We start from the raw sequence: 144,179 nt of genomic DNA on the forward strand, positions 1-144,179 counted from the left end.
CTAGACAGTAAGTGGGTAGGAACACTGCCTCATCTTTTGGCAATGTCTTGGTCCTCTGGATCTTTTTGTAGTAACTCATATAGCCAAGCTAAAGTTATTCCATGCTTTCTTGCCACTAGCAACATTCTCTTAAATATTTAGCAAAGGGAGACCAGAGTCCTAAAGCCTCCGCTGCTGCCCGGGGTCCATAGCTGCCTCATATAGTCCAGTCCCATTGCAGTTTACCTTTCACTGTAGTTTCCAGCAGCTATTTGGACCAGACCTGACACCTGCACACAGTGTCTCCCAGTCACTGACACCGCTGTAGCAAGCTGCTTGCTTTATACAATACTTCTGGAAGCTAATGTAAACTCTAAACAAGATCATATTTTATTCTGTGCTGCTTTTAGCCGCAGCCTGCTCATGGCAGCTGGCCTCTGAAGACTTATTTTCCATCACCTGCAGTTGGCCGCACTTGCCCGGTCTAAGATTGCTGCTTATCATTGTTGTTTTAATGATATTGCATCTGGCGCCACAATCCAGCTGGAATCAAAACAGTCATTCATTTAATAGTATAGCTTCAGATATGGCAGCTGAACGATCGGTGACTGACTTTGGCTGTGCATACACTTTGAGAGTCCTTGCTTTTACTGAAATTGCACTGCAGGCATCATCCTCTGAACCAAAGCCCTCTACATCCTTATGTATGCACTGCTCACTCCTTTCCTCCTGAAATAGCTGCAGCACTGGGGATTACAGATGGCTCTGTTTCACATCCTCCTTGCATCTCTCCCTCTCTCGTTCTTCACAGTTGTTTTTAGCTTAAACCTCTTTCTTTGTACAGGGTGGGGTGGGGTGTGTGTTTTGTGGGATCCTCCCCTCCATACCATCATTTTTGCCGTTTGTTCTAATCGCTTGGGTGTCCCAAGTGGGGTGGCAGCATTTGGAGGTGCCTCTGGAGGAAAAGCATTGCTCTCTCACAGCAGACTCTCCTGTAGCTGGGATCCTAGGGTGGCAGGGAGTCATTTCCAAAACTACAGGTACATGAGAAATTTTTCACTTCCACAGTTTAAAATTCTTGCTACTTATTTTCATGTAAGTACATGGTGGGTCCCTTCTGGCTTAATTTGATTGGGATCACAATGCTTATTCAACACTTCTGTCGGATGACTGGTGTTTCAGTTATTGTTCTTGGCAATGGCATTTCTCTTGCTTTTCCTTCTTCTCTTCCCAATGCAACGGCTAAACATCCCCCCCCCCTCCCCCTTTCAGTTTTTTATCTTTTACCAGCCATCACTCATTCTGTATACAGACTTTGTTATCCCAGAATTTATGTTTGTGCCAGATTCTTTGCTAGAAATTCAGCATGGCCAACGGTCTGAGTCACTTTATGCTAATCACCTTCTCTGCTTTGCTGTGTATCTCACTAGACTGCCTCCACCACACACCACATACCACATGTTGGCTCACAAAAAAAAAAAAAAAGAGGGTTTCATGCTGGTAAATCTGTTGCCTTTTATTTAGTAGTTTACTTCAGAGGTGCTGCAAATGCAGCATAGGCTCCACCCACCATATATAGGTTGGTGTTATGGTTCTTCCCTCAAATTCTTCCTCCTGTTTTGTATTTTATGCACTTCAGGTCATAACAGGGAGAATATCTCTAGGGCAGAGACAGTGACAGTAGTTTAAGCTATGTTTTCCACGAGTATTTAGTACTTTTGCAAACTGCATACCTACTCTTTCTAGAAAAGGCTGCTCACTATGTACACGGACAACAGTCCAAGCCTGTGCCAGACAGGCAGTCACCCTGATGGATATCACATCGGTGCGAGTGTGCTCCTAGAGGTGCATAACTGCCGTGTATCCTTTTTCTTTTGTGGGAAATGTTTCCCTCTCTTTAGCCACCCACTAAAAAAAAATTAAAACAAACAAACAAACAAAAAACCACACACTTTTTTAGCAGAAATAGGATTTTTAAATCTGTTGGGTTAGAGGGAGTCTGGGTGCTGGACTGGGATGTGGGAAGCCTGGGTTCAGTCCCTAGAGCTGCTGCAGGACTTCAGTGACCTCATCCAAGACACGTATACCCACCAGTGACTAGATCTTCTCTGTAAGGTGATGTCCAGGCATCATCGCCTGCCTTACCTACTGTGAGTGGTTTGGAATAGGTGGTGGTACTCTTTGGCTACCAGAGTAGTGAAATGTCAAAACTGGCCCCTCCAGCTTTGTGTAAAATGTGCCCAGACCCAAAAAAAACCTCAGTTCAGAATGAGGAGGGAACATGTGTTTCAGATGGGGTTAGAGCTTGACAGAACTCAGGGGACCGAGCCTGCTCCATGGGGAGATTCTGCTGCATGCACAGTTTGTGAAAAAAATGGCGACAGCTTCTTTAAGCATGTCTTTTTTGTGTGCATTGGTGCTGCTCTCCTCAGCTTCACAGGTGAACGCTGAAAGTCAAACCCAGGGGTTTTAAAATGCACTTTTGATATACCAGAGAACATAACAAAGCTTGTGAGATACACAAGCCCAAAAATGTCCAAAGAATTTCTACATATTGAACTTTTAAGCCACAGGTTTCAAGGGAACAGTTAATATGCAACTATAACATTCACGTTATGTATGCAATGCAATATTTACTGGTCTTAGGGCCTCAGTAAAGGAGTGCCACACAAACAAAAGATATTTTTTATGCTAGTCCTGTAAATGGGAAGTAATTCTCTCTCCATTTGAAGGCATGGAAGTGAAGATGCACATGGGTACAGAAGTTATGCAGAATGTCTGTGATAGGTTTATTATTATGTGTCTTACTCAGAACCCTAAGACAAACAGGAAGGAAAGGGAGAAACAAAACCACAGTATGGTGGCTTGAGAACTGTTAAAAGAAAACAAAGATTTAAGAAGCTCAAACTTTTTTTTTTTTTTTTTAATTAAATAGTGAATGTGGTTATACTGCATCCGCACTTTTTTTAATTGCTGTTTATGTATACGTTAAATGAGAAATTTAAAAGAAGGTTAACAAAAATGACAGAGTTCACATTGACTCTTTGACTATACTTGTGTATATTTTGTCTTCAGTTAAGTTGCCTGTGTTTAGCTGTTTGCAACTTTTCTTCATTGCCTGGAGAATTCTCATGTCTTATTCAACCCTTTACTTTGTTTTTTTGGTTTTGAGTATTAAAACACCTTTGATACTGCTATCTCAGAAATAGATATAATATAGCAACCTATAAAAATATAAATTGTTGTGATAAAGTAGCCAAACTGTTAGACTTGGGAACAGGTCTGACAAAAAACGGGGGGGGCGAGGGGCAGGGAGGAGGAAGGTATGTGTAGCCATCTGTAGAAAGCTGCTTGGGATTCATCATCTTCAACAATTCAAATCATTATTCCTCATTGTGGATAATCAACGAGGGGAAAAATTAAATATGCAGTTTTGTTTAACAGAACTGTTTTGAAGACGTATGGAATTCTTTGTGAATAATTCATACTCTTTAAGATCAGAAGCGTTGAAACAAAAAAAAGGTGGGGAATTCTGCTGGGACATACCAGTTTAGAAACAAAGCAGCACTCTTGCTACATGTAAATGCAGCTGAAACAGGATGGCTGTAACATCAGGGAAAAAAAAATCTTGGCTAAAAAGTCTGTAGCAATATAGATGATCTCTTCTTCAGATAGTAAATTATTCATTTTGTCCTTGATCAATTCCAGTTAACATGTATTTGTGGCTCACAACTGTTTCTCTAAAACATAAAAGTGACTCATGGGGGAAAAGAAAAGTCACACTTGGGGAAAAGAGCATCAAGAAAACCCTGTCATAATGTAGCCTTCTCCATCTTATGCCCCTACCAGGCATCTATGATTAAATAACCCTTTCAATGACTTTGGCACTAACAAGTCATTTAAAATTTCCTTGCCTCTCTCAATACGTTGCCCTACTTATTTTTCTACCAGATTAGACACAAAAATGAAATGAAAAAGGAAAAGAAATATTGGAATGTGCTTTTGATTTGGAGCAGCTGAACAGCAATGGGTGTAGTGTGGACTGTAGGGTGAAGCCTGGCCGGGACAGGTGGCACCTCTGTCACCCCGTGCAGATTTCCATATGTTCCCCTCAGTGAGCCTGCACCGGCAGAGTAATGTAGGCATTAAATAATTTTTTTTATTATTAATATTTTGCAATGTCTGCAGATAAAGTCCCTAGTCTTGCAGTCCAAACTGAAGTCAATGGGAATCTGCCAGTGCTTAAAAACCGATTCCTCTTGTTTGGAGAACTGTGGCTTCGTGGCACAAGCAAATAGTCCCCCAACTGCTTACTGAGCAGCTTGTCACTACTGGGGAGCCCCTGCCAGCGGACAGCCTTACAGCTTTCTTCCATTTGTCATGTCCTAGCAATACTTTCTATTCTCCCTGTTACAGGGAATGCACAAAGCAAAGCGTTCTCCAGAATTTATATTTCTGTCTGTTTTTCATGATGCTTTGGTGATTTCTGGAACACCTGAAGATCCCTTTCATATAACGTTTTTAACTTCTCTGAAAACTGAATGCAAACTGTTTATGTTCAACATCTGGAAGCTGGAATACTTCTGTAAATGCCCCTATATACAAGCAGAGTCCTTCTTCCCATATGTGTGCTGGCTATCAGTGTATCACCTCGTGTTCTCAGGGATGAGCACCCTTGAACCCAGGACAGGACGCCTTTGGCTACATAGGCGACTCATAGACGTGGGGTGGAAGCAAGACGTGTCCAGGTACACCCTAATCCTAATATAAAATAACACTTGGCTGAGAAGCCAAACAAAACAAAGATGTGTCAGTCTTCTAAAATATCGCTTTACCACCTGTTTGCTTCTTTTTTCCAAACATATATAAATAAAGCTGTAGTTTGGGTGTGAGCTTCAGCCAAATCAAACTGTCTGAATACTAAGCCATTTTTTGGAACCGCTGCAGCATGCCCTGCACCTCTTCTTTTCCATTTTACATGCATGCAGAGAAGGTCAAGCAGTGAATTAGCAGACAGCTTTGATGGTGCCAAAGACAACAACCTGCTTCAATACATTATCAAATAATAGACTATAAATTATGTAAGCACTGAAATGCCAAGCAGCAAACAGCATTTCCTCTGCTAAATAGAATCACCAAATTCATTAGAAACTGCTAACCCTGATGATGTATTTATTTTGAGGAGTCTGAACATTAACTCTTTGCCACCATCCTTCCTTTTTTCTTCTGCCTCTTTACCAAAAGGTGTCATATTTTGATCCTATTCCCTTATTACGTGACTCTCCATCAAGCCCTGCCTCTAACATGCAGAAACTGGGTTTCAATTCATGTTCAGACCAACTCCATAAGCTGACAGATATCGAAGGCAGCTCTGCAGAGGCACCACGTGGGAGCAAATGCTGAGTAGACAAAGTTCAGGAGTAAAATGCCCCAAAATGGCGCTGGAAACATGGACCTCCAGTCCTTTTTGTGCTGCTTAGCTGCAGACTTTCCACAAACAGATGACAGAGAGGTGACAAAGTCAGAGGCTGTGCACTCATCAGAGTATTATTTCCTGATGTAGAGATCCTGTAGCCTCTAGGAGATGGGAACCCCAGCTGGCCAGGGCTTTGAGGATCTGTGGTAGTGAGAAGGTCTCAAACGAGATGGAAACAAAACAAACAAACAAACAAAAAAGTAAAGGTGTAAAAGGCAGATTTTATTAGAATTTAAACTATGGGGGTTTTTTACCAATAGAGAAACATCAAAGTAAATAGAACAGACAGGAAAAAAAAAAATAATACATCGTTCTTCCACAGCCTATGTCCTTACAAATTGCTCAGTATTTCTAAGCTTGGTTTCTGTTACTTTATAAATGGCAGCAAACTCTGCCCAGCCTTTTCTGTTTCCTGGAGGTCTTTCTGTTCCTTCTGGAGCTGGACTGGTTGCTTCCCTCCTCCTGCTGCAGCCCTGCCTGTGCTACAGGCCTCCAGCCCTGCGCTGTGCTGCTCCGCTGCGGCTGCCCTGCCTGCTTACAGCCTCCTCTCCCAGAGCGTACCCGGACCTTTCCTAGGGAGGACATCACCTCCTCTCCCTTCAAAGGTCACTTCAAGTCCTGTCTCCCTGCAAGACCATAAAACATAACCAAAAACAACAAGACAGATGTTTACCAACCAACGGATTGTGTGGTCTGCACCAGCTTTTTTGCTGATACCTCCCACCAGCAGTGATATTGCTTGAGGTATCTGGCATGCTTTGATGTGAGCGAGCCAGCTTGTGGCAGTGGGCATTACCCTCCTGGGAAAAATAAGGGTAATTCTATGCAAAATAATGTAATGCAGTACACTTAGGAGGATGTACAGCTGCACTTAACTGGAACTTCTTATTCCTAATGGCAAGTTTTGAGAACCCTGGTTTTAGAGAAAGAAACCACCTCATTAGTAAGAGCTTGATGTATCCAAGCCAAGGGAGTCTTCCAGAAGTTATAGCATCCTTAGAAAGAGCAGGATTTTATTAGTGAACTTGTTTCTAGAGTTTCCCAGAGGCTGTGGCTAGATAACATTATGTTCTGCTAATGCAGTTGTTAGACACACAAGGGCAAGGAGTGCCACATAGGCAAAATACCATCATCATTTATTGACAAAATGTCTCATGGACTCAATGGACTAAATAAAAATTAGGCTAAAACAAAACAAAAAATACCTAGGGTAAATATTAATGAACAAAAAATCCATAGTCCAGCACAGCAGTTGGTCCCTGTTCAGGCCTGCAAATGGCCTGAACATTAGGTACATAGTGGACTCCGAGGCAATTGCAGAGCTTTATCAGGAAATATAGTAGTTCATATAATCTTTCTATATATACAGCTATCAGTGCATTGTTTTGCAGAAAAACTGAAATTCTGTGAATCATTATCAAAGGATGAAAAGCATAAAGTTAAAATACATTAGAAATGCCAAATGAAGGTATTTGCTTCTGAATACTGTACTTGCTAAGCCTTTTTCTTTCATGGAACTCTGCAGTTCCTAAAAACATCTCTCTCCCTTTCATAACCATGTATAGCTTTTAGCAAAAACTAGTTCTGCCCCTCAAAACACATCTTTTTTGCATTTTATCTTGATATTTCACTGAATGAAGAAATTTTGTTACAGCCTCCAAAGCAAAGACAATTTGCAAGCTGATTTCTCTACCAGTCTGAAAAAAGAAACCATCAAAAGAACATGCCATGCCCTATGGTACTGTGCTTCCGTAAGAGAACCTAGGGAATGGTGTGTTTCATAGCTGAAGTTTGCTCTGATGAGGTCTAGGCTTGTGACACTTGCTAGTAATATTGTTTAAGGCATGGCTGTGGTTGTTCCGCATCTTAGTTCAGGTGGTCCTGCTTCCTTCTGCAAGCAAACTTGAAGTGAATGATCAGAGAAACAACTTTTTTGCCTCTTTTGCTCCATGCACAGAGAGACCAGAGATAGTCTTTCAGTTATAAAGTGCTCAGAAGCAGATTAGCCTGACAAAAGAGAAGGAAAAAGAAAATACTTCCATGCATTTCTTCCAAACAGGGGAAGCCATCCCTCGCCAGTGGAAGCCCCTAACTGAGCAATATTCTCAAGCAAGGATCCAAGTTTAAGCATGAGTTGTTATTCTGGTATGCATGAAACAATTCAAATGCATAAAATTAGACACGTACTTGAAAAGCAATGATTTCAACTCTTAGTAATGAACCACTGTCCTTAGATGAATCTGGAGGCAGTAGGGACATATGACTCAGGAGCTAACTGCTAGAAAGTTTCTCCCATTTCTAGAATTATCAGTACAGCATATTTCAGTGCTGTAACTTCTACACAAGACAGTGAGTTTGTCAGGGAGAAAACTTAAGAGCTTAGTAGAAATAAAGTATTCCAGTGAACATAGCAGAAAGTCCTTGGCTACTGTAGAAAGCTAATTCTCCTTAAGTCAGGATTAGCTGTTGTAGGGTCTCACATGCCTAAAACTGGTGACAATGTTGACACCAAGGATGCACTATTCTGCCCCCAGGAGTGGTCATAAATGGACACCTGAAAAAGAAGAGGAAGAGCAGGCAAACTTACTCGATACCTTCCCCTAATGTTCTCTCAGCCTCTAACTTCACACAGCTCTGCGGATTTCTGGATTCTCTTCTTGCTCGTTCATTCAGCAGCCCTAAACGATCTCCCTTCCAGGTAATCATCCAATCTTTCCTTGAATCACTGTCCACCCTTGTACCCACAATACACTTTAAGAAGGAATTATACAGGTCTGCTATCTGTATGTCAACAACCGGCTCTCCTGACTTCATTTGATACCTCTTAGCTATTGGAATAAAAAAGATGATAAAAAAGTTGATTCCCGTCAATCACTTCCATGTCACTCCTTATTTTGTAGCTTTATGCCAAATTCTTCTAAATCAGCTCTTTTTTCCAGCCTCTTCTCTTTGACCCCTGTGTCCTAGCTAGTTTTTTGTCCAGGTCAGAATTGTCCCGTTTCTCCCACAGCTATCTGGCTTCCTTAAAACACTTTGATGAAGGATTTTTTCAAAAGCCTTTTGGAAATACAAACAGACCATATCAACTAGATACCCCTTTTCTGCAAGGATCTGTAAGGCAGGGTTTCCCTTCGCAGTTTCTCACATCTCTGGCATTTCCCCGTGTTCTGTAGCTGCATCCTTTAATACAGTTTCTGTTAATCTGTCCAATGTTGCCATCAAGATGACAAACCTGCAACTCCCCAGGCCTCCCTGGGATCTTTTCTTTAGGACTGACATTACATTACACCCATTCTTTAAATTGAAGGACATTTTAAGTGGTTGATATGCTTACATACTGCCATTGGTAACTCAGCTACTTGGCTCGAGTTCTCTTTAGACCTCCTGGGTTAGTGCCTTTTTTTTTTTTTTTTTTTTTTCCATTTGGTTACCGCTCACCTGGAGCTGAGGTTAACCAGGGTAATTAAATTGTCTGCCCTCACTGCCTTTCTGATTCCTCTCAGCATGGAGCAATCACTGGCACCAGCCTTGCAGGGCACTCAGTGGGAGATGCTTCCTAAAGGATATCCGTGTCACTAGAGGGTCCGTGGTTGTGGCCCAGTGTGATCATTTCCCACTCTGCCTGTTCTAAAGATGCTTCTGAAGCTAAAATCCCCTACAAGCCTCTCCCCGTCCTCTTCTTGGGAAGAAGAACTTAAAAATAAAGGGAAGAAAAGTTGAATGCTGGACCTTCCTCTGCATCAGGCCTGACCCTGCTCTGTGCTGTGCCATGGGCACTTCCCTCTGAAGGTGGCATCTGGCTTCAGAATGAGGTTGAACGGAGAAGCCAAGTACAGTTGGGAGCATGAGATCTATTGTTTCAAGCTTCTTACAAAATGGGGTGGCTTCAGAGTTTTGTGTCTGAGAAATGTTTGATATTTCCTAATGAACCCTGGAACCCTGATCTCATCATGGGATCCGAAGACTAAGCAGGAGCAAACAGTATTTATCCCTCTGCCTTGTCCTGCTGCCAGAAATGTGCCACATTGCCCTCTGACAGATCCACTGGAGACAAAGAAGAAGAAAAGGGATGAAACAGAAGCTGTTTACAGATGCAAGGCTTAACTTTGGTTAAGTCACCTTCAAACATGGCAGAAATGTCACCTTCTCCTACACATGCTGGAGAATGCTCCCTATGACAGCTGTGCTCTGTCAGTGACGAAAGCCAGAGTTTGTAGTAGGAAGTGAAAGTGTGAATATTGGCCATGATCAACCGGGGGAACTTTTTCCTCCTGGAGCTGGCATGCTTTCTGCCCAGAAGCTGGATGACTTTCTGGTGCTCTGTCAGCTGATGCTAGCTTTAAATTTGGCCAAATATCCGATCTGAAGGGTGCATTTGGGCTGGGCTTCTGTTTCCCCTAAACCTTATAGACCTTTATATTGGCTGACGTACCTTGATTGCTATTCATCCATTTATCTTGAGGCAGAGGTGTGCCTGCTCTTGTGCCAGTACAGCAGGGTTGCATAACAACCAAGCAGAGGCTAAAGATTTTAATTTCTTCAAGTGTTGGTTTTTTGGTTTGGTTTTTTTTTTTCCCCTGGAGAGTCTTTTTTAGTCATTTTCTGCCTCATTCAAAATTCAATCCTCTTCCCACAGTTCGGTGTCACTGCTAGCATTTGGTAAAATCACTCCTATAATGAATTTGAATTGAGATACATTAGGGTGACCAGTGCCTTAATGGCTCAACTGTAACTACTTCTCAAATCAGCTCCTGGGTGATAAGCAAGGTAGAATAGCTCCTCACCTTGTGTGCTGCACTACCTGAGGTTCCTGCAGGCAATCATTATTATGTGCTACTTCATACACTGTTTGGCCAGATAATGCCTTGCAATTAGGCCTTAAGAGCAAGCAATGGAAAGCTCTCCATAAAAGCTGATTACAGCAGAGTCCAGCAGTGCATCCACACCACCATTCTCTGAGATTTATTGCTTTTTTGATGCCTCTCTGTTGCTGCTCTGATCCAGAGGCAAGCTGTTTATCCAGACTACTGCCGGCCAAATCTTCAGCAGCGCTGCAATGGCATACCTGCGCTGAAGTCAAGGGGAACATGGCCTGGCTCCTTCTCACTTATATCCCTTCATATTCCATAATGTTTGCTGCATCCTATTGGTACTGTTCCATTTCTTTCATTGCCACATCTTCAGCTGGTATAAAAAGCGCATCGACATCAACTGAATGGATCTGTTATTGGAATCAGGTTTGCTCCATGTTTTTTGCATCGACGATGGGATGTTTATAGAGGCTGTGGGAGACAGCACGAAAACAGAAAACCTTGAGAGTTTGGTGAATGTCAGAACAGTTTGGGAACAAATTTTCACTGACCTTTATGGTTACACTGCCATGCATGGAAGGGATGGACAGTTTAAATGGGTCCCAACAGTAGCCCCATATCCTGAGTAGATAGAAACTGCTTGGCTCAGGCAGACTGGTAAACAGGTACCACTGGCTCCTGAGGGCAGCGCTGCAAACCCGAGTTTAACAGATTATGCTGGGGTGAGGAATCTGCAAGGAAATGTGCAGCCTTCCTGCATTCTGTAAGAGGGCATCCACATGTGGCCAGGAGCCTTCTTTCCACTTCCCAAAGCTGCTGTGATTTGGGAGAGTGCAAAGCAATTTTCTTTTGCTTTCTATTTAGACAAGCAACAGCAATCTCCCTGAGGCTGGCAACTCAACCCCCTCTCTCCAAGGGCACACCATGTGTTATTTTGCAACCAGGGGCAAGGTCACTTTACCCACATGCCAGGCCAGTCAGGAGTTGCATGAGTAAGATCGGTTAGCACTGAGTGGAAACTAATGAGTCCTAATGACATTTCTGCTCAGCCTGGAGCACCTGCAGACCAGGCTTGTAAAATACCATGTAAACACTTTTTTTAAGAGACAGGATACAAAACCTCACCTGTGAGCAATTTTGGTCTCTAGGCCTTTTGAGCTTCACCTGGACTAGCAATAATTATCCAGGGCGTGGTCTTCATCACTTGTTTTAGCAGCACTTAACAGATTGTGCTTTGCCTTTGCAGGACATCTTAAAAACAGCAAAGAAGGGTGGTTGTGAAAGGTGAAAGAGCCTTGCAGCCTTCCGCAGGCAGGATGGGCTGGTGTGCCAGGAGTGTCAACTCTAGTCCAAAAGGTATTTGGTTTCTTCATTTCAGACGGTTCTAGCATGTTAGGATGTCTCACTTGTTGATAAGTTATATCATGCTAAACTATGTCATGTGAGTCAGAAGGATAAGGAAAATGGTAGTAAATGTGTAGGTGTGATACAGTTTTAGAGGATGGGGAAAGTTGAGGTGATGACGAGGATGTGAGGGGGAACCTCAGAGTATCTCTGTCCTTCCCCAGGCTTCCCCCAGTGGATGCCAGTGAGCTCCCCAGGGGGCAGGCAGCAGCGTGGGTTCTCCGTTGCCAGGTCACAGCTGGATGCACAGATGCCAAAAGCAGCCCTGGTTTGGCCGGGGGGAGGTCAGAAGTCCCGCATGTGTGTTTGCAGTGTGGGGCCATGAAGCCCGCCTTCCTGGCTGAGGCACATCACTGGGGCTACACGTGTTGGGCTCAGCCCTGCACCTCCCTGGGATCTGCCCCTGGGGATCTCAGCTCTGCACCCTGATGGATCCACCCACCCGCAGGCTGTGGATGTGCCGTTAGATTCCCTGACACTTAACCAGCATCGTCTGTAAAATGATGCTAGAGGTCTTCCTGTGCTACAGGCGTGGAGACAAAAATGGGCATTAGAATTCTGAGAATCTTTGGTAACTCAGTAATGAGAGCCATAAAGTTCCTGAGAGAGATGGAGAAGCTCCTTTTTCATCATCGGCAGAAACTCACTAGTCTACCTGCCGGTTTTTTCTTTACCTTAAGAGCAATGGCAGGACCTTATTCTTCTCCTTTTGCAGAGAGCAGGGACCGACCTGCTCCCTGTGTTCTGGGAGCACTTGTCAGCAGACTGGGAATTGGAGGCTCCTCTCTGTCACCTCCCGGGCAGTAACCTGCTTCCTAGCAGGAAAAGTGTTAAAGGAAAACTATTCCAAGGAGGAATCTATCACTGAACAGTCTTCTAGCACCAATACGAGCTTGCTGAAGCAACTGGAAGCTGTTCCTTTTTTATTTTGCCAGGGCTCCAGCTGCATAGAGACTTAGGCATGCCCAGCTTCCCTTTCAACGCTCGTTTGCTTACATTGAAGTGCATGTGTCGTTTTTCACTGTTCTATATGCTAAAGGGCAGATTCTAAATTTTTTAGTCATGTTTGGCAGAAACTTTTTCCATAAATAATCTTATTAACTTCAGTGGATCCGTCTATGGAAAACAGTACTGTTCAGCAGCAGCTGAGAAGTCCCAGTGGGAAGAGCAGGGAAAAGTGGAAGAGGAAAATGGATACAGAGATCAGATCAATATTTAGGTTTTAATGTAGCTCCACATTAGTCACTGAATGCGGTAAAATATATATTTATTTTTTTTAATTTGGTGTAAAAGCTTCAGGAAGAAGAGGAAAAACATTGGATGACCTTCTAGGGATGTTTTAAAACATAGGTGCAATGTTCATTCTCACTGTATAGTGTTAAAAAAAGACTTGGTGACTCTTTGGCTCCTAATTATCACCTCAGGCAGCTTATTTAGCCTACCTGTCATGAAGGTAAGAAGTATACAACACACTGTAACTCTTGCAAAGTAATTGAGCCACTTTTTTTAGCCTTCCTTTATCAATATTAATAACGTACACTAATTGCACAATGCTTTTTTTTTTTTCTGTTTTCTTCAGTCTGCTACAGGGATTAGTTAGTCATTTGCATCTTCTTTAGAGGCCTTAACAAATGTTAATTTGTCATTCTTACCTGTCGTCTTTTTTTTTTTTTTTTCTTATTAAGTGTCAGAACAAAATTAATTTCCCGGAAGGGTATTTAGTGTCTTTCATGTATCAATCAGGGCTGAGCTTTTCCTTTTCTCATGCAGGGATGGTTTCTCCTAAGCTGTATGAGGTCAAGAAAAGATATAGATTTACACATTGCAGAGTACCTTGAAAATAAAGATATAAGAAGTAGAAAGTTGTGACCTGTGGTGTGCTGTAAAGATATTTCCATTTCAGACCTCTTTAATGTATTTCAATGCCTGAAATGCTCATCCAATCTGAATGAATTTCATTTAGTTGCTCTGGCCAAACAGCCGGTTGCTAGCACTGTCTACGGGCAGGTTTTAAGTACTAGAGGAGTTAAACAAGATTTCTCCTTGGAGATCTCTCAGTAATTCAGTCCTTGAAATTCCTCATGTATGCTCTGCCAGGCTGTTCCCTTTCTTGAACAGGAGTTGCTAATTACATGGCATGTTTTGGAGGCATTGTTAGGGTAAAGTTTCTTTAATTCATTTTATTTTGTTATAAACTGTACTTGAAAGTATTAACAGCCTCTTGAATTTCAGTGATTGAGGAGTTCAGGTTTATATTTTATATAATATAGTATATATATATACTGCTGAACTGCATATCTTCCTGGGTGGCAGGCTCATGTGCTCAGACATTGTGGAGAGCAAGCATTGCCAGCCTATTTTTTCATGCTGACGAACATTTCTCCCTTATTTATGGGTTAAAGACTAATAGCTGAGGATTGTAACCATGCTCAAAAGCAACTGACAGTGTATGTTTAAGGAAAAGCGTGAATAGTCAGTCTCTATTTTAAACATCCTAGGGAGGTGGGGTTTGTTTTGGGGTTTTCTTCTGAGCCGTAAGTAGAATCACAAAAGAATTCAGGTGAAAAAGGGACATGGAGTGGTCTCTGGTCCCACCTCCTGCTCGAAGTGAGGTCAGCTGTGAGGTCAGACTGGCTTGCTCAGGGGCTTATTCCATCTGGTCTTTTAAACCTCCATGGGAGGAGACAGCACGACCTCTCTAGCAAGCTGTGCCATGGCTTGAGTGTCCTCAAGGTGAAAAATAATCTCCTTGCAGCCAGTCTGAACATCTCTTGTTTCAACTCACACCTGTTGCCTCTTGTTTTACCACCCCGTACCGCTGCAATGAGCCTGTGTCTGCCTCTTGATCACCTCTTCGTAGGCACTGGGGACTGCTGCCTGGTCCCTACAGACCACCCCTGCCCCAGGCTGAACAAGCCCTGGTCTTGCAGCTTCAGCTCCCAGGTCAAGAGCTCCTGTTCTGACCATCTTGGTGGTCTTCCCTCAACTTCCACCAGTTAAATGATGTCTTTTTCCTATTAAGCATCCTAGACTGGATGCGGCACTGTCTATGTGGTCTAAGAAGTGCTGAGTAAGGGGCAATAATTGCTTCTCTCAGTCTACTGGCAGACCTCGTGCTCAGCCCGTGCTGCTGCGAGGGGGTTGTTCTCTCCAGGTATGGGGCTTTGCATTCGTCCCTGTTGGATTTCATGAGGTTCTACTGGTGCTCATGTGAGCAATGTAAGGTTACTGCTGTCTGTAGGCAGGTCTACGTGGCGCTAGTTAGGCAAGGTTTCTCTTGCTTCACATCTCTGACCTTCAGATATGCTTTGCTGGCTGGGAAAGGCATCAGGGAAGAATATAGGATGCAAAGTGCGATTCTAGGCAGGCTTGGGTGTCTCTTGTGCATTATCTTGGTCTAGTCAAACCCACTCATGGGCAGTGCAAAGAAAAAGTACTTCTATCACTGTGCTTCTACAGACATGTGATAGAAACCTGGCAGATGGGCTGCATCTTTTATTATCCACTGGGGATGAACAGACCTGAACTTGGGGAGCAGTACTAGATGGGGTGGCAAAGGCTGTTCTCTGCAGTGTTGTCTCTTGCATATGTTTCCGTGGTCTGAAAATACATGAGGTGCTTATATCCTCAGATTACCTCTGAAAAATCATATAGACGAAGGGCTGGCTGGGAGCTTGTCAGCCATCAAAGCCACCGAAGTATTGGAGCAGAGTGAAATGAAGGCAGGCATCATGCCCCTGCTCCCCTAGATCATAACACAAGCACGTGCTCACCGACAAGAAGCATCAGCAAAAATATTAGAAGTGTCTGAGGTCCCTTCCACACTGGGCAGTGTCCTTCCCTAGTCAAACAGATAGGCAGGGCTGTTGACATTGGATGCTAATTAGGTTTTTTAGGAGGGGGGGTGGATAACAGGAGGGAAGCCAGAGGCACAGCGCGGGTGGTTATCGCTGCGTTAGACACAGGGGAACTAGTCACGGCCAAGTTCTGAAGTCAAAAGCCCGTCACAGGAAATCTGCATGAGTGCAATCCACAATTTCTAATCCTTTCCTCAGACCCGTGTGCTTTCCCTTCCCGAGTGAATGCACTCCCTCTGGTGGCTAATTTACTGCCCATTTCACTCTTCTTTTTTTTTTTTTTTTTTTCTTTTTTCTTTCTTTTGTCTTTTTTTTTTTTTTTCTGACTTAAGATTGCATGCTGTGAGAGCAATACACTACTGGTTTTATTAGGCTTTCTTTAATGTTTTATGTTCACAACACCGAGGACACAGATAAAGTCTGACCATTCTGATGTATTTAAAAATAACCCCCATGTGTGTAAAAAGATGAAGCTAAAAAAAAAAAAAGAAATGTGTTCAGAAAGACTATTTCTGGAAAGCAGCCTAAACTGCTATATTTTTAGCAGGCAAATGGTCTGTTTGCCTCGGTGATATGTTGTTTTAAAACCCATGTTGGTCACTGGCAAAAGGTAAATCAATGATGTGTCAAATTCCCTCTTACTAAGGTGCCGATCATTTGCATCTCATGTTGCAAGCTGCTTTTCTGGATAGAAAACACCTTTTTCTGATCATAGTATGGTAGTCGGGACAATAGATGCTATTGCTGCCTGCAAACCCATAGGGGAGAATCTATGCACTGGAAATCATCAAAAGAGTGAGAAATCTCCACTCTTTGAAGAATAAATTTTATTTTGGCTGTGGTTTGTGTGTCATCTGTTCATACAGGCCATTTATTTGCCTACACAATTGTATAGAGCACTTATGGTTAAACAGCGTTACAGTGGCATTCAGGAATAAAATTCTGCTCTGAGGCTGGGAAACATCAGCAGAAAGAGTATTTACTTAAATAGTTGTCATGTTGTGTTTCAAAAGTGAGGAACGCAACCAGATACTGCTGCAAACGTGCTTGCCTATAGGCTGATGCACTCCAACACCCAGTAAGCTTCCCACCTTATGAGAAAGAGCTGTTCCCATGCCTCCGACAGCTGGATTTAGATGCTGAGCCAACCATGTCTGCACCGCGGTGGAAGGACTTAGAGTCATTTCAGTATATTTGGAGCACGTCCAGTGAGGGCGAGAGGAAGGCAGCTGGGGTGGCTTGTGTTACTTCCCACTGTATCCTCACCCATCCAGGCGACAGCATGGCCTGGGACAGGCATCGCTGCTTGGTCTGAGGATGGGGTCTGCAAAACCCTTCAGTTCCACTGGCTCAGTGCTTGCAGAATTAGACCAATGTTAATTCGAGAGGCCAACGCTGGCATTAGAGGCCAATCTTATCAACCAGGCTCCTTTATTACTGTCTTTTAAAAGATCCCCTGGTGACCATATAACCTTGAATTAACTGTCTATCCCAGAAGCCATCTAATTTCATAATCTATAATATCATTGTTGCGTTTCTTCATAATCCACTTAATTGCATGGCTGTTGCTACAGCACTTCAATTTGGGGAAAATTTCTGTTTCCTTACTTGGGAAAACAGTTTACACTCTCAAGACCAATTTGCCAGCTGGAGAATGGTTCTTCTGCAATGGATGTAAAGATAAGGCTCTTGTAAATATCTCAAAGCACCATCATCTCTGCGTTCATGCTTTTCACAGCATGTATCTCAACGCCAGGCCACCACAGCCAGCCATCTCCATGAGACAGGTCCTTGCTCCTGGCACAGGAGGCTCTGAAAGCGGCACAGCGCGTACTTGGGGCAGGTCAGTGGGGGCATGAGTTTTCCCCCCACATTGCTTCAAAGAAGCTACTGAGGAAAAAGTATGAAACTGTGTGGTGGCACAAAGATGAGGGGCATGTTTATGACTGTCTCTAAGTATCTCTCCTGGATCCCTTGCAACAGGTCCTTTGAGTTTTCGGGCATGGTTGTAGCTGCAACCTGGTGCTCAAGAAGGACTTGTGAGTGCAATATCCCCAGAAAGAGACCTGGAAGTATCATGACATTTTTTCCCCCCTCCTTTACATGGATTTTTTTCCTGAGAGGAGACAGTTGTGCTCCTGAACTGGTAGAGAGAGGCTCATCAGCTGATTAATCCATCCAGGGACCATAGTGATGTGTCTGTCTGTCATTTGACAGTCCTGAACAGAAATCAGGAGAGAGATTCCCAGTTCAAAAAACTAATAACCATTAGAGTCTACTCTTCAAGACCTTGGATTGTATGTATCAAACACCTCGGAAATCCTTCTGAAACTTCATTTATCCTCAGATTGTTTTAGTGTGATCCTGAATTAGTGCTTGCTCCAATATGACTGAAATGTTTTGCATATTAGTCTGATTTTATCGAATTTAATGATAACTGGATATTTCCCTTAAAATCTTATCTCCACAGTATTTCAAGACAATCTTGGGGGTTTACGGGTTGTTTTATTATTATTTAATAATCACCATCTCACTCTTAACTGTTGTAAATGGAAGCGGAGCAATGTGTACTGTGCTGACAAAATGGTTTCACCAAATGAAAATGAGGAGCCAACCTCCCTTCAGTTTTTCTTCATTTGGCTCATGGTTTGCTGCTGAGCCTGACCTGATGTTTTAAAACATCTGTTTTACTACTTGTGTTAAAATAAGCACACTTGGTAGAGCTTCGAAAGTCACTAATAATTGGAGAGATCTCTTGTAGCCCTAGTGATATTTTTTAATCTTCTGACTTTTGCGTATAGAAGAATTATTACTATGTTCTGAAACAAATTTTTTCTTTTGATATATGAAACCCAAAGTTAATCAAACTGAAATGTCTTCATATCAGTGCAAATTATTTTGACATGCAGAGAATGTTACCACTTTTTAAACTATGTCATAAATATTACTATCCATTTCATCAGTATAACACGACCATTTATATTGATGCATTTCAGGATGAAGAGATATGGCTTACACTCATTCATAACCAAATGTTCTTGTGCCCTATATATTCCTTGGGCTTCACCTCTTCCTTTTTGAGGGTTCGTTTGCTGTTGGGGTTGGGTTTTTTAGCCTACTTTCAGTCTACAGCTGTAGAAACTAGAGACTTGCTATTGAAAAGACAAAACCAGAAGAGCCTCCAATGAATTGTCCTCCTGGCCCTTGTTTCAGTCCTGAAGTGTCTGGCTAGATCAACTTGCAGTGGGCTACAGCAGATTTTTACTAAGTGGGAATTTGTTTTAGGATGGACTTGTGCAGTTTTCATCCATTGAGTATGAAGGAAACTAAAGGTTGTAATCATTTGAGAAAATCTTGTAAGTCTAAGACCTTTCAAAGAAAGAGGATAGAACTAGAGGCAAGCGGGCAGACAGATATATATGTGTGTGTGTGTACTATATATATAGATATGAGGAAAAAGTGACTAATGTTTTAAAATACTTTTTTCTGGTGGTCACTGGCATTCTCATGAAACTGATTTAGATACCACACGCTTTTTTACACTCTGTTTTACACAACCAGCTAAATGAACACGTAAAATTCACTGCAAGCCTGCCATTGTTAGAAAATGTCCTAATGTTTTGTGTATTAATATGACTGTTCTCATCTTGAGTAGGCTTAAATGAGCGAGGGAAAAATAACAAATATTTGTTTATATTTGGTAAAATTATTTTTTTATATTTGGTAAAATTAGGGTAACACTTAGTGTAACTTCAAGAGTTGGTTGAATTAGTTTTAAAGACCATAATTAGCAACTCTCGGAAACATCAGCATTTTGAGATTTGTTTTAAAGGTGAGAATGGTGGAATCTTTTGGCCAGCACACTGCAGAGAAAAGTTTCTGTCCTGTGTCCCATCACATTTGTTTATGCTTTTTGATTATGGGAGAAGAAAAAAAAAAAATCCAAACAATTAAAAAACATGGGAAAACAACATAACAGCTGCTTTTAACAAAACTTAAATCCTTCTGAGCCATGTGGAAGATTGACGGTGAGTCAAGTTCAGCAGAATGACCCATGGCAATCCAGCTCCAGCAGACACTTAAAATGCATGTGATTTAAAAGTTTGGTGTGTTTGAAACAGCTATTTACATTTTAAAAGAAAAAAAAAAACCCACCCAAACAAAACAACAAACCAAAAAACACTGCACAAAAATAGCCACCAACAAAAATCCCTACCTTTTTATCTGAAAATTCTCATTCCAGTTGTCTTGTAGACAACTGGTGCAGCATGGCTTAGTGAAAGGAAAGAGTTTGCAAGAGCCCTTCCTCAAAAGTTAATATATGTAACAAGAAAGATATTTTAGGTCAGTCAAAAAATAAACAAAACAAATAAGGACTAGAAGATGGGATTCAAGGTCTAGACATCATGATGACATTCTTGAAGCTGTTTTCCTCCTGTTGTGTCACAGTCAGTCATTCTGTATATTTTTGGGGTTTTTTTCAGGTGATGTAATTAGTTTACCAGTCCACAGGGACTGTTTGGATTGTGGCATTTTCTCCTGTCTGGGTTCCTATAAACGTGCCAAAGAAAAGAGGAGATGAATTAGCAAGTGCATGAGGAATATTCACAGCTGAAAATAAAGTCATGTTATTTATCTCTGGCTTTAGGACTGTATAGCCTTTAACCTATCAAATAGGTTATATACCCTATAAAAATATAACACATTTCTTTTGCCTAGGAGCAACACAAAAGCAGGGGTTCTTGAAACCATGAAGGGGAGCATAAATAGTGCCTCTCCTTCAGGGACAAAAGTGCCTGGGCTGCAGAAGGTAAAAATGCTTTGTTGTCCCTTGGTCTTACCAAACAAGACATGCAGAACAGTGTACCTGAGAAGGAAGGAACTTTTCCCAGTGCAGGTACCCAGTGGGCCAAAAGCACCCTGGTTAGTCCAGCTGGGGGCCGTGACTTCAAAGCCACTTTAAATACAGAACACTTTTGTCATGGCAAATCCATCCCTGCCCTAAGGCCACACAGGATATGGGGCTATGACCCGAAACTTCCTGAGAAGTTATCCCCCAAGAGCCACGTGGTTCATCCCAGCTTTTGGGGCGGATCTTCCATTCAGGGAGTTGGGCTGGGAGATCTCTGCACTCCTCCCTTTGAGGTGAAGGAGACAGGCACAGATGTGAAGGCAGAGATGTCTCTGGTCCTCGCCTGTCTGCTGGTTTTCCTGGTGGGCTGCTCAGGATGTCAGCACCGCGCCTGCTGCTGCGTGGGCAGGGTCTTCGTTTGTCAGGAAAGCAAGGTGGTCCAGGTTCCCCAGGACATCCCTGCCAACACCACCGAGCTGTAAGTAGGAAGAGGGAACGGTTGTCATCGGCAGCCTTGCTGCTGGCTCTCAAAACAAGCTGCTGCTTGGCAAGCCAAGGGTCGGGGTTCGTAGGGAGTCACTCGGGAGACTTACTCCAGCTGTTTGGAAAGCACAACCCCTCCTCCGACGCTCGCTTAATTACATCTTGGAGCTCCTCGCCGTTACTGTGATCACACTCATTTTAAGATCTCTGTTAAGAAAAGATATGGTATGTTATAACGCAAAGCGCAGACTAAATTTTAAACAAGCTTCCTTGGTGCTGTGACTGTAATTTGAAGCATAAAGTCTAAGCTTCCTTTACAGCTTGCTTTAGCGTTGCCGAAACGCGTAGCGCAACTTGTCTGCCCCAAACAACTTGATGAGGAGCGTTTGTGTTTGTACTTTCCAAAGCTTTGCACTTGTTTGCCAAGAAGCAACTTAATGTTTTCTTTTGGAAATCACAAAGGCATTACGGAAAGGGCTCTGATAAACATTCAGGGAGCGAGCCTCCTCTATCAGAGGAGCAGAACGGCTGCTGTTGGAGAGAGTGAACCACGTAAAGAAATCGTATTGCATTACTCGAGGAAGGGTTTTATCTGTCTTAAAACTTCTCTTTGTTTTCCATAAAGTAACGTGAGCAATACTGTATGACAGCTGTTTTCTGTGTTAGTAGCATGGGCAAGCAAACGAGCTTATGCAATGGTAACTATGTAACTGTGCAAGAGGTTGTTTACTTTTTTTTTTTTTTAAAGCAAATTATATCACCTCTTGCCTGCACCCATGACTGTCTGACATGTTTCTGCTTTAGTTCATAACTAGGAGTAGTCCTGTATAAACCCTTTGATTAGTATACAGCGGCAAGTTTGGAGGGAGGTTACGATAAAGAATAAAATGTCACTAGTTAGAAAAATATACCCTTACCCTGACTTTACACACCACAATATATCCATGGTGACTATCCCACAGTTTTCTTAGGGCAGAAGTTTTGTTTTGTTCAGGAGGAGGAGTTGTTATGCTCACTGAATAAGTAGACTGCAGTGAAAACTTGAGAAAAATGTCTGAATTAACCACAGAAGGTCAGTAAAAGTTTAAATCATTCTCACAACTAGAGGGAAAAATAATCCATCTGTGATTTAGGTCATCTAAATTCTGAGTGAACTGTGCTCCAGGCATATACTGTTAATTTTGTTTAATTTTGCTTTGATTGTTTCTTTAGATTACACAGTTAAGGTCTGCCTTCTAGGGATTAAGCAAGAACATTTTACAATTATTTCTGCAAAGAAGTAGTTTTATATTGCCAAAAAGCACCTGTTAGTCAAATGGGATTTGTTCACAGCTGATCCTTGTTAACTTTTCAAGGGTTTGTTGAGGATGCTAATTTGTGGGTTCCTCAGCACAAGTGCGTACTCTCTGAAACAGGCAGCCTGCAACGTTACTGCAACCGAAAACGGCGAAAGAATCCTTTCTCCTGGCAGTGTTGCACAAACCTTGGAGTTAGAATCTCTTGACTTGACTGTCTTCTTGCTTACACCAACTTTTTGTTCCTCAGGAGGTAATTCTGGTCCCATTCAATCAGTATGGCCCTAGGACTGATTTCAGCATGGCTTAAAAGTTTGCCCATGGAAAGGATGTAGGGTTGCTCTGAAAGTATCAAATGTCGGTGTTACTAAGCCATGTTACGTTAGGTGAAGAGCTATTAAGTGGCAGATAAACCTTAGATTTTTTCCTTCAGGGTCAAAGGTGAACTCTGGAAAGGTGCCTTCCTATGCATCTCTCCACTGAGTGCCCGGTGGGGTGATTCGGGTGACTAAACCAGACTTTACTGCTCCAGGTGCTGTTGCAAATGGACTCGGTAACAGAAAAAGCTTGCTTTGTGTTTCTTCAAAAAGCCTCAATGAGTTGAAAGGGTTTTTAAATCAGTGTAGCAACTTGAGGGTAGATGGCCATGGTGTCCAAGGACCCTGCACAGGACACAAGCAGAGACTTCTTTTTGCCAGGTACAGCTCCTGCAAGGTACTTTTTTCACTTAAGAGGTCATCCTGGGAGTGCGGGGTGCAGTCTATTTTCATTTGATGTAAAGGAGGGGGCATTCTTTAGTACATTTAGAGCTCTTCACCTTCTCTTATGTAGTCTTGATAGCTTTACTAAGCTATCCTAGAGTCTTTTCCTAGTGCCTTTTAGCTGTTGAATAATGTGCCAGTGAAAGCTTTGGAGAGATAACAGGAGCCTGATAAGCCTCAAGCACTTCCCCTGTTGCTGTGTGTTTCTGTTCCACTACAGCTGTTTCTTAAGTCAGGACAGTGGCATGTGGCAGCCAGCTCCGTTACTTGGTAGGAAGACTCAGGATAAAGGTAAAAAATAGCCCTTAACATCCATTATCTCGCTTTTTGCCATGGATTATTTAATAAATTTTTGATTTTTTTAATATTTTTTTTTGAGGGTTGACCACTGCTGCTGTGATGGGTTTCTTTGTGCTTGCTTTCTCAAAAGTAAGAGCTTACGCTCTGCAGCAAACATGAGCTCTGCAGCATGGTACAAGAGCTAGGGTTTTACTCCTGGTTGGATTAGCATCTGCTTCAGCAAGGGTGTTGCAAAGGGGAGGACTGGCAGCCTCTCAGGTGAGGGATTTCAGATTGTGTTTATCACATGGGAGCAGAGCAGGGATAAGAAACCACGGATTTTCATTACTGTTCTTGCTACCACCTCTACTTTTTCACTTACAGGCCAAAATCTCAGGAGAGGGTGGTTACAGCTTGGTCTGTTTGTCGCCACTTGCAGATTTGCAAGCGCTGTGCAGGTGGCATGCTCCGAGCGTTTGCAGGGGAGACTGTGGTCATTAGCTGTTTTGCTTTGAAATCTTTGCCTGGAAGAGGAGTTGGACAAAAGAATTTTGGGCATTTTTTTTATAGCTACCAAAATGCCTGTGAGAAATGTAGGTGGCCCTGACTTACAGCTCTCTGGAAGTAATACATGAGAAACCAGAGGCTGAAAGTTCAGGTGGGAGATGGAGGTTCATCTGTGCCAAGGTGCTATTAATAGCCTCGCAGAGAGAGGTGGGGAGCAACTCAGTAGTCAGCTAGGGCAGTTTACACCTTGAAGATTTAAAGCAGTTTTAAAACCCAGTGTCAAGCTTTGTAATCCATCCTTAGTACTAAGATTTCATTTAGGCATTAGAGGTGTCTTGATTTGAAAAAGTAACGCAAACCAAAATAACTTGTTCTCAGAATGGAAGAGATCCTTCCTAAGATTTAGCAAACTGCTTTAAGCAGAAACATATGAATATCAGCTGAGAATACAACTCCAAATTCTGGGAAAAGCTTACTCATTGTGTTACAACACCCTTCCTTGCTTTTGGCTTTCTCATCTCAGCAGTGCTTGAAATTGCTCTTGCAGTATCCCAGGGAAATAGGGAGCCCTGCCCCAGCAGCTAGCTGCAACCACCTGGGCAATAGGCGATATATCTGATTCAACAAAGTAAAGCAACAGTAGAAGGCAATTTAAGAAGGGAGGTCAAAAAGGCTGCTTGGTCCAATTCTGCTTGCAGTCCTGCAGAGTGTTGTGAGACAAGTGTTAATACCAGCATTTTACCTGCATCCTGAAACTAATGCTGGTGATAAAAAGGTATCAGGAAATCAAATTTGGTCATGTTGTATTCATTATAAAGGCAAACTGCCTCCAACTCAGTTACTTTCCTGATTTCCTCCTGCTCCTGAACTTTGCTCCCTTGATGTTTAGCCCTCCTTAGCCGCCATGGAAGTGCAGCAGCCAACAGTAGCATGTAGATGTTGACCAGTCGGTTCCTTCTGCCTGTTTTTACACTAGGGAGGCAATATAAGAAACATCTCTTGGGAATAGAAGCTCCTCAAAGAAAGCTTGCAAACTTGGGGGTGTGACTCAACTAATTAAAAGGAGTTGTCTAATGCGTTAGTGTTCCAGAGGCTTCAACGGGAGAGTGGAGCCAGTTTTAGAAAGGAATAACTGAGGTGACAAATAATTGACAACAGAGACAGTCCATCATTTGGCACCCATCTGTCAAAGCGCTAAGAGGAGACTGCAGGTAAAATAAATGAGGCCCAGGCTTAATCATGTGGTGTTTTGTATTTTAAAAACCATTCTCTGGCTTCGCTAGCCAGTGTCGCCATTGTCAGAGCCATTTAGAGGTGTGTTATATAAAGCATTTCCTCCTAAGCATCTGCAAATGAAAAACAGTGGGGTTTTTTACTTGCTCTCTGCATAGGTGTTTTTGTACAAGGATATTTATTTTAGACTATCAAGTCAAGGCTGAGTAGATGTCTGACCACTAAAACACTGGCTGCCTTGAAATAGCAAGTTCTTTGTTCTGTACTGAGTCAGATGTGCTTCCCTGCAACAAGCTGAAAATTACGTGAACAGTAGCTACAACGCTGTTACTGACAGCTGCAATTAGGAAATTTTTTTTATGCTTTCACACTTAAAGTTGAAATTACATTGAAACCTGCAAACAATTACAGTTCATGCACAGGTGTTTGTACTGGTGGACTGAGCTTAATCTAAGACAGACAGTGTGTAGAGAGGATAAAGCAAGCTAATGAAATGAAGACCCATGAAGCTTTCACGTCCCTGTGTTATGCTGGTTAATCATACAGTTAATCAATAAACCCACGTATTAGCAGAAGGGGATGGGAATATTTGTGCAGCAGAGCATATTGAGAACATCTTACTTGCCATCTAAAGTTTTTGTGTTTGTTTGGGTTTTTTTATTATTTAAAACAGCTTTGCTTCTGTTAGGGTAGAAGAAAATCTGCAGTTAGTGCTAATTTCTTCTCTTCCTGAATTTATGATCAGCTGGTACTTTGAAGCAAAAAGCTATAGAGGCTGCAGTACGATCACTGGCTATATATATATATATCGGTGGTGTGGTCCAATGCTTGTCCTGGATTCTGTATTTGACATTTTCATTGGGAGGATAAAAAGAAATAGGCAGAGCACAAGAGAGAAGAAAGAAAAGGAAGGAAGTGGCAATAAAGGATAATAAACTTTGCAGGACAGAGCCTCAGCTGGTATAAACTACCAAGCATATATCTCTGTAGAAACATCCAGTTTCCAGGGCTTCAGGAGCTTTGCAATAAGAGGAGGTATGCTGCACACAATAGGAGTTGCTTTGCAGTGTTGTACTCTGCTGGCTTACTCATGGTGCTGTGGCAGTAAACACATACACGACTTTCACCTTACTTAGAATGACTGCAGCTGATGCACCTGTGCAAGATGTGTGATCGAGCCTGAAGATGTATAGATGTGTGCATGTGTATCTGAGGTCTCCTTGAAATGAAAGCACATCCACTAAAATTTAATGGCAAGTCTGCGACTTGTTAAATCACTACGCTTTTTGCAGGGAAACAGAGTGAAAGCCAAGACTTGATGTCGTTTGCCTGAAGCATTAGGAGGTCTATGCTGAGGTCTCTGCCAGCTGATGCCCTTTTCTGGGGTCAGCTACAGAGAGATTCCACCGATGGACAAGTTCTGGCTCTTCCAGCAGCCTCTGTCTCACACACAGGCAAAAACCAGAGGGCCCGTATGCCGTCCCCACATGTCTGATACCAGGCAAAATCATTCCTGGGGCTGATCAGCTCTGTGTCCTGAAATGAAGTCTGTGTTAGACATTTTAAGTGTATTCTGCTTCAGTTTATATATATCAGCAATAGGAATCAAAGCATGCCTATTGAATGAGTTTATCATCAATGTTTTTCTCAAGTGTTTGGAAGATTAAGCTAGTCATTTGTATGTGTTACATATTCTTGTCTTGAATATGGTATCTTCATCTTTGGTGGCTCCCCATTCAAATCTTGTTTCACGTAATTATAACCTAGGTGAGTTTGACAGTAATGTTATTCATGAGATGCGAGCTGGTAAATACCCAGGTTTAGCACAGAGGCACAGCAAGAGACAGAAGCCCCTGTAAGATCAGAAATAAGTAGTTTTAAACTAATATGTGGTTAAAATGAAGAAGCTGATAACCCTAGGGGGCATTGCAAAGTAGGACGGAGGTCTATCTTTTACTTCTCCAACAAGAATGTGAATCACAAAACAGATTCACTGGTGTCAGGCAGCAGTTAATTTCCTTTGCTCCGAATGGGATGCCACGCTAAACTCTTCAACATTACAGATGATTTCCTAGCTTCCTTTACTCCCCTTACTACAGCTTCTCACAACTCATCAGTTTTTAGTGCACAGAATTAAAATGCTGTATTTTAGATTTTGTTGCCTTCTCTTTTCTAATGTTAGAATGTATTAACTTCATCCTTCATCCCACCAGGGAAGCCAAGACACTTTGGCACAGGGAATCTTACTGTTAGCCAAAGGTGACCATCACTAGCTGGGAAAGCAGAGCATAGTCAGAGCTCTAGTGAAAAGTTTTGAAGGGTGCTTTTATGAATTTGAAAGACATTAAAGTGCTTGTGTGTTTCTGTCTCCGCTGAGTTGCCACCCAATCCCTTACATAGGGAGATCAGGGTATTTATACAGACGGGGATGCAGAAAGGTGTGGGGGGTGCCTCTCCTGCCCTGACCCAGCAGGGTACGAGCTGCTCTACTGTAAGAGCCACCACCAAGCTGGGACAACTCATCTGTTATCCCTGTATCTGCATTTGTCTGTGGAGATGCTGAGCATCTCACTCAGGTTTATGAATGATAGCTTGGGAATTTGAGTTAATCATTTTCTGAATCTGGCCCTTAGCAAAGGCATATCTGCATTGCAGAGCTGAAGAATAAAGCTTTTCTGCCTCAAAACCCAGGCTATGCCTCTTTAAAAAAAAAATAATATATATATATATATATATAAAAGGCTTCTCAAATGCTTGATCTTCCTATCAGTGTTTCTGAGGTGTCACGAAGAGATCTCCAATGGAAGGTGTCTCTCAAATCTCCACATTGAATTCCTCTGGAAGAGTATCACGCACAAAATGCACGTGATATCACCCGATAAGCCAGCAGGAGAAAGTCCGTTGTGCAGCTCAGGGGTTTCTTTGAGGTGCCAAGGGGGGTCTCGTCAGGCCTGGGTGTCACAGAGAATACAGGGTATGTAGAGAGCTTAACGAGGGTGGGAGGGTGGACAGGCAGTGCCACCAGAACAGAGAACAGTCACGCAGCAGAGAGGTGCCAAGCGACTGTGCATCCCAAAGGGGGTGGCGCGTGAGCTGCCGCCGGTGTGCGTGCAGGAGGGGCGCCTGCAGAGCCAAACCGAATTATCGACCAGAGACAAATAAACAAACCTGTTAGACACCTGAGGAGCGAAAGAAATCCATGCAAAGGTCAACGTGCCTCACTCTCTTCTAACCTGATGGCATTTTAGTTAGTTCTGCTTAACTTTCCCGAGTGTCCTTGTGCAGGCAAGCTAAAAGATAATTGGGGCAGGTTCACAGCTAATTTAAATTGTCATAGCTTCATTAACTTCAGTGGAAAGAACTAAGTTCATTTTCAGTGTCTGGTGATGAGGACCTCTATCAGCTGCGTGTTGTCCATTTTGGCAGCCACTGATTGGTAATTAATGTGTGAGTGTTGGTAAACAAGATACTTTGGGCACAAAAGAGGCATTATTTTTCATAGAAGTCTATTAGTTTTACACAGCAAGGGGCAAGCACTTTAATAGGCAAAGGCACTTTTCTTTGTTTAAGATCTTGACCTTTTCAGACAAAACCTGTAAATTATTTCACACTCTGCCTGTAGTTTGATTGGACCACTCTTACTAGCAATGAAATTTAAGTCATTAAATGAAGCTTATTTCAAATTATAGGTCAGAGTCAAGCCTGGATTTCATATCAGAGTATAGAAAATTATTTTTTTCTAATTGTCTTGCGTACACTGTAATAAGGAGCCCAATTTCTGTCTTTACTCAGGTGCAGCTTCCTTGATTTTTGCGGGGTCTAGGATCAGGAAAGATTATGATTTGTTTGCTTTTGCTTAATATTTTCCTCCTAATATGCTTAGGTATTTCAGGACCTCAGCCTGGAAGGTATGGATGCTTCTTATCTCCCAGTACCTTATCAAGCCACTGAGATGCATTTGCTCCTGGTTAGCTAGAGGATAATTTACAGACTGCTATAATATGCAGAGGGAGATATGTTTCTGAGTGAAATGAAAATAGCCTTCAACCCAGCTCAAATGAACCTGTCTCTGTTTTCTATAAGCTTTCTGAGCCTCTGTCTCTGCCTGGACTAGCTAAACAATGCTGTATCCTTGACTGTAGCATATTCAGAACTTGCTATAGACAGGGCAGCCTCAATTTTAAACATATACCCACTGGGTAAGCTGCAGGCTGAAGCTTTTACATCTGCCTGCTCTCTTATCTACTCTGGAATGCGGTTACTAGTCAGCATTTTAGCATATTTGCCTGGAAATCCTCTTTTGTGAACAGCTATGGGGCGTTGCTCTGGTAATGGTCCTACTGACATAAAATTTCCCCATAGCAGATACAAAGATGTACTTTTTGATATGAATTCTTGTCCAGATACAGTCAGTTAATCAGAATTCATTTGTAAATATTTATTTGTAAGAAAACTGAGTCTTCAGTGGTTTTCCAAAAACACTGCATTCATAAACATGCAGTGGGGAAAGCTTCCAGGTTCTCAATGTTTGATTCTTTTGTTTGAGAGTGAAGCAAGGAGGGAATATACTTTCAAATGATGGTCAGCAGATTGATTGATTGATTGATTTATATAATTTATTAATTTGAGATTGTAGGGTGCAATGAAGAGCTGGGTTGACTTTGTGAAGACTGGAAAAGAAAGTGGTGCTTGTTTTCTGAGGACAGTTTCTGGCGTCCTGTATTTATGACTTGAACATAAAACTGTGGGATGCAGTGGGATATTGATAAAGCAACCTCCCCTCCCTTTCCCTTCTTTGCTTTGGTGGGATCTGGTTTTGGGGTATAGGGTGCGTGCACATGTGTGTGCACGTGCACAGGCTGTCTGGGTGTTTAACCTCTTCCTCCACCAGTTTGACTCTGGGCAAAGAACATGAGAGCGGAAAACAGTAGCACATATATATAGCTGTAACTGGTAATATAGCCAAGGCTCAGGTGGGAGAGAGCAGCAACAGAAGGAGGGACTGTCTACCTGTGCTTTTTTCCCAAAACCAGGAACATGGGATGGGAAGAAGTGATACGGAGTTACTTGGGGGTGGTTTTCTTCCCTGAAAAGGATTGTTGCATTGGCAGCCTAAGGATTATAATGGTTTTCTGTACACACCTGCTGAAAGCCTTTGAAGGGTTTTACAGTCTGTGCTATGCCTTGTGCTTAGAAATGATCCTTGTGTAACGTTCTTGCCTACCCCTGGCTTCGAGAGGTTTGGATTTCAGTGCTAACTTCAGGATAAGCTTTGATTCCTTTTTTCACATGCCCCATCACGTGATATAAAATATATTAGACTGCTGCCTTTATCAGCCCAATAAGCACTTTTGAGGAGAGAACCTTTGTGAAAGGGCATCCTATTCAATGGGAAACACTCGTGTCTGTGAGAGTCATGGATGCTCACCGAGGTGAGAACGCAGATCAGTATCCAGCAGTGGAAGCATTGGCTCTGCTGCCTTCTCCGGCATCTCCAGTCTCTCTGCAGCTGCAAGAAAGGAGCACAGACCAGCCAAATCCATTTTTTCCTTCTTGTTAACAACTGGGAAGCAATTAATTCTGAAGTGTCTTTCCTTTAAGTCCAGTCTCTCAGCAGGAATATTTATAGACATACAGAAATCTCTGAATAAGCAAGGTATAAGAGGAGCTATAAGCCCCCCTGCTATGGGAGGACAGTGGGATGATGCTAAAAAAACCCTGCCTTGTCCCCAAAGTTTTCTTTGGCCGACAGAGCTGCTATAGAAATTTTTGCTTTTCTTTCCTTTTTTTTATTTTTCTTTTTTCAAGTGGAGAGTTGTAAAAGAAGTGCAGTCTGTCAGAAAATGACAACAGAACAAGAAATGCCCCGGCAGAACAGCTCTCTCTAGGTGGAATTACTGGTTTGGGGAAATACTCACTGTATCCGAATCCCAGGGGTTGTAATTTCCTATCTGCAGTATATTGTTGCCATGGCAGATGAAGCCCAGACCTCATTCTTCAGTCCTTTGAAATCGGCTTTAGTGGCCCCTGTGAGGGAAAACCCTACAAGAAGATCTAGGGCTGGATTCCACCGGCATTCTCACACATCCTAATTGCTTGCCCAAGCAGCTCCGCTGCTTTCCAGTGGGACAGATCACAGGTGTGAAACTGCCCATCTGTACGGATCTGCAGGTTCAGGACTCGGTGCTGCTGCGGTGGATGGGAAACCACTCTAGGGAAAAATAAAACGGGTGTTGAAAGCACAAATGAAATAGGTAACCAACTGTTTAAATTTATTTAAAATTATTAGGGGAGATCTTAATTGTTTTAATGGGCCATATGGAAATGATGAGATTTTCTTAGGACTTGCAAAGTTTTCTATAAATACCAACAGACTTCCCAATATTCCTAGTAAGTGTATAAACATAATTTTATCTGTTATAGAAACAGCAGAGTTATAGGTTGTAAAGGACAAGGCATTTCCCAGGAGTACAACGTAACAAACCCGTGGTTTAGCTGGGCTATAGCCCCTTCCTTCAGGGCCATATTCACCAGACTGTACTTCTATGGGGATAGATATCTTTGTTCAAAAAAAACAAAAATAATATTACCTTTTGCACATTCATATTCCTTTCTAATAACTATTTCTCAAATCCTTTGTATAAGGCAGTACAAAGCCATAGCTATATTAGTTTTTAGTGTTCAAGTGATGCATACAGTTTTAGGGATTTTTCCCCCCAAATATATTTTTACTTACATAGTGCCTCTGCATCATCGCCTTTTCCACTTTCTTCATTTTTGCCCTTTTCTTGTGGCAGTTTCACTGCATTAGAAGAGCAGCATCTCACAGGAGTGTTACAGTCAGTAATTTAAAGACAGCTGAGGTGGAGATTCTGGTGGGCACTTCAATTATGGCCAGCTGTGTGCTCTGCTGTGGTCAGGAGGGCTGCCTAGGGAGCACTGCTTGCAAAGTTTTCACCTTTTTATGATTTTATACTATCTGTATATGTCTCCTTCACTAAAGCCTTTCATAAATACGAGTGATGCATCTACAGGATTATTTGTTTATATACGGTATTTGTGTAGCAAACAGTATTACTTTGTTTCCCTCGTTTCTGTACATGTCACCGTGTTATACCAGTGCAGCTGAGTGTACTGCAGGGGCACGCACCCCCAGAATCGTGTTGGTTTTTGAGCACTTTACCCTAGAAGTTGGAGCAGGTCCATCCAGGGTTTCACAGGAGCGCTGTACAGGCTGGACATGGAGGTGTGAGTCTCCACAAGGCGCCCGTGGAGGAGTGCTTGCCCTTGAGGGTGCCCTGGTCTGGTGCAGACAGCCTTGTACTTTCATAGCTGGTGCTGGTCTACAGCCCTGGTTTTGCAAATTTTTTTTGTCAATTGGAGGCGTGAATGTTGCCTGAAAGAAATTCTCCAGTGGCACTAGAAAACAGAGAGACTGGCTCTTTGTTCAAGGCTTTGAAAGGCTTCATTATTATTTTTTTTTTTTTCCTCTTCCATGTCAGGCTGCCAAGAGGTGGCCTTGGTTCTAGGTGTAGATTCATCTGTTCAGCGTCCTCCAGGCTGCGTGCACGTAGCAGTGGTTATCAGCTAAAATAGCGAATGAGGCAGGGGGTGCTTCAGAAGCTCCTGCTTGCTTCTCCTCGAAGATTTTCTGCATTCCTCAGAAAGCTTGTTAACCTCTGCTTTGGAGGGGTGGCAGGCTGCTATTTTTATTAGCAGCGCCTGACTTGCCAGCTACAGTACATCTTTATGATGTTCATCACACAAAGGAATTTATACATTTCTATAAAGCACTTTATGCTAGTATCTTCCTTTTATGAACAGTTTTGGGCTTCAGCCTATGTTGCGTAGAAACACTCAGGGTTTTGTTAGTCTGAACTCAACTGACATGGGTTGACTCTCGATCCTAGAAGCCCACAAGTCCCAGAAGCCTTAATCTTCAATATGATCTCAACTGCTTTCCTTAAAACATTCCAAAGAAGGAAAAAGGTGCCCCTAGACTATACAGAGGTCTAAATTTCACCTACACCATCAAGTATAGGAGTTCCCCCAGTTGGAAAGTCACTTTCCGGCATCAGAATCTGTATGTCAGCAGCTGCTCTAACAGAACCCAGTGATGATTCTTCCTTTGCTAGCCTACCTAACGGCAAGCTTCTAAGTTATTCTTGGCTGGTATGGTCATCTGAATGTTCTTCCCTTCTGTTGATCTTATTGAAGAGGTGATGATGGAAAATACTTTCTGGAAAAAAAACAGTGTCAAACCAATCAGTAACCATTCCCTGCTCTCTCGATGCTGAAATAGCAATGCTCACTGTGTCAGAGGCTACTTCTGCCAGATAAAGGGATAATCAGCTGAAACATCTGCCTGTTTCATAGGATTACCCTTGGGTGAAGGAGGTTGGAAAATGAAAAAGCATACACAAAGGCAGACAATATGTTGTTTGTGGCTTCTATACTTTCATTGCATGCTATTTCCTCTTCTGTAAGTCATTATATGGGTACTAAATACTATTGTGGTGAATAATAGTAACGGTAACACTTATACAAACTGCAACTTTTGCCAAAAGCAGCATAAAATATCCTTTTAAACGCTGCAGACTTATAAACAAAGCCCTAGGAAGTAAACATCCTTTACTACTGTAAAACTCAGAGCAAATGTTCATTTTCTCATTGCCAAAAGCATGCCTTAATCTGCGAAAGTGAGCGAGAATGACCGCTATCATGCCTAGTCTTTGAACAATCTATTTGCAGGAATAGATATGGATGTTACATTAAAGAAAAAAAAAAATGTGGTTGGCTAGCAAGAGGAAATAATCAAAAGGGCTGAAATAACAAGCACTACATCAAACCCAACAGGTCAAGCGGTATAAATTAGTGGCATATTTTCTCGACAAAGTAATCGACTACAAAATTCATGTATTCTCTCATTTTTTGCAAGGCCAACTCACCCTTAAAACTTAAGAGACCTTTTGCCATGTAAAAACAGAGCAAAAAAATAGGAGCTGCTGCAAAGAAGCTGCAATTAGAGTGATGTACAGTAGTGATGCAGACCTTTGAAATGAATCTGAGGGAAAAGAATGATTCTGGAAGGGTATGTGTGAAACTTTGCAATGACATTTCAGGTTTGGTGGTGACGCTGACTGTCACTTTTGCTGGCCTTATAGCAAAACCAAACATGGTTAACCAAGCCTCTTGCAGCAAATTCTATCAGCTAGATAAGATGTGCAGCACTCAATGTACAGTACATTGGCTGATTGTGGATGTCGCTAGAGAAGAATGTGAGGCCGGTTCACTACTTTATTACAAGCTTTGATCGGGACGATTCCATCTCTACGCAAAAAGATTATCAGTGCGTCACTGATTGCTTAACCTCTGTTCCCATTGTGCAGGCTTATGCATGCAATGAAAGGTCTATCCAACACATGTTGAAAAATCAGTGGAAGAATTCCTATTGATTCCCATTAGATTTTGCCATAATATTGGCCCCCGTCTTTCACTGCATTGCTTTAGCACTTGGTCATCAGTGCTGAAGTGTTAACTAACAGAAGCCAAGGAGCCACGGCAATGTTTTTCTCATATGAGTCATGAATAGATGTGTGTATAAAATGGGAGCATTAGACAAAGTCAAGTTCTTATACAATTTATACCTCTCTAATTATCTTCTGTCACAGCAAGTTATCATTGTTTTTAATTAAGCAAATGTCCTTAGCCTGGCAAGATGTGCTGCTTCATGCTTTATCCCTGCTGGAAATGTTTATTTCTATTTTGAAATTTTAATATGAAATATCAAGGAGGTGGAAGGCGAGCGGAGGTTTCAAGCACGCTGACATCCAGTACTGTATATTATGTTTCCCCAAGTCTCTCTTCAAGGTGAGCAGTCAAGATAAGCCAATGATCTGCAGCCCACCTAATTTGTTTCTCCATCATTTTCTTAAGTTGTCTTACGTGCAATAATCATTATAGTGTAAAGTGACACTGCTGGGAAAATCAATTCTTCCTCACTGAATAGAAAATAACTCACGCTATACTTGAATCATAATTGGTAGTTTGTTTATTTGGTCGACTTGCAGTTAACCACCGAGTACTTCGGCCAGGAAAGTTCTACATCTTCTGGCAAAGGCGCTGTTTGCTACAAAAGATTATGAAATCTACTTCTGATTGAAATGTACTAAAACCCACTTATGGATCTACGCTGAATTTTGTCAGATGTTCGATAGTGTGTCCTTGAAGATTAAAAAGTGTCTGAATATTTATTAGCAAGATGGAAGGCTATTCCTGATAGTCTTTGAACCATGCTCATCACTGGAGCAGGTGAACGACTTTCAGTAGTATATCTGTCATATATTCTATTATTATAAGATTATTATTCCCCTTTTGCTGTTTATCTATAACTCAGCCACAACAATGAAAAAGATTGTTATGTGTTATACGGGGGCACAAAGCCCATGTAACTGATGCCAGTTTTTCTACCTGCGGATGGATCAGAGTTAGCAGAGGTCATCAGTGTCGTGCATTGTTCTCACACCTCTAGCGTGCCATGTGGGGTGCCAAAAACTTCTACAGTTGTACAGTGTTTGATGAAATAAATTCAGGGCTCGTAGTTTGTACTTGGCTTAATTTTGACAAGAAAGTTTTATTGGAGGAGGGGAATTTTTATTTTTTTTTTTTAAGTGTTTTAGTTTCCTCTGCAGCACTTGTGCTCCAGAGTTGGTGCTTGGAGTGTTTGGGATAAAACCCCTGGGACGAAAGGGGAGTTTATGGTGATGTCCTGGGGATGAACAGTACAAGCCCTCTAATTCAGACCCAGGGCTGGTGATCTGTGGCTCAACTAAGACTGGAAAAGACATTTGGAGCTGCAATATGCTTTTTGTGGGTTTTGTTTTTGCGGGAAGAGGCAGCTATTAATCAAAACAAGCTCATCTGAGGTAGGATCATCCCCCTATCACCCCAAGTAAGGAGGCATGTAGGTGGCATGTGGGGTAGCAGGCACGGCTGTGCGCTGTACCCTTCTGTTGTCACGATGGATCTGGAGACCAGCTCTTGCTGTGAGCACCAATGCAGCTGTGTGCCCAGGTGAAGCCCTTTGTGTGCCCTTTGGGGGGGAATAAAAAAAAAAAGAAAAAAAAAAAAACCAACCAAAAAACCAACCCAAACCACAAAGAGGAAAATAAGGTGCCTGTGTACAAATGCCCCCTCCCACTGCCAAAAACCTGACTGCAGTTAATGACATCCCCCTCACTCCCCTCCACCGGATAATCCTTGAATGACTCTCTGGAGTAGAGAGAACTCCTGAATGCTGTCCCATGCCCTTTCCTAACCTAATATGTGGAAAAACACTTTTCCAGTGATTTGACCAAGAATGTCTTCACTTGAGCATTAAATCCTATATATAATGCAGGATACTTTGTGCTTGTTTGTCCATTTATAGTACTGTCCTCCCTGTAAATTCCTACATTCATCTTCAGGGCTAAGAATACGTTTCCTGATTTAAATATTAATTTATTTTTTTCCCTTCTGGGGCAGGAAAAGAAAGGGAGGCTGTGTTTGCGTTTGGATACCCAGGAGCATTTTCAGGCTCTGTATCCAACTCCATGTACAGCTGTTCTGGGAGAGATACTGAAAAGCTGCAAGTGGATTCTTGTGCCACCTTATCTCGTTCAGACACGAGAAGACACCCCTTGGCTTATAACGATAAGCTACAGCCTTGATCGATTTGATCTGTGCTTTTGTCCTTCTTAATAATTTGAGCTATTGATTCTATTTATTAAAACTAATTTAAAAAACACAAGCCCCGAGTGCTCTGCTGTTCCAGATCAGGCTGCTCTGGGCAGTCTGATCTGAAGCTAATCCATTCACTGCTGATTTATTTTCACTGTTTTCAAGCAGAGTTCTGTTCTGTGATTCATTTGGTTGGTGGTTTTGGTTTTTTTTCTTTCCCTGTTTCCCTCTGAGAAAAGAGACATTTGATTTCACACCTCCAGTGAGAGCAGGGAGGTCTAGATTCCTTTTTCTGATACATGAATTGAGCCCAGGAAAGTTTACCTGGCTCATATTCATGCAGGTTTTGCTCAGATGGAGCCCACTGTGTATTGTTCTCTATTGTCTTAAATCAAAGCCCTATCTTTATGCTGGAAAAGAAATCCAAGTGTTTGCTTAAATGCCCTCATCCAGCTGTCCTGGAGTTAATGGGATTCACTGTGTTCCTGAATTAAGGACCAACAGAGGAAATCCTTTCCCTGCTTCCTGGGAAGCACAGGTTTTTCTAAGGGCTGGGGGATAGTTCTCTGAAAATAAATACCTTTATTCAGACTTTGAGAAATCAAACAAAGCCCTTACTTTTGAAAACAGATAAAAAATAAAGCCTTAAGGATCCAGGCACCTTTTAGCACCGAGCTGGATTTGAGTCTCTGGCCAAGGATCAGCATTTAGTGACTTAGTGGTACTTATTTACTGTCAGTGCATTTTGCTGGTGATGCTGTTGTAGCCTTCTTTCCCTTAGTTTAACACACTTTAAATCTTCTACTTACCAATTCTTCAGCTGGTTAAAAGTTCTCTGGGTGTCCTGCTTGCACAGGGACTGCGTGTTGTGTGGACTGCATCTCTGAGTTTGCTGTTGTAACGCATTCTTTCCACAGTAAAAAAAAAAAAAACAACCTTATAGTCTATTTCTAATTTATCATGAGGTCTGCTTGGTCATCCTCACGGTCTAAAGCCTGTCATTTCTCCTGCAATATGCCATAACTATCAGCTGGAATCAATCAGACAAAACATAAGGCTAGATATTCGCATGAAGAAAACAGGGTAATAGCCTTGGAAGTCTTGGTCTGCTTTTAAAAACATTACACTTCAGGATCAATATGGACACTGAAAGATGGAGTCAATATTACTGAATATTCCTTGGTAGGTAAGAAATGCCTTGTGTAGTGAAGGAGGAAGGTAGCTTTGTTTTGACTTGAGAGCCACAGGTAGAGTATTGATTAGATTCTTGCTGCAACCAACATAAGAAAGCAAAGCCCCTCAGCTTGTTTGTGATGCAGTCTTGCCCCAGAGCTTCACAGGGGGGTTGTATAGCCCACAGAGGATCTCCTGTGAGTGGTCACAGCTCAAATTTGGCCCATCGGCACCAACAAGGGCATGCTGGATCCTCTTTTCACAACCCCCCGCCTTGCTCCCAGGCAAGCGTACAGCCCAGCAGAGGCAGATGACCATCAGTTTTTCCTCTGTAGAAAGGCTGGTCCTGCTTTGCCTGCCCTCCCCCTGCAACATAAGCCATGGCTATGGTAGGGCGGAACAGGTCTCTTGCCTACAACAGGGATTCTTAAAAACTGCTAAAGGTAGAGTAAGATTAGGGCAAGCATTTAAGATGCATTGCCACAATACACCTCCAGCCTCCCACTATTTCCAGCCCAGGGGATTGCCTGAAATTCTTGTTTGTTTGGTAACCCTGATTTATCTCCCCTCAAATTACTTGTACATTCTACCCGTGAGCCCACATCAGCTTCTTGCACCCAGGCAAGCTGCGTGAAGGAGCTTTGACAGTTCATGTGCACCGCCTGGTCCTCTTGCTTGCTCTGAGTCTAGCTGCCGCAGGCCTCACCTCTAAGTTTTTGCAATGGAAGAGCTGATAAAGCATCAGTCCTTGCCCACCGTGTCCAAGACATTTTGGAGATGTCCAGCATCCCTTTAAGCTTTCCACACCAAAAAGTCCTACCCAAACTGGTTATTCCTCTTATGAAAGCCATATCATGTCTTTGATCAGCCTTATTGCCCTCCTCTTTGCCTTTCCCAACACTTATGTACCGTTTTTGAGATGACAGGGTTCAGAACTGCAACAAAACCCGTAAGCATTTAGAGTACTATAAGCCCAAGTCTGCTTTATAGTGCATCTCCCAAAGTAGGAGTGGGGAGGGCGGAAAGGGACATTTTGCAGTGGCAGTGCATTTCCCTTGATTTTACAAAGATTATCAAAATGGCTAAGGAAAAGAATTTGTGGAGAGCTGAAACATTCTTTTAATATTTTTATTATTAAATAATGTTGAAGTGCTCTTTTGCCTTTTTTTTTTTTAAAAAAAAAAACAAACAAAAAACAAACAACACCCACTTCTTGTAGAGTCAATTCTCTGCAATGAAATAGGAGTCTGAGTGCAGAGCACTGAAAATGTTGCCACAATTCAGTCTTACTCTTTGGTCTTCTTGCAAAGGGATGGGACTAATCCCTGAATTTTTTTAACCTAAGGCACAACACTTCTGCAATGTACAAAAACCTGCGCTGGCTGTAAATATGAAAGAATACTTCAATGCTTCAATCTAGGCAGAGATGGCCTGTTTCAGAGTGCCAGAATTGGTGGTGTTTGCGTGTGCTGCCCTGGGTATGTCTCCCCGTGTTGGCAGAGCTGCCCCAGGCTGGCGGCAGTGCAGGTTCTTGGCTGCTCTGATGTGTATCCCAGCAGACAGCTGTGTACCTCTGCAGCTCTGCCTGGCTCAGGGCCGTCTTGAGGAGTGATACCTTGATAGTCAACACTCATCACACTTTTGCTTTCATGTATTTATTTATCCATTTCTTCTTGAACGTCCACCATCCGCAGTGTCCTGTAGCAAGGAGTTGCATCGTTGGGCTACTTGCTGCGTGAAGACTGAACTCCTTCTGCTTTGCGATTCTTCTCACCCAGCCCTTGTCTTACTACCTTGATCATCGTGCATGTTTGTCACCTTGCTCCTGACTCCCAGATTGCTTATAACTACGGTATGCAAGCCCCGTGGGGTGCCATGCATGACCTGCCCTCACTCAGATGACTGCTACATCTATCCTTGTTTCTTCCAGTCAGATTTTATCCAATTTTACGTGAGCAGATGCTTATCACAGTCATTTAGAGAGCTGATGGAAAGGTGTGTAGAAAGGGGACAGATGTCTAGGTTTCATCTGCTGATGTTAGATGTTGCAAAGGTTATATTTTCCCAGGCATAACCACTAAGCTCTTTCTTAGAGGTCTTTCATAACCTGCAGCTGTGCCATGAGCAGGTCAGGTTTCTCCCATCTCTATTTCACTGTTCTGTCACCCTTTTTAAGTGCTCTATAGAGGGCTTATGTTCCAGAAGCACACTGAAGGTGAAAGCGCTAAGCACATCTTTATTCTGAATATAAGCTAGTGTTTCAGTTGCCAGAGTGGTCAAGCTGGCATCTTTCTGAAACAATAATTCTCACTTTCAAATGCATTAGAGATCCATGCTTGATACCAGTGTGAGCTTCACCCTGTGTGTTACTGGAAAGAAACCTGTCAATCTTAAGGAAAATAGTATGGTTAGTATTTTTAAGGCTGCTGGTACACTAGCTGCCATGCTATACATATTCAGGAGCATCATTTTAACACGTGAGAGTAAATCCATGGCTAGTGGAAGGTAAATAGATACACAGCATTTGCAGTGGCAAGCTAATTCTTGCTAAAATAGTAGGAAAACTTTTTTTTTTTACTATAAGAAGAAATAATAAGGATTCCTTGCTTTGTCATTGCCTTTCTATCAAATTGGTGATGTCTGTGGGGAAGAGATCTCAATAACAGAGGAAGACTGTGAGGGAGAAGAGGTGCTTTCAGGAGATTGCAGGATAAAATTGAGAGTCCATCCACCTGCAATTCATATCCATGTGAACATGTCCCTCAGCAATTGCTAACTGACGAGCTAGGAGAAGTTCTTGACGTGGAAGCTGTGTGGCTAAGAAGAGCACTGGTGATGTGGGAATGTGTGGTGAGCAATGGCAGTAAACGGGAATGTTTACCAGGCTTGTGTAAATGTGCAAAGAGCATTACAACGTGAGGACTAGGAGCAATCTTAAGCACACAGGAGCCTGTTGGTCCCGTTAATCTCACAGGTGCTTCCATTCTCGATGTGCTGTGTGGTTCATTCCCTCGCACAGGCAACAGCAATTCCAGAAGCCAGCTTCTGTCCCCCTCGAAACAGTCAGCAGAAACATTCAGATCAGAGGAGAGCATGACCAGAGGGGATGAACAGGTTTTGCTTTTTTGCATGGTGCTAATGTAACAAAAGGTGGGGATTTTTCACCTTTGCCACTTTCAGTGTTATTTCACAGCATAAGTACTTAAAATTTAAATGTGCACTTTAGTTTGTAAAAAGAAGGGAATGTTCCACTCGCCACAGTGAGAGCGAAGTGGGAGCATATGGCACAGGTCCAGCATGTTTCTGTATTTCAGTACAGTTATGTCAGCACTGCTGCCCTGAGAACAGCAGAGTACGCGCCGTCTGCAGCCAGGACCCCCTTCAGGAGATGCTGTTTTCCCAAGACTGTCGATTGGGTTAGCTGTGTTTGGCACTCATGCTGCTTTTTGGAACATACAGCACGTATTAGATAGCAGAGAGAATATTTACTTTCACAAAGCTCATGCTCAGCTCCAGAGCGGAAAAAAAAAAAAAAAAAAAAAAAAGTACGATCAAGTTTCCAAGTGCTACTCCTTAAATGGTTTCTGACTGTTCTGGCATCAAGGAGTATCAGATATCTCATTACAACTTCAAACAAGCCTTTGAATGTATCCAAATTAATCCAAATATTTGGCGGGGACCCTGTTACTTATTAGGCTGTGTGTGCTAATTAAGGAATGTAACGGTGAGTATCTTTCTTTTATTCTATTAATATTCTGTGATATTTCAGCTGTGTCCCATTAAGCAGCATAGTACAGTGTCTGTGAGGATATGGATGAGAAAGGAGGTAAAAAACCACACTAGTTCTTTCTAATTAATTAGTGAAGCGAGATAAAATGACAGAGGTAAGCTGTTTGGTGTTCTGCTAAACAACAATGGTTCATCAAGATATTTTGCAGAAAAGCTTTCTCTTCTTTTTTTTTTTACCTACACTAAGGCATCCAACTCAGAACTTAAGGAATTTCACCCCTGGGCAACTTGTCTCAGTCATTAAAAATAGCACCATGTATGAAGGGCCTGCCAATGTAGAAAGTCCAGAGGTCTTAGAGGCAGAGACACTACACACAAAGAACACTTGTCACCTTTCTGCTATGACCTCAGCTGATGAACAAGCCACTGTACTCTCCCTGCTGTGGAATAAGATCTTTTTTGACACGTTCTTGGGATGGGAAAAGGGTTGACGTGGCCGGCTGTGTGTGAGCAGGGTGGCTATTCTTGCTCTGAATCAAAAAGAGAGGGGCAAGTTTTGAAGCCAGCACCTAAAAAGCTCCCCATCTGGTTGGGCTGTGGACATCTTCCATAACCCTATTTGCCTTGACAAGTTGCCCACGGGAGGGAACACAAAGTAAAACACTCTTTGTGCAAGAATAAAATAGCCAGTGCTTGTACAATGGTCCTTTTGTTAGGACATTATGCAGTGTTAGGACACTATGCAGAAATATTAATATAAGTAGATGCAACACTGAGCATGTGCCTTTAGAGTTAATGAATTTTTAATGGCTCCTCACCATAAAGGCGGTTGCAGATATCAAGGTTAGATTTTAAGGAAGTTGCACATTTCTGTACGTTTCTCAAAGGCCTGTGTGAGTAAGCTGTGAGGAAGGAGGATGTGCTCTTCTGAAAGTAGTGTAGTGTCTTACAGGATAATCGATACTAATAAAATTATAGCTATTTGTAAAAATAAAGCAATGGCTATTTTCTGGCGCTGTGTAACCAAGACGAGATAACTTGATTCACTTGTGTTATTTATCTTACACAAAACACTTTTCACAGCATGCCTTTGACATTAATAGAAGCAATTTTAACTGCGCTTTCAAGCTTACTGCCGGCCTTTTTTGCAGGTAGCTCATTCCTAGCAGTTAAACTCTTCCCAGATGCCAGCACAGTAAACCTGGATTCTGCTCAGAGCCCTACAAAGGACCTGTTTGTTGCAATCTGTGCTCCATGGCGAACCTTTTTCTCTGTGTGTACATACTGTTGAGGAACCTAGAGCTCCAGCTTTGCTTTGCTTTGCTCAAGCTCTGGGTAATCTGAAAAGAGAGGGGGAGATCCTGCCTGCCAGGACGGCATTGCTTTGCTGTCTGCTGCATCTGCTGCAAGGGTGCAGGGTGCAGGTTTGCAGCCACCCCAGGCCACCAAAGGGACCAGCGTCCTTGTGTCCAAGGGTGCTCTGCAGTAGGTCTGCTCAGGGCAGATGTCATTTCGGTTTGCTACATACCTTGTGCTTTACTGCTGCTCGCACCTACATCTTCAACAAAATTGTTTGTCAGGCACTTTGCAAAATAAATTAACACACACCGGCAACTGGTCTGAATAGGCACAGCTCTGCTCCTCCCCAGCTTTGTACCAGCGCCAAGCAATCCAGCCTCAGCACAGTGAGATAATTGCACTAAGTATAGAGCACTAAACAGCTCAGACTGAGTAAAAGTCCTGCTGTTGCATCTCTGTGTCTGATTGGGAATTGTGCAATCTTCTCTCTTCCTTCCCCTCTCCATCTTGTTTTAGATTATATTTTTTTAATCCCCCGCCTCCAGATTCATCCCACTCTATTCAAGCAGAGGTATTTAAAAGCATCTTGCAGCTTGCTTTAATTTTTTTTTTCTTTATTTTTCACTGCCTGCATGTGTGACCTCAGGAAGAAGCTATCTGCAGCATAGCGGGGCGATGCGCAGTGTGTGCTTTGTCCAGCAATGAAAAGGGTATCAGCGCTGAGACTAAACACACCATGGTTTTGGAAAACTAAGGCAGGGGGGGAGGGAGCTTAAGCTTTACAAGCATGTTGCTTGCCTACTTTTGCAGTCTTTTAGATGCCTTTTTTTTTTTTTTTCCCCTCACCACAATTTTCTATCCTTCCTTATCTCTCATTATCAGCTGTTAGCTGCTGAGGGGCACTGTGTGAAACTTATTAGCTGACCTAAGCGGGGTCCTGGGAGAAAAACAAATCCCACAGCAACTTTGCTGTGTGCTTGTGCGAGCGGCAGCATGGCTCTGCTGGGGAAATGGGCATTTTGTTCCCCCTGTTAGGGTATTGTGGGCACTCGGCAAGCAAAATGCCAGCAGGACATCAGCTGTGTGATCTTAAAATGCTTTCCTTCAGCTCTTTATGGTGGCTGGGTGGCATTATTATTACGCCGAGCAAGTATTCACTACATTTAGAATAGGAATGCCATCAGTACTGTTCATTATCCTTTTAATCTTAATTCAGGAAAAAAAAAAAAAAAAGAAATTGAATTTTAAGGGAGACCACTGGTAAGGATTAAGGAGTGATTTTTTGCAAGCTACTGCACATATTGCCTTTTAGATTCAGACCTGCAAAGCAGAGGGGCATTGCTAATAACTTGATCATCATGGTTCTAATTGTGTTTACTTTGTCTGTACAGGCTTCGTTTGATAGCACACATGGCACAATATTTTCTTTCTCAGATGCCCCTTACATCACTCTGAGACCCGAAGAAATCCCCAAGCAGCACACCTGAAAGGAGGCCGTGCATCCTCCCAGGTGTACCCCACATTTTTCAGTCAGGTAGAGGAATGATCTCCCCTTGTATCGCTGAGCGTGCCGTTATACGGTATGGAACATCCCCCCCGGTCAGTTCAGCTCACCTGCCCGGTTGTGTGCCCCCAAGCCTGTGGCCCACACCCCCCCCCCCCCATCCCCCCCCAGGCTATTCATTGCAGGGGGCAAAGGGAAAAACAAAGGCTGCATCGGTGCTGAGCAAGTGCTGTTCGGTGAAAGCTGGATTAGTGTGTTATCAGTACGGTTTTGATCAAAAATCCAAACCACAGCACCGTATGAGCTGCCATGAAGAAAATTAAATCTACCTTCACCAGGCCCAGTCCAGCCTGAAATTCAGGAGGGGATCTTTGGTTTCTGTCTGCTCCGTAAAATGTACATTACCTAATTTTTCCTTGGAATACTCACCTTTACCTGCTTATATTATCCCACGAAAAAAAAGAACCAGCTGCACAGCCTAGATAACTTGTCCTTTCACAAGCATCTGAAGGGGATGAGCAGCTGATTTAAGCACATTAGGTGAACGCAGTGATTAGATGCTTCGAGCCAGATTGTGCATATTAGCAAGGGATTACGGTCTCTCTCTTGTAAGTCAATTTACATGTGTGTAAAGTAGGCGCTCGCAGACTCTCGAACGCGTGGATCACGCCTTGGTTGGAAAAATGAATTGCAAAGCTCTTCCTCCGTTGTTCGAGCCTGCCTGTGCCATCAGGGTCCCCTATTTGAAATGAATCTGTAGTTACATGAATAGTCATTATTAGAAAAATATTCTGCTTGGCTTTGCTTTTCCCTTAAGGTGATGGCGTGGCTCCCTGAAAAGGTGAGCCAGCAGAGTGGTGGGAGCGGTGTTTTGTCCCTGCCAGCGCCGTTCCTCATGATCCTGTCAGCCTTATGAAGTCCCAACCTCAATACCTCCTGGAATTGAAGCAACTAACATAAATCTTTCTCTGTTTTTAAATTAAAGCCTCGTGAGTGTTGAAAATAGCTTTGCAGCATGATATGAATGCGCTCTAAAGACTTTAAAACCAGAAAGCAAATTAAACCAATCTTTTGGCATTTAGCTTGATGGGTTTTGAAGCCTGATGTTTTTTTAGCACCCACTTTATGAGTTTTGGACTCCTCTCTGCCTGCTGTTAGGACCAGGAAACCATAGCTATGTCTGAAAGCAGCTACAAACGGCTTAATAGATTACAGAGATCTTCCACCTAGGCAGCTGGTTAGGAAAAATACTTTCATGTTCATGTATATCTTACACATGCCCCTTCGTAGTGAGGTGTTTACTAGAAACAGACCCTAGTAATAGTGAGGTCGTATGGCAACGTGAACACATTTCAAGGAGCTAGGGGCTTGCAAATGTTCTCCGTAAATTTAAAGTAAATAACATTTAGCCCAAAGGAATCTCATGATTCATTCCAGTGAGAATTAGGGCAAAAACGACACAGCCAGATTGATTTGCACCACCTGGGACAAAGTCTGCAGTATTTCTTGGTCTCTTGTTACAGCATAAAAGCACCATAGCCCTTCACTGTTGCATTGACTAATCAAGAGAAAACGGGGGGGGGGGGGGGGGGGGGGGGGGGGAGAAAAAATAACAACAGGGGCAAGGTTCTGATGATTTTTGCATTTAATCAAGCGTGTACTGAATAGGTCATGGCTTCCTTTTGTCTTCTCCTGATGTAAAGCAAAGACTCCTCTGTTGCTTGTGCTGGAACCTCCAGCCCATCCCCAATGCAAGAAGCAAAACCAAAGAAACAACAAAACAAAACAAAAAAATTACAGAGAGTAAATTAGATTTCACTGTAAATCTTTGTTTGACAAAATACACATTGCTGCAGAGGATTAGAAGGTGATAACATCAGTCTATTAGCTGAGAGATTAAAGTAAAGTGTTCTTCAAAATCCTATCACATTTACTTCTTTGGAACCAAATTTGGTGATTTAGCATTATGGTCACTGAATCTTTTTGGCTTTTTATTTTATTTTCCTTTAGTCCTTAAGTTTATAGTAACTGCTTGATACAGTTCATTTTAACATCATGAATTTGCAATTTACATCAGTCAGGGAAGATAATTCCACAATGCACATACTTTCTGATTAACTGTGACTTAAGTAGATCTGAGAAAAGGGTTTTAAAAGAGGGGTTTGAAAGACATAAATGCAGCCATGCTTTATGAAGCAGAATATATATATATATATTAACTAGTCTAATTTCTGATAATCAGTGCAGTCCTTTGTTGTATAAGGTTATTGCCAGTGGTGGGGGCATTTGCTGAGGAAGGGAGCTGGGAGGAGGAGGCACCAGTGCAGTGCAGGAGTAAGTTCTGGTGGAGAATTTATGCCAAAGAGCATCTCCATAATTGTTCAAGAAAAAGCTTGTGGGACCAGGATCTGAGAACTCATTTGATAAATATGCAAAATGTATAATTTTGCACATAAATGGCCAACCTCACAAGCACACTGTATTACATGGATTTACTTAATGTGCATACTTCATGTTTACTATGTACTTTTTCCAGAGACATTTAGCAGAAATAACTCGTATGGTTCTACTTCCCTTACGTTGTAATTTACCAAGTCTCTTTAATCACTCATACCTTTGTCACCAGGTACCTGAACAACGACATCCAGCCCTCCATCCTGTCGTGATGAGATCGGTCTGATTTCTGTCACTGGATTCATGTGAGGCTGGATGGAAGAATAATTTTGTGGACCGGTTTTTTTCCCCTCATGTCTTGTATTCTGTCTGGCTGAACTACTTCAGCTGCAGAAGCCTCTATTTTTGGAAAAGTTCAAAAAATGTCTTCATAATTGGAAATGTTAGAGGGTTATTCAGGAACATTTTACCAGTACCTGCTAATTTCTGCTGTTTATATCGTGTCCTCTATAGGCTTTGAGATTACATTGGCACTATATTTCTCTTATACTAGATACAACCATGCAGAAACAAGATGTATTTGGGTTGTTCGCTCTTCGTGGTGATATAAAGTGGTGTAAGTCACCTGTGTCAGTGGCTTCATATCCATTGAGGCCCTGCTGTTTTAAATAACCAGGTTTAGATGTCTCTGTATAAGTAAACAAACCAGTAGGAGATAGTTCGGCCCTAGTCCTGACAGGTCTAGCCTCAATTAGCAATAGGTTTTTAGCAGTTTAATAATAGGAGAGTTTACTCACACCCATTCATGGGAGAAACTGAAATGATGTAACAAAGAGGCCTATAAAACACTTAAAAATGAAAAATGGAAAAACCTGTGGGAATTGTGCATGTTCAGCCCAGAGGAAGGTAGCCTGACTGTAAGCTTACCCCTCCTTCCAGGTGTAAAAGGCTATTCCTGCTCAACAGAAAGCAATTGTTCACACTGGTCAGAAAAAAGCAAGTAAAAATCTGTTAAATTTTAAACAATATTGTATATTTAAGTAAACATCATTCGTAACACATATGTAGATATATAAAGTGTAAGTGCAATTGTACAACCGCAGCAGACAGCCTCAGTTCCTACCAACAAACTCACGAAGAATCACTTCCAACAAAAGTTTTTAAATCAATCAGGATTAGAAACCTCTCCTGGATATCCAGGTGTGGTAGGAGCAATGGGTCAGGCTTAAATCTAAGTTAGGTTATACTTCTGTACGTAGGGAACAGCAATAGTTAATACTGCCATTCTTCTACCTCCAGCCACGTGTACTGCCTTCTCGCCACGCAGGATAACCAACCATGGCACCATCTGGGGCTTCTTTTCTTCCCTGTGCTCCTTTCTGCTCTCTCAAGTGTTAAGTTTTTGGAGTCCTTGCTAGGACTTCTGGGACCTACTGCAGCCCAAATAACATCAACATCACTGAACTTTGGACTTTAAAAAGTGTAAAAAATTTTCGGTTTTTTTTTTCATTTATCCCTGGGAAACCAGTGCTAACTGTAATACGTGTAAAGAAGATGGTGGGGTTGAGTTTCCCCTTGTCCTCTTGGGTGGTACAAGGAGCCAAGCCCTGGCTGTACAACCCTCGGGGCCAGAGAGGGAGAGGTCCCTCAGCCGCTGAGCATCCTCCTGGGGCATGAAATATGGGAGATGGCCCCCCTCAGGGTGAGGGGCAACTTGAAGCCAGGACTCGCGTTCCCTGTGTCCGTGCTCAGGCTGCCGGAGTTGTGTTGAGAGACCACAATGCCTTCCTCCCTCCCATGAGTTAACTCCTGTGAGTGGGTGCTCCCCATGTCTCTGGAGGGTGGTGCTACACCTGCAGCTCTGGTGCAGAGCTGAAAGCTCCGGGAGAGTGCTAGCTCTGCGCACAGATTTTTGGATCACCCAACCTTCACTCTAACCCTTCTTGCACCTTACACCTGGCTCTGGGGTGTCAGTTCCATGCCATGCACTGACTGCTTACGCTTCCCACTGCTTTCCCTGCAGGTGCCTAAGTGCTAACGTATTTTTTTAGGACCAAATACTACATCTCTCCATCAAGCACAAGTTTTTTTTAAAGGATGCTTTTGTTTACTGACTTGTCTTGACATGAAACATGCTTGAATGAAGGTGGGCTGTATTTATTTCTTTGACCCTAAAATAACACCAGCAACAAAACCAAGAAAATGCTTTTCAATTATTTTCTCCATGTACCTCAGAAAGAATTGGTACTGAACAGCCAGTATCTCAATTTAAGTACAGTTTGATTGTTGGAGCCTAATTGGTGAGATTTATCGACAATACAGCATTTGGCTAGTTATAATAGACTTATTCATTATACAGCTGATAATTCAACAAGTAGCTGATGTGAATTTTCAGGGTCCGTTATACCATTAAGGCTGACTTTATTAGACTACTCAGGGATGTGTAAAAACAATTAACCTTCATTTTTTTTAAGTAGAATGTGAGACTTCAGCCATTAAACTTCAATTCTACTTTAACTGCTCCAGGGCATTAGACACTTGGCTCCTGAATTCTGGCACCTTATTAAAGCAGGAAGGCAGGGTATTAGACAAAGAAACTCAAGGTTTGCTTTTTGCTTCTGAGCACTTGTGGTTTTCCTCATACAGGTAACCTCACCTACGAACGAGGTTCCAGTCTTTTAATTAGTTTCAGGATCAGGCTGTAAATTCTTGTTGTGGTAAAGCATGGAATAGGGCAGCATTTCATTACAAAATTGCAAAAGTCCTGATGAACTGCATCTGCAGAGAGGATTCATTTTAGAACACTGCCATAAAAAATATTATAGGTGGCTTTTGCAACAGAGCCTGCTTTCTAGGGCTCCAAAATTAGGCATGTGTTTCTACAAAGGAGAGTTTAGGAAGGGTTTCAAAGCAGATGAAAGTTAAAGAGTTTCCTGATGGTTCAGCTTTGTAGCACTAAGCCTGCTGGGTGTTCTGCACGGATCCATTGTACCTCGCCGCGCTCCCAGCGCGCGGCTGTACCTTTGCATGCATTACACCGGCTGTGTTTTCAGTAGGGCTTTACAAATTGCCTAATCCAGGTTAGGGCTTTTCTGGAAGCTCTTTAATCCTTCTAACATTTGCATAACGATCTCAACACTGTGATTCTTGTGTGACAGTGTGTTGAAGCTCTTTCTGACTTACATTAATGACAGTACAAGAATAATGGTATGCCAAATTGACTTCATTGTCTTTCAGGACTGAGAATACCATACATTTCAATGTTTAAAAAAGCGTGGGGCCAAGTTCACTCCTGGTGTAATCACAGTGACATCTCTAGAGCTAAGTGAGGCATGCACCGACTTTGCTCCCCTTATGTAAATGTTAAGTCATAATGAGGGGGTAGATTCTACTAAAGACCTACCATTAAAAAATAGGAACCCTTCACAGCGGTATTCTATTAGAATAATACTTTTTTTCCCCAAGACTTTGATTAAAACATGATAATTCCCCATGAAAATTCTAAACTAATCAGCTGAAATAAAAAATAGATGAGGATTGCATGAATACTTTATGGGAAGAATAAGAAAGTAAGTCTCTAATTTTGAGGTATTGTGTTAAAATTTGCAGGACTACACAGCGGGTCATACCAGGCTAAGCTCCCATTTCTGCCCTCCTGCAGACGTTACAGTAGGGCAGCGCAGGCATGAGCTGAAGGGTGATCCCAAGCAGCCATGCAAAACCAGTTCTGAGATGATAAAAATGAAAGATGGTCTGGCAGACATGCTCACAGAAAAAAAGAATTCCATAGTACTTCAGAAACAGTCCCTTTCCGTTTCCAAGGGAAAATAGAGTAAGAAACTGAATCACAGGGTGGTATACATATACGTAGCACACGCAATTTATTTTTTAAAAAGAAAATTTCATTCTTCAACCACTACTGCTCAATGTAACCATTATGATCTGATCTCTTGTTTATTTATGTGCTTGGTGTTTGATACCCGGGAGTTTGAATATGACTTTTATTCTCAGCAAAAAATACTTTTTTTTTTTTTCTCCCTACGATATTTCTCCCTACAACATCTCTGTGGGCTTTCTCATGTCTCAGCTATGATTTCTTGGCCTGGCATCTAGTCATACGGTTGAACTCGGTGATCTTAAAGGTCTTTTCCAACTTAAACGATTTGATGATTCTATAATTCTGTAAACACATCACGTGAAGGATGTATCTTGATGAGCAGGTCATGTTAATATATGCAATTGTTTGCGCTCACTACCTATGAACGATTAAATGCGTGAAAGAAAACAATTAACCAGGCAACACCTTATTCCTCCAAGGAGTAGTGGAAACACTACATTTCATTTGCTGAGTGCCATCAAGAGGTTTGTAGTCGTCTTTGTTTACTGTGATAAAAGGAGACAAGTCCAGGTTAACAGAAAGGTTTATATGATATTTTAAATTATTTTTCTTCACAAAGCGTATTCTGTGACCTTTAGAAAATGATTAAAATGTTGTCTCACTGCACACGTGATCAAGTCATGAATTCCAAAGTCCCGGTTTTGTGGCACATTATGAACTAATTAGAAAAGAGACTGTGAGAAGCAATAAAGGGTATTAAAGTTGTGCTGACGGGAGATAGTAGCTGACTCCTTCAATTATCTGTGCAGCAGGTCAAGGCTTATCTTGCATAAGCACGTGTGTACCACCGCACAGCCTTGTGTAAGCAACTCACCCCAGTCTGGCTCGACAGGGCTGCTTCATCCTGCACTTAAGCATCTCTCAAAAGAGGTCGAGGTGAGAAAGACACTGTCCCTGCCCAGCACCCGGCAAACCTGCGGTGGCCGCGTCTGGATTTCTTACCGAGGCAAACGGGGACACCGCAGCTACTGACGGATGCTTTTTTCCCTGAGGACCTCTGGAGTTTGCCTAACGCTGTGCTATAATTGTGGTCCGGGAAGGCAGCTGGAGTCCCACGAAGGCTTTGAACATCACAGCTATATTTAGATGCCAAAGCCCTCAGCCTGGAGACTGTCCTTGTACCTGTGATAAAAGGCCTCTCCTACACTGACAAGGGCCTGTGTTGTGAATAGTGAATAATCACCCTATTTTCTCTATTTTCAGGAGATTTGTCCTCACCAAGATGAGAGTCATTCCAAAAGGAGCTTTCGCAGGACTTGGTGACCTAGAGAAAATGTATGTATGTCAATATTTAGGAAACAGCTATTACACTCCAAGCAGCAGTTTCTGGTTGCAGCTCCTTTTACCACCTGTGAGCAAGCCCCTATCCTGAGCTTCATCTAGTTTCATCTTTCTGTTTAAAAAAATAGAATATTTTTGTTTTTAACAGCATGTCCCAAAACACTGTTGTCACAAATACATTTTTATATCAGCAAGCAGGTGGTCCTTGGTCGACAGGTTGGTTCAGCATGGAGTGTCATTGCATTTAGTAACCATGCCATAGCAGAAGGTAATGGGAAACTGATTATTCTGAGAATCTGGGGATTAAACAGTGGAAATATTATGGAGGAAAGCACTCCTGTCCATAGCAGGTCTGCCAATCCTTTTTTCACTAATGAATATATAGGATTGTTTTGTGCAGATTGTAGCGAGCTGGGAGTCGGGCACTTCTCCTAAGTAACAAGCAATAGGATAAGAGAAAATGGCCTCAGGTTGCACCAGGGAAGGTTTAGATTGGCCATTAGGAAAAATTGCTGCATGGAAAAGGCGGCCAAGCATTGGAACAGGCTGCCCAGGGAGGTGATGGAGTCACCGTCCCTGGAGGTATTTAAAAGACACGTAGATGTGATGCTTCGGGAAGTGTTTTAGAAGTGAACTTGGCAGTGCAAGGCTGACGGTCAGATTCGATGACCTCAAAGGTCTTTTCCAACCTAAAAGAGTTTGTGATTCTCTTCAGAGTCAGCTGGCAGAGTGTGTGAGAGAAGTTTCTTGTGAGCGATAGATCTGAAAATCTTAGCACATAAAGGGTGTAAGCACCTAATTTCTGTGAATTTTAGTGATAAGCCTGGAGATACAATTATGAGCACCTTTGATGCACAGATGTATCATAGATTCATTAGTATACTAGTTTGGATGTATTGCAGCCCTACACCACTAGAAGGAAAAATCCTTGGAAATGTATTTCCTGCTATAATTTAGTGACAAAAAAATCTATGGGTTAACAGGTGCTAGCACCAGAAATTATAACTATTACTGTCCAGTCTGAACTGGTCTGGGGCATGTATGATTTTTCTGAATTATTTCATATATCAGCAAATCGCAACATTTTGTTGAGAAATATGCCCAGTGCTTGCACCCTGAAGGGTCTCACAAACAGGCTGTTCACCCAAGAGGAGTCTGAGTGGGAGTGGGGAAATTCGGTTTAAAGTCAGTGCCTTTTTCAGTGCTGTGTGCGTAATGGCAAAAAGGAATGGATTGTGTATGTAATGGCAACACTAAAAGGGATGGATTGTCAGCATTTCTCTGCAATGTTCCTACCCTCTTGCCTCCTACTCTTGCATAAGTAAGAGATTTAGCAAGAAGGGGAACACAGCAGGAGGTGCGGCAAGGAAAGGAAAAGGAGTTTGAACCTAGATGAGAGTGGATGGATGAAGAACAAGCAGTGAACATGCAAAGACTGAAGAGCTGCTGTTCAGGAGCTGAAGAGCTGCTGTTCAGGAGCAAGTGGACCCTCATAAGCCCATCAAGCACTGCTATAAATGGTCTTTTTTTTTTTTTTTTTTTATAAAAGAAAAAGAAAATCTTATTTTTTGGCAGGCTAAAGTTACCAGTTAGGAATAAGATCAGCTCTGCATCAACAGTTTTGATGGCCTTTGTTTCATCCCAGTCCTGCAGGGTTCCTTTTAGCCTAGTCCATATGGAAAATCATTGAGCTCCCTGGACTATGAAGTGGGTTGCAAAGTGCATTGTAAACCACTTCTGTTCTCTTTAATTACTCAGAAACTGTATGTCTGGTATGTGTGAAGGTGGTGATCGCATTGAATAGATGTCTCTAAGTGGTGATTTATTGTTAATGAAAAAAATTATATATGGAAATGAGCTCAATTGGAAAAGTTATCTATGTTCTAGTAGTACATAGAGGAGAAATGGGGACAGACAGTTTATAGCAAAACATCCTTGAAAATACAAGTGTGATAAATATGTAAATGAGACCAATCAACATCAACAAAGATGTGGTATTTGCAGATGATATGGCAAACAGATAAAATTTGAAATAGCTCACAAATCCTAAACCTAACCCATAAAACATTCATCAGAAATATTCATGATAATGTAGGGACAAAAAAGTGTGTAATCAAATAATGGATTTGCATATAAAAACATAGCCTTTGTATGAAAGCCTTTTTACTCTTGCAAGATCATGCACAAAAAGGAAGATTAAAGCAAACTGTATTCTATTTAAGGAAAACAGCTATTAATAATGTGATACCTCCATACGGTAAAATGTGGATAGCCTGATGTATACAAATGAGATACTTCAATGCATAATGTGTATGTGCCCACCTAGAACTAAAAAGACTAAAAATGAAGAGAGTGACTGTATTTCCTAAATGTGTTACTGAAGAAAAAGTGCTTTATGCAGTCCAGCATATCTAGACACATGATTTTTATTACTAGATCATTTCTAACAGTGTTTCTGAGAACGGGGTAGGTTTTAAAGCCCAGAGGTTGCAAGGAAGTGGTGGTCTTCAGAATCATCCATTGGGGATGAGCTGGTTGAGTACAAGTTAAAGCAGAGATGAGTCCTCCATGAGAATCTCAATTCTGTTGTATTTACATTCAAAGTGAATGAAGGCTTTTGAATACAGTGACCAAAAAATCTCTGGTTTTCAAAGAAAAATCATTCAATGACATTTTTCACTGTTCCTGCTTTCTGTCTGCATTTTACTTTCTTCCTGAACACTTGAACAGCTGAGAGCTTTGAACAAATGTATTTTGGCACAAAGTGTCAAATTCTTCCAGATACTTGCAGTCAGGCCCCAGTCATCATATCACAGTACCCAGGAAAGATCTCGTTTGATTTCCATTTGGGCTGTCCAAGGACTTTCCAGAACGGACACAATGGAAAAAACCAGTGTGACGTGGAAATGTCAGTGTGGAGCACCCGATCTGCTCTCCCTTGTGAAGCTCCAGTTCTAGTTACCAAGACATAATCTTTGGGGTTTAATCTGATTTTTTTTTAATTTAAAAAAAAAAAAAGAAAAAGAAAAATGGCAAAATTGTCGCTGGAGTTCTTCTGCCATTTTAAAGTTTTCTGAAAGAATGAGCGTCCATTTGAACCATCTCTAGCTTGTCATTATCTTATCACCCACCTAAATTCCTTCAGTTACTGAAAAAACATCAAATGACCATTCTGCTGACTGTCATTTAGAGAAACAACTTTCCCCCAGTATGTTCTAGGAGAAGGATCTTCTTTTCTTTTTAGGTAAAATGTTTAAAGTTATGAAATAAGCTAACAGGCTCTAATTATCTCAGATTTCTCTTGCTAAAGGTGCAACTTGAATTTTCTTATAGCAAAGTATTTCAGAAACCCACCGATCTGAGGAACAGCCTAACCAGCTTGCCGCTAGCAGCCCTCCAACTTCTGCACAGCTCCGGCTTCATGTTAATTTAGCAAATAGTTGTTCAGGGAAGCGGGTTAGTTATTCTTACTACGTGTTTAGTCTGCTTCTAAGTCTTAGGCAACTGGAACGTGGTAGCTTGTCTGGACTCCTGTTTAACCAACCTGTTTACACTCCCAGAACTAATTAACCTCCAGTTACTAAATTAAAAAGCGGCCCCATGCAGGCACACACCTGGCAAAATCAATTCAACAAGCTCTGCACCTGCTATGTTGTCTTCAACCTGCACTGAAAGGGCCTAATTTGGAGGAGAGACAGTCTGCAGCAATATCAGGTCTTCCCTTTTCCTGAGTCTCCTCCTGTTACTATAAGGCAGCAAAGCAGAGTTGTGAATGTTGGTCAAATAAGACCTGATTCGGGCATCGTATTTGTGGGAAGTTTGGTCTGATGGCCATACCATGTGCGAGTCAAAGAGGCCACGCGTTGGCATCCTGAGGCACAATCCCCTGGACGACTCATCCTCAGTTATTTCTTCTTTTGAAGGGTTTAAGCTAAATCATTATGCTTTGTTTCCTCATTCGCTCTCAAATCCAACCTGTGTGTATCCCCAGTAAATGTGGCCATGTGGACGAGGTACTTCTTGAACTGGAGGATGTCACAGAGAAAAACCACCCTTGTTGGCCCCAGTTTGTATTTTGGAGTAATAGGAGAAGGGCATTTCTTTAACAGATTTTGGCAAAGACACAGTTTAAGAATATGAACTGTGCTATGGTTAACAGAGCTTGACGAGCTAAACTCCTGATGAGCTCTGGAAATCCTGGGAAGATAAAACTTTTACGGTTGAGGAAATCTGCCAGAGTTGATACTCCTGGAAATAAGTCTTCTGTCTGTCGAAGGCAGCGGGAATATACACACCAGCTACCTAAGCCTTCCTCCTGTATTTACTTAATCACTCAGTGCATTCAAGCTTTTATGTTTTTTTGCCAAGACTGTTTATCTAGTGATGGTTCATATGAAAAAATGCTGCTGGTCTGTGACCTAGTTACATGAGCACCAGCTTATTTCATGCACAGCAACTGACCTGATGTACGATGTTATAATCTCTCCTGTTTGCCCCTGTAGGCTAAAAGGCAGGTCACGCTTTCCTTGGACTTAATACGATCAGACTGAGTTACCTTTTATGTTTTATCTAAACCAAGGATAGCGGAGAGCATCCAGTAGAGTGTTTTGAGGCACGTGCTGAAGTACATTGCTGAATCAAGGCATCTCTTCCTGTGAGTGGGGAAGGAGCAAAGTCCTTGGCTTGATTGTAAAAGTCTCACCAGGGCAATTTGTCGTAGCAGGAACTTTTCGCTTTACTTAGCAAGTTTTAACAATCTGGTAAAGTGGTGGATTCACCATCCAGACCTTCTTTGGCAGCAGCCATCGAAGCTGCCCAGGCTAGCAAATGGCTAAGGGATGTCCATCATCCCACGTGCTCCTGAAATCGGTTTCATTCAGCCCCAGCACGTGATTTTATAATACCTGGCAGCGTACAGCCCAAAAAGAGGGGAATGAAGGCAGGGAGGCAGAAACTGCACGATCACCTAAGGGCGAGCAGGCTGTGTCTTCTGCTACCAGGAAAGCTGGTCGGTATTTTGCAACTTCTCCAGTTGTTCTTGCATTGTGTGCTGCCTCATTTGGTATGTGAAAGGCTGTGATTAAATAAGATCATTAAAGTTATTTTGAGAAAATTGTTATGATTCAGTGTAACCAAGATATTTGGAAATTGGTTCTAAGCAGGACTTCCTTTCTATCTTTTGTTGCATCATTTGGATAAATCTGCCTTTCCTTTCCTTTTTTTTTTTTTCGCTCCAAGAAGTAAAATATGGATTTGCAGAATCTGCTGTGATATGCAAGTTAAATAGTGCATGTTTACAAAAATATGTATTTATATCCCGAAGGTGAAAGGGGGACGTGGTGCATTCTGTGTACCAAAATATATCCTGAATCAGGTAGCAATCATATTTTGATAATGAATGCTCCAGGGTATACTCTGAAGGTGCAACTCCATGGATATTAAATTCTAATTTACATTATAGGGAGTTATGTGTAACATTCTGCATCTTAAGGGCAAGGTATGACAATAAGTATGCTGCTTAATGCATCTAAGTTAGTCTAAGTACACATTTCCTCGCAGGGAGCAGAGCACTACAGTTCAAAAACATTAAGGTGAGTAACCAGCACAGGCAAAGAAACTCAAAGTGCAGGCTGACATCTCAAAGAATAAATGTTTTAATGCGGCTACCATTATGATACGGGGCTTTCCCCTCTGTCTGCCAGGTCTAATCCTACAAGAGAGAGCAGGCACCGAAGGCTGCCCAGGGTCGGGCAGTGAGCACGGAGGGTTCCCGGCTCCCGCAGGTGGACTCGCAAGCCCCGCATGGCCCCGTGCCAGCTGACTGTCCATGTCTGCTGGTGATCAGTGGTTTTGAACTGGCTTTTTTTAGATACTGGAGGGGTTGCTTGCATTCCGGTCCTCTGCTTCAGCAGCAAAATCATGTAAGAAAGCTTATCCTTTGCTCTGCACGCTGTACACCTTCTTTAGCCAAGCAGTAGCCGGAGTGTCAGTCTTCATTTGCCCATCGCTACACTCTGCCCGTTGAAATGGGTTCCCACAAACGGGATCAGAAAGGCGAACGGCTGTGCGAGGTTCTCCCGGGGTCCTGTGACACATCGCTGGTGGTGTGGACAGGCAAAGCGGTGCCTCGTGCCGGGGGCTGGCGGTGTGGCCACGAGCAGCTGGGGTATATTTTCTCCTCGAAGGAGTGCCATCACTCAGCTGGTCCTTCTGCAACCTCCACACACATCTCCCCTTGAACAGCCAACTGTAGTGTTTGCTCTGAATACATAGGAAGCCTGGCGTGTTCTTAATTCAATTCATTTCCTGCAAGTAGAAGCTATGCCTTGTGTTCTAAACATAACAAGGAGTGAGCGAAGACTAGGTGGGTTTTATTATAATCTATAAACGTTTTGCTGCATCATCACCCGGCATTCTGCTTTTCCCTGGCAAAGCTTATCTGTGGAAGAGATCGTGCGCTCACAGTGATTGTTGTCATCCCTTGCACAATTACAGAAAAGTGAAGTGGAAATTTATTATCTGTGTCAGCAACTCACTGCTGATGTCAAAGAGCAGAAATTTTAATTACAGCTTTGTTATATTTCAGTAAATGCATAACCTGATCTCAACCTTTTCCCAATGTTTGGTTGGAACAAAATTACAAATAAAGTAAAAAACCCTTGAAAGAAGAAGCTAGGAAAAGTAAAATCAATTCATAGTGTCCATATCAATATTTGCTAACTTTCTATTAAAAAAAAAAAAAAAAACCCACCAGAAAATCATGCTAATATTTGCATATTTTAATTGAAACATGTTAGAGTACAAGAAAGGAAGTAGTCCATAATTCTTTCTGTGTGGTTTGGTATTTTGATGCTTGCTTTCTTTGATAAAAAAGATTTAGAAAGGAAAAAAAAAAAGATAATACATTTTGTCATTACTTCCCTTTGTTGAGCAAGACTGAGTTTTGGGCTAAGGAACTGTTAGCAGAATCTTTGTTAACCCCACTGGTATGAAGCCAGCATTAGAGACTGAAGTATTTAATGGAAGAATCATCTTGGACATAATTTCTGGTCCCTGGTTTACAGCTGTCTAGACTCAAAGACAGGTAAAGAAGGAAGAAAAAAAAAAAAAAGGAAAATCCACTTGCCTGCATGTATGCTAAGTGCTTTAATGCCTCTCCCCAGTGGCATGCTGTTGAGACTACCTGAATTCATAAAAGACAAAATGTGAGCAAATGTTTGTGTGAATTCCCACTCTTCTTTCGGAGGAAACTTCGATCCAGTGTTCTTCCTCTACACAAACAAATTATTTAAAAATAACTCTTTTGCATAACTAAATGTGGGCTGTGAAGTAGCCCCATTCCCTCAAAATGAGGTTTGAGGATGAAATGCACAGTTCTTGAAAAAAGGTCTCAGCCCAGTGATCAGAAAAAACTCTTCAAATGAAGATGTTAGGAATTATTCAAAAAATTTTTGAATTGTTAAGAATATTTCTCAATAGGCTTGCTGTGCTCTTCCACTGTTTTCTGGGAAGGCGCCAGACGGACTGCAGGTTTCACGTGCTGTGGTTATTCATAGAGAGATTTTGCTTTCTCCAAGTCACTACATTTTGCAAGGCAGCTTCTTAGGTCCTTGCATCAGGGGCATGAAGCTGATTATTGCTACTGATAAACATAGGAAGGTACCTCGGAACCGATCGTCACCTCGTGGTGCAGAATTAATACTATAACCTTTCTTCTTTTCACCTGCGGGATGTGCTTTATGCATACTGAAGAGGCAGAGATGCCTGCTTACTGGCCAGCTATCTGAGGGCCATCTCAGATGGGTTTTTTGTTTCAGGAGGGGCCAGAAGCGGTGTTGTGAAATGTAAGACAGCTGCTGGCAGGGTCAAATATTTTTCCCCAGACCATGTCATTCCTTCAGTTTCCATCTCTTCTTTCCAGGAACTTCACTCTGTTTTTAAGTAAAGGAATTTCCAAGCTGTATTTTACTATGAGGTTCTTGTACTTTCAAAGTAGAATCAGTGATCGTCTAAGTGACTTTGTAAGTATAAAAACAAGTATTTGTTAAGAAAAGTAAAATAATTCTTAAGCTGGCTGAGCGATATGTTTATTAGACTTACACATGTATATCAGAAAATGAAATGAGAACTCAGAATTGCTGGTTTTAATTACATTTTACATTTTCAAATGTAATTGATAGCTCATACATGGCAAAAGCTGGTTCTTCTCATTTGACATTCAGAATATTGCTCTGATTTAAATAATTACCTTTTTCTTGATAAAATAAGTATATTCAGTTCTAATATCCCTAAATAATTTGTAAAAAAAAAAAAAAATATTCTTCTTTCGGTTATTAATTACTTATTAACTCCAAAATCTCTGGATAGAATTTGAGATAAAATGGATTGACTTGAAAAGAGAGAACTGTAAATAAAAATTAAGATTTAAACAAAATCAATGCAAGTCAGCAGAATTACATCAACACATTTTTTTAAAGAGTTTTAAGAGAATTATTATTAAAAGGCTTCTTCCTACACAAAAAAATAAGAGTGGAACTTTTAATTCTTGTGTGAAATTGCATAACAAAGTAATTCTGAGAGCTCAGACATGCGGTCAGCATTACAGCGGTTGCACCTCACTTGGGTGTTCAGCTCAAACACGCAGCACCTCCATCTCCTCCACCTGGCGGAGGCGGGTGGGGGTCCGTGCCCCCCAATACACCCTGGTGCTGTGCTGCTGGGAGCCTGGGAATTTGGGTGATGGTATATCCCAAGAGGCATCATAGTGCCATCTCCTTCCAGATAGAGCTGGCTTCTAGGTTTTCTTTAAAAAGTACTGCTATTAAAACAAACAAACAAGCAAAAAAGTATGAATCATGAAAAGTTCTTTTTTCATGAGAAAACAGGGGTTTACAGGATTTTTTTTCTAATAATTTTGTGTGCATATCTAACTATACCAGTGAGTGAGTGAGTGCAAAATCTGTGACCTACTTGAAATTGTGCCCAGTTTGCTCTAAATGGGATTTTCTTCAATATTTATTGTTGCCGCTACTAAAAATTGTTGGTTAGAAAGGGGAAGGCTGGCACCAGATTGGAAATGGTAATTCAGTTTCAGGAGGATTTCAGAAACACCTTCCCATATTAATTTTATCTAGCTTTTCTGTTTATTTTACAAACAAAAAAGAAAAACAACAACCAAAACATGTTAGTGGAATTGGCATGCTGCAATGAAGGATTGTTTCCCATTGCAATACAAATGCTGATACAAACCTCAGCATTTATGGAAAACAAATGTTGAGATGAAGTCAAGACATTTATTTTCTAAGCAGGAGATGTTGACTCTCTGACAACATTACATTGCAGTCTTTATTTCTATTATGCCAAATGATTGATGTGGATTTAATCATTAGTTTGATGGCTGCTTTGCTCAGTGGAGAGGCAGCTGAACATTTTATCGTTATTAGTGAGCTGCATTTTGATTTTTCTATCAAGGACACTGCCAGCTTCAATTCATCCCAGGTGTAAAACCAGAGGTTCATTGGGCCCATTGTTTGTTTCGTGACCAAGCCAAGAACAGTTTGTTTGCAAAATAGTGTGAATATTTGTTTTGATTTCTCAAGCAGGAACCTGGTTTTGATAAAGACTTCCATATATGTGCTTGATTCTTCAAAAATAAGTAATAGTAGTGTACCTTTTCTGACTAAACTACTTACCACATGAAAGACTATACATGTACATATATACTTCTATACATGCATATCTGTGTATATGTATAGAGTAGCATAGAAAGGATTTAAATTGCTAGGATGTAGAATGGTAGACAAATACTAAGCCAGAAAATATTTTTAATGCTTGGGGAGCGAACACCACAGATGGAAACTGCAAATGATTGTGAGAGAAATGCAGAGCGCTGGAAAACTATTGGGGTCTGTGCATTTTCCAGAACAGTCAGCAGAGGATTAGGGGCTGGGGACAGGGACAGGGACAGGCTGGTGGCTTTTGCAGTTCAGAACCTCCTCCCTGAGAGCCACTGTTGCCAAATCCTGAAGGAGGATGGTCAAGGGAACGTTTCTGGAACAATTGCGGAATAGCTCATCCAAATGGACAATATGTTTTGTCCATCTCATAGGGTGCCTGCTCCTCTGAGGAAGAGAAGTGCACCTAATTAATTACGGGCTGCTCAGCGCAAACTCCTGGAATGACCTCTCTGTGTTGTCTTTGTGCTGTGAAATATCTCCACTAAAGCAAGGAATGATGCAGAATTTCACATAAGGACTGAATTAAACTAGTCTTTGTTATTTAGAAGCATCATTTACTTCTGTCTTGCTCGCCTGCTCAAGAGCACAAAGATTTACATCTTTATCTGGAAATGTTTGTTGTTTCTAATGTATTTATGAAGTGAAAGTGCTCATTAGACGTGTCTAATCCCTTTGTCAATCTCTTGTTTTGAATGAGATTTTACGATATGTTTTTCAGCTTTATTTTTCATATTTTTAAGACTTTTTGTGCTGGATTTTTAAGATTTTGGCTTTGCCCATCTGTGCTGTGAGAAGAGGCAAGCACAGTATGGTGAAAAGGATCTGCTTATTTATGACTTCTGTTCCCAGTTAGATAATGCTCTTTAGGAAAACTGGCAGCAGCGGAGCTCCCTGAGGGAAGGGGGGGTGCATTTTCCCTTTGCCTGCTAATGGGCACATGCAAAGGGGAGCAGCTCGGAGGTACAACAAGTGGCAAGTTTACAGGCCAGAGGTGGATGTGCCACCCAAGGGCTGCACTGCAGAGCAGGGAGCAAACCCAGGGATGACGAACGGGGTTTTGCAGGAGGTCTGGGCAGAGCTTACTGCCACTTGGAGTAAGCCATGGAGGAACACCAGACTTTCCCCAGGGGCACTGGGTGTCAGGGTAGAGGGGGATATAAACTCTTCTTAGCTCTCTTCGAATATCCTTTGAGGTTTTTCTTCTTTAAAGCTAGTTATCCTAGTTTATATTCTAATAAAAACTGCCTTTTTTGATTTTAAAACCCTTCCGTCCTTCTTTGGGGCATTTTGTGCAGAGGAAGGTCAAGACATACTGCCTCCAAGCCTGTGGCTTGAAATGCCATCGTCTGGCACTATCCACACTGTCTTGTCATTCCATTTTCACCACGTGCCATGTCCTGGCTCCTCTGTTCCCTGAGCCTGACCCTCTGTCTGAAGACCCGGCACTGAGAGGTGGGATGCGCTGAGCCTGAAGGCACCACTGCAGCAGAGAGGTGACCGCCGGGGGATGCAAGCAGCGAGCCCCCGCGACAGCGCGCTTTTACAGAGGCAAGTCAATGGATCACAGTCCATCTGTGACACCCCTGTGCCTGGGCATAACCGACCACACACGCTGTTTATTTAAAAAGTAAGGTTGGTTTTGCTTGTGTTTCTTGGTAGCAGGCTTCAATATGGTAACAAGTAGAGTGGTTTTTCACAAGCCTTCATCTGGCAGTACCGAGCAGCCTGTTCTGTGTTCACAGGACCCAGAGTACCTCTGAATAGCACATAATGCTTTCATCCTTCTGTGCTGCTCAGCGTAACAGACAGCATGCTAAAGTTTGAAAAAGGTGGTAAAAATGAGGGAGAAATCGTGTTGGTGGTGGACAATCACCCAGGTCACTAGAGGGAGGACTTCCTAAGGGGAGCTAAGCACTGCACAGATTTAAATCCCAGGGAGCGCCTTGTGGTGAACTGGCCAGTCTCACCTTATTCCAGGACTCAGGGATCCTTCCCATATCGGGAGACTGGTTTCTGATGTAGCTACATGGATAAAAACCGATGACACATTTATTCTCGATTTTGGTGGTGTGCAGTCAACATCCATCCCAGCAACGCGACAGTAAGGTGTCTTTTTATCTGCGGGTCTGAGGATGCTTCTGTTCTCCATATTTTGTGAATTGGGTGGCAGGTTAAAAGCTCTCTGCAGTTGGCTAGGTGGCGAAGCTCTCATCTGCCCCAGCTCCTTTCGTTGGTAGGAGAGTGAGTAACAGCAGAGCAGTGACCATCCTTCGGGGGAGATCGCTCAGGAGCCCGCTCCTCCTCTTCTCACCGTTATCGACTCTCAGTAGCCTTTTTAAAAATCTATAGAGCTTACTCCAGCACTGACCTTGTCTAATCATATTGATTGTTAGTAACTGAAGGCTAATTAGGAAGCAAGTTGCTATGGTAATTCTTGAGTCATACATATAAAGAGAAAATACTGCTAAAACCACTAGTGCATGGTGACTATTAGCATAGTTAAACAAATTAAAAAATATAATTCATTCAGATTTATTCTGGAATTCAAATGAAGATACAATATGCAACAAGGAAGTTTTTCCCTTGCTGCCACATTTTCCTCTTTCATAGACATTTTGTCCTTTTATTTGTCTGTTGAGTGAGTTGTGCATAATTTTAGGACTAAATAACAAAGTGAACTTTGCGTTCTTCTCCACCCCACACACAACCCCCGCGTAGCCCACATGCAATATGTCACAACAAGCTTCACGTGATGGGAGAATGACTCGGGCAGAGGGTAATAGGACTGGGAACCCCCCAGATCTGTAGGTCACTTGTTCATATCTAGCCTGCATGTGTGTGATGGATGGTTGATTTCCACACGGGTAGGTTGATGGTTTTGCATGCCCATGGGCTCAGACTGTGCCCTCAGGAGACGGGGATTCATGGCAAGCCGGGGCTGTCAGGGCTGCCTCTCAGCAGCAGCCCCCCTTGGCCAGACCTTGGCACGGCCCCACGGCAGCGCTGGTGTCTCGGTGGGTGACCACGCTCCATGGTGGGGCACTGCGGGATGGTTGGACGGTTTTGGTTGGGCCGTGCCTCATCTGTGGGTAAATGGAAGATTTTGCCAGTCATGTCTAATAGAGTCTCTTCACCTTTTTTTTAGCTAAATGTGACGCAAAGGAAAATCAAGGGCATCCTTCCCTGTTTCATGGGGGTCTTCCTTCTCCTCCTTTGGCACCTTACTAACTAATCATGTCACGCACAAATCTTAGCTCTCCTAATGAGTTTCCATCTGCACGTCTTTAAGAAGGAGGGGAATATGAGTATGCATCCTGTTGTTACCCTCCTGGACAGTTTGAATGATGAGGCAATATGTATCTAGGAGACTCACAGGACTGGATGGGAGACAGGAGTGTGCTGAGTTCAGATCACTTCCAAGTGAGCATGAGTTTCTCTGCCCGTCTCAGTCATCAGTGGATGAATGTCCTTAAATTGACATTAGCAGCACATAACGAAAAATGTGAGCAGCAGTGCAGCTACTGTGTAGCATAAATCTCTTTTAACAGGTCTCATAAATAAACAGAGTATTCTCTCTATGGCTTCTTGGGACTCGTATGCTCACAGAGTTGCATTTATTTAACTGAAAATAAGATATAACATTGATTACTAAGAAGTGTGTGACACTTAAAAAACAAGCAAACAAAACAAACAAAAAAAAAACAAAACACCCAAAAGATAGAAGTATGTTTAAAGTGATTAACATCAACTAAACCAGAGCAAAATGACTCTAACAATGAAACCAAAAACACCTGGTCTGAGGCTTTGCCTGGTCCTCAAGTTAAATAGGTGCCACTGTAGAGACAATTCCTGAGCATGCCATTTTGACGTAACCACTTCATGTTACCAGTAATATAGCCCTCACGGAAAAGAAAAATAATTTAAATCCCTCGTATTCAGCTGCTGCTTGATGTGTCCTCACTGAAGGTCGCCAGCTGGGTATGGGGCACAAGGGATTCACCTGGGGAATCTCTTATACCAGAGCAATCCTGCAAAGCCATCTTCAAACTGATAGAAAGAATATAACAAAACCCTGCTACCTTTGTATAGAAAAATTAGGTATGTGCTGGTACTGCTGGCTGCTTTCTGTTTGCTGTACCTTTCTGCATGTAAGAAAAATACACTCCTGTCCAGGGATCCAGTCCAAATCCGTAGGGATGTGGGTAACTTCAAGATAGAACATCTTTCAGAGGGAGCTCTGATCATGTTCCATAATACATGTTATATTTGTTTCTTCATTTTCCTGTTAAAATAATCCAAAAATACAAGTTTTGTTTTCACTCAAATGGAAGAAACAATATAGTAGTTACCTTTTCATTTTTAATTCAGTATTTAACATACAGAAAACAATCCTCTAAATCTGAAAACTAAATTGCTCTCACAGGATTGCCTTCAAGCGCATGTACTTCTGTGTCCTTTTGTGTATTGAGCTGCCGGCTTTCTAGAGACAGTACTTATTTAAAATTACATGAAAATAGGCTCTCTTCTAAAATGTAGAATGTTAATGGAAATACAGATCCAATATATGAAAACCAATGGATTTCCGTGCCTTCTGCTGCAGAGCCTGAAATCTCCTTCAGTCCCAACTAAAGCAATGATAGTAACCAGAAATGATGGATTTAATTTAATTTTTTATTATTTTTTAAGCATATTTCATCACCATGACTTTTCCAAATGGCAATTTTTGTGGTTTGGGATCTCTTCAGGATTTCCCTCCACCTTCCCCATCAGCAGCATTTTTTTTTTAAAGTGTTTTACTGGAAACAAAAAGGGTTTTGTCAGGCTTGTGCTGTGAAAACACTGTAAGTTCCAGTTTGTTTACATCAGTACAGGAAGCCAGACAGAAAAATATCGTTAAGAATATGCAATGCAGTGCACAAAGAAATAGACACAGCATCTTCTGAGGAAAACATCATCTTTTTTTTATTCAAACCACGTTTCTTGTTCAGCCTCCTTCTTTAAGTGCTGTGGCTGGGGAGGAAGATTCCTTTTACTTTTCCCCTGATGAAGATGGAAGAACTAATTGAGATACAGATTTTGCATCATCTCTAGCTCCAGCTTCTATGTCCCCGGTTATATATGACCCAGGATAAATTGGAGAAGGGCTCCCAGGGAGGTCAAAGGGCTTGTATGTAGGAGAAACAGGTCATTCCCAAGAGGCCAGGAATTGCCTTTGGGCTCTCGAGGGCTTTGCCTCATTCCTATGGAGACTGCACTGGGGGAATCAGTACTGCGGGGCCCCTGCCAAAGGGCTGAGCCCGATCCAAGGACTTTCTCGTTAAAGCACCACAACAGCAGATGCTAGCAGGTCAGTCTTTGAACCTTGATAGCAGATCAGTCTTTCTTTGCCTGGCATTTCTACCAGCCTGTGTCACAGAACAGAGTTGTGGCAGAGCCCTTCGTGGCATATGAGCAACTCCCTTGTAAACGAGGCTAGATATGCAGAAAGGCTGCTACTGGCTGGTTTTGGGGAGTAAGCACCATCGTGTGGCCATGGGTCTATTACTCTTAGTGCTTTTGTTGTAAGGTTGTGTATATGCACAGACACAAACATAGAAACGTACGAATATATTGAATTTCGGCCCAAGCTGATGACATGTTCCCTCGCCCTTGTTAAGACTGACTTATCAGTGTGCGGTCTTGCTGTGTTTGCTGATGAAGAGAGTTATTTGTGTCAGGGAAACTCAGGTGGAAGCACGAGATTTTCCAAGGTTTCGTAGTGGAAAGCTGTTCAGTCGTTTGTCAAATAAGACTCTAGATGTATTGAATCGGGCTCCTCTTTGCTGCCATCAGCCACGTGGCAAAAGGCTCAGGGATTGTATGTAATTGCCATGTTTGTATTGTGTGTCACCTCTGCATCCCCAAATACAGAACCTGCAGGTTTGGGCTTAATGGTATTTTTTTCTGCTTTTAATAGCACAGTATCACAATCAGATAAGTAACAGCCATTACACACTTGTTTTGTAAAGCTTTTGACTCAGTAGCTTCTTGCTGATGCTTGTGTTTTCTCTGGCAATCTGTTGCAAGGCAGAGTTTTGGGTTTAACTTTGGAAGCATAAAAGAATCTCCTTTTCCCAGGTAGGTAATACCTGAGGGCCCCAATCATACAAATATTTATGCAGCAGGGTCTTGGCTGAGCCTGGAGCCAAAGCTCGGGGGTAAGAGTTTGCAGGGCCTCAGTTAGACACAAACCAACAGAAACAGTAACTAGTTTTTATGGAAGGGAAGAACGTATGCAAATAGAAAAGAAGGCAGAAGGAAATCTCTGTGCTGGAAAAAAAGTATTTCACAGGGAGACTGTAACATTGAGTAAGAGAAACCTAAATCCCTTCAGGAGGACATCAGAAAGATGTAGTGGATGGTGTTAGAAGCTGTAAGATAATGTCTGTGTTCGTGATTGTGTTTAACATTAGGTAATGCTAATATTTTTCTCATAATGGCTCGAGTCATGGAGATTTATTTTCATCGAAGTGGGTGTCACATACTGCATGATTTGCTCTGCTGAATACTCAGAGTCCTCTCATAAACCTGGGGAGATTTCTAATGCCAGAACTGAGGAGTCAGAGGAAATTTTTTACAGTTTTCCCTCTTAGCTAACAATTTTGGTTGTGCCTATCTTAGACGCTTGCTGTTCTGGATCTGCTCTGCATTGGAGTTAGTAGTGAACTGTCCTCCAGAGGCCTCTTGTGCATGTGTGCTTCCTTAAAGCGTTTCCAAATGGGCTGCTGAGTGTCTGGGAACATCTGCTTCAAGATGGTCTGCTTGGAAAGGCTGTAACTCACCTCTGCGTCCTGGAAGCCACATGTTCTCCCAGTCCAAGATGGTCTGCCTGTTGATTTTCCCCATAAATTATTTTTCCCGTTTCCTCGTTGAGCCGCTTTCCTGAGTGATTATCTCAAATGTAATCTCCTCATCTACCCAGGTCATCTTAATAAAACTATTCATCATTAGCTGGCTATCAAGGCCAAGTGCGAAGTAATGAAAGATAAGTGGCAGTAAATGCTGCTGGCCCATTTCCATGGAAGGAGTTAGGATATGGGCATGATGCTTGCGTCAGCATCTCTGAACGAGGAGGTCCCTTCCTCAACTGCACAACCACCTTTGTCTGCCAGGACGGTCTCAAGATCCTCTGGAGCCCATCCCAGAAAAAAAAGTCATTGCCACGGTGGGTGTTTTTATTTTAGAGACGCTTTTCTGCCTTCTCTGCAAGCTTTCATAGTCACAGGTCAAGTTTAGTGATGCCTGAGTGCAGGGGGCAGCAGGCACATCTGCCCCAGCAGCTGGAGGGACCAAGTTATAGACCCCATCCCTGTGGGCTGCCTGCACGGAGCCGGCGTTTCTGTGGGAAGGTGCTGCTGCCTCCAAGGCTCCACTCCTTGCTTCTTCGACTCTACACAGCTTCTCAGCTTTGCTGGCAATAAACTAAAACTAGTATAATACATCCCCGTAGAGCTAGAGCATGAGAAGATATCCACCCCCCCACAACTGTACTGATTATAAAATCAATTCTTATAATGATGTGGCTTCTGCTGTTGGATCCGGTTGTTATCAGTTCCAATTCTGCAGACTAATCGCGCACTTTTTCAGATTAGAGAGACCAATTTAAAACTGTTACATGGACAATTAATTTGATGCAACCAAACTCTCAACAGACTTTCATCTGGATTGCTGGGATGGTGCTTAAAACACCGATAGAAATAAAATCCCCTTTGCTTCCGTCTGCTGTGCGGAAATTTGCATTTTATTTCTCCCGTGCCTGCATTGATTTATTTGAGAATATAGTGTCATGCCCTTTGGGGAAAGCAGGAAGACGTAGTAGTATTGGTGCCACCTGATAATCTCCTTCAAAGAGTTACATATACATTATTTTGCTCTAAGTGTGAAATCACTATTAATACTCAGTTGGTTAAATGTGTATCCCACTTATTGGGTCAGGTCAGTACAAGGTGCGTATATCTTCAGCAAAGTAAAGAGATGATGAGAAGAGTCAGTGCTTGAATTCATTTTTGAAACGTCAATAACTGCTAAGATATATTAGCCTGTAACTCCCTGGTGTTCAATAAATCATGGTAGGGAGACAAGTTTTTCATGTTCACAAGGAAAGTGGCAGTAGAAAGTGTCAACTATCTATTTTTAAAAGGTCAAAAGTCTCTAATACTTCTAAGAAAAATAGCTTTTCTTTTGTAACCTGTTTAAATCAATGTAGTAGCATTCTGCTGTCACTTTAGAGGGAAGTTTTCAAAAGGAGGTTTCAGACTGGCTTGTTTCTGATCAGACTGAAAGAAATAAGAGCTGTTTCATTTAGGACATGGAGGCAGAGGTAGCAGGGTGTTTAATTTTTCTGTTCAGACACATTGCAGGCTGGACCCAGGGGTGCTCACCCAGTGAATGCTGGGCAGGATTAACACCATGTTACTGCTAATTCCTTCTTAAGTTTGACATAAATTGTGACATCAGTCAAACTACCAAGTCAAACTGACCTGGCAAATTGGTCTAAAGAGTATTTATTTCTAAAGAAAGGGTGAAAAAAGATTTAAAATGTTGGCTTTTTTTTTCCTTCCCTTTTCCCTTAAAACAATGCAAAGCTATTGATTTGTGGCGGTGCAGAGAGCCCAGTGAGGCTGCCTGCTCTGGGAAGCGGTACCCGATACTCCAGTATCTGGTGATTTCAGGTACCTATAAAGTAAAAAAAAAAAAAATTGTTCACAGGAATCCACAAGATATTTATGCCACAAAAATCTGCCTCAAATGCTGAGGGTAAAAGGCCATAATGTTATGACATATCGCAGGAAATATAAGGTGAAAAGATGTATATACGTGTATGTATATACACCATGTACATACCTGCTCTGGGAGGGAATTCAAGGAAAAGTGCAGGAATCTGCAGGGAGGGGGTCACAGCCAGCGCTACAGGGGAGGGCAGCAGCTGGGGGCGAGGATACCCCCTTTGCACCACGTGCCGTGCCTGTGGGCAAAGCACAGCCACCAAACAAATGCCTGAGAAAACTCGACGCACAGGGCAGCCCCTCTGCTGCTCTGCCACGGGGAGATGAAGTGCGGAAATCCATAAATCCCACATTTACTGTGATCGCCATACTGCTAAGTTCACCAGTTGGGCACCAGTTCCTACTCTCTGTCATTCCTGCTGCTGGTATGACAAGGTCTTCATGCCCAAGAGCATCATCCCTGGGTGCCGTGTGAGGGACCGACACTGTGATCTGCCTTAAGCTGGTCTTCTGCCACTTGTGTGCTTTGCTCTTCTTTTGATGCAGGTTTCCATTTACTCATCTACGTTAAATTTCTATACCTGTATATACACACACACACATTTGTTTTAAATAGGCACATTTCCTAGCAGGGGAAAAATGACCCTATCCCTGCCTGTGTGCTCTGCTTTGATCCTGAAAGGATTTCTTATCATAAAAGACATATAAATGTCCGGTCTTTTATTCTTTCATTATTTTGAAATACGAGACCACTTGGCTGCAAGACCATTAGTTTGTGAGTTTAATACAGTCTTGCTTTTGCCATAAGACTTCGATTAGTCTAAGAGACTTTTTCTTTAGAGGACTACAAAGAAACTGCCATGAACTATAAATTCCTTGCTAATAGAATTGTTTAAAAGGCTGTTTCAATGTATCTTGATTTTTATGGGGTGTGCTTTGAGCGCAGCTGGTTTGCAGAGGAATCCTTCCGATGCTTTGTGCTGGGCTCTGCTGCACATGCCGTGAAGCTCTACCCCTAGACCTGCCTAAGGGCAGCTTTGCAGGCAGGTTAAACCAAGCTAAGGCTGTACTGGCATGAGGCAGCACCTTCCTCCTCCTCTTTGTTTTCCCTCTCTCTCCCTCCTGTCCCTGGCTCTGGCTATTACACATGGAACTGCCATACTGCAGTTAGTTGCTTGTGGATAAAGAATGACGATTACAGTTTTCTGCATTAATGCCAAATTAGGGGAAATTCCTTAGTTGTGTGATGTTGTCTGACCTTAAAGTCTTATATTCTCTTTGAAGAAAACCTATTACTCTTTGTCCCTTTGCTAAACATTTTTACCGAATGGTTTTTCCTCTTTTAAGCTGTGTCTGAGTACACAGTTTATGCTTTTGAGGATCACTGTGGATTTCAATAGAGCTGTGCATGCAGTGTGAACTAAGCTTAGGCAGATGCACCGAGTGGTTTGGGGTTTTGGAGGTCTGGATTTTTTCACGAAATTGCCCCTAGAGTGTTTTGCATACCGTCTATTCAAAGGCTTGCATGCGTCAGAAATGATGTTCAAATTGCTGTCTGGATTTGCTGTGATAGCTAGTAGTAGAGTTAATAGTATCATTCATTACAAACAAACATTGTAATAACAGTCCCATCTTCGCTTGTGATGACATATAATAAGATATGCATTATGAGCAATCATCTGTTTGTGTATATTTATACTGTAAGACAAATCACTTGCACAAATACTAGCCCACAATCCCCTTTTTCTGTTTGTAGCTGCTGCTGCAGGTACTGTTTGCTCTCCTCTGCAGAGGATCTGAGTCTGCTGGGTTGGTTGGTTGATGTGAGCAGCAGTGGCTTGTACTGTTAATGCCACAGATACCTGTATCAAAGACAGTGTTCATGAGCACAGTGTGCATTTTTTTGCCAGGTGTGAATAAATTGTTCACACAAATTATACAGCCAAAACCCAGGCTAATGCTGCCTGTTGTTACCTGTGTATGACTGGCCTCCAAAGCAGAATGTTTGGGTTGTTTTTTTTTTAATTTATCCTTCTTACTTAAATGACAGCCTTAACAGGTATATGGACATCCCAAAGGACAGGAATAGCAATGGCCTTCTGCCAGAAAATGACAAAGAACAATGATAAGTAAGGTCATCACTAACAGGATTTCCTGGAGAAAGTGTAGCAGAGGAGGCACAATTCATTTTGGGGACAGAGGGTCTTGTCCTTTTCCCTCACCACCTGCAACCCCCTGAACATGGAGGACAAAGCTCAGCGCCAGAAGGGTTACTGCCTTCTGCCATTGACTAGTGTCCCTTTTGTTCCCTTTACTTGTCTTGAGGGGCTCCTAACCACAGTGACCGAAGTAGTTGTTTGCTTGAGCCGGAAGACAGCAAAAAATATTTTAAATGGACATATTTTCACCACCTGTTCTGTTATGTTTTTTTTTTTTTTAAAAAAAAAAAAAAAAAAAAAAGGCTGTTGCCTTTTTACCTGTGAATGGGAGTATTAAAATGAATTCAAATGATTCAAATCATCTTTGAATTCTGGTTCTGAATTCGGAATCAAATCTCTGAAACACCCCCCTCAAGTGAGTGTTATTTATTTCTTTTAGAAATTTAGTCTTTAAAAAACTTAATCTTTTAAAAACTTAGACTTGCAATCTTAGAGATTCCAATTTTCCTACCTCTGTTTTATTTCTTCCTTAATTATATATTCTCCAAGCCTTCCAAAGTGTCGTGACCTGCTCACGTCCTGCTTTAATCAGATCTGTATCTTTCATTTGTTGAACTCAAACAAAGCCCATAACCTATCCCACTCTCAGAAAGCCAAAACACTCTCCTGATGCAGAAACTTTGGGGTTTAAGCATCCCATTAAAGGAGGTATATGGTCCAAGTTGTTCCAACGTTAGATAGCAGATTGGATCATAAAAAATTGTTGCCCTCGACAGCCCTATCTGTTGGGTGAGGTCATTAGCATGTTGTGGTTTCGTAATTAACATATTTTTTTGTTTGTATAAAGCCAACAAATCTGCAACATTTTCCCCTGAGCTGTTTCGTGGCATGAAGTCTCTTCTGGCTAAATGGATTTGTTGGTATTAAGTGTTCTGCTTTTTCTGTGGATTTCTTTTTTCTAGACAACTGATTTTCAGATTGTGGGAAATGGCAAATATACTGCTGACCACCAAAAAAAGAGCAGAAGTTTTGCCACAAGCAAAACCAAAGTGAATCTTAAAAGTCTGAGACACATCCCATGTTGTTGAAACTTCTAGACGAGTTAATTAAGCAAGTGACTTGTAGTGTCATATAAACACAGCACGGGGGGTGATTGCTTCTACCATGTGTTCTATAATACATCACTTTTGAGAAAACAGGAAGATGATAAAAAGTCTTTGAAACATCCCTTGCAATACCTGTGTACCTTGCATGGCGTGAAGGAATCCTGGTCTCAGGCAAAGCCTTTTGTTCCTGCTCAAACCTAAATAACAATGAGGAACTTGTTGGCATGTGAGCTGGTGGGTCAGCACTGCTAAGCAATCCCAGTTCTCATTGCACCCTCCCAAGCGCCTGTTGTCAGCCCTGATGTACTCTTATTTTCTTGTTCTCCAGTCAGTTTAGAGCTCCCAGAGCAGAGGAGAGCTGGATCTTTTCCATTAAAAAAAAAAAAAAAAAAAAAAAAAAAAGAAAGGAAAAGAAAAGAAAAAGAAAAAAAGAAAAACATCAACTTGAGGAAACAGGAGGGAAAGCTTCTTATTAAACCAAGAAATATCAAAATATTGAGGCATTTTTTAAAGTGGAAAAGGTCAGTTGAACAACTTATCTTCTTTTACAAGGCTTTTGTCTTAAATGGGCAGGTAATGTGTCAGGTATGGTTCAGTTGTTACTCAGAAGGAAGTGGAATAGTTTTTATACCACTTGTAATAATTTTTGTTATTATTTTTTTGACTGTGCACCTATCATTACAACCTATTTTTTACCCCAGGCCTGTTCAAATCCATTTGCAACCATCATCATTCCAAAAGAACAAGATCTCCAGGAAGAAGTTCCAGCCAGCTTACAATCTTACTGTTTATCTGAGGTTTCATTCCACAGAAGTGCACAGTTCCCTTGCCATTAGAGTCCAATAGACCATCACACTACCACCACATCATTTCCATATTACAAATTTTACTTCCTACAGCTGACGTCAGCCTGGGAAAATAGCATTTTTGTGCCGTTTCCAAACACAGCAGTGGGGAATCTTTTGACATAGCCGTCCTTACCTTGACTTTCCTGGTCGCTGCCAGCATAAGGGCACAGGTTGCGCTGCAGTGATTCCCGCTTGATTCACCAGGAGAACTCCTGAGCTCTAAATTGCACCAGAGCCTGAGACCTCTCTTTGCCATCCCACAGATTAAGGAAGGAAAGAAATATGTACTCGGGACCAGCAGGAGATGCACTCTGGTGTGTTGATAACAGAAAATGGTCCAGTTCTGTTCTGCAGCCCTGTGGCTGTAAGCGGGCATTAACTGTATAGAGCTGAGATCAGAGGGGGTTTTCTCCAAGGTGTGGAAGACTTCTTCATGCCTGTGGTCTCCAGCTCCATGTAATAAGGATGGGGCTGCTGGTGGCCTCCTTTTACACTCTGTAGTTTGCACTGGGTCAAGAGGGCAGCATGTCCTACAGCTGAAGTTGAGTCATGTTTCCTGGGAACTTTTGAGCTGGTTTTATTTCAGTCACCTTTCACTCCCCCTTCACCCAGTTAAAAAATGTCATTAAATCTCTATTGGCAGTTAGCGATGTCAGCCATCCAGCAGCCCACGGTGGGTAGAGCCTGACTGCCAACGCACAGGGAGCAGTGCCAGCAGGAGGGGCAGGGCCGCTATTACCGACACAAACCTCAGGCTCGGAGATGTCTGTTCCTAACTGTTGGTGTTTGCCTCGGTGGCATCTCATCAGTGTTCCTGGGGTCTGTTTTCTTATCTGGTCTCCACCTTGGTTTTAAAACTTATCGGTCATCTAGGAAGAAGTTCCTTGCGCATTTTTCACTTCTCCCTTCTCTGCTTCACTGTGGTTTGAAATATCTTGACTTTCAAATTATTTTTCAGAGAGATCTCACAGAATGATGCCTTGGAGGTCATAGAAGCAAATGTGTTTTCCAATCTTCCCAAACTACATGAAATGTAAGTAATGAGCGATCTAAATTCAAAGGAGACAATTATAAAAATTCGTTATATGCAAGTACAAAAGGCATTTTGGTTCAGGTAAACTCTGAAGAATTCTAGCAATACAAGAACATTTGAAATCTCCTTTTGTCTTTTCCATCTTCTTATCTAACTGTCCCTTTCTTTCCCTAGTCAGCCTGAAACTTATCCTCAAACCATTGCCAATATCAAAAGGTGATGTGGTCTGCCAGTCCGTGATAGGCAGAAATCATGTAGATCTTCTGCTGTGAAAAAGAAAATCTTAGCATATACTACCACTACATCATGGGGCTGCCATAAATATTTTCAGATCAATATATTGACACATTTCCTCTAATGTTTCATTTCCTCTTTGCAGAAGAATTGAGAAGGCCAACAAACTCGTGTACATTGATCCAGGTGCCTTCCAACACCTTCCGAGCCTCAGATATTTGTAAGATCTTTTGTTCTTTGCAAGTACTACGGTCATTTTGAATGATACAGATGCGTTACTGTCTAACCCGTTGGTGATAAACAGGATTATGCCCTTTCCTTGTTACTAGTTGCATATTGCCGATCCACATTTTTACTCCCAGACCCGCACACAGTGCTCAGAAAAGCTGGAGGTAATACCTTCCATGGCATAGTTCCATGTGCAAGATCCTTCAGCCTTTCTAAGCAACAGGTTGAAACGGAGCGAGGAGAAGAGGAGCCGGGCCTTTCTTATGTCTACAAAACCAGGTTTAGGCTGAAACTCCTCTTGAGACCTTTGGGACAAAACCTCTCTCCCCTCTCTTTGCTGTGGGTCTTTGCCAGCCTGCTCAAGAGCGCTGTTTGCACAGCTGTGGTTGCTACATCTGGCCCCATGGGGTTGCCATCAGAAGTCGGTGATAATTGAATCTATCCTTAAAATAAACTGTTACAAATATTTTCAAAGCTTTTAGCGCGTGACCTTAACATGACTAATAATCTCTCCTCTGCGCTAAACCCCCAACGACGTGCAATGGGCTCAGTTTAACAGTAACTGGGTTTAATCGCCGTAGCTTAAATAAGCCCCATGGCGCTCTTTGCTGAACAACAGCTTATACACCCAGCAGATATCAACGAAACTTCTGTGTGTCCATCCACCCGAGCACGTGCACCCAGGTCCTGTTTTCCTGACTTATACCAGAAGCCTTGCTCATACTATAAGCCTTGTTTTCCTTACTTATCCAAGGAGCCTGATCACCATCTCTACATTGGAGTACATAAAAGTGCTTAATTGCCCGGTTAGATATTTCTTAAAAACGGGATGAAATCAGGTCAGTGGTCTAATCAGCATAGCTCCCAGTAAACTAATGAGTGTTTAAAGTCTCTGAAAATCACTAGTATCTGACAGGTTCTGGGCTCAAAAATGCCAAGAGGCATTCCTCTGGATTTGAACTTGAAGATCTGAGATGTAAGATTTGCACTTTTTAGAGATAAGGACTATTTAGTGCTACACAAACCATTATAGTCTGAACTCTCATTGAAGTGGAATATGGGGTTAGAGTTGTGGTAGGATTGTTGCTCTCCCCAGTATTATTTTGACTGGTACCTGCTTTATCAAATCCACCAGGCATCTTGATTAACTTTTGTATGTGCGTAACTGAAACACAGATTTTCCTAACAGTAGGGAAATAAAGCTGTAAGCCTGCATCTTGATGAGGAAAAATCCAGCGCCTTTCTCCTTTCAAGTCATAGTCATTCAGCAGTGACTGCTGTCTTTGAGTAGTTCTGTCTACCTATGAACAAAACCACAATGTTTGTTTACCCCATGTAAAGTCCCCAGAACAAGCTGCTATGGGTCGTACAGTTGTCAGGTGTACAGGTGGGTAGAAAGTGTGAGAGCACGTTGATCTCATACAAAATTGAAGAAGAAGAAGAAATATGAATGCACTAATGAACACACTCATTTCAGTGATTTTTTTAGATGTGGGGCACAGAAATTATAGGTCATGAGGAACAGGTAAATCCCCACTTTAAATATCTGGTAGTGGAAGTTTTTCTCTTGATGTTAGTGGATGCTCCCTTGTTTGAACATTTTGTCATTCCATGCTCCTATATGCATTGACTCAAACATTCATAGATACTACCTGTATAAAAATTCAGCTGTAGCAGCAATACTGTGATCTATAGAAGCAACAGATTAAAAATATAGAGGTTTGCTTGTCTAACTATTCCCCACTCCTCTTTAGCTAGTTTTAGTAGCCAGATGAAATCAGAGGAAAATATATTTGGAGTATTTTTGAAGGTTTTCTCTCTTGTGGGCATACAGGACTGGAAGAGACTCTCCAGGCTACTGTATCCTATTTCCTACTGGTTCCACTTCATGTATCCCATTAATTAAGTGCTTTATTGACATTCTTGATGCACTCCACAGTTCCCTAATTTCTCTCTTTTTTTTCCAGGGGAGGCTTTTCCAGAAATGCAATGATTTGGTGACTAGAATATTTCCTCTAATTTTATTCATGGCCACTTAATTCACATTCATTCTTGTGACAAAGCTTTTCTCTAATTTAAATTGATAAAATTAAGCTTTGGTGTTTACTCCACTAATGGATTTATGCTGCATCCCCTCTGTGCCTTCATTCCAGGAGGCAAAAAATACCCACAACCCTCTTGTATGACTATAAATAGTACAAAAGGTGCAAGCTTCGTGGCTCCGAGTCTCTGAACAGATAAATGTGTCTTTTGCGCTAATGACAAGGTTTGAGGTGGCTGTGCTAGGGGTATAAATCAGTGCAACGCTTTTGGCTTCACTGCAGCTACATCAATTCACACCACAGGGATCGGGAGCAGGACACGAAGTCCCCATAGGAGCGTTCAAACTAGCAACGAGCCGAGCGTGATGCTGAGTCACATCATGCTCAGGTCACCCTCCCTACGTAGCCATACCTTCGTGCTCTCTCTAGGCACGTTCCTGTAGGAAAGGCTGCTATTGTCTCCATCCCCTTGTTTCACTCACTTGCCCCTTTAGAACCTCTCCCTTGAAAAGGCAGAAAGTGGTACTTTTTGAAAGAACAGGACTGCTAAAGAGAAAGCAGAAACCTTGACAGCAGGCTGCAAAATAGCAGCTGGTAAAGGTACCCCAGTCCTGGTATTCACCTTGCCAGAGCGTACGAGGAAGGGTCAGTTTGTGAAAATATAAGGCAAGATGCTCAGGGGAGTTAATGGGTTGATGGGTTTAGTGTTCAGTTTTGGGTTCTTTTTGTTGTGGTTTTGATTTGGGTTTTTTTACACAATACAGAAGTAAATGGTTGTAGACGTGTGGGAGAGTTTAAAACAATTGAGAAAAGGGTTCAGCACCTGTGTGGGTAGAAATGCTACCAACAGCTACTTGAGAAATGATAAAAATTTTAAGGCCCTGAAGGGAAACTCAAAAAACTTTGTATGTCACAGCCTAAATTCTCCCACTAACTACTGCAAGTTAGGAAGGAATAGCAAGTGCTTTCATAATTTCCTCATCACAAAACAGACTAGGAGATTCTGTCCAACTCTGTGCGGGGTTGTGTGTGAGTGGAAAAGCAAACCTGATGCTGGTCCCACTCGGACGTACTCCTGTTGCCCGTGTTGTGTATCTTCTTCCCAGCTGGTGTCCGTGCCAGCTTCCCAAACAGTCCACATCAAGGCAGCAGAGCTGGAGATGGAAGCCCTGTACTCAGAGAGGTCCTTGGCCCAACCTTCTGCCATAGACCCCACTGTAAACCTTTGCAGCCCTTCCTGGCCTGACCCCACCAGTCAGAACAGCTGGCATGGGCACCCCCATATCACAGCGTAAAGAGGTATAGCTAGACCCTAAAAGAGAAAAATTAAGGAGTATTAATGCCTGAGACTGAGCCTGGGCACCATAGCCCATCAGTTTAATGACTTTTTCAACTTGTTGCTTGCAATGTTTCCTCTGTGCTCTTTCAAAAATAGTTGTATAACCAATAGGTCTTACCTATGGGCAGGCAAAAAGTTCTGGCTAGCCATGTCAGTCCTCTCATCAGCTTTACGGGCTCGTTACAGCTGCCAGCTGTTGAACATTAATATGCTTCTATCTCTTTCAGCTTGGGTACAAATGTATTTCCCACTCACCCCACTCCCTTTGTTTCCTGCATCATCATTACTAGTATGGCAAAAACACTAAAGAGGGGGGAAATGCTTAAAAAAATGCAAATACTCTAAACCTTCTAGAAAAATGCAACCTTTACTTTCTTACCAGTCTTTTAGAAGAAGTGAAGAGAATTGTTAATTGGTCTTCTTGGATATATGCCAAAGAGCCAGACTGCTTCAAAATGGTACCTTATTGACCTTTTCATGGGTACAAGATTATTTATCTGGCTCTCATTAGGGAGACCTGTGGCAGTCTCTGTTTAATAATGCAGTGATGGCTTTTCAAACCTATTTTCTTTCAAAAATTAGTTCTCATGTGTAACCTGTGTCCTTTGGTGTTTTTTTACAGTGGATGTGTCATGGATGTCCTGCATTAAGCAATCTCAGCTTAAGATAGAAAGATTTAAGCATAACACTCCTTCCAGATTAATTTTGAGGGCATACTACTGGGTTGTTGGAGGGGAGGGGAAAGAGGTTGCAAAAGCATGTGTTTCATCTGCAAAATAGTGTGCATGGTGGAGAGCAGAGCCCAAGTCTGAAGCCTTGTGGCTACTTATACCTGCCTGTTGCTGTTTTGCGGAGGACCTGACACGTGTAGCGGGTAGGGTTCCTAAATCCAAACCTGTGTTTGCTGCAGATGCAGCGAGGCCCACAAAATCGATGACCCTTTGCATGGACTCGGCTCTTCAATCAAAAGAAGTGAGGCTGCCCTCGCTCCTTTTGCACAGCTGCCTCGCGCTTAAAGACCTTGTCCCAGAAGCGAGTGCTGTGGATTGCAGGCTCAGCTTAGCCTGTGAGGTTGGGGCACGTAAGGCAGAGAAATCTCCTGCTGGAGTCAGGCTCACATGCAGGATAAAGTAACCAGCATGATTAAGGGACACAAAAATAATGCTCCCTGAGTGATGTTGTATTTATCTCTGCCTACCTTGGGTTTGCAATTTAGCAAATACTCACAATAAATTGATGAGGTAAACTGTATTCTCAGTTTTGTCAGAATAGCTTCTACCAATTTGGTGTAAAAAAAGAGCAGACGTGATGCTACATCTGGAGATAAGCAGCCAGAATCTTCCAGGAACTAGTTTCTGCGAGATTTTTTTTTCTTTTTTTTCCTCCACTGATCATGGTGCTATGTTTTCTTAAGTGCTGACTGCGGTAAGCCTTTTCAGAAAGACAATTAATGCTTTGGAAAGCAGCCATCAGCCATCCGAAAAACAGGTTCTTACCGAGCTGTTTATGCATGGCAATGGGGGACTTGGTTATAACAAAGATTAAAGAGGACACTTGTTTAAAGTGAGGCTCCTAAGGATGTATACATTGTATGGTAAATATATTGACAAAACTGTCCTGCAGGAAAGATATTCAGTAAATTGGATTATCTACATTCTAACAAGATTATCCACTTAAAGGCCTCTGGAGATTTGCTGGTTGAATAAAAAGAGAGGGAAGGTCTAGGCTGCAGTCTAGCCAAGTATTATTTTTTTTTACTTCTTTTTTCTGCAATTAATTAAAAGAACATCCTCTCCTGCTCCTAATCACTGTTCTGTGCCTCTGTGCAATCAGAGCTTTGTGCCACCTGTAGACGTTCTTCAATACATAAGGATTTGTCAAAGACACTTTCCTCTTCGCCTCATGATGTTCGGTTGGCACCAGTACAAACTAAGCCCTGAACACTTTGGGCTTACTGGAAAGCCCGGGACTATGGCATCACCTTGAATGTCTTTTTTCACACACGCATGGTGGAAGCCCTGCTAACCAGTGTGGCATTTTGGTACGTCGGGAGTAAGTTGCCACTGGGAGCAGTGCTGGGATAGCATACCTTAGAGTACCGCCGCCTTTCATGACTGCCACGTGAGGACTGAGGTTTTCTTGGGAAAGTATTGTAGAAAGGAAAGCTGCTCATGTCTTCTCTGTCCTGCAACAGCCGCACACAACTTGGCAGCAGTTTGCTTCTTCATTTCCCCACTAAAGGAAATGCGTGCCATAATTCGCATTTAACAAGGGCCTCATAAAACGAATTGCATGAATTTTTAGCATATGACTCATGTAAAATTAAAGGCAGGTTTCAACTAAAAACCTGTACATCTCCAGGAGTTTAGAGAGCATACTTTAAAATACTGTAAGGGGGGAGCTACAGGTTCTTCTATTGCTTCTAATTTTTTTCAGCTAACTCTTTTTACAAAATATAACTGCAGAAGTACTTTAAATAATAAGGGCCTTGTGAAATCCACCTGCATCAATAATCGTGCTTTCTATTTAACTACAGGTAATGGTTTTTCAAAGGCATTTTGGTAGAGCTTTCCTGGTCACATGTGGCAGCTGTTATTTTTAAGCTAATGCAATGTCAGACCACTCTGGCTCGTGAGGTGAAACAGTCATGACATGCCAGGAATTCTCCCAAACTGGTTTCTTGAATATTCACTATACTTCTTTTTCCTGCATATAACGCATTGCTTTTTGTTATGAGACGGGTAACAAGTTGACTCTTCAGCATCTGAGGATATCCAGATACCACCTCAGGGAGCTCAGAGCAGTGATTATGCAAGTGAATGACTATTTTATGGACCTGTGTGTCACCCTGAGTGCCCAAATGGAGGATTTGGTTGTCCCATAGAGGTGTTCAAATTATGAAACCTGAAAGGTTGCAGCTCTCCTGAAATAATCTAGGTTCATAATAAACAACAAATGAACACTGTTACTTTTTTCCAGCCTCAACCAGTCCCGTTCACCACCATCTAACTATTCAGGAATGAATCTGGGGAAAAAAAAATAATCACATCCAGTAATGAAAAAATATTGTTCTGTTTAAGTGTTAGGAACAAAATTACCTTCCATATACTACTAATACGTTCTTTAGGGAACCAATATTCTCAGTGAAAGGCTACTACCTCTGTTACCTGACATATTAAAAATACAAAGATATAATTCAACTTTCAAGAACCAAAATTTTCGCTTTGTTTGGTAGCATCAGAATGAGATATTTTGGTGGCTGGGAAGAGCTCGCAGCTGGTCAGAGCCCAGCTCAGCCCAGCTCCTCCTGCACCTCCAGCGCTCAGCCCTCCTTCCAGACACCAGCAGCGACCAACCACCTCCGGCTCCATGGCAATCTCATGTTTGTCTTGCGCTTGCTGATGCTCCGTATAACAATATTTTCTTAAATTAGGTGTAGTATAGCTCTGTGGATACCTGTGACCGTGTTTCCTTGCTGGCTGTGGGCAAAGGGTTGTCCTGCAGAGTCAGCATTTCTGGGGTGGCGTTTTCCGGACGGGGACCACAACGCAGAGGCCAGTGATGCTCGACGTGGTGGTAGGGTGGAGGTAGTTAAATACGGAGGCTCAGACCCATTTCCAGTCACACAAACTGCTGAAACATTCCCGTGCGTTCGGTTCCTTGCTATTGAGGTGCTGGGGAATAAAGTATCCTAATTCTCTCTTGCTTTCAGGGAATATTGTTATTTCCAGTGGAATTAATATACCCTCTATTAGAGTAGAAGGTTAAAATTGTGATGTGTGAATTGATACTTTTGTCTTAAAAGAGCTACTATGAAAATAGTTCATGACTGAAAATAATTCAGTCAGTGCAGCTGATTTCTTAGAAAATGGCTGGGAAATTAACACCACCAACAGTTTCCTGAGATTATTGGGAGGGACTGTGTAATTACCCAAGGGGGGGTGGTTCTCCCTTGACTTCAGCAGGGCAGAATTCACCTTGTGCTTTGGAGGAAAACCGTTTTACGTTACAATGTCAAGTTTCCTATGGGCAACGCCCGGGTTTTTGGCTAAACTCTGCCTTTTGTAGCTGCCATCTGAAGTCCAATGTTCTTTCTTCTTTGTTAATCATTGCTTCATTCCTAGGGCAGAGCAAATAATCTGTTCTCTCCCCCTTAGGTTAATATCAAACACTGGCCTCCGGTTTCTACCTGCTGTCCATAAGGTGCACTCTTTCCAGAAGGTTCTACTGTAAGTTTGAACATCTGCTTCTCACTTTTTAAAAGTTCCCTCTGAATGTCCTCCTGCTCCAACAAAACCTTTCAAGAAGTGATTCCACTTGTGTTTGCTTATTATCTTCACGGTAGCATTCTGGGTTGTCATTTTGCAGGCATTGCTGATAATATGGCCCGAAAGGTCTCAGTTCTCTCTAGGTCTCCCTTCTACAAAGCATTGTAATTTCCACTTTACAGACCGCTCTTCCTTTGCTAAGAGCGTTACCTGGATGGCCCAAGGGATGGGTAACAGCCTTTTACTCCTCTTTCACCAGTTGAAATACAAACCAGGCTGGTGGCAGTGGAAATTTGTTGCCACCTGGTGACAGTTCTCTGGCCAGCATGGGAAGAATTGCTGGTCTCAGAGCTGTTTTCTGTGGAGAAGTGGCCACATCACGGGGTGGGGAAAAAAAAAAAACCAAACAAAAAACCCCAACCAACCCATGGGAAAATACCTCTGCTATGCTCATGTGTTTTCACTGGTAGTAAAGCTGTTCAGAGAACAAAATATTTTTTTCAATGGAAAATTCCAGTGCCAACAAGGAAAAAAAATATTTGTGTAAAATTTTGTGTGAAGGAGGGCTGTTTTTCTATTAAAGCACTTTTTCTTCTGTGAAAAATACACGTCAGAAAAAGTTTGATTTTTTTTCACTGAAAAATATGTTGACATACATTTTTCAATCAGTTCTTAGTATAATTTAAAGCAGAAAACCCAGGAAATAACCAGCTATTTCGTCTCATCCTTTCGACAAGATCTATTGTTAACACACAGGCAAAGTTCTGCATGTTCACATCTTTGATTAGAAGATTTCAAGCTGCAGAAAAATTAATCCTTGCAATTGTCTTAGCAATGACCATTAATATAAATAAGAATGCATAGAAAACATAGAGGGGGATGCCTGACTATAGTATACACACATGTAAAATAAATACATTTCTGTAATATGCTTGACGTACATAACCCTGAGAACTTCAGGGCTCCCTGAAACCATCAAGTAAATGCAACAGACACGGAGCTACAGAGCCTTCCTCCAGTATACTTGTATGTTTATCATTAGTCTTAACTAGACTTGAATATTTTGTCCTGTTGAGCAAGTGGTTTGTGTTTTTTTGCACATGAAACTCCTCACTTTCCCGTAAGAATAAGCAACCCTCAGTACTGCTGGAGCCCTAAACTAGACCTTGGCTCCAACCCTGGCCTCACTGAGGTCAATAAGAAAATTCCTGTTGGCTTCCTTTGTGCCAATATTTAAGACCCAAAGATAGGTCTTGATGAGTTGTTGATGTCTATAAAGGGCTCATGCAGGTCCTTAGCAGAGGGGTACACCTCACCTGTATGGGGGCCGTGCTCCCTCCCTATTCCCACCTCTGCTGCCCTCAGTTTGCTGGACGGGGCCTCTATGTAAATGTCACTTAATGCAGAGTTGTGGCTGCATTCGACTGTCAGCATGAGATAATTCTGGAGCCACACTTAATTTCGAGATTTGCAGATAATTAATTTCGTTCCATGCTTTCCAACAGAAACAGCGTGAAAACAACCATATCCCCAGTCTAAATCATGAGTAATACTATTTAACTTATTTGTGGTCTATTTTGAGCAAGCAACAGAATGTATATCTGCCGTTCCTGCTTGTCAGCCCAACAGACCGTGTTGACAGGGGTCCCACATCGTCAGAAAAAGATTATAAGCAATCCTGCTGGCATGGGCAGGGGGGTGACTGCTGGACTGGTAGGTACCCCCTGCAGCAGGCCCAAAAGGCTAACGGTGTTCCCTTCTCGTGGCAGGGAGGCTGCGGGAAGGGGTGGCCTCGCAGCCCCTCGGCTTGTATTTTCTGGGTAGCAGGCTTGCGGGAGGAACGATGTCATCCGCCTCAGGGTTGGGAGACCCAAGCTTTTACGCATCTGAATGACTTCAGCTTGTTTGGGAGGAAGGTATGGGGGTGCTGGAAATGCTGTGCTCCGGCATTTTTTATCAGGAAGGTTTGTGCTGTGAAAAAATGTCTTCAAACCTTAAGTCATTACCCTCTGCCTGTAACACTTCCTCAGATCGAATATAAGGGAAAATACTGTAGTATTTTGATTTGTAGTAAATGAAGTAGTACATCATATTGAAAGGGTCACAGAGGTACAAAATGGTGTAGTTTCTGTTTTATTTTATTTTTCAGAGATATTCAAGACAATATCAATATACGTACAATTGAAAGAAATTCATTCACAGGCCTGAGTTCTGAAAGCGTGATTCTGTGAGTAAGACATTGCAAGTACATTATTCTCCTTGTTAGCTCATTTCTTTCCCAGAATAGGGTCAAGGAAACCAGGGGATGGGCACTATTTCATATGCTTCCACATTCAATTTGAGATTTTAGACTTCTCCCCTACCCCTTAAATCTCAGTATTCTCTTTCCCTGCCATGAAAAATGAATGGTTTTGTGGTTTGGGTTTTTTTGTTGTTGTTGTGTTCTAGTCCTGCTCTTTATTTGAGAAGCACAGCATAGAGCAAATTTAGTAATTACTGATGCCAAGGTTAAACATATTCCACCTACAACAACAGCTCCATGTGATACAAATTGTGTTCAAAAGGGTGGCACGACTCATAAATATTTACAGTCAGACACATCATTCAAAAACATTTATTACTCAGGCAAAATATATGTAGATGCTGCTGAAATGCAGGATATTTGTACACGGTGTTAAGGCATTGACACAGGCTGGTTGACAATGCAGTTTCAAGCTGCATGGTTAGATGGCTCTACATTTGACTTGAACAGTCATGCATTTTAATGAACTAACTGGCTCCTTTGATTCTTTCTGTCGGTATATCAAAACATATATGTTTGCTGGCTAACAAACTGCCTTCGTTTCACCTAGCCAGTAGCCAGACTGGAAAAATTCCCCACTGCGTGCGTGCAGTTTACCTCGTATGCTGAAGTAAACAAGCAAGATCCAATTGATTGATAGCGTTTACGTTGATTTTGGTGGGAGCAAGGTCAGACCATCAATATTTGAAAAGAGGCCAGTAACAAGTCACTCGGCTGTTATCTCACCTTTTTCCCCATCAGTTATGCACAACCTCCGTCTGCATCAAGTTCCCTGAAGTTTTAAACGCGCACAGTTTTCTCAAATATATGTTCAAGTAATGATACCCCAAATGCACTGGTTTATCTTTTTCTCCTGCAATGATATTTGCTACTCAGGTGGGACTTCGTGCTTTCAGAGTGCTGTGCAACAAGCGCTGTATCTGTTTCCATAATACCACTAAGGCGTGAGATAAATATCTCAGATTTTTACTGTGATTTGACCTCTCTGTGCCACTCGAGCACCATGAAATTGGCTTCCCCTTTCTCCCCAGGATGTCTCATTGCTTCTATGATTACTGCCTGGGCGCTGAAGGACAGTTCTCTCGGAGGACTTAAGGCTGCTGGTTTGCTAGCAGAACTGGCCTGGGGATGGGGACCATGTCCTCGTCCAGCTGTTTTGCTCTGCCTCTGCAACGGCCCCAGTGCCAGGGGCTCCCCACGCCTACTGGTGCGTGCAGGAGCAGCAAGAGCTGTGCCACCACCCACCGGCTCAGTGTAGCTGTCCCTTGGGCAGAGGCCCTACGTGTGCTTTTTGACGGTCCCTTATCAGGCTTTCCTTGTGCTGTGGTGAACTTACCGCAGTTTAGACCCAAATCTGCTGGGTTACTATACAAAACTGGAGTCACTATGCAATGCAATAGAAAGCTACCGGTACAGCAACCTCCTTTTGTGAAACCAGGCATGTCAAGATGGCATTAAAAACACCCAGGACCCATTAAACTCCCGTATTCTAGGGAGGCACAATTTTAGCAGGTTCAGTTGTGGCAGGCTCCACGTATATTTAAACCAGTAATTTGGACTGCATGTGACCTTGTGCTGTGCAAGGGATCAGCACAGGCTGGAACTATGGATACATTTGGTAAAAAAGTACTAGGAATTTATGGAAGTAATTCGCCTTGCTTCCAGGTCTGCGTGCCACTTAGAGCCTAAAATAGAGCTTTCCTGCCCTGAAATAGGGGGTGCATAGTACCTCAGGGGCAGTGGCCTCCTGCACGGGGTGAGTTTCTAAGTGTCTTTTAAAAATACTGTAATAGCCATGAAATGGTGAGTAAAAGCCCATATGTCCAAGCTCTGCATCTCCGCCTCCATTGTCACTCGTTCCTAACATGAGAGTTAGTGAAGTCAGTAAGGATGCTGGCTGAAGTGGGGGGAGAACCTGTCTTAAATAGAACTTGTCTATATGTGGTATTATGAGGTCTTGGGATTATAGGGTCGGGGGTTTCTTTCTTTTTTTCTCTTTTTACTACTTGAATGCAATTAGCCAGGTGACAGAAGTGTACGGTCCACACTGTATGGCAAGACTGACTCTGATTTTACAACCTTAGTATCTCATCACGTTAGTATCATGTTCAGTGAGGGAGCGCGGTACGTGCTAATACTGTACTAATATATATCAGCCTGGCAGCTACGAATGGGCAAGATCAATGTAATATAATAAATGTTTTAAATATTATAAGCAGGGGCATGTCTCTCCTCTGTGCCTGCTCACTCATGTCTAATAGTGCTTGCAAGCAAAGGGGACGGTGACAGCTCTGCTGATCTGACCTGACAGACATTATAGACGTGGAGCTATGTACATCTGCCTGTCATGGTCAAAAGGATAATTCTTCCAGCCAGACCCATAACTGATTTTCATGCTGACCTTAGCTCACCACCTCAGACCTTAGACACGTGGGTCACCTGCATGCTCAGCTTTCAGTGTGGATTAGAAACCAAACATCCAGGTTTGCTGACAGTTTAATTAAATCAGGCCATTTTTGCTATCAATCAGACCTGTCATTGCCTTTTGGAGAGGGCGTGAGTTGCAAAGTGACGTTTAAAGCGAGGTGAAAGATTGCACCATAAAGATGATAAATATAACTGACCCAAATGTAAATTTTTAGGACTGTGAAGGGAAGAGAGGGAAGGACGTTAAATGTTAATTAGATAATGTACTACAGTAAAAACTTGGCAGAAAGCCCCAGGAGCTTCAATTTCCAGGTTTACTACCTGTGTCTCCTCTTGGGGGAAGGAACCCGGGGAGGCAGGACTGGGGCAGAAGAGCAGACAGGCAGCATAATTTGTTGAGGCAGCAGATGTAGGAGGAATCCGCTGCTCCCCGGGCAGTTTGGCACCACTACCACCCCGCCATGCTTCTGCCCTGCTCGCTGACAGTCAGCATCACCCCCGCCTGCCCAGCCGACATGAGACCACTGCAGATAGCGGTCTGGTTTTTGTTTCTAATAACTGGCAAAGGTTAAGCCATGACCCTGTGTTTCAAAAGCATCTTGCAAAAAGTAAAACTAAGTGGCACCAATGGCACTGGTAGAAAAGATCCTGGTCTCACCCTTCCTGGGATTAACCTGGAAGAGCCTGGCTGACTTTGCGGCAGCCTTCCCAGGGGAGCCATCAGCAGGGCAGCATCTCCATCAGATCCACCCTTGCTTCAGAAACTACTTCCGGCTATTGTCCCCGAAGGTCCTGCTCACCTGCCCCATTCATGTCTGTCATCTCCAAAGCCTTCCTCCAGCTAATGGGATCTTACAACCTAGCATTCGTAGAAATGCCACCATTTGAATATCCATTTAATAATTAATTAAATGATTAATCATTTATTTTATTAAATAAATAAATTTGAGATCCCTTTCACTGATTTGGATTACATTTTAGTTAAGAAGCGTGAATAAGAACACAACTTTTTTTTTTTTTTTTTTTTTTTTTCTCTGTTGCAGATGGCTGAATAAAAATGGGATTCAGGAAATTGAGAATCATGCATTCAATGGAACCTGCCTGGATGAGCTGTAACTATCTCTGTTGTTTACTATTTTGAAAAGCAATCATCAGAAGGTAGTAAATGCTGCAAGCTATTTTCTTAATCTCAGATTGTTTTAGCATAAATATCATTGTTTTTCAGAAATCTAAGTGATAATCGCAACCTGGAAAAATTACCGGATGAGGTCTTCCAAGGAGCCAATGGGCCTGTTGTTTTGTAAGTAACATTCAGATACTGTTTTTCTCATTAGTCACTCCCTAGAAAAGAACAGAGAAGAACATGTGAATGCCAGTCTGGATTTCAACATCTCACAAACCTTGGAGTTCAAAACTGGGGGTGTAGTTCTGAATATAAAAAAACAAAAAAAACCCCCACAAACCAACACCAAAACAACCAAAGTTGAAGCCATAACTGAAATTTCAGTCTAAATCCATGTTTCCACTTTGTCCTCAAGTTTTTGGGAGTATTTAGATCCGAGGGTTTAGATCCAGATTCCTCTCCACAGCTGATTAAGTTCTGTAAGAGTAGTTCTACTTTGGGTTTTTTTTCCCAGAGAAAAATGCTGTTAGTTTTTTGCTTGAGCAAAATCACGACTAGGTGAGGGGGTCCTCGTAGCTTAAATCTGAATTGCTTACCAGTGAAGGTCTGCCCCTGCATCTCTGAAGCTTAATATTCTGAAGATAAGCCCCCTACCCTACAGGACTAGCGGTGTCCCATCCCCTGCGGAGAGAGGTATGAGATATCTCATGCGGTTACAGCGGAGTGCCTTGGGTGTGTGATAAGCTGGGAAGTGAGCTCTCAGCAGGAGGGAATTCAGCAGCAGGATGCTCATGGATCTCAGAGCCATCGCTTCAAGCCACGGCTTGCCATGGGGTCTGAAAATGCCTGTGAGTGCCGCAACTGCTTGTGTTTCTGAGCACGAGCCACAGCACACAAGAGCTGCCACAGAGACATGGGAGTCTCTGTAACTCGTGAGACAAAAAAACTCTCACCAGTTCATCAGAGGCTTTCTCAGTCGTATTCTGGAGGTTTATCAAATGGATTTGGCTGTAGTTCAGATTTGTTTGATAGTTCAATTTCTAACACCAGGTTATTTCTGTAAGAAGTTTTCTGTTCCGTTACCAATACACCCACTATTCTATAGATGGGAAACTTCCTTTTTATCCTGACTGAGATCATGAAAGAAGAGCCTTCTTACTCATCTGTCACTGCAGACTACATCAGGAATACGCTTTCACTCACAGGAATGATTGACCCATAATCATATCTTTGCTGGGACAAATAGTGTTGTTGCAATCAAATTTGTGTCACTGACTGCCACGCTTCATTAGAATGAGCGTCAGAATGTTTTAACTCCTGATCTTCCTGAACCAGTGCTCTACAGTCACTGAATGCCAACTTCTGTTTTGTCATTCCACATACTGAAATAAGGTGAAAGAGCCACAGACACAAAGGGCGATGTCAGAAAGCACCATCCTAGCCCTTGTGCAGGCTACACAGGTTCACAAATCAATTCCTCTCTCGGGTTTGCAGCTCTTGGCTGAATTAGAATTTCTCTTTTGGAAAGACATCAAGTTTTGAGTTAAAGGATTTCAGCGCTGACAGTAGGCAAGTAAATCAAATAGCTAATTACTCCCACACCTATATATATTCCTTCTATACAGAAATACACTGTATTTCCAACTTGGAGTTTCATAGCTTCAATTTTCATCCGTAGCGTTTAATTTAATCATCTCCTGGTGCTCCCGGAGCTGTAGTGGCTTACACCAGCTTTTAGTGAAGTCCTTAGGAGTTCTCTCACTGCATCCTGACTCAGACGCAGGGCAAGGTATGTCTGTGGTCCATCCTACGCTTGCAATTTGTCTTTCACGGGAAGCCCATGCGAGGCGGCTGCAGGAGAGCTCCAGCAGACCCGTGGCTGGGCAGCCGAGCCCCCGCGGCACAGCCAGAGATCAGGTTCGATATAAGCACAGGGAAACCTTTTCTCGCTGATCAGTCTACCCCTCTCTGGTTTCTGCTCCACCAGCCATTTCTTGCTATTTCTGTATGTGCCTTTCAAACCTCATCAGCTGGTCAGTATTTTTGCTAATCCAACAGAGACTCCCAGTGGGAAGGAGAAGTGATTGGAAGAGAAGTCAGAAGCACTTTGCTGCTCTGCACCGGCTGCTGTCAAGGCTGATGACTAGCAGCCAAACAATAATAATACAAGAACATGTATCCCAGTCACTGATGCTTTCTGGTTTGATTTCCTACTGCCACTTTATCGTCTTGTTCATCATGTTTATCTAATTTATCAAGCCTCTAACTAGACAGCAACATCCCGAAGAACCTCTGTGCTGAGGTCTGCGTGTGATGTCTCAGCGAAATAAGTTACTAAAGCACCAACACGACGTCGGTGTTTGTTGTTCAGGGATTTGCAGCAGTGTATCTATAACCATCCCTAACAGAATACCAACAAACCCCGCCGGAGTACGCAATGCACTTTCCCTAACTTACTTCTGTTGATGCGCAAAAGTGAGGATAAACCAAAATAATTTTAGCAGAAGAATTTTCATGGAAAAATTTTTAATACTTAAGAAATTATTTAGAGATGGATAGAAATCCAGTAGCATTTTGGGTTTTTTTAAGTCTAGGTGACATTCCTATTCATATTTACTTGTTATTTCCATCCAGTGTAATAATAGTTTGGACTCAGTAAAGATTTTCAGCTAACAAGGCAAAGAAAACATCTCCCATGCTCTTGTTCAGAATTATGAGCCCCTGTAAAGCTTCACAGGCTCTTAACGATGCCATGACTGGTGCTGTCTATGAATTTAGGCAGAAAACTGCTGTTTAGCTGTTGAGTCATGTGCATATACTCCAGGTGACAGTTTTCACTAGGCAGCACACTAAGGGCAATAGTCAGTCCATGAAACAATCGAGGTTGCTTGTTGCAACCTCATTACTTCTTCAACTGTCTAAGTCAGAAATCGATAGCCTAAAATGGCTCATCAGCTTTTAGCTCCTGCGAGTAACAGGTCAGGACCAGAGAAACCTCAGGACCACAGCGTGGCTTCTGTCAGCCCGACCTGACGAAGTTCCGAGCGTTTCCCACTCCCCCAGGCTGCCTTGCCCTGCTGGCAGCAGCCGTGGCCCCAGCCCGGGGCAGTGGAGCGGCGTCTGTTTGCTCCCCTGCTGCCACCATTCATGGTCCGGTTGCTTCCTTCGGAGCCTGGATGCAAAGCCTCAGCACGGACACAAAGATCACCTTTGCCCACCACCCATTTTTCTAACCGCTTGATTAGCTGCCTATGCACCTGTTAGACTTGGCCACCCTGGGGTACAGACTGGGAGGTCAAACCAAGCCGTTCCATGCCATTAATTTCATTTCTTAGGACAGAGAACAGAGGTGTAAATGTACATAGCGACTGTCTAAACTTTATTACATGTTGTTAAAGCCTGGTCTCCCCCTCACGTGGCATCACTGTATTGCATTAATATGAAAATAAAAACAATTTGTGCGTGTTGGGTAATAGAGATCAAATAACATGTTGTCCTGGCATCGTACTGTTACAGATGAATTGGAAACTGTCCCTTGGAGGGGACATGGAGAAAATTACAAATATTGTCAGTCCAATTCCTTGATTAGGGAAAATTCCTTTCTTTTGTTGGAGAATGAAGAGCAGAGCAGCCTCAGCAAACACTGTATCCTGGATCAGTCTCGGCCATAAGAACACACGGGCTGAAGGGCAGGGTGATTTTGTACAGCTCATTTTTACTGTTGCTCTTAAGAGAATGGAGCACGCTCTCCTGTCACAAGCTGAGGGACGCAGTCTGTGAAGCAGTGAGGGAAATGTGGGGATGTTCTACCCCAGCTGTTGCACCCTGGAACCATGGGGACAGGTTCCCAAGTATCTCTTAGTGTGGTGATGGAGCACCTTTGGTTCTTCTTCCCTTTCCTCACCTGCATGGCACAAGTCAAGGTTTACTGTTTGTGCAATGTGTTTCCTTTTAAAAGCCCCACTGATGCTCTCTGTAATACATTCATAGCTGCTGCTTCCGTCACTGCCTTTGATAGCCTGTCCCACACTGATTGCTTTCCACATAGGTACATCTCCCCTAACCTCCTGTAATCTTGCCCCTTTCTTCTCTTCAGGCTGTGTTTTTTTTAAACCTCTGGAAATGTTATTTTTTGTTTCTCACAGTTTGAACCATGTCACCCCTGTCTCTCTTTAATCTCTTTTTCTTCTAAATGAGTACCAAACCTAATATCCCCAACTTCTCATACATGTACACCCACGTGAGCCTCTCTCTTTGTGTTTATTGCTTTTTCCACAGCAGCCTTCCCATGATGTGTGTCATGTAGCAAACTTCTGTTGTGATTTCATCAGCCTTTTTTAACCTGTAACAGTATTCTGGGATAATTGTTGCATTTGCTGGGCATCTACTAAACCCAGTATCATATGGCACTAATGGCTTCTGTCCTGCTAATTCTTACCCAGAAGGTTATGAGATTTGTTTGGGGTTTTTTTTCCCCAGACCAGACTAGCATCACTTGATTGTTGTTTACAATGGATATTAGTTTAGGTTTCCTGGAGGGACACCTAATTTATCCCTGGATTCTCTTTTCAGTGTAGATTTCCAGCTGATCTCTTCCCAATCGCTACTCTGAGAATGAGTAGGACAGTCTAAAACACGTATCCACTGCCGAGCAGAAATGAATTTGCTTTTTACCAAGGTTTTCATGTGTTTTCTTAAAGGGATATTTCAAGGACAAGAATCAGTTTCCTGCCAAGTCATGGATTAGAACTCATTAAGAAGCTAAGAGCAAGGTCTACATATAATTTAAAAAAGCTTCCTGATTTAAGCAAGTTTAGATCTTTGATTGAGGCAAACTTCACCTATCCTAGCCATTGCTGTGCATTTACAAACTGGAAAAGACAAAAGTAAGTGGTTTCTTTTTTTTTTTTTTCTTTTTTTTTTCTTTTTGGTGCTTCTTAGCAGTTGATAGCAAATTAAATAAACTTCCTCCAAATCTGAATAGAAAATCTCTTCAGTGCAGGTAAGTAAATGGATGCAGATAAATAAATATATAATACATATAGGTTTATGCACGCTGCACAGTGCACTGCCTCTCCATTACAGGGAAGTAATAAATTTCCATAGCTGTCTTAGCATCAGTGTTTTCCCCAGCTGCAGCTCTAGCCCCCGCCTGTCGTAGGTCCATCTTTCACCAGGACCTGCCATCCTGGACCGGCCTGGAGCCACACTGAAGACATTCCACAGGAAAAAGTTTGATAACTTTTCAGGAGGTAGCTGGAGGAAAACCTGTGTTTGCAGAGAAGCTGGTCAGTGCTTGGCTATCAATCCAGGAGGGTAACAGGACCACTGAGTGATCTTAAACTCTTCTCTCAGAAAGCCACACTGATATTGGAACACCACCCAACCAAGCACCACAGATTATCTGTCAAGTCTACATGCACAATGTTGTTGGACACAGTTTCTGAAACGGTTAAACTAGAGCTGACCCCTTTTACCCAAATCAACAGAGTGGGGTGGGAGGGCGAGGGGTCTTTTTAGACTCCCAAAGTAATTTTCCATGTTTGTTTTAATTTTCCGTTAGCAAGTTGCGGTGAGACTTCAGGTATTAATGATGCTCATTGAGTATTTTCAGGTGCTTAGATAGAATTTAAATGCACACGCTAACTAGCTAATGAACCTCCCAAATTTTTGCAGCTGGAGGTCATGAGGAACTGGTACCTACAGAAGCCTTTGTAATTGTTTGAAGTTCTTCCTTTACTGGATGCCCTCAAAGACTTGGAATTTGCCATGACGGGAAAAAAAAAAAAAAAAAAAAAAAAAAGTGGATCATTGTTATAACTCCAGACACTGTCTTCAGAAGTTGCCTAACACTTCAAAGAAAAATAAAACCAGACAGAGGGGAAGCATAAACTATTAGTAGATTCTATTGTAATAGTAGCGTTTTATTTCACTTGTAGCATTGTACTGTCACCAGGCAATGGAAACTGATCTTGCTTGTGCTGGTAGCTAATAAATATCTCCTACATGTGTTTGCAAAATTGTGTAGGGTGCAAGTCTGGTGGTGGAGACTGCAGTGATAAGGGAAGTATTTGACAGAATCCATCCCCCTGTGCTCATTTTTGATCCAAAATGCTAAACTTTCTTCTAGGACAGTTTATCAGCAGGAGGCGCTTTTATGTACTTCTGCAGGCTTGTGCAGGCACGGTGCTTGGTAGCTTGCTACACAGGAATGGGTCCAGTCCTTCCAGCACCAGTGGCAAAGTGTTATTTTCCAATGAGTCCAATGGAAGCACATTTAGTCCTGAATCTGCAAAGGGACCTTGATATCATCATGATTCATATTTTTGAAGGTGCTTGGCTTCTGGGCTGCTTGGGTTAAATCAGGACCCAAATCTCAGAATCCACCCCTTAAATCAGGCAACTGGACTCATCAAACACAAGGCAGGAGTTACTGTTGAAGGAAAGCTACAGGAGGAAATGGCCCTAGCCTTCTGGTAGGCTCTCAGTATCTAGTCCCCTCACCTGGACTTTAAATATCTTCTGTGTCACACTTGCCCCAGGGCACTGAAGCTCACAGCACTCACTTCCCCCTTAGTATAGCCCCACCACTGGAAGCCTCTCCCCTGGCAGGTAAGAATCCAAAGAGAATGTAGACAGCCCTTCCCACAGCCTGGGCAAGTGTAATTTTGCAGAGAAATGCCACCAAACCGCACAGAGCTCACGTTACCCACGTGCAGATGGCCAGCGAGTTGGGCTGGAGCCCCACGCGGTGGTGGGACTGCTGCTGGAGCAACTTCACAGTCCCCAGCAGCAGCAGGTGTGGTGCAATGGTAAGAAATAGTACTCAAGTTGGAGTATGTATCATCTTCTTTATGATACGTAAGCCAGGATCACTTGAATGAATGTCCGTGTGAACTGTGCCACCCTAGTCGACAGAACAAAGTTGAATGTGTTTATATGTAACTTTTAATAGTTACCAGATGTATTTTTTACAAAATATTAAGCATAAACGCAAAATTATTAGAACCAATTACTCAGATCAACCCCTCCTGTTAACTGCTTTAAAACAATTAAAAATGGTAATTTCTTTCATACAGTCATGTGTCTTGTACTGAAATGAGTAGGAGACTGATATCCTCTCTTCAGCTTAAAGAGAGAAACCAGACACATTTTCGATCAGTTGGAATACCAAAGGTATGGCCACACACCTCAGCAGAGATGAGTCACACGTACAGTAGCTACACCTGCTTTCATCTCAAAGCAGTTTTCTTGACAGCTGGCACACGCTGCGAGTGCACTGAAGACTGCTTGGGTTGTTTAAGCGTTATTAATAGTTTGCAGTCCTTGGTCACACAATGCGTATCATTTCTCTGGCAAAAGCTATGCTTGGTTCAGTGCAGCGGGCATTACTTGTGGTGGTGACACCCTGACAGGACCTGACCCACCGTGCACCTTCACAGGAGGCGGTCATTCTCCCATGGCTGATTTGGTCTCAGAATGCTTCCAGGTAGTCCAGAGAGGATAAAAAGGATGTTTCATCATCCCCAGAAGTTCATTTCTAAGGATTACAGCAGCAGTTGGTGCTCGCATGGGAAATCAGGGATGTGTGGCTCCTTTCTGGCTGCCCTATTTATGTTAATTTCCCCTGTCTGAGACTTTTGCAGCACTCTGTCTAAGAACCTTAGATAAAATAAGTTGCCATAGTGGATCATGCTCGATCACCTCTCCCAGATCTGCCTGCACCTTGGAGTAGGCACTGTTCTGATAATGTAACAGGCACTGTTCTGATAACGGAGAGTTTGAACCTGTCACAGCAGCACTGCTTTCTAGATTTTGGAGTCTGTCACATCAAGCACAGCTCCAGCAGACTGAGACACAAATTAAAAGCGTAGACACTTTTGATACTTTCTTTTTGCCCATTCCAATAAGGATGCCATGATAAATATTGATCTGTGGATTTATCAGATTGGAATATTGAACTTCTAGCCTAGCAGAAGGTAAACTGCTTTCTTAGGACAAGCCCAGTGCAGTATGTTCAAACCCCCTCACATTTTTCTGTGATGGGAAAATAATATCCTGGAAGTGCAGATAGGGCAGAGGCTGGATGTTAAAACCCTCAACTTGACATAGACCATTATGAACTTCAGCGAGATTTTGGCTTTCTTAGACCATAAAGATCACCTTCAGCCTGAAAGAATGACATTGATATGACTCTGTCCTTACACTTGATCATTATTCTTTGGAGGAGCTGTCACTTGAAATACTACTTTTTTAAAAAATGTGGCAGCATCAGGAGTCGTGTTTGGGCCTCATCTTATGAGAACATAATATCAGTTGCTCACAACTCATTTGATGTCACTTTTCAGTGAGGATGATTGGTTTGAGATAGGGCTCAATACAGAACCTAGGTCGGGACCGTTTATTCTGCTAAGTGTGTTTCTCAACACAAGATCTTGCTGTCACTGGATCCAGACAAAGCACATAAAATAACAACTTGCACAAAGGTAGTAATTTTTGTTTATTTTTGTCAGAGCACTCTGCCAATTTTAATGTTATTCTTTAAGTTGTCCTCTCTCTAGTTTATTTTTCAGCGGGTTGAACCAAGCGATGCGATGTTAAACAGTTAGCATGTTACAAAGGGACTGAATAAATGAACTGTGTTATGATACCCACCATCTCCAAAGAAAGAAAGGACCCATCCCTTGCCAAAAAATGTTTTATCTTGTTGCTCTGAATGCACTGCACAGCCCAGAGGGCAAATATCCCAGGGCAAAGAACAGTCAGTACCAGAGGACATCTCTTCTTTCCATTGAGAGGTAACTGCCCATCTTATCTGCTCACGGTGCAGGTAACCAGCAGGGTCACCCCTCACCGCCCATCCTCACAGCAAACAGAGCAGCTCGCTCTACGTTTTATTTGGGACCACTGACCGTAAAATAATTCAAGAATTAAAGAATTTTAATACTCAGAAATACTTAATTGGCCTTACGTAGTAGTCTTGTCAGGGGATAGATTTAGCTCCAGGCAGTGCCTCCATAATCTGGGGGGAAAATTGCTAATCATATCGTATCATAGGGTCATATCGTAGAATGGTTTGGGTTGGAAGAGACCTTAAGGACCACCTAGTTCCAACCCCCTGCCATGGCCAGGGACACTGTCCACTAGCCCAGTTTGCCCAAAGCCCCGTCCAACCTGGCCCTGAGCACTGCCAGGGATGGGGCATCCACAGCTGCCATGGACTACCTGTGCTGGTGTCTCACCGCCCTCACAGTAAAGAATCTCTTCCTAATACTGGTGTAAATCCTGGTGTAAATCTACCCTCTTTTAGTTTAAAGCTGTTAGTCCTTATCCTATCACTACAGGTTCCAAAAGGTTTATTTTTGGCTCATACCTGAGAAATGACTGGATAGAAACATTTGCTTCAGTTCTTTTATGAGGAACCACCAGCTGCAGTGGTTTTCAGTGCCCTCAAGTGCCTGTTGCTCTCAAAACTGAGGGACTTTCTCTCCCATTATTTCTCCTTGGAGCATATATTCCCTTTCAGCTAGAGAACTGTTGATATATTGATCAATACACCGGACACCTCACTCATCCTTATGCGAGCAAAACACAGGGGAGCAAAATATAAAGCCTTGTTATTGCTGTTGTGACCTTCATAGTGCATATTTGACCTCACAGAAAATCAGTTTTCTGCCTCAGTTGACAGGCAAGATAAAAAATATTGATAATAGCAAAGGATGCTCAGAACCTCATAGGAAATGTCCCTCACATTCTGGTACTGGGCCTTCATTAGTTTTGCTTTCTTGCAGACCTTTTAAACTCAATTTTTGGAAGATGCAGTGAGTGCACAAAGTCAAAGGGTAAAATTAGGTTACAAAAAAGAATTCCCCCTTTTAAACTGCTAGCAATTGTTTAAAAATTTCAACTTACCTTGCTTGGAAAGTCTCAAATGTACTGCAAGTCAGGGTGGAAGGTAAGCTGAGCTCCTGTCTCAGAAATTATACACCTATATTGCTGTAGATGGAAGTAGGCAGAGCTGAACTGCGTTGGTTTTGCAACACTTGGTCACCTGTTTTATTCCTTAACTCAGGTTAGGTCTGGGTCCGTTTTGTGCAGAGCTATGGATGCAAGTTTCTGAGATAGCAAACTTCAAAGGTGGCCTTGGAGAAGCAGCTGTAAAGTCTGACCCTTTATCTCCTGTTGATATGCCTTGATATTTCTTAGCTTCACGGAGCCGATCATCTTTCTATCATCTCAGCCAAAACATTTGTTTCTTCTGTTGGTCTAGGCATGGAGAAGGGCATCGAGTTAATAATCTGGGAAATAAAGCCAAACATAAAACTGTCAAAAAATACTAGCTTTACCTTCAAAGGCATTTTTTTCTTGAAACTCTTTTCCTTTACTTGCCTTCACTGAGATTTATCAAAATGTTTAAAAAAAACCTTTCTGACAGAAACAAAAGCAACTGCTGTTTCCATAGAAATGTTGGTTTGGTTTGGTTTGGGGTAGTGTGGTGTGGTTTGGTTCGGCATGGTTTGGTTTGGCATGGCTTGACTTGGCTTGGTCTGGTTTTGCTTCACTTGGTTTCTAGTCCATTTTCTTTGAAGAACAGATTTTAAGCAAAATGTTTTACTGTGTCTTGTGTTTGTATCTGTGTTGGCATCTGGCTTATAGAGATTATTTGGAAACCTGCATGAACTTATTGATGCTATTTATTTGTGTTACTGGCCAGTTTCCAATATGATATGAGATACTTAAAATGAATGGCACAGGCTGGAGTGGTTCTGTGCCCTGACAGAGGTACAAGTTATGGCACAGTGACTGTCGAAAACTTTAGGAAAAAGAGAATTTGAGAGTAATACCAAGGGACAGTAGCATTATTGTGATCATACAAACTCGTTATGGGCGCAGCTGAATTGACTTGTTCTTCAAAGTTCGCTCTCACATCGGAATTCGTCACCATGTATTTCCTCCATGCAAGAATCAGCTTATCAGTGACAGGTTATGTGAGCGATTTGGCTGAAATAAGGGAGGCTTCCTACACAATGTGTTATCCAGGTGGATAACAGCATCATGACTGTTAGTAAAGGCAATCATCAGGCTTTCCTTTCCCTTACATTTTATGATGTTTCCAAATTATTTACACTTGCATGTAATATTTTATAAACAGGGACCAGCCAGACTATTAATTTCAAGGTCCAAGATAGAATATATAATTATCTAACCAGAAAAACTGAGCTGTTAATGGGAACTGGATGATTTTGTGTTTGTAGTATGCCTCATGCTATGTCTCTTAGTATCCAACTCTACTCTTTTTACCATTTCAGCACCGAATTACATCCGATATGTAGCATGTCTCAGGCCAAGCAAGACCTTGATGAGCAGCCTGGAGATAAGACACACAGACGATCTGCAGCTGATGATTATTTTTCCAACTACGGCATAGGATTTGACCCAGCAGAGAACGAATTTGACTATGGTTTATGCAATGAAGTAGTTAACGTAGCTTGCTCACCTAAACCTGATGCTTTCAATCCCTGTGAAGATATCATGGGATACAACGTTCTGCGAGTCTTGATATGGTTTATCAGCATTTTAGCAATCACTGGGAACATTATTGTCCTCATTATTTTAATAAGCAGTCAATACAAGCTCACCGTACCTCGCTTTCTCATGTGCAATCTTGCATTTGCAGACCTTTGCATAGGTATCTATCTGCTGTTCATCGCATCGGTAGATATCCAGACCAAAAGCCAGTATTATAACTATGCCATAGACTGGCAAACTGGGGCAGGATGCAACGCTGCAGGATTCTTTACAGTGTTTGCAAGTGAACTCTCAGTCTATACGCTGACTGTGATAACCCTGGAAAGGTGGCACACCATCACCTATGCCATGCAACTGGACCGCAAGGTTCGACTTCGTCATGCTGTGATTATCATGATTTTTGGCTGGATGTTTGCTTTTACAGTGGCACTTTTTCCCATATTCGGAGTCAGCAGCTACATGAAGGTCAGCATCTGTTTGCCCATGGATATAGAAACACCGTTTTCTCAAGCTTACGTTATATTTCTTCTAGTATTGAATGTACTCGCATTTTTTATTATATGTGCCTGCTACATCTGCATCTACTTTACTGTGAGAAACCCTAATGTCATCTCGTCAAAGAGTGACACCAAGATTGCCAAGCGCATGGCCATACTGATATTCACGGACTTCCTCTGCATGGCACCAATATCTTTTTTTGCAATATCAGCCTCACTCAAGGTTCCTCTCATCACAGTGTCCAAATCCAAGATCCTTCTGGTTTTGTTTTACCCCATCAATTCCTGTGCTAACCCTTTCCTCTATGCCATTTTCACAAAGACCTTCCGCAGGGATTTCTTCATTCTGTTGAGCAAGTTTGGTTGCTGTGAAATGCAAGCCCAGATGTACAGAACAGAGACCTCCTCATCTGCTCATAATTTGCACACAAGAAATGGCCATTGCCCTCCTCCTGCATTAAAAAGCAGTGGTGGGACTATTTATTCATTGGTGCCTCTGAATCACTTGAACTGAACTGCTTGCATTAATTGGTGTCTGAAGCAGTGTGATAATCACTTTCAACTGTGAATTTAAATAATGACTTCAGCATAGCATGTAAACTTATTTTTTAGGAGCAAAAAATATTTCTGTTTTGCTATTTTTGTTCAGTGAACAGCCATAAGAGATGACACATCATCTCCATCAGTTCTTGAAGAACAAAGAACAGAACTTCAGTATGTGCCAGAGTGTTCGTGTAGACTTGTCTCAAGAAATAAACGAGAGTATAAACTGGTATCTCCCACCATACAGGAAGAGATTCCCTTCGTTCTAAGAAGATGTTAGCTGCTTATTGAGAATTAAGTGGTGGTTATATATGGTTGAATGAAAAAAAATTCAGAATTAATTTTTTTGCCTGTGAAGCATGTTATAAAAATGACAGATAATTGGGTCTTTTCATTAATCATACCTCCTGGGCTTACAGGAGGCAGAAGGTCAACTCCTTCAGCACAGACTTACTAGGGATGAGAATATCTTGGTTTGTTTCCATTTCTGTTGGCCACAGCAGAGGGGCAGGAGACATCTCCAGCTGTGCTGATGTTTGCTGTTCCACGCTGCATGGACCTGCCTTAGTCTGCACAACTTTGGGTAGGATTTGCGCTGCTCTAGAATGGTGGGCTCAGAGAACCAGATTTCATCTGAGTTTGGATCAAGGGGTTGATTTGGTTTCAAGGTAAGAAAGAGGAAGAGCAAGAGCAGGAGAAACCCATTGCAATAAGGGGGGTGTTTTCTCAAGTTGATCTCACCAAGTTGGGTTGAAATCACTACTGTGGGGCTGGTGCCCCTGGGTTATGGCAGGCCAGGCCAGTGGGCTGCTCTAACATGGTACCTGAAGCAGGTTGGCCATACAGAGGCATTAGTGCATTATGTATGCTGCCTAGGCTGTGTAAAGGACGACAGATCCAGATATGGCTTTTGAAAACCTGAACAAAAGTTTTTGTGAAATCCTAAAAGTTCTCTTTCCCCTTCTCTTCTAAAAAAAGTCCTTCATGTGCACATTCTCAGGTGATGGTCTAGATGGAAAGACCTGAAAGAAAACATATGCTGCATTTGTTGAAATAACAAAAAAGAGAAAAACGTCTTAATTGAGATTTCCTGATTTTACAGGGGTTTTGAATAACATCTCAATGATCATACAGAGTTTTTACATGGTTTGAATATCAAACTTTTTGAGGGTTAATCATTCCAAATCACACCAAAGATTTAGGCTTGTGTAGGGTTTTCTCATGCTGATTGCGTGTCTCTGTGTGGGTTTGTGGGCATAAAGAAAACACCAGGATAGGGGTCTGGGCTTCATTCCCACCTTGCAAACAATTCACAGTTTTGCCCCATGAGAAAACTTCAGGATCTTCATGGTTAAAGGTGATGTGCTTTGAATGTTTCTTGCCCACAACTCCTGAAATTTCAGTAGCAAATCTTGATGCTTCTACCCATAATTTCCTGCCATCATCTTCATATTTCAGCACCTGAACCTGATGTGAATAACTGCAGGAGACGATTAGTCGTTCAGTCCTAGCCAGGGAAGGAAGTACCAGCTTCCTAGTGTGTAAACCAGTGTGTTTGGGGGCAGAAATTTCATTACCCAAGACAAGTAACACTCCCTCCAAGATCCAGGAGAAGGAAGAATGAAAGAGCAAAACAGGAAAGGCAGTTCATCTCTGGAAAGCTCTTCGGATTCCTTAGAGGAATAATTTCTTCACAAATGCTTTGTGTCACATACAATGTACTGGTGTGTAGCCATTTAACCCCACCCCGATGGAAGTGTCTGAATGGTGATGTTCCAAAACGACAAATATCCTAATTCCATTAAAAAAGGCTCCTGAATATTCTTGGACCAAAAATGAGGGGTGTTCTTTGGCAAATAGTAGCCCATTTTTGTGGATAAACAGGGCAAATTCTTGTAGTGCATCCCACTTTTTTGCCTGGGTGCTGAACGTTTGCAAAGGCAGCAGGATGAGACCTGTCAGCTCAGGGCAGCACAGGCATGGTCTAGAAGCCAGCCTTGTAAACCCTCTGGCAGCTGCTACATCAGGCACATGAGCTTGGTACGGCTCAGCTCCTTGATGCAAAAACTTTGCCCAGACATTTGTAGAATCACAACCAAGTTGAATACGATTTACAAATGAAAACCCCTGAAAAAAAGACCTTGCAGGTTTGTGTCTTGTAGCCAGAGTCAGACCAGGGCCCGAGGGATGAAGTCCAGAAGAGACACGGGGTGGTACTTGAAGAGAAAGTAGAGCCTGCATAACTGGACACGTTGCCTCGTCCCTAGCAGGAGGACAGCACACAAATGCTTGAGGCACACGTCATTCTACCGTCATGTGCTGTGCAGGAGCTCAGATGGCAGCTCAGGCTGTGGCAGCAGCTCCAAAGCTGGGAGGCTGCCCGTGTGGTTGCCAAGACAAAAACCTCTGTCTTGTAGTCCTCAGATCTCCTTGGCTTTCACTGTTCTTTGGATTTTAAATTTAAGCATCTTCCAAACTGTGGGGGGCATTGTAGGACCTATGCGTTTCCCTGTGTGGGACATTGGTCAGTTTATAGCAGTTTTCTAAAGCAGTGGGGTTTTTCTGAAGAAAGAAGTAAAAGAAAAAAAAAAAAAAAAGATACATTTTAGTTACGCTTATAATGCAAAAAAAGCCCGCTGGTTTCTGTTGTGGATTTTCTCAGCACTTAACATGTTTATGTGTGTAAACTTTGAACTATTTTACATTTCCCTTTCTGAAATCTATTTTAATAAAACAAATACCAAAACAAAGTGCCTTGAGAACAAGTGTATGGCCAGAGATACGCTGACAAAGTATGCAATAAACGTTACTGCTTATCTGTCTGGAGAGCTGCATTTATGTGGCACAGCCTCCGCAGTCGGGTCACTGTGACCTACAGATGGAACTCGCCTGATGAGAGACTCTGCAAAGAAAACCTTCCTGCAGCCTATTGGAGAGTTAACAAAGCACAGAAAGGTATGTTTGAAACCACTGACAGAACTCTGACCAGCATTTTTCTCCTTTTTAATATATATAAATGGTTCTTCTTATGTGATGTACTCTAATTTTATTTCCCACGCTTTCATAGTCAGGGCTTGGAGCTCTGTTTTGTTGAGTCTTCTGTTCATACAAGTAAGTGTGTGCCTGTGTGTGCACTTGTGTGCACGTGTGTGGGAGAGACAGGCCACGGGTATCAAGGAAACAGAGTCAAAGCCAAGCTCTGGCTCAGGAGAAAACGTGGAGTTGTTCTAACTGGGAGCCCATTGCTAGCTCGCTCCAAAGACAACGTGACCATCAAAAATGTTGTCATACCTTCTGATTTCCCTCCAGTCCCTTAACGTATCCCTTGATTTCAGTCTCCACCAAGCCCCAGAAAAACACCTAGTTAAAGAGTTATGACTATCTTTGCCCTTATGCCCTTATATCATCAGAGCTGGCAGCAAGGACACTATAAAAAACTTCATCTGCCTGATAGAAGCATCATTCCTTCCGGCATGTACCTTGTGGTGAACCCGTACCTGACCTCCTGGAGACACACGTTCTCGGGTGGTGTGATGGGGAGCGAGAAATGTGGCCACTCCAGCTCAGCAGACTAAAGGCCACATCACAAAAATTGCCACTACAGGTAGAGGGAATGGGAGAAGCTGGTCAAAAGCATCACTAAAAGCAAAAAGTTGACTCAGTAGAGAAAATGAAACATGAGCCGTTTGCTTTACAACATTACTCTGGGGTTGCACGGCTGTGCCAGGCGGGGTGTGCTCATTAGAAGGCAGGTCTATGCCCGAGCTTGTTAAGAATGCAAGATGAGGCTTTGCATCCCATTTAGCAAGTCTTCAAATCATTTGACCACATTCCTCTTCTGTAGATTCCCTCCTCATCATTCCACTGAGAACACTGCAGATAATCTTACATTTAATTTATGCAGCTTTGTTAAGAAGAGTTAATAATGCGAAATAATTTATCCTCGAGGAATAATTTAACCATTCCTCCCTGAACGAAAGAACAGAAAAGAAAGGTGGGTCTGGCTCAAACAGTCAAGTAAGCACATACAAACCTCCTCACAGATTTGCATCTTTAATGCGGGCATGTGTAATCTCCCATTGTGTATGCAAATGTGAATTGCACATACGCGCTCTTCTTCAGCATGAGTTTTTGGTCTAAGTACTTGGTTACAAGCACATTTTTTAAAATCTGAGCCTTGTTGCTTTAAAATATTCAAGCACAGGGAGTAGGATTTTATAGCTGTCATCTGGATAATTAAACTCTTCATTAACAGTTGTTCTCGAACCAGTAGGTGACCTTTAATTAGGGATGAAAGTGCTCAGGAATGGATTTCAAGCATTAAGAAACTGCAGAGGACCCTTTGCCCCCCTCCCTCCCCCAAGTCCATTGAAAACCTTTTGTAAAGCATTGGTTTTCCAAGTGAAATGATGCTGGATGAGACAAAAATACGTTTACAGGTCCAACACATCAGACAAATGCCTCAAAGAACCTTGTTGCAGCTAAAACACTGTGTTGTCTTTTTTTCTGTCTCAGGCAGACTTTGCCATGTGTTACCTGGATCTTTGTTACCCCAGCCTGGACACCTGTATCACTTACCCACACCAAAAAAGAACAGGAAAAAATAGCAAGATCACAATGAGACCAGGCACAGATGGGAACGTGCTGTATTTATGAGTGGGTGGAAGATTACTGAGCAGGGCTGAGCAAGCTGGGCTTTTCTGTTGAGTCATCCAAACATCCAGTGCTAAAATTCTGCATTAAAGGGGCTATTTTGGCTGTAGTTCCCAGGGAACAAGCAATAGCAATTTGCATTGGAAAATCCTATGGAGAAATAAACTTAGAAGGAAGTTCAAGTCCTGGGTTTTTATTTCATCGTCGAAGAAAAAAGCAAAAGATTGAGACAAATAGCATGTATGTGCCATCTCCGGGAAAAGGGATGACAGCTCCTTTAGGGGCCATACAGGCTGCACACTGCACCATCACCAGTCACCTTTGCATTGCAATTCAGTGCATTGTGTGTGAGCTACAAACATCTAATCAGTTTCTTTTCTTGCCATTGCTGTATAGACAGGCATGTGTCCCTTTGGTGTCTGTACTTTCATTGCCTCAGCTTTATCCCATCTTGATCCTTTCCATGGTGATGGTTCAAGCTGCCTGTGCTTAGAAGTGCTCTGCTTTTACCTACAGTCATGTATAAACAGAATCAGCGTCACAGAATCACAGCATGATCAGGTGGGAAGGGACCTCTGGAGATCATCTAGTCCAGCCCCTGCTGAAGCAGGTTCTAGAACAGGTTGCACAGAGCCACATCCAGGCAAGTTTGAATGTCTCCAGAGAAGGAGACCCCACAGCCTCTCTGGGCAGCCTGTCCCAGGGGTCTGTCACCCTCACAGTAAAGATTTTCCCCGTCTTCAGATGGAGGTTCCTGTGCTGCAGCCTGTGTCCGTTGCCCCTGTCCTGGCGCTGGGCACCCCTGAACAGAGCCTGGCCCCGTCCTCCTGGCTTCTATGCTGCCTTCCAGTTTCTGTCTCCCATTTTGGTTATTCATCTGAGCAACTGTTGTGAGTATCACTGGCCATTTCCCCATTTCCCCAGCCTAAAATGTTCTGCTTTGAATAGTCACTGTTTGAGCCAGCTGACTTCAATAAATCAGAGTGAAATACATGGATCCCTCTCCCTGCCCTGCCATATTCACTGGACTTGGCGGGGGGAATCTTCTTTTTATGTAGGTGATTCAGAGTTTTCCTTCCCCACATTGTCAGCTACATCTTTCCCTTGTCTGGCAGATGTCATGGTGGCATAGGGCATCCCTAAGTGCTCTGGGGGAGGGAGAGGGGAGGAAATGCAGTCTGGATAAGGTGGGGCCATCAAAAGTTAGAAAAACACAGCCAAATTAGGGCAGCTTCTAAATGATCCCCACGTGCCCCAGGGACTGCCTGAACTCATCTCAAGGGAAAACCCAAAGTCTTTCTCTTTTTTTTTTTTTTTTTTTCTTAATTCCTGCACCAAGGTCTGCGTTAAGACAGCAGTCACCCTCCCGTGGGGTCTCTGCACATGTCCGCATGGCATGAGCCCATGCCAAAACACCGAATTAGCAAGGGCTAACAGAAACGGTGGGTTTGCTCAGTGCTGCACCTGTGCTAACACACTGTTCCTCAGCAGCACTAACTTACCTGGACTAGGCAAAAATTGAGGTTTTTCTAGAGATGGCAGTGTGTCTTCAACCATGTTAAATTAACCAAGGTTTGGGGTTTATTCCAGCAACTTCAGCTTCTGCTGCTACCCAACATTACCTTTCTCCTGGAGTACTTGTTCTCTCTTCCTTCAACGACCACGGCTGCCCACACTACCACTTTTATTAGCAGCTTTTGTTCCTTTCCGTGGACAGTGGCAGCTTTTTCACGATTCTGCCAGAGCCAGAATTGAAACATTTGTTAATCACTGAAAAAGTTTTCAAGGTATTGGTATTCTACTTTTATTTAATTTAATTTTTTTTTACATAAAGGTGTTGTTTACCTCACGGTAACACTCTGCCTACAGAATATTTTTCCACGCATTTAACACCATCATAACTAGTGCTCAGCCTCAGTGTCTGTCCTACAGGAGACTATTAATGAAGGCACCAGCTCGATAGTGCCATTGGTCTTTGTTTGCTCTTCCTCGTCCACCTGTGTTAACCAGACAAGCGGCATCATTCCCAGATCCACCCAAGAGACCTCATGTTTTGATGACCCTGTTGTAGGTGCTAGCCCTTGCTTTGGCGTTCCTCGGTGCCAGCAGCAAGGACCTGCTTCTGCCCATGCGAAGGGCCATCTGGGAAATGTGAAACCAGGGAAGAAACAGGCGACCTGCATTCAGAACAGCCTCATCCTTGCTCAAGGACCTCAAGGGGCACTTGAAGGGCAGCCAAATCACAACACATCTAATTCCAGTTTGGCCTCTCTCCTTGTTGCATCATGTAAACCTCCATATACCACATAGCGTTACGGGGCAGCATCGCCACGGCTCAGCTGCATCCCAAAACTCAGTGTCAGAGCTGCAGTCAGTGGGAACCTTTCCTGTGAAACATGCATGTTGCATTTGTCACCACAAGTTAAAAGAGGTCACTAACAGTTAACTAATTAGGTAATCAGGCAACTAATTATGCAACTAATTAGGTCTGACCTAATTTCTGAAAAATAAAAGTCCAGGAATCCTTTAGTTTGTTTCCTCTTTAGGAATAATTCATTAACAAACACATTCATTTTCTTTCTGTGAAGCATCCCATGTGAGTCATAGCCCAAGTGGCTTCTAGTTACTTCTTTCATAATCAAAGATCCTGTGTCACTTTTTCAAAAGGTGAGAGACAATTGCCAGTGCTCTGTCTGGCATCCCCTTGCCTAGCAGACACAGATGGCGATGCCTACGGCTGCGAGCGAGCTGAGGCTGTTTGCATAATGCGTGTTTCCTTTGCTCATCAAGTTATTGCAACCTCCACGCTTTCCTCACTTTTGCAGAGCTCCAGCTAACAGCTGCCTGCGGACAATAGTGAAGAACGTAGGCAGAGATCTTCAGAGGGACCTAAAGAATAGATTCAGGGGCATTCACCGAGAGACCTCCTTGGAAGACTTGAGTTTTTAGCATCCCTTCAGTCTCGGAAAACTCCTTGGGGGAAAGGGTTATGGTTTCACATGAGACAGGATGATCATCTGCCATATTTTAATTCATACTTACTTACATAAAGGCTAGTTTCTAGCCGTCCCCTTCTTACCTTCATGGTTTTCTCCCCGATCCCAAAAGATCACAAGAATAAAAAGGCTTTTGAGGGGTAAGCCTGAAGAAACACTCACTGCTAGCAGGGTGCGGAGAATCACAAATAAGGGAGGGATAGCATCCATGAAAACAAGATGCACTTATCAGGAGCTTTTGCCGTATGTCAGAAGTAGAATGATTTCCTTAAGGCAGCACCCAGAAACCAGGTGGTATTGGGGCAAATCTTCCATGTCCTGTGCTATTCAGCCAGCAAAGAAAAGATGGTTGGCTGAGGAGAGAGTCCTAGTGAGACTTTCAAAGGCCTCGTCTCTTTTTTAATCTTGGCAAACTCTGAAGAAAGAGTGTTGAGAAAGGAGAGAGAGGGAAGATGGGGAGAATGAAATTTCTCTTACTTAAAACTATCCAAATAATTCTTGTGAGGGGAGTGAAAAAATTTGTACTGAAGAGGCTCATAAAAAATCCACTGTCTAATTTTTCCAGGCTGGGCCTCCCGTGAGCAACGCTCCGCACGGAGACTAATATCCACCCCTGTTCAGGGAACCAGTACAAGGACTATTTCCACAATAAATGACCTTTAAAGTGGGGCTGACATGATGTGTAAGTGTTGTGCTCGCCCTCTGCACTGCAGCAAATTGCATGTTGAGGAAGGAACGCTTGTCTTTTGCCTATGAAAAATTGCCCACGCCTGCCCCATCACACCCAGTCACTCCTAACACGCATTTGTTTGTGTGCCCGTTTGGCTTCAAGGCGCTGCATCACAAAACAACACCAGAGCAACATCCTATTAAAAAAAAAAAAGGTGTATGATGAAATTCTTCCCCAAAAGATAGGCGACTCCTGCCTATTACCTCCGATCAGGACAGTCTTTTTTGAGTTGAAAGTCCCAGAAAAGAGGCAAACATGTTACAGGAGCACCTGAGCTCCTGCTTGCTCTAGCTGCATGGAAAAAACAGAGCGAAGAAAGCCTGGGCAAAGAAAAGGTGCGTTGGAGTTGGGTGTCTCAGCTCCCAACATCTCCAAGCAAACACCCTCCCCTCTGCAGAGGGTGGCTGAAGGGCTGGAAGGTGGCGAGAGAGGAGCAAAGAGCCCACAAAGTCTTCTGTTGTCTCAACAGCTAAGCAGCTGGGCTGGCTATTGCTTCTGGCAGGGATTTATATGTATTTTGACCTAGAAACAAACCAAATTAGCTCCTCTGCAGAATTACAGCTGAATTTACAAACATACATGCAAAAAAACCAAAACTTGTTTCATCATCTGGCATCACTTTTACCACTACTGAATGCAAGCGTCTCATTGCCTCGTTACCGCCAGGCTTCATCTCCATGTTTTCCTTCAGTTTTCAGGAAACTGATCCATTTCGAACCAAGCCCTTCCCACCACCAGAAAGCCCGTCTGCAATGAACATCCCATTTGCCACTCACGGTTTTCCCATGCCTGCGTGGGGTACTGGTGTCTCCACTAGCGACAGAGCAAACTCTCTCCCCACTTCATGCCTGCAAGGTGACATGCATGCCAGGACCCCATCCCTCGCTGCCGGTTGATAATGTCAAAATCAGCAATCACAGCAGTGTCTGCAGACTGACTCAAGCCTCTTCACTCCTCAGAGTCACTGGAGCTGCACAGAGCTGACAAACTCAGACATGCAAGGTGTGCTTTCCCTGGGAAGCATGTTAGGCGCTGCAAAATGAAGGTGAAACCTCAGTGCTTTTGCAGAATTGCTTTTGATCGCGCACCACATCAGAGTAACTTGCAGAGAAAAGCATGTGAAATAATTAAGCGAATATTGTCCCACCTACTGTGAGGGCACTAAAAGTAAAAACAGATAGGGTGGGCTGCAGAGACCAGCAGAGAGCAGGCTGGGCACTCCCTGTCCTCCCCTCACCCTTGCGTAAATTTCTTTTTATACAAATGTGTGTGATGAGCAAGGGAGCAAGTACAGAGCCGAGGAAATAAAGATATTGTGCTTTGCTATTGCCTTTCTCTTGCTACTTGTTAAGAGCCAGGACACAAAAATAAGATGCTGCCTGTGCACCGTTAACTGCTCGCCGGCGTGATCCGTGGGCTCCATGGGAAGAGGCTGAGCCTGGCAGCTGCTCAAGGGCTGCCCCTCGCTTTTTGGGGGGTGGGAGAGCTAGACCCTCTGCTTCACACACGCACACACAAGCCTATGTATTCTCTATATGTAGCATTTTAAAAGCTAAAGCATCTACTCTCAGAGCAGAAGAAAGCACCCAGCCCAGGTGGTTATGAGGTTGAGGCGGTGCCGTGGTGCCTACGGCTCTGCCACCGTTACAGCTCCTTCGTGTCCTGCCTCCTTCCTTATGCACCAAGCTGTGCCACATTTCTCCTCCGTAATCCACGTCTGTGTTTCCCTCCACCACCTCTCAAGGCATACGTGTTCCCTTTCTCTCTTTTTGCTTAAGCGCTTTCCTGGTTTGCCCTTTCCCTCCCCGTTACATTTCTTTGAACAACCCAGATGTTTCACTCCTGATGGGAATATCCCGCACTCCTCAAGTGCCCCAACAGCTTGGAGGGGAGATTTGAGGAGCTCAAGGCAGGACACCTGAGCTTGGTCAAGAGGCTGATGGATCTCTTTTTTGAGAGATTTAGAAGAAGCAGAAGGAGAAGTCTTGGCCAAGCCCAAAGAATCCTGAAAGCATTTGTGTCCTGATTTTGGGTAGGACTTTTGCAAGTAAGGACTAAACCCTTCAGAAGAGCTCGGTTTAGGCAGACTGAGATAGAGAGTTAGAAATGCTAGCAATTATGAAAACTGATTGTCACGTTGTTTACAGGACACTGGCTGGCATTTGCTAGCATGTAAGTGTAATAGCAGAGTAAAGAAAGCTGCTGTGCTTTAAAAGCTCTGCCAGGGAAAAAAAAAAAAAAAAAAAAAGCACAGCTAAGCAGCCTCCAGCCACAAAATCAGACTGGCTGGATGCATGTGCCCTGCAATCCGCAGGTGGTCCGGCCAGGGTCCTAGCACCAAGCAGCCACTCCAGAAGGCAGAAATGCCAATTGCTGGGCAATTGCTGTGAACATGCATAAATTTTCTCCTCTTCACATTCCTGAGCTCTTTGCACATTTTCCCTACATCTGGTAAGCCCTGCAGGCAGAGATGAAGGGCGCAGCAACCGCACAGGGGGACCTGGCAGTGGGCTGCCCCTGCTGCTCGCAGGCTCTTGCCAGCTGGGCTTGGGGGGGGCAGAGGACAGGGCAAGCTTGTGCCATGCCCCTGTGCTCCCCCAGCGCCAGGTGTTTGTGACCACCTGCAATTTTCGTAGTTGTGACGCTTCATCACACTTTCCTAGCCATTCCCTTTACCGGGATTACCTGGCAGCTGCATAGAATATCCAGTCTCAACCCATCCATATTAATAATCCAGAAGCTTCCCTTTCCTCTGAAAGTAGAAAGTAGCTGTCCTGGATTTCTACAGTACCCAGTGCTTAGCGTGTGAATGGGATGGCATTAGCTACCGGTGCTGCTCGCTAGCTCTTTCTGGCATAGCTTTCAGCATTATTTATAACGCGATTGCTCTACTTCCTAGACCTGACCCATGCACCTGCCAGGAATAGACTTCAGGCTTTCCTCTCAGAGCAGTGAGTATTGCTTTCTCCTTTCTCATACCTGCAGCCCCACCAAGATTTTCTGGACAGCTCGGTTAACCCTTTTTCTGGCCATGACTGAGGGTGAAGAAAAGGTTATCCTCTTCCTTTGAACTTCTTTCCTTAGACCTAAATTATTCCTCGCATCGCTTTTTCTGGTTTACCTAGTAGAATAACGTGAGATTTTAGTGTCACGCAATGAAAATGTGCACACAGAACTCAAAAAGAAGACAGGACTGCCTTCACATTGCAGCATACACTGCAGAGGTTTGGTCAATCTTCTCCTGACCCCTGAGCCATTTTGGACAAACCGTATAAATTTTTCTGCAGATGCTTAAGGTCCTGATGCATTAGAGATTGTTGTGAAGTAAAATCTAGTGAGTTATGCAGCTGCTCAGGTAAGATACCCTTTTTTGACTTCTGATGTATTTTTCCTTCTTGGAAAGTAAGGTACCATGGACCTGCAGGGAGGGTTTTGTTTGCTAACCAGTTAAATTGGAAAAAATACTATGAGTTAGCAAATCCCATGCTTTCACACCTTAGGAAAAATGTGGTCATTATGCCAGAGAACTATGACCTTGCGAAGCTTTTAGGTATGGCATTTAAATTAAAAAAAAAACCAACCCAACACAATCCCTTTTCCATGGTAACACTCACATGCTGGGTGCTGTCAGGACGCTGCTGGGTGTCTCTTGTTCTCCTCCACATCGGTCCTTGGGGACACTGGCACTGCTGGCACATGTGCACCAGCTGGAAGCACTCACTCCCCACTCTGCATCCCTAATGCCTTTGACGGGGTTCAGGCCATCGCATCCCAGAGGAATTTATCATGATGGGCTTTCACAGCAGTCATTTTGTGCTAGCAGAATAATAAAAATACTAATACATTCCAGTCTTGCTTTGTGGCAATACAACAGGCTTTTATGCTGGAGGCTCAAGCTCAGAGAAGGACATGAACACTAGGGCTGAGCAGCAGGAGCTGACAGAAATTTCTCAGTGGCTGAAAACTTTTGAACGGTCTCAAAAACAGCTGTTTTGCCTATGGGAGAACAGCAGAGCTTGCGGCCAGGAAAGCTGGTGTACAAATGACGGGCACGCGCTGCGGCGGCAGCAGCAGGCTCTTGGGGCAATTGGTGCATCAACGGCAGAGGTGCACAGTCCCAAAGAGGTGAGTGAGCAGCACCCTGAGGGGAAACATCAGGGTGCATGGGCAGCTCACCCTGGTCTATGGAAAACGTGCCACTGACGTCAATGAGTGTTTCAAGCTGCCAAACATCAAAGGAAATTTTGCCTTATCAGTGATGCCCATTGCCTGGAGAGATGCTGGTGTTTCCAGCCCATATCTTATGCACCTCAGGCTTGCAAGGTGGTGGAAAGGGGCACCTTCCACCATGATGCAATTCCCTTCATCCTTTGGAAATGTCCAAAATGCCCCACAGCGGGTACAAACTGCTGGAGCCAGCAGCTCCCTCCTGCTGCAGCTTCTGGCTCAGGAGAGAGCCACGGATCCAGAGGTGAGAAGAACAAGCTGTGCAAGATAGAGACATCGCAGGGATCCAGGGCCGCAATGCTTGGCTCGGCCTCAGTACACACTACACTTTGTGGGGAAGTTTTGCCTGGCTCAGCCGTCACTCCCAGATGGCAAGGAGCAGGCAAAGCAGCCCGTGGCACGGTCGCTTGGCTGCTTCCCCCATCCATGGTCAGCCCAGTGCCAGGGAGTTTCCTCCTCGGCACTGCTGCGCCTGAAAAATGAGTTACTCTGAGACGTACGCTGTGGTGTGCTCCCACACACAGCTGCAGAATGAGTTATTTAACGGCACAGATATTATTGAGACACAGACTGTAATGCCTGTCTTCTTTCCGAAGTAAAAAAAAGAGCATTACATCATGCCTATACTGGGAAACACTCCTTCCTTAAGGACAAAAGCAAAAAAATTACCTCAAAAAGGATGATTAAAATGTAAGGATGCTGGCAGGCAGGGCAGGAGAGGCCGGCTCCTTCCATCCTGGTGCTTATGACCTTGCCAGTGTTCTTCCTCTGCTTCCTGCCCATGGAAAATAATTCAAATAATTCACCAGAGAGAGGATGGGGTGGGGGGTTTAGGGAAGCTTTATGGTCCCACCCCCATAAAAGCACCAAGGGGCCCAGCATCTCCTGGGGGTCTGAGAAGAGCAAAGGACTGTCAGGCTCCCCCCACCGTGCACGTTCAGGTTTATCATGGGAGGGTGAGAGGGGACCTCAGGGGATGCTCACACGGCTGGCCCTGACCCACAGCCAGCCCTGCTAACCCGTCAGCAGAACGTCGGTGCAGGCAGGTGATGCTGAATTTATCCCATCTGCAAGCACTTTGCAAGTGCTCAGCATTTGCTCCTTTCTGTATGTCAACAGCATCTGAAACATGCACAAGAAAAAAAAAAAAAAAAAGCTGTAACTGGGCTGAGTTAGATCACTGACTGTGACTGGGATTGTAGTTTCTCTGTGCTGTGTAAGAGATCCCCAGATTACATTTCTACTGTCCATGCTGTTGAAGCTGACAGGAGTTCAGATGCATTTAATACCAGGTGAGAAGGTGGAGACAGTGCTGCACACATGAGTGAACCCTTACAGGAGCCTGACAGCAGAGATTTGCTCACAGCAAAAAGGCAGGCATTCATCTTGATATATCTCCTGTCACGTACTGCTGCAAATATGTCATTTTGTTGCTTTTTCTCCTCCCTCTCCAATAAGCATTTCACCTAAAAGGAAATTCAGAAAAACAGATTAGTTTCTTTCCAGCCCTGTAATAGCTGCACTTTCACTTCAGGATTTCTCTCTCCGTGCATTGGTAATGATTTACACTATGCTTTCAAGTGGATTTTTTAATGCATTTCCAGGTTTTCCATTTATGGGACAAAAGACTAATTCTATGGATAAAAAGACAATGTGCTTTGGGAGTCAAGCCTGCTACGCTGAGGTTACAACTCCCATATAGGGGTCCATTCCCTGAGGTTCTCGGTGACTCCCTACAAAATGCCCCACATGCTCAGGAGGAAGGCAATCCTCCGAGCTGCTTTGGGAAGACCAAGGAAATAAGTGGTTTCCATACCTCTCTGTACAGAAGTCGATGCCCAGGTTACGGGTTTTGAATACGGACGGTTTAAAAGGATGGTGGTGGTGGTGGTGCTCACTGAAGATTTACCCTTCATTGATTTAATGATATCAAACACTGTATGGTGATTATACTGAGAAACTGGTACCAAACCTTCTTTAATAAGAAAACTTATTTTGACATTTTCTGCATTGCTGGCTGTACCACTGTTATCCAGTAAAATACCAAGAACTTGAGTGTCATATATTGGCCTAGCATGTTCATACTTTATTTATGAATGACAATGATATAAGTGATGCTTTCTTTGAAAAATTTGAGAGAAGTCTGAAAATTAAAACAGCAGCAGCAAAACCCCCACAAAATGAAACTTTAACCACCACCATGTTCCCAGAGCTATTCTTGGAAAGGTTGTCATGTTTGTGTGAAATCTCAGGGACGGAATGTATGCAAGCATTCTGCTCAGCATAAACCCCAAACACCCACCACACTGCTAGATTAAATGTAATAACGTGTTCCAAAAGGGAGATACACTGCAAAGCAAATTACACAACCTTTTGGTGCATTTGGACACCCAGAAGGGAAAGGTGCCAGGGGAATAGCTGGGGTTTTTCCGCTGAACGCACCAGATCTGCAACAATGAACCATGAGAGTCCAAGAAAAAGGTACAGCAAGGTGGCTAGCAGCAGCAAAATATGACAAAGGGAGAAGTTATTCTCTGAGGAAGAAGGGGCTCTCTATGGGCTGGCTGCTCCCATCAGAGCTGTAGCTGTCATCTCCAGGACCGTAGGCAGAGGGTCTGCCCTAGGAAATATTTATTTCTTCTTAGAAGGGGTGTTATGGAGCATACATGCTTGCTGAGGAATTAACTTCTGTTTTCATGTAACAGGAAAATCTGGATGCAAATTGGAATTACTGCAGTTTGCTGCCTCTCCTACAGTAGGCTGGAGACTCCTTCCGATGGGAGTGCCTGAATTTCACGATGTAAGGAGCAAAGGAACACCTGCCACATGAAGTGTGCTTTGTTCGTGTGCTCTGAGCATACGTGGTTCTATTCCTTAAGATTTCCTTTCCCTTGTAATAGTAATGAAGGCTCAAAGATAAAGGACATTCTACCTCACATCTTCCATCTCTGAAGCTTTCATGATATCTATGATATCATATATATGAACGCACAGAGTAGCACACTAGCAACATGACGAGAGTGCAGGTTTAACCTTAACTCTGCCAAGGAACAAAACTATGCAACTCATTGCCTAAATCACCATGTAAATCCAGACAAAACAATCCACTTCTCCACTAGGTATGCACGTGGTGCTTTCCAGATCCCTAGAAGACTCTATTCTTCTCAGGGCTAGCTCAAGGCTCAGCTGCTTTGCTGCCTTGAGGATGAGGACAAGAACAACTAATGCAGGCACAGAGCAGTACTTTGGTGAGAGCCATCCAGTTCCACCCAGCACTGTTCCACCTGGAAAAACCAAGCCTGACTAATGCTGAAAAAAAACCCCACCCTTTCTTCTTTAGCATCTGCTCGATTGGAGAGTCACAGGCAAAATGAGCCTTTAAAAAATACTGTTATCATTAAATATTACATTACATTGTTGCTTTTCTTCTAGAATCTGAAGTGACTGACCTGTCTTTGTTGGAACTGATGCTCCACAGCACTGAATCTTGTATTAATGGTCTTCCTCCAGTTCATCAGGGTGTCCATTCCTGTAGGCAAGCTGGGGAACTGTGGTTTGCAGACCTGGGCAGCCTTTTACATTCAGCTCGCTGGGGGTCTAAAAACCACAAGAAAATAAACAATCTGTTACATTACAAATATTTAACAGGCATTGGCATCGAGGCTATTTCTATCAACTCCTGCATGTGAGCTCAGACAAATGAAGACCCAGAATACTTGCCATGTGGCTTTTACTAATGACTTTGAAACAAATAAATGGGGTCCTGACACCAGAAAATTGTGCTGCTCTGGAGGCAGCTGAATTATTCCATTTGCAATTTCTGCTGAAGATTTGTAGTCGCTAATAGATCTCAAAGAAAATCCTGCTGGAGCTAGTCAGGAACCAGAAACCAGTTGAGTATCACATGACTTTTGAGTGTGATGGGAAGCCTTTCTCACTGCTGGGTAGAAGGGAGTTACTGAATTTAATTATTTTAGGCTGCAATCAGAAGAAGAAAAAATTTCAGATATATTCATTTTTGCTCCACAGCACAGGGAGATAGAAAGAAAGAAAAAAAAAAAAAGGATGAAAACAGCTTAATTTGGAACCATTGTCAAACTGTGCTAAAAGGGTTCATTAATGTTAACTGAGTTGAAGTCAGCGTAAAGAGGAATGCTTTAAATGTGTGAATACATTCAACACATCTGCATATGAGACCCGGTTGTTTATGGTGACTGCCCCGTAAGGACAGACACTTGCCCCAGCCAGGGCTGGTTAAGCTGCAAACCTTCTCCCCAGAGGGTGCAAGTCTTGTGGTCTCAAGCAGAGATGCTCTGGCAGCTCAGAGGCGAAGGCAGACACATCAATGATGTATTAGTGCACCAAAGACTGTTGTTCTAGGATTCAAAGCCGCGTTCCAATGATGTAGCATAACCACAGGAGGCTTGTGCTGAATATGGAGTTTACGCAAGGATTTTTCTTTTAAAAGTCATCTCACTCTCCATTTATTTTGCTTGTTTTCAGTGTTTTGTTGGATAGCTTGGGAAATAATGGATTATTATTTTTTTCTTCTCGATTTTGTGATTGATCTGAAAACTCACAAGAAATTTGTTTCAGGTCAGATTAGAATATTTACAGTTTTACCTGAAAAATTACAAAGAAGAACTCTAGAAACACATATTCTGGACTAAGTAAAAAAAAAAAAAAAAAAGTCATATTTGACCAAAAAATCAAATGCTTTGGATATAGCTGTTTGTTATATAATCAGGTCTTATATTTTAAAACAAAATTTGTGTTAAGTTTAAACAAAAAATAACTACTTGTGGAAATTTTCAGAAGTAATGCAGAATATCAAAACAAAACCTCTCATTTCAAAAATAGTCACTACATTCAAACCAAACATTTAATGAGTTTTAGCTCTTCAAAACCACAGTGAAAAGACTTTCAGTAAAGTCTTTGTCTGCTTTTTTTTTGGGGGGGGGGGCGGGGAGGAGTTACCCCCTTCCTTTGTTCAGTTGGTTACTAATTAAGAGCAACGCCAGACTTCTGGTGCCATGAAGCAGAGGAGGTTATAAGAATTGTTGCAGATCACGGTTGTAAGCACGCAGCACAAGCCACCTACAATTCTAACCATCTCAAGTGTGAAACCACAAGTGACCCTTGTCTCACAGATGGCAAACAGGGGGCACAGATCCTTGGCATCACTTGCTGTGGTCATGCAGGACACGTACAGCTTATCAGGTAGCGCAGCCCAAGAGAAGTGGAGCTGTAGGGAGGAACAGCTGAAGACCAGATGTCACAGCACTCTTCAAACTACTGGCTGCAACAAGGTCTTTTACCATCTCATACCAGCACACTCTTCACGCCAGTCCCTCTGCTGCCTTCACCTCATCTCACCCAGGGCATGTGTTCTCTCTCTTCTCCCTGCTTCCTCCTCGGCTTACTCCCTCCCCATCGGCTCTCAACTACTTCACAGAACCAGCCACAGCTGCACCTCATCTACATCAGCCAACCCACCGCCCCTGAAGCCAGCCCACAGCTGTATGTTATCAATGGTAATTAACCCAGCTTCATTCCTCTACAACCAGAGGTCCGTGGTATTTGCGTGCAGTTCACAACACCCACGTGGACAGTCTTTGCTATGTATTTACTTCCAGCCTGGTCCCACAGAGCTGAACTCACAATCACAGGCAGTGCACAGGGTGCACGTCTCTAGTTCCCCCTGCAAACCCCATGTGGTCCAAGACTGCTCCACAGCGGGAACCAAAAGAGGAGTGAGGAGGGATGGCCAGGAAATTAATTTCAAAACTGGTTCTGCTCAAAAATGCTAATGCAGGCGCTCCATTGTGTGTGGTAAGCGAGCCCAGGTCTCTGAAATGCTAATTGTGGCCCTGTTTATATCAGCTTCTCACTTCTAACTTGCAAGAGGTCTATCATGAGATGGTTTGAGCATTTCAGCAGTACCAGTCAAAAAAAATGTAAGTTCCAGAAGTAGTCGCAGTCAGTCAACAGTTACTTCTCATTGCCAGAAGATGTGGGCTGCCCCAGTTCCCTTTTTCCATCCTACAGTTTTCTTGGTGACATCACCATTATCATGTCTATTTATAAATGGATTTGAAAGTGCATAGGAAGGGAAGAGTAATTGTTTGAGTTAAGACTGATACAAAATGAAATAGATATGAGGGAATCGGGAACAAATTCAGACTGGAAATTGGAAAAACTGGATCTGATTAACCAAAAAATGACACTGCGAAGCAGTCGACAGACCAGGTAGTGGGAGCTTGGACCTCCCATTGTTTGAAAAGGAGGATGATAAGTTCATGGAACAGATTGTATAAAGAAGGGACTATAACATAGGATTGCTGTACCAGTCCTGACACCCCTGGTTTCTCAGTATATGCCAAGCAGAGAGCTGATCGGAGCTTGCTTGTAAATAGCGCTTGTCCGCACCTATTCTGCACTTACACCTGCCTCAGATCTCGGAGGCTTCTAGGACAGGGGATGTGAGGGGTTCTTTTGCCTTTTTTCTTCCTCCCCATACATACATAACATGGCTTCTGAAGGGGGGGGAGGGCAGCTTCTTCTGCAGCACAAGAGCTTCTCCACAGGAGACAGTATAGCGTGTGCTGGCTGACACTAAACCCCTCCCAGGTGCCCAGCTGGCATTTCCCTCATTTGTTCAGGGTTAAACTCATCTGGTTTGGAGTCGAAACCATTTTTCTTCAGATCATTTTGCAATGCTCGTTGTTTCCTACCTGACTGCTTATGGTTTCCTTGCCTTCCATCTTCTTGTTGCTTGGTATGACCTACTTCATCACAGCCTGGGAGCTTTCTCCAACCAAAACCTCACTTTTGCAAGTCTTGGGTCACTGGAAACATCCTCAGCTGTCCTGTGGCACACTGTATTTGGAGATTTTGGTCTTTTACCACATTTCTTCAGGGTTTTTTTGAGCTGGGGAAGAAAGGAATGGTACATACAAGAGGTGTTCAGTGGTTCTTTATAATAAAGTGCCTGAAACACAGTTGTCTGTGACGGGGATGGACTGGTCGTGAAGACACAGCTGGTTCCTTGAAGCCCCCCCTCCCTGTGCAGCAGCACTGACTCACTACACGCTATTTCAGGCTAAGTGAGCAACAAGTGTAAGAGCCAAAGGATATGTAAGAGCCGAAGAAGATCCTGGGACAACCACTCATAGTCCTGACCTTGACTCTGTCTGTGGCGAGTGGAGATGAAACCCAAGATCCAAACAGTACTGACCTCTGGCCAGAACCAGTCTGACAGCAGGTTTGTGATAAAGTTCAAGGGGGGGGGGGGGTGTAATTTCTAGTTACAGCTGTAGTTTATTCTTCATCCATCACAGTATGACACGTATCTCTTGAAAAAATACTTGCACAGTTTGAAGGCAAAGCCTTCAGTGAGGAGTGCTGGCTGTGACTAATGTGGGGTTATGCTGCCCGAGTGAAAGGGACCTTTTCTTTACATTTCTTGCAGATTCTGCCAGTGGTGGATAATGTCAAAGTATCACCGAGCGCTTTGTGCACATGCATTATTCAAGACGTACATTTTTGTGATAACGTCTACATGCAGGAAGCAGGGACCAGTAAGATGTACTATGTAAACAATAGGAGGAGAAATTATCAGTATGTACACAGTGATAATATCAGGCAATAAAGGTGCTACCAAAATTGATTGATATGCCTTAATAATGCCATTCTACTTTCCTAAGGGAGGAAGAACAAAATGAAGCTGAGACTTTCCTGTGCCGGAGATGATATTTTGTAAGTTCATATTTCTTTTCAATCACTTTCTAGGAAAGGATTTGGCACTGAGAGTGTAATCTTCTCTTAAAGAATTTTCCTAGTGCACTTCCTTTTATGAACTGACATTAACTGTTATTAAAATATATATTTATTTACATGGAACTGAAAACACTGTTGTTTTATTTGGCTTCCACAAGTGTATGGTAATAGTAAATGTATCGGGTCACTGCACTTTTTGCGTGATATTTTGTCCTTTTAGATTCTGCTTGCAAACATAGGAATAGATTAGAGCAAAATGTATTTTAATACATAGAAAAACACAAAGTAATTCAAAATAAAATCATTCTTTTCCAACTGCTTTTTTTTATTTTATGACTTTTGCCTAAGGGTTTGATTTTATAAAAGTTAGATGGGTGTTCTGCAGCTTTTGCCATTCAGAGACTTTTATTGTGGGGATGGAGATTGTAACGGTGGTTTGAGATTTCCAAGCTGAGCGCTTGTGTTCGTAAGAAAGAACCACTTTGCCATAATGGCAAAGTTAAATCTGTACAGGATCATTAAAATTCCGGAGGAGGAAAAAAAGCAATTGATGTGATTCTGTCAGCATAAACAGCAGTACAAATGAACTGCTTTGTCAGGAAAGCCCAACCCTTCACTGTACGGACTCCCTCAACTGCCCTTAAACCCAAGCCTTCCAGCAGATTCCCACTATTTCACCAGCTGAGCTTACTCACCTCCTCAGGATGAATCGCCTGCCCATTTAAACCAGTGAGATATTCCCCACTTCTGAGATTTTAAGGCCAGGAAGACAGTTCTAACAGTGGTGTCTGCATGACACAGACAACTTCACGCAGCATCATCTGCAAACTTACAGTTGTGGTGCCCTTGTGCTGAGTCCCTTGACAAGGTAACTCAGTGTGGTTAGAAGTCTAAATGGTGTAGTGACCCCAACATAAGATTTCTACGTGATTATGTCTTCATTTAGAAAAAAAGAAAAAAAAAAAAGGAAAAACATGCATTCATATATTTACGTCCATCCTGAATCTCTTGCATCTCTGTCCTTACTCTTTTTTTCCTGCTGCATTGAACAAAAAAAAAAAAAAGGAAAAGAATGCATTCGTATATTTACGTCCATCCTGAATCTCTTGCATCTCTGTCCTTACTCTTTTTTTTCCTGCTGCATTAAATAAAAAAAAAAAAGGAAAAGTATGCATTAATATATTTATGCCCATCCTGAATCCCTCGCATCTCTGTCCTTAATCACTTTTTTCTCTGCTGCATTACAGGGCTGGCTTTTCTCCTGAATCTTCTTGCCCTCTAAGTAGATGTATACAATGAACAGCTCGCCTCTTTATCTTGGATAAATTAGACACACCCTTGTAAAAATTAACTTTAATTCCTCTTTTTTTTAAAGAAAAAAAAAAGTTGCAGCTGTGTGCACAGTGAATGATTGGGTCCTTCTGATTAGCAGCTCACTTGCAGGGCAGGTTTACTGGCTTCAGGGCATGTTGTCAGACTCACACATAACCCAGCCTCTCTTTTCCAACCCCTCTCCCACCCCTCAGCGTTTTGCAGTCAGGCTGCCAGGGCAGGGTGCAGGGCAGTGTTAGCCACATCCCTGCCCGCTCTCGGCACGCTGCACACCCAGGCACTGCGGCTGCCTGCTCTGCCTCGCCACCCCAGCTGGCACACATGCTCAGCACGCCTCCCACGGCAAGCCCTGAGCTGATCTCAGCCTCGTTGTGTTGGAGGACACAACGCTGTTAATGAGATGCCCATCACACTTCCTCCCCAGACACACCGCCTTACACGCCTGCTGCTCTTCCCTCCATCCAACGTTATTGACTGCTCTGCCAGTCCAGCCACTGCTGCAAGCTCTACAGATGACCATTATTCTAAATCATTAAAAAAATTGCTAAATAAGAAGTAAAAATTGCTGACGAATACTACATTGGTGGTTGCTAAAGTGTTAAACCAGTAATGGAATGAGTAATATCATGGTGGACCCTTACCAGGTGGATCACAGTTGCAGAGAGCCAACAGACATACCCTCCTTTGGATAACAGTTCTCCTTTCACAGTTACATTTTCCAGTTTAGTGGATTAATTGGCATGCGATCCACCTGATAAGGGTCCACCATGATATTTGCAGACTGCCAATATTTTCATCAAGTAGCAGATTTCAATTGTTTGGCTGAAATCAAAACAGACTGCATTGACAATATGAAGCTGAGCAAACTGATGTTTCATAAACCTACCACAATACTTCTGCTATTATTTTTAATTTATTGCTTATGGATCCTCTTCTTTTTCCACATGATGTCTCCTCTGGAGAGCTGCTAGATTAATTGGTCTATAATTTGCTGGGTCATTCAATTTACCCTTTTAAATTGTGGCATAATATTAGCTCTGGCAACCCTCAGCCCTCGTGCTCCAAGCCTTGCTAGAAATCAGTGCAAGCAGTTCATAAATCTCCTCAGGCAATCTTTTCAATGCTTCTGGATGCAAGTACTCCAGTTCGGAGATTTTAAAGTGTTTAACTTCAACAGTTGCTGTTTCACACCCTCCCTAATTAAGCAGAGAATCAAAAGTGTGTGTTACCGCACTGAGACATGCAACCATCATTCTGCTTTTTTCTGACCACAGAACAAAAAGTTACTGAATAATCCTGAGGCAAAGCTGCCAGGGAAACACAATATCTTTATGAGACTAACGGATAGTTTTGATCATAGTGATAGCACGTCTAATAAAAGGTTTTAGCACTCCCTGCAAAATTTGCCTTACCTAAATCTTTAAACTGTGGTGGCTCCAACAAAATCATTATGAGAAAAATCTGAGTTTTTTAGTATCAAGACTGATAATTTTATCATCCTTGTCTATGACTCTCCATGTACCAGTGCTAAGGCTTCACCTGTTCCTCAGACGTGTAAGGAATCCCTTTAAAACAAACAGCTTTAGGTGGCTCACCACTGTCTTTAGCATTTTTTATCAATTTTCTGAATTTTTTCTTGTTTGAGAACCTCACATTCCAGTTTGCTGTATGGGAATGTGCAGGAACATGGATGCATGTATTTGGTTTCACGTATAATCACTGCTGTCGCTTCTAATTTGCAGCAGGTTGCAGCCTGGTTGTCCCTGATTGCCAGATTGCAGGGACTTGAAATTTAATAAACCTTTCTCGAAGAGCTTTCTATTATCACTTGTGCTCTGATGTTTCAATTTTTCTCATTATGATTTTGTCTCAAAAATTATTCCTTTTTAGAGCCACGAGGAAGTGAGGGAGAGAGATCGCTGGGTGTATCTGACCATAGTGATCTGCTATAGGATCAGCAAATGCAATCAGGTTTCATCACTCACATTTCAATGATGCTTTTCACTTTCTTCTGAAGTAACCAAGCTGCCTTACCCAACAGAATAATATCTAATACAGGGGTTTCTTAATGATACGTAAAATAGGTTTTTCTTTTGTTCTTAGAAATCTACCTACCATTTTTAGGAAAATCTAAGGTTATGGTGTGAGTGGAAGAATGTACAACTCCAAAATCTGACCTTCTCTGCTTATTCCCTCTACCTACCTCACTTAGATTACAATGGGATATTCTTGGTGCCCTACAAAGGTCTATCACCTTCACTCCTCCTCCTTCGTTCAGCCACCACCTCCCAGCCCTTCTGCATGTAGCCCTGTGGCTATTGGCATAGAAGAGCCCTGAGCCTGTCAGAAATAAATCCCTCTGGGGTACAAATGGCAGATGCAGAGAGCTCCTCCCAGCCCACCCCAGGCACCTAAAGTACACGTACTGCCCTGCTGCCCCATTTAATGCTCCTGCAGAGGCTACGGTCAGTATTTGGACACTCCAGATATCTTGGTCTTCCAACCAGCTCTCATGGCTCCTGACAACATCCAATTTCTTTTCACAAAAGGGAATGGGTAATTCCTCTTGTTTATTGCCTGAGCTTCTTGTGTTGGTAGAAAGGCTGTTAAAGAATTGCTTTTCTTTAAATGCCTCGATGCTTTGGTGCTTTACATTGCTGTAACCTTGAGTTTAAGTGATACGACTAGAGCAAATATGCCACGTTAGTGTCCTTTAATTCACTCTCGTTCATATGCTGGTTTTTATTTTTTATTAATAATTTAAAAAAAGACTTTATATCATTAAAATCTTTGGGGTCGCTTTAGTCAGGTAAATCCCCCAAAGATGGGCAGCTGCCTTAGCTCCAAGGCAACTCACACTCCTCCCAGCCCCCCTGCAGCGGGCACTCCCCTGCCACCCCCTCCAGCGTGCTGTCACCCGCCGCTCTGCAGTGCCAGGTATAAAATGTTCCCTCTCTCACTTCAGAGACACTTAAAAGTAATGGTGTGGAGAATCATACCTAAAAGCCTTCTTAAATGTTCTTCCTCCTGCATCTTCCTGTCTCCAATCTACATTGGATCATGCTTAAGCCCAGAGTCCCCTTCTCCTCCCAAGTACATCCACTGCAGAAACCTCTTCTGCATGGCCATGCAGCATGATCACACGTACCTATTACATCAAAATAATTAACCATGCTGGCTTTGCTGACTACTATTAGTGCAATTCACTGCTGCGGCGCATAAGAAGTACCCCCAGCCCCAGCTGTTCAACATCTTTGTCGGCAACACAGACAGCAGAATGGAGCGCACCACCAGGCTGTGCAGTGTGGTCAGCATGCTGGGGGATGGGATGCTGTCCAGAGGGACCTTGACAGGCTTGAGAGGTGGGCCTGTGTGAACCTCATGACGTTCAACAAGGCCAAGTACAACGTCCTGCCCATGAGTTGGGGCAATCCCAAGCACAAATACAGGCTGGGGAGGGAATGGATGGAGAGCACCCCTGAGGAGAAGGGCTTAGGAGTGTTAGTTGAAAAGCAGCTCAACATGACCCGGCAATGTGTGCTTGCAGCCCAGAAAGCTAACCATACCCTGGGCTGCATAAAAACCAAAAACCACACACGGCCAGCAGGTCAAGGGAGGTGATTCTCCCCCTCTACTCTGCTCTCCCAAGACCCCCCCTGCAGTGCTGTGTCTAGCTCTGGAGCCCCCAGCACAAGGACATGGACCTGTTGGAGCGAGTCCAGAGGAGGGACATGAAGATGATGGGAGGGCTGGAGCCCCTCTCCTGTGCAGACAGGCTGAGAGAGTTGGGGTTGCTCAGCCTGGAGCAGAGAAGGTTCCAGGGAGACCTTGCAGCACCTGCCAGTGCCTAACGGGGCCGACAGGAAAGCTGGGGGGGCTTTTGACAAGGGCCTGTAGTGATGGGCAAGGGGGAATGGCTTTAGGCTGAGAGAGGGGAGACTTAGGTTAGCTACAAGGAAAAAAAAAAAATCTTCCCTGTGAGGGTGGTGAGACACCAGCCCAGGCTGCCCAGAGCAGCTGTGGGTACCCCATCCCTGGCAGTGCCCAAGGCCAGGCTGGACGGGGCTTTGGGGCAACCTGGTCTGGTGGAAGGTGTCCCTGCCTGTGGCAGGGGGTAGAACTAGATGATCTTTAAGGTCCCTTCCAACCCAAACCATTCTATGATCAATCAGACCATTTCCTTAGGATGTTAGGCATTATGACCACCAGGATACAACCTGCTGCTCCTCTAAAATCCACAGGTCATGGGCAAGCCACCTTACCACAATGCAAGCTTGCAGCATCAACAGAAGCCTGAAAGACTAAATATTCATTCTGTAATACACAAACCCACCAGGAGAGCTCTGTGCTCCCCCAAGCACTGTTCCTCTGGGTCCTACTGCTGTTATAAATAACCTACACGGTGGCTATTTTGCTTTCACAAACTGGTGTTCCTCAGGCGGTTCTGCACAGCCTTGGAATGAGCTGTAGAGATTAGCTCTGGGCATACAGCCCTCAGAGATGTATTGTTGTCAGCCTTCCTCATTTTTTTTTCTGCAAGGGAGAAGAAATTTGACAAGTGCATCTATTCCTGATAACAAAGCCGTTGTGGGAAATCAAGTGAGAGCAGTGCCAGTTGCTGTGTTGTGTCTCCCTCTATTCCCTTGACACTTATAAGTCTATTTAAATTCTTTCTCATGTCCATAGACCAAGTGTGGGACACATCATATTTGCAAAAACCAGCCTCCTCATCTTCACATGGTAAAACATGAGCAAGTCACTGCAGAGTATTAGCTGGACTAGAGAGCCTGGCTCTCTGACTGAGAGGAATGACATCTTGCATGCTTTAGGAGTGCCACCTAGAAAATGTTTTTGCATTTTGAGGCAGCAGCAGGATAAATCTTCCCCTGGCTTTCCACAGTAAAAAAAACAAACATTATCTTCAGCAGGACAGATTTGCAGATAATCAGTTCAGTGTGAGTTCTTAGTGCAGCGCTGTGGCCCTGGACAAATGTAGTCATTAGGTGCATAATTAAAGAGTATTGATGGAAGCAGGGAACTCAGATTTTCTCTGCATATGAGACTTGCCCATCTGTGATGGAAATGCTGCATCTGTCACTCAAAAAAACCCTGAAAACAGAAAAGATTCCAAGAAATTTCCCGAGAATGATTGGGGGATTTGAAAGCACATTTAAGAACAACAGATTCCAGGGGTTTAAGCTATTTAACCCATCTGGGTTGAGGGGTTACTTGGATAGATCCTAAAAATTCTTACCTAGGGAGAAGGAATTTGAGCACATCTCAGCCTGTTACCTAGCAGTCAAATGCATCAAAGATTGAATGGCTAGAACCTAAAGCTAGGAATAAAAAAAAAAAAAACCCACACAAAAACCACCCTCACTCAAAACCCAGTGCAGTTTTCAAAAAACTTTTGTACTTAATCACTGGACCAATTTACCAAGGGTAAATTAGATTCTCCATCACAGGGAAGTATTGCATTAGTAGGAGAGGGCTTGGTTTGCTTTCACTAATAATTCAAATAAGAATTAACTCAGGGCTGTCTTGTGGCCTTGGTGGTTGCTTGTAGCTTTTCTGCCTGTTGCTTTTCTGTTCCTGCCCTGCAGAAGAGGCTGTCCTGCCCACGGCCACGCAGCCCTCCTGCCACAGCCAGCGTGGGTCCCTCCACAGGAAAGCTCCACAGGAACGGAAGGGGACCACAGCCACAGCATCCCCTTTCCCTGCCGCACAGGTGGGGGAGCCGCTCAAGACCACCACATGCAAGCCTATTCACGCCCTCATTCCCTTTTATTTTATTTCCTTTGCTATGCAGTGCTCAGCCACTTCTGAACTTACAACCCCATGGGGTCCTGCTCCTTCTACACCCACCTCATGCTGGCATATTTTTTGTTGAAGTGGGTTGCACAGGCCTTTTGTCACCGAGCATCCCTGCCTGTAGCAACAGCCTCAAGCTTATGGCTTCAGTAAGAAAACGAGGCAACATAACAAGGCAAACAGAAGTACCACGTAGTTCCTGGGGTGACCATCGGTAGCAGGAGCCCTCAACCATCCCCCCTTCCCCCGCTCGCCTCAGCAGGGCAAGCAGCCCCTTTTAGGGGCCTGTTTACATGCAGACATACTGAGGAGGGTCGAGGCAAGCCTGCTGCACGTAATTCAGAACACTCAGACTGCAGGATGATGCTAAGATGCCTTCAGGCTCCTAACACGTAGGCTGTGCAAGGTTTAGATGGCGTGACAGAGGACACTGCCTTTTCCACCTGCCTGTCCTCCCACTTATTTCTATCACCAAGCAAGAGTGCGGGAGATGGAGAAGGTCTGATTCCTGGTGCCACAGTTCATCGGCTCAAGAGTTAATCCAAAGTGCAATTGATTGCACAAGCAATTAACAAGACAGAGCGATGACTGCAGCACTGCAGAGGCTGAAGGCAGGCCAAGTTACGACCCTGTTGGAAGAAGTCTCCAGCTAGAGGAGGGAACAGCCTGCTAATCGGTTAAATCTTCCCAACATGAATCACCTGAGTTTGTGCAGCAGAGTCTTTAATTCACTGTAATTTAATTCTCCAAGGCATAAACCACAGAGATCTACAGCCACTTAAAACTCCTGAGTGAGAGCACCCCACATGCCGTGAATTTTCCTCAGTGTCTTCACACCTTCAGTTCAATTCCTACCCCTCGTGCAGACGGGGACGAAGAGCCATGTAACGGCTTTTCAGGCTCAGCCTCGTGCAACCTCCCAAGCAGAGGTCTGACCACACGGTGTCTCAACACTGTGATCAGAAACAGGGTTTTTGAAAAGTTCTATATGCAACTCCCGCCCTGCTTTGCTAATGACATCTTTTACCAGCCCTGCTGGGAGAGGGGCATTTCCTACCAAACATTGGTGTCGTCATTAGGTGTGAAGTGCTTACCGGTCTCATCTGAACTCGATACCGTCTTCTGTAGAGATTTTTTTTTTTTTCATTTGGTGTCAGTATGCAGCAGAGTTCCAGCTGACATAAAAAAATCCAGCTCCTTGCATCTCAGAACTGTTTAAATTTTAAATGCATAAGGCCTTAAAAATTGAGTGTCCTTAATGAGGTATGGGTCATAAGTACCTCTGCTATTTCTGAATATTCACACTGCTGAGAACTACTGTGAAGGTTAAGGCAGCAAAGTTCAGAAATGTATTTTAATCATTACGGGTAGTTTGTGTAAGAATCGTTATGTTAGATCCATGCTGCAGAATACATACTTAACACCTAGCTGGGTTTTAAGAATAGCATGTCTTTTGATTTGCCTTTTATTCAAAGCCAATTTTTATATATATATTTTAGAAAGCTAAAATTAGGCTTTAAGATCAATGAAATTTTTATTATTTAAAACTCTCACTGCTAAAATTACCCTTATCTCGTCCCAGAGTGTTGCTGCTTTTAAAATTTAAGGACAGCACTTCCCTATACACTCATTTATGGAGAGATGGCAAGGAAACATTTAACTCCAGTGGAATTTCATCAAGTTTATGAACATTACTATGTCTTTATGTTTACTTCAGAGATTTGGGTTGGGTATTGAACTCTTTATTTTTTTAATATTTTTTTTTCCCTGCATTACCAGCATGCCACTCTGAGTTTGTAGAAATTGCCACAGCTCAGAAGTGGCTGACCTGCACCAGCCGGGTATTTACACTCACATATGTAAGCCAGCCCCTGCATTAACGCCAGGAGCAATACCGTCTGTTCTTATTTGATCCTTTATAGAAGAGGAACTGTTGAAAGTGAACCAGGTATATCACATTAGAAATGTCAGAAGCAATTGAAAAGCAATCAGCAGGCCAGATTAATCGCCTATTTCCAAATTCCCTCAGCTGACACCTTTTCTGCAAAAATTTAGTGGTGGCCTCCAAGAAGAGGGAAAATGATTTGGCCCATAATCCCCACAACAGCTGATGAGCCCAGATGCTCCAACACTTCGCAGTAGCTTTGTTGGGCCGGCAGCTTCCACCTCCTCCATAGCAAACCTGCACCACAGCTTCCAAGCTGCTGCTAGAGCACTGGAGAGGATCGGTACCGCTTCAGCGCTTCTGCAGCACCCGCCTCGTCCATGCTTTTGCCACTTGCCTCTCTACAGCTGCAGACCCACTACCTCACATTTTCTATAGGGTGTGAGCGCAGGTGCAGCTGTTACCAAGCACAAGCCATCGCAGCACATGCTCACCTTTCCTCTCCTTGCATTTATCTAGTCCTGCTGTTAATAAGCCTTTGTAGCTCAAGAAACAAACACCTTTGGAAACAAAGACTTAGAATTGGTCCTGATTTCACTGCAGCTCCCTGCTGACAGATACTGTGAACAAGCTCTTACAACTTGTCTCACTTTTCTGATTAAAAGCATTATCTTTATGTGAGGCTAGAATTTAAGGCATCAGATTGGACTCCAGCCGTAGCTAAGTGACAGTGTTTGCTAGATAAGTATCCTGAAAGCTTTGCAGAGAGTTTGCTCTTCTGAAACAAACTGTAATGATACAATAAATAAAGAGTGGCACACAGGAGGGCTTAAATTGGATTGCAGCCTTAGTCAAGTGATAAAAGGGCTGCACCTTTTAACTAGGATATGAAAAACCTTTCTGTAAGGGGTCCTCCAGAAATGAAATCCAATAAACACACACAATTAACAGAGGTAGAGAGAAAAGCCAAGGGCCGTGCAAGGACAGTCAGTTTTCCCAGGTAAACTGGAGGCAACAAGAGAATATGCAAAATATCCAGTCATGAGAAAACACATATGAGTGCTTCGATCACTTTAAACCACAATCCTCAAGCAAACACTGGTCTTTTTCTTACCTCTAAAAATAGAATTGGATCTTTAACCATGTCAGAGGAGTAGGTAATAACCATCGGAAACCCGCAGAGACTTGACTACCAGCATGAAGATTTCTCCTCTATATGAGAAACAGCGCAATTTTAGTTTTCCAAACACAAATGGGAAATGGCATAGGGGAAATTATAGTCTGCTGAGGGGAATATTTTTTTCTGGGTGGGACAATAATAGTTTTTTCAGCCTTTGTCACACACATAATTGATTCTCTTTTATCATTAATAAATTTCTATCTCTGTTCTATACCAAGCTAGACCTCACGAACAAAGGTGATCTACCAAAAAGTAATGTACTTTATATTAGCAAAATCCTCCATTTGAATGGTTGTGTGGGAGAGGAGAAGCAGACCTGCAGAAGAAAGAGCTCCTCTCCCATACATCCATATAAATGAATCATTTTACTAATGTAAAGAGGGGTCTACTACTGTTAAGCTTTGTCAATGAGATCAGAGACCGGGCTCTGCTGTCTGCTCCTTAAAGTATATTATTTTTTGTTAGATCACCTTTGTTCATAACATGGCCATTGAAAATTTCATGTCCTTACATATATCACTGTCAGACTTTATTGCACATTCATGAGGGAAAGTAATTTCATCAAGTGATAGACTATGAAGGCTACTAAATATGGATTTATTGGAAATTCCTGTTGAAGGTAAGTGAATCCTTTTTGCCAGCTGGAATAGAGAGTTACAGTCAAGCTATTTTCTTACCTGTCTATCATTCTCAGCGTAGAGAAAATGACGACTGCTGAGTTCCGAAATCAGATTATCCCTACAGTATCTATAAGCTTATTTTTAAGTATCCAGTGCTTGTCCTACCTCTGGAAGGAAAGCAGTTTTAGACTAAACATTTGGCTAGAATCTACTGATTAAAACAAATCATTAGGAAAAATAAACCCCTTCGTAATAAAGTCTAGTTCCTACATCTTCTTAAAAGTCTTTTCCAACCTTGGGGACACGTGGAGGCTGCAGAAGGCAGTGGCCAGCCAGAGCGGACCCCCTGGTGGGCGCTGGTGATCAGAGGAAGGGTTGCTGTTGCATCCTGCCCACCACATAACTCCTGCTGCCCAATTTTTTGCCAAAAAAGGTCTGGGTCTGTAGCCATATCCCTGTTGGGGGTCAAGGTGCCTGCTGCTGGCTGCCTAGGTGATCGTTGTCTCTTTTGCAGATAGTTCAGCACTCACTGAAGGCTGCTTTGGGCCAGGACGGACCTTAGTAGGTTAGAACCAAGATTCAGTAAATTTAATATTATCCTTCTAATATACCATAGGTTTCCTGTAAAACAGCCACCGGCATATTTTATTTCCCAATTTTTCTGCCACTGCTTTCATGTTAGGTGAGCTCGCTCCCCAGCTGATGCCGTACAGCCTCACACGTTGGCACCCGTGACCTGCAGGTTACTCTCTGTGGGCTGCTCCTGTAACCAGACACAGTTGCATACGCAGCACTGTAACCAGTGACACCTCTGTGACTCCCATGGCCAGGAGATAAAGGTGTGAATAAAGCAGCCAAGCGTTTCATAGCGCTCTGGTAAACAGTTAAGTAACCCAAAAGAACAGCGCGAAGTGCATCCTCCTCTGTCTGACCACAGCACTGCTGTCACCTGCCCGGTGCTGCCAGGGCTGGTGCTGAGCATGGACACAGCACCTCTGAGCCCAGGACCAGCAAAGTGTCTTACAACCGATCAGCAAGCACAAGCAGAGGGAGACGGAGTTTAAATGTTTGGAATCGGGTTAGAGGATTGTGCTATTCATCTTGGGTTTCCCTTTTCTAGTATTTCTTTGTGGGCAGGCAGAATTGGCAGAAGTGCTGCCGGACTCAGCCATCCACGTGAAACTTTGCCTGTATGTTCGTGGCTGAAAACACTCCTGCAAATCCCCAGGCTGGTCAGAATTTGACTTGGGAGCCCCTTTCTGCCGCTGAAGGAGAAGCGGCATGATGCACCAAGAGCTCAGGTCCCCTCCGATGGAGAGGGTGCCCCTGCCCAAGTGCTCTCGCCAGCATAGCTCTGTCACCCGCTCACAGCAGTCCTGGCTAGGGATGCCCACAAGGTTCTCCAGCTCATACCTCTGGCAGGGGCTAAGAGCAGAGGCTTACAGGCAAACACAGAAATAGAAGAAAAGAGCACTGCTTCCCAGGCTCTAGACATGTCCCAAGATGTGTTTTCTGAGCTGCCTTCCTCCTGGTCGCTCTGCCTGCCCATCTCCATCCCACCAGAGTAGCTGGTTGCCTGACCAGCAAGCAAGGTGGGGGCATACAAAAGAGCATGTCATCCCCCTTCTTCTAAAATATTTCCCCGAGACCCTCATGCAGAGGGGGAAAGGGTGGCTGATGTCCATTACTGCCCTGTGGAGAATAACAAGAGAACAGATACGCTGTGGAAAGGAGTAGGTGACCTGGAAATAAGCTACAGGGGACAAAAGTAGAGAAACAGTATATGTGATAACCAAAGAAGAACTGTAAATCAAGAAAAAGAAGAAGAGAGAAAGAAAATAACGAAGAACAAGAAATGAGGCATGAGGGGAGAAGGCAGATAAAGAGAAGAAAAATGGTATGGATGCAAAAGAACAGGATAAAATAACAAAAAACTTGAATCACAGGTGGAGAGAGAAGGCAGTGAAAGAGGAAGGGCTGGGAACAGCTTTATTTTAACTGACAAAACCGCTATCCTTAAATCACCTGACAAAGCGATACTCCCAAGCAATTCCACTCAGTGCACGTTTGTTGGGTGCTGGCTTTCATTTCAGTGGTTTGTTTGGTTTTTTTCATATGTGTAGCAAACACACAAAATAACGGAGAGCAGCAGACACCGAGCCCTGAAAGTTGGGCTCTGCAACACAACCCACAGGAACCAGTTTCCTCCCACTGAGTTTGGAGGGAGGCAAAGGTGCTTCTTTCCCTCAGGATGAAACCAGCCCACACGACCACGTGGTGACATGGCTTAATCCAGAGCTGAACACTCTAGCCAGCCGTAGCAGAAAGGGTCCCTCACTCTCAGCAGTACCACGCTCACAGATTTTGGTCTCAAAGCTGTATTTGGTCATCCCCTCTTTTACTGATAATTACCCAGATCAAGATCATGAAATTGAGGTTATAAACTGGTACGTACAAACAGTGAACTTCAAAGCATTTTCAGTTTGCTCAGGAGTATGATTTTTTGGCTCCCCATCTTGCACCTCAGTTACGCACAGCCCTTACACACTAATACGTTTAATTAAGAAAATTCCTACTTTTGACATGCAGAGAAGGAGGTTTTGGCCTACTGTTTGGGGTTTTATTGATGACATTCATTATCAAGTCCGCTGTCCCGTAGCTCTCATTATCTGCTATTATCTAGTTTGAAAAATCTATAAAGTAAGATTTATTTTGCTTAACTTCTAAGAGCTAAAATAATTAAGTCTTCTAGTTCATTCCATTTTCACTACCAGTCAGGAATATTGTCTGAGTACATCTACCTCAGATTTCATCACTTATATAATTGGCTTAATTTAAACTAACTTAACACATTGACAAGGGGCTGGGTGTAGTCTCTAAATAATTGTTCCAGACCAGTAAAGCCAGCAATTTATACTGAGGCTCTGCCTGGGGCAACAGATGTCCCCACCCAACGACACCATGAAAAGACCAAACCCTATTGTCATTGCAGCTGGCTCCAGGTACCCTTTGGATGGCTCAGTCTTACCTGCCCATTTCACTCCACTCCACAGATTTTAGCTGGATCACAAGCTGTTGCCTTTCCATGGGGATGGTAAGTGCATCCCAAAGTCAGCACCTTTATTTGAACCGCAGCCATGACAGGAATAGGATCACCAGAAGCTCACAAGTCCAAGCAGAGCTCAGCAACTAAGCCAGACTAGTTCCACTACAGCCAAGCACCAGTTACAAGAGATAAGCAAGATGCATTAACCAAGTTGAGGGGGACAACATCTTCTATTTAAGAGTCAGCACTCAGAGTGCTCAGGTGTTGATTTAGTTCACCTGGGGGCTGCAGGAGGAAGGGTTTGAGCTCCACCTGGAGATGTTAGAGCACGGCTGAAGGGAGTGACATTCTGACAGACCACCACACTGTCCTGCTGATACCGGCCAGCTCTCAAACAGGCTGTCACAGCATCCAAAGTACTCTGGTTGCTTAGTGGTATAGAGCCATCCTTTAATCAAAGCTCTCTTGAGTAGGTCTAAGAGTACTATTTAAGTGTACAAGAACAGACAGACACAGGTATAGGTGCAGGTGATTTAAATATCATATAGCTTTCATAGGTAGAATAGGGTAAGAATAAATAGCAGTTGAGCACACAGTAACAGAGCAGTCAGACTGCCAGTGCAGCATTAGACAGGCTAACTGGGGTTTGGATACCCAGGATATGTTAGAAAATCCAAGCAGAGATGAGCTGGGGGGGTGTGGTGTGTGTGTAGGTCAGCAAATGAGAAAAAGACTGAGCGTCTTTTGCACAGTAGCCAGCAGAAGTCGTTTTTGCCTTATTTAGAATTACTTGAAATGGTAAGATCGCGTCTCACTGTTTTAAGATTAAGATACTTACATAGTAGCAATCCAGAAACTTAAGGAAGGGCCAGAGAACAGCATTAACCTACCTTTGGACCACTATTTATCCAGTTTTCTATGTGAAGATGCTCAAATTCTTCTCAAGATGTAACTACTGTGTTAAGATTTCCAGCCTACCAGGTGAATATTAGTGTCTTCAGGACCATCTTTCCTATGGATGTCAAGTAGCTATCCCCCACCCCATTACACTTATTTTCACTCTCATTTACCTGCTGCAGATGCTGCTTATCCCAGCAGCGCAGGACGATGCTGTGTTGTGCGGCACAGCACCACTCATGACTTCCCCGGGGCGCAGCATGATTAGGCAGTCAGACACCATCCTCCCCATCTGTTACCATGACAGCCCAGCCATCCTGGGGAGCCTTCCTGGAACCCTCGCACTTCCTACACAACGGGGTCAAATAACAATTACTCCAGTTAATGGCATCTACGATACACCTGGAGACAGCACCATTTCCAGCAGCAGCCCCTGAAGAGTTAAGCTCTGTGGAGAGATAAAGATAGAGCCTGATGCTTACAGACCAAATTGCACAGTGCATGTGTAGGCCAAGTAGCTGAAAGGCTGTCTAGCCTGCCAGATTTCACATCTACTGGGTAGCTTGGGGGGACATGCAGTAGCCACCCAATCTGACCTACACCCAGTCAATGTCGGCTTGAATTGGAGAGCTGGCAGGAGCCTGGAAAAGAAAAATGAATGTTGCTGCCGCCTGACTCTGTCAAAAGGGGTTTTATTATAGAATTTTTATCTGGGGGAGATGTGAGCTGAGAAGAACAGAAGATGCTTGGAAGTATTTTCAAAGAGAAAGTGACAGACACATGCAAATGCTTGCAGGGGGGATTAGGGAAGGGGAAGGTGGTGTGGGATGGGGACAGGGAGGAAACAGGTCATATGAGTGGTAGAAGAGTTCAGAGGACTTGCCTAAAGGACAGAGGTGCAGGTAAGGGTAACAAGAGGCTACAAATAACGTGAGGGTAGGTAGCCAAGCAAGGCAGGAAGACTAACAGCTTAGCAACTTTCATGTTCTTTTTCTGTCTATCAGATGAGCTAAAGGATCGGGGGTTCTTGCATGATCTGGGACCTCAGTGTCCTTGAGTACCAGCAGGTTTCTGTTGCCTTTTGTGAGCTAGACTTTGAAAAGCACAGCCACCTGACATTGCCTTTTCCTATGTCCTGTATGCCTGCTGGATGCGGAGTGTCCCCATCCGGGGAAGGTCCCTGAGTCCCATCCTTGCAGCCCCACAGATGTAGATCTGGAAAAACCTTTCTCATTTCTGCAGGAGCTGAGTTGCATTCTGAACCCTCCACCACTCCCAGCAGCCTGAAATGAGACAAATGTTAGACACCCAAACGTCACAGCTGTCACGGCCCCAGAAAGCAGCTAGAGGGGGAGGAGGAGACAGTGAGAGGGGCTCAGAGACCCTCTGAGATGAAGGGGGGGGGTCCTACTGCTTGCAGCAGTTGCACCAGGTGACATGGGCTCTGCTTGCTCAGCTCACTACATCACACGGAGTCAAACGTGGCACTCCAAACATAACTCAAACATAACTCCAAAACCCCCTCTGTTTAAGGGCCAGATACTGTACCCCCAACCAGGGCAGAGCTTATCCAGTTTTCACAGCAAAAGTGCCCAGCGTACAGCCCCTACCCACACTCCAGGGTAGAATACTCCTTATTTTCTTCCTATGCACATGATCAACTGAACCACATTTCTAATTAGAGCCTTAATCGCCCAGCGTTTACCCTAGCTATTGCACATCCCTGTTAGGAAGGAAAAGGGAGCGCCAGCTGCACTGCTTAGCCAGGGCTAAGCTGGCTCTCGGGGTCAGACCAGCGGGGTGGGAAGGGGCTGCAAGAGGCGGGCAGGGGGGAGCTGCATCAGGTACTCAAAGATTTACCATTACCTCCTCATAGTAAAATAGGCAGGACTTTCCAACACCAGCCTGGAGAAACTGGTCTGTGGGGGTTTGTGGCACCTGTTTCACTACCAGTGCAGCATAAACAGGAGAGGGTGGAAAACACTCAGAAATTACATGGATCTCCCATCCAGGCCACAACGTGAGCTGAAAATATGGGTGGCAATTACAGCCCCCTATGTAATCCTAACTCTTCTATATAATGCTTTCATTGCCATCAGAGAGGAGGAGGGATTGCATTGCAAAGTGAAGAGCTAAGGTTGGTTGATGGAACTTTCCAATTCAGAAAAAGCCACGTCTTGAAAATCAGAAATTGGTAAATGAATGTAAATCCATATAAAGCCTTAATTCCACTCTGTCTGAATGATGCCCCTGAATTCCCTGATAACTTTACTGTGACTCTGCTTTGGAACTGAACCAACTGGCAGCCAACAGCTTCGGTCCTGTAGGCTACCGCTGAGCTTTCTGCACAGGCAGAGCAGCACAGCAGCTAAGCCGTACACCCCCTGCCCCTCTTACTTTAATTTCAGTGGGTTTTTTTTTGATATGGGTTTTTTTTTTTCATATTCAGTCCTCTGCATGCGAGGCCACTGGCTGCTGTACTGTCCCCCGCTGTAATTACAGCAGTGCTTACCTCCCGCGGACTGCGGGCGCTCCCTTGGCCAGAAAAGCGCCGTGGCCTTCCATTGACACAACCCATAGGCCACAGCGGTGAAATCAGAATGGGCACACCAGTTCCCTCCAGGCACATGCCAACACCTTTCTTTGCACAGGGGTCAGGCAAAGGGCTGTGGCTTTCCCGGATCATTTCAAACGGGGCTGCTCCAAAGTATCAAGTGGCTGTGCAATGCAATGGCGGTGCAGCTGGTGTGCCAGCCCCTGCCAGGTTCAGGGGAGGCCAACTCCTATTTGCATGTCTGTGTGCCTTAACGCTCTGCTGCTGGGCTTGCAGAAATCTGTATTTGCAAGGATGAACCTTCTGGGAGGACCCAAACTTACTGAGACATTGGGCAGCGTCAGTGTAGTTTCTTATTATTTGATCTAATTTGAAGCTACACAAGATGTTTTTTTCTCTTTCGGAGGAAACTCTCTCCTCCGGGATCCACCCAAGACTCCTCCCAGTCATCTCCTGGAGTCTTTTGAACTCTGCTTTAGGAACCAGAGATCCCAGGTAGCAGCCCCAGAGTCCTTTCTTCACCAAAAGGACTGTCAAGCATTGGAACAGGCTGCCCAGGGAGCGGTTCAGTCGCCATCCCTGGGGGTATTTAAAAGACACGTAGATGTGGTGCTTTGGGACATGGTTTAGCGGTGGGCTTGGCAGTGCTGGGTTTACAGTTGGGCTCCATGATCTTAAAGGTCTTTTCCAACCTAAACAATTCTATGCTTCTACGAAACCTGCTGTAAAAAAGTGTAGTGAAAAGTTTTATTCACCCGTTAAGCTTAGTGAGTTTGTGCTCTGTGTAGGACCTGATATATGGAGGAGAAGGAGTAGAGAAGGGAAGAGCAAGATAAATTATAATGAGGTCTGAAGTGCGGTTAGATGTTTCATACACAAAGACAGCAGTTGTGCCAAACTAACTTTCTGGGCACGGTCTTTTCCTGACACAGCACAGGCAGTTCTGATTACCTGGGGAGAAGTCTGAGATTTATATTATTTCCAAATTACATTAGGAAGAAGAGTTTAAGTGCAATTTGCATTTGTACTGCAGAAGAAATGGCTGGAGGCGTGTTTCAATTTGAGAGCCATATGGACCTGGGTTGAGAATCCACTGCTCTTGCAAAGTGTTTGGTTTGTAACGCACCAGGAGTCACCACCCAGGCAGAGGGTGTCAACATGCTGCCACAAGGCAAGCAAGGGATTTGGGCATTGGATGTCCCACTGCCCCAAGCATCATCCATGGTGGGGGATGGTAGTGCTGGTAGTTTTTACATTAGAAGCACATTACCAGTTTCTGGAGGATATGGAGGGGAACCAAGGCCAAATACCTACATCCTGAGCTTTTGTGAATAAAGACTCCTCTTTCCCTATAAAACCTTTAGAAAGTGTTTCTGTCCCCAGGATCGCCCATTTCTCTCTTCCGATGCACTGTGTGGTGCTTGGTGTGGTGACGCACAGCGCTGGGTCCTGTCTGTCAGGTCACGTTAAGCTCCAGGAGTGGCCTGCAGCAGGGACTCGGTGCGATTCCCAATAAATTGCCAGCAGAGTGGAAAGCAATAGTTGCTTCTAATTTGAATTTCATGCCGGCTTGTCACAGAAATCTTATGTGACAGCTTGATGTGCCCGAGAGCATACTCAAATAGATGCCTGCATCCTTAAATTCCACCCGCTGGTCTGCATTGCCCACACGGCTTGCTGGACACTTGTCACACAGCATAACGTTGCTCCACCAGCATCATGAGTGCTTAAAATGAAAGCTTCCTCAGTAGTTTAGAAGGTCCAGGTCCTAATTGTAACAGCTGTGTGGAAATGGAAAGCTGGAAACCGCCGAGATTGAATTTTAACTTGGCAAGGAAAAAAAACCCCAAATTGAGACGCTTTTGTCCTGGCTCAAACCAGGCATACAGGCGCCATCCTGCTGGGCTGCTCTGTTTGAGGCTCTTACACTGCCCAGGAGAGCGGCCTCTGGCCTCTCCACGAGGCAAATACTGCAGGAGATAATGCAGCATCCCCTCCAGGGCTGCAGGAGCACCACCCAGCCCCAGCAACATCAAAATTCCACCGTTCGCACGGGGAAAGGAACAAAGGCAATAAAAACGTTTGTCACCTCACGGGAGAAAACACAGAGGTGCTCTCAGTCATTGAGAAAAAAAAAAAAAAAAGAAAAAAAAAAAAGTGCCTCTGCACCCAGTGCTCTATCAAGGGGTTTCTTGTAGGTATCATGGCCTAAGTGAGGTTTTAAAAGGGATTTGAAGGAAGATAATGAGGGTTTTTGTGAATTTTTATGGGAAGTTTATTCAAGCATGGGAGAAGACAGGGAAGTGTTTGCAGTGTTAATAAGGGGAAGGTATTGGCGGCTGCCGCCTTGGGGGAAGGAAGCAGGAGCAACATCTTAATGAGAGAGAATACAGAAGGGTAAGATATGTCATTCATGAAAGTGAGGATGAATAACAAGTATATTTACTGCTTGACAGGAAAGGAAAGCTGCGGAGAAGTACAAAACGAGACAGATAGTCGAAGGGCTTGGTTAGGAAAATTCTGTCTGCAACAGCACTCAGGACTGATACCTGCAAGTTGTAACTAAAGGGCAGTGCTGGCCCATCTCAGATATTTTACATGGATGTGAATGAAATTGAGGATCTTTCACTCAGAAAAATCCCTGATGAATTCTATACTTCTTACAGCATTTTGGAGGACAGCTAGAAAACCTCCAGGAAACTCTGGTCTGTTGTCTAGACCTTTAGGGCAGTATCTATTGAAGCTTTTAATTCTAGCATTAGCAAATTCTATAGGTTTCCTGCAGGAGCATTTGCTACAAAGGAGGCGCTAACGGCTCGTTCCAGCCAACATTTGTACCACTGGGGTGTCCACTCCAGCCTGGACTCGTCCACCAAAGCTGTTTAATAGAGAAAGCAAATCCCCAAAACACCAAGAGCCAATACTCAAAACACTCACAGATTCTTCAAGCTTGCTGTGAACACCACCATAAATTTAATTCACAAGCCAAGGTAAATAATGAGGAACTACCTAACCTCAGCTGGCACCTTTCCTGAAGTTTTATTCACAGAAAAATCCAGCAGCTTCATGAACAGATCTGAGACTGGGCTTCCAGGCACCAATACAGCACCGCTGTTATTGCTGTGATGATTGCTACAACTAATTGTTCATAAAAAATGAGACATCATATGCATCTAAAGGTGAGAGTGCAGCTGAAATAAATGGCAGTCTCTGATCTCCAGCGTTGATATAAGGCAGAAAGTACGTGCCAGCTCTTTGCTTATGATAATGAGCAGAGGGCAAGTGGCCCCTCCACATTTTGCCAGGGAATACAGAAGGTGTTTTTCTCCCACATTGCCAACAGACAGGTTGAATCTGTTTATAATGCCTGGTAGAAGGCAGGTGGTATCTCCTCAGGGTGCCAAGGAACAGGTAAGTGGCATCTGCTCATCATGCCACCCAATTATGAGTCAATTAACATTAGGGTTGATGTTTAAAATGCTTTAAAACAATGAAATCAAAAGATATTTTTTTAAAAAAAAAAAGCTACATTTTATCCCAAATTGCTTATCCCCAGCAGCTTGGAGACCGTCTTTGACTCTCCTCAACTTACCGGAGGTAAATGTTTAAACTGAACTCCTTTAGGGGCACCACCTGCAAAGTTTTGTTGGCACAGCCGCACTGATGCGCCCAAGGAATGGACCGCTGCAGCAGTATCTGTGGAAGCAAAATACTGCCAGACACGCACAGGGTAAGACAGCACTGAAGGGATAAAAGTCAGCATGGTCTGGTCCCTCTCTGTATCCCCCATTTACCCCTAGTTCTAATATATGAAACACCCAAATGCTAATTGCATCTCATGCTTTTCCTCTTTTACAGTAAATGGCTGTAGTCCATAAAGTGGGAACTCGGTACTTTCCTAGCTACGTGCCCTTGCATTGAGTGTCTTTCTGACAAGATCACACCCTTGGACAGAACCTAGTTTTCCCACTTACCCTCTTCCAAAAGCAGAAACAGTGTGAGAAAACTCCAAACGAAATTATACTGAGGAACAATTATTTTTTAAAAAAACAAAATGGAATATTTCCCTTTGTAGCCAAAGCTGCAGGTCTAGGTTGTTTCATTCTTTTCTAGATGGATCAGTTCCCTTCCCAGACTGTTTTCAAGAGGATGATACACTTATTCAGCCTGTCTCCTGCAAAATGACAGCTGTTGTGAACACCCTGCAATGCCCACCAGACCTTCTCTCCAGGCATTTCAGCTCCAGCCAGGGCTCTCACAAACACCCCCCAGGGCTCATTTAGGAAGAGGCTCCACGTCCCAGTCCCAACTGGCTCATAATTGGAGAAGACATTTCAGCAGACAGGGTATATAAAT

The 144,179-nt window shown here is 43.2% G+C and overlaps 1 protein-coding gene across 1 annotated transcript; it reads left to right on the top strand.

Moving 5' to 3' along the window:
• Nucleotides 1-20,659: 20,659 nt before the first annotated feature.
• On the top strand, nucleotides 20,660-104,894 carry FSHR (follicle stimulating hormone receptor). The gene is made up of 10 exons (XM_056357678.1): nucleotides 20,660-20,857; nucleotides 51,856-51,927; nucleotides 75,507-75,581; nucleotides 75,961-76,035; nucleotides 83,582-83,653; nucleotides 85,842-85,919; nucleotides 89,465-89,533; nucleotides 89,647-89,721; nucleotides 94,245-94,430; nucleotides 100,854-104,894. The coding sequence occupies exons 1-10, from the start codon at nucleotides 20,706-20,708 to the stop codon at nucleotides 102,082-102,084; spliced, it is 2,085 nt and encodes a 694-aa protein (XP_056213653.1). The 5' UTR covers nucleotides 20,660-20,705; the 3' UTR covers nucleotides 102,085-104,894.
• The last annotated feature ends 39,285 nt before the right edge of the window (nucleotides 104,895-144,179 follow it).

Source organism: Falco biarmicus, chromosome 12, assembly GCF_023638135.1.
Source record: "Falco biarmicus isolate bFalBia1 chromosome 12, bFalBia1.pri, whole genome shotgun sequence".
Taxonomy (NCBI): Eukaryota; Metazoa; Chordata; class Aves; order Falconiformes; family Falconidae; genus Falco; species Falco biarmicus.

Coding starts and splice junctions, on each gene's coding strand:
- FSHR (XM_056357678.1), top strand. CDS start 20,706: ATGTCTCTGGTCCTCGCCTGTCTGCTGGTTTTCCTGGTGGGCTGCTCA. Junction 75,582..75,960: donor CTTCCCAAACTACATGAAAT/GTAAGTAATGAG, acceptor TCCTCTTTGCAG/AAGAATTGAGAAGGCCAACA. Junction 89,722..94,244: donor GCCAATGGGCCTGTTGTTTT/GTAAGTAACATT, acceptor GTTTTCTTAAAG/GGATATTTCAAGGACAAGAA.